Source organism: Glandiceps talaboti, chromosome 4, assembly GCF_964340395.1.
Source record: "Glandiceps talaboti chromosome 4, keGlaTala1.1, whole genome shotgun sequence".
NCBI classification, from domain to species: Eukaryota; Metazoa; Hemichordata; class Enteropneusta; family Spengelidae; genus Glandiceps; species Glandiceps talaboti.
In genome coordinates, this window is record NC_135552.1 from 12,090,409 (window position 1) to 12,234,587 (window position 144,179).

Consider the following 144,179-nt stretch of genomic DNA (forward strand, 5'->3'; position numbering starts at 1 on the left):
TTGTTAAATCAAATCTGAAAAGTGTCAAAAATGACGAGTCTTTTGGTCTAATCTACTGTCATGTATTAGTCTATTTGTTTAGAAGCCAGATCAAAGATGTGGCAAGGTGCGGAACATATATGTGGCTGTGAACTTTTTACCCTCTGTAATCTTTTAGCATTGGTAGCTAGTTGGAAAGGTTATGACAAAGTAGTTGGTAGTATTTTCCTCCATGATGCTACAAACCTGTCCTATACATTTATTCCACATACACATGGAAGGTTTCAGTCAGAATATTTCAGAACTTGAGTACTTTGAAATCATCTTCATCATGGTGTCATTTTAGGTCACAATTTCTTTTACATGATTTGCTGACCGCTTTCATGTAGTGCCATATCATCAACTGACTGCCATGATAAAAATTTATTGGAAGCTCATAATTAAAGTCTGTGCAATAGATTGTATTTTTTTTACCCAGAATGCCTCAGGTAGGCAGCTGTTATGGGTGTGGTCATGGTTGCTATAGACTTTTATGTTCATCTTGGAATGTCCACGTTCTGGTCTATCCATACCTGACTCTCATATCCATCCTTACTAAATATATGGCATGTTGTCGTATACTCGTGTGGGGTGTTCTTGATAGTATAAGAATGAAAGTATACAACAATGTCCCCATGTTCACATGGACAATATCACCAATAGCCAGAAAAAAACAGCTTTTCAATAAGTCTTGCAGTGTTGGTATGAGGAAACCAATCACAACAGTGCTGAGATTTTAAAGCACTGACCAACCAGACCATTGTGGCCAATGATGGACTTGGAAAACCTGAGTTGTACCTGTGCATGACCCATTTCATGGGCACAGTGTAGCCAGCAGTAAAAGGCACATTCCATTCAAGCTACTTCTTGAATAATAAAGGCATTCTTAGTACACTACCTATTAATTATATATTATCTAATCATGCCTTGAAGGTTTTCTTTCAGTGTTATATATGTCTGCACCCCCCCCCCCCCTTGGTTAAATCACAGACCCTCAACCAATGTTGTTAGAGGGTCTTGGTTGACATGAAGCTATTTCACCAACCCTGCAGCCCATGACCTTTCTAAAATAGGGTTACACAAATTGGCAAATCAAACATGGGAGAGTAAACAATGACAGGAGCTCCACAGTTGACCCCTACATGTGTAGGGTCTATGGTCTGGATAGTTTCAAGAGGTGTGAAGCTCCTATTGTATATATACCCATGATGCCTCACCCCAATGTTTTCTAAGCTATATTTAACAATTTCTATGCCTCCGAGGTTGTACATAGCAGGATCAGCGGAAATAGTTTTATACAGCAAAGACAATATAGGTCTCACCTTAGTCTTTAAGGTATGCTGTGACAGGGCACCCTCAGGCATCGGCCAGCACAGACAATGATGGGGGCCGAGTGACACAACATATCTTACAGTCTAGCCTCATCTTTGTTCTCCTTTAATCAAGCCTATCTCCTGTAAAGTCTTTGTATCATCAACAATATCACCAGGTTGCACACCAAACTGCAGCATCACATAAGTAACCAGGCTACACCAACAACTGTGATCCAAGAGTCAAGCTTATAGATGGGGAGAGTGCATTATTTTAGCCATTTTCAGAATGCTCACAACACTTCACTATCTCAGAATCTTTGTGTCAGTTGAAATGACAAATTTACACAAACATCTGTACTATGACCATCCATGAGTTAATGCTGGACTACCAAGTGCCAGTGGACACCCTTTTGACTAACATGTCTATAAACCATACTACAAACTTAGCAACAAACAAACATGTTCATTGTAGTAAACAAGTCACTTGTGACTGGTCAGCGAGTGGGTCAGAGAGCAAAATTTTGTGAAGGGGGGGGGGGGGGATTCTTTGCAAAACATGCCAGTCATGCATTTTTATGAGAAAGATAACAGAATTAGTGCAGCGAATATGTATGTATAACCACTCGTTTACCATATTACCTCAGAATACCAAGTCTGTATCATGTGTTACTCCTGTTCATTCATCAACAGTTTGGACCAAAATCCATTTTAGTCGCAATTTCGTCACCCACCCAAATTACAGTAGATATACCATGGACAAGATCACCTTGCCTTGAACAATTTTCTATGAGTGCGCGCGTACGTACACACACACACACACACACACACACACACACACACACTCACAAAATGGATTATACACAACATTTTTTTTGCTAGAATAATAATTTAATTCCATAGTAGAAAACAGAAATGAAATGGTGCAAACGGGCAGAGAATTATGATGCCCTGCAGTCAGCATTAAGTACAGTTGCTCATACAGAGATTGAAACTTTAATACGAAGTACCTGAAATATCAATTGAAGTCAAGATGGCCATTCATTGTATTGTCCTCACCCCCATTGTAAGCAAGAAACATATCCATGCAGCATTTTTAATATACAGCAGTTTTCCTTTTTCCCTTTTTTTAAACGTAATTTACAGCACATCCCTGCAGCATATATACAGCCTGTTGAGATGAATTCTTTCAAATTGATGTATTAAACGTAATGATCGGCATAGCTAACTCAGTTGTACCAATCTAGTGTGAGGACAATACTGGCCCATCTTTGGACTCTCACTATCCAAGATTTGACATGTCTCCATTGGTTAAGAGTTTGAGAGTGAATAAAACAAGGTATTGGGTCCATATACATTGGTGAAATATTACATTTGCCGAAGTAACACCAGTTGTCCAATATATACAGACAAAGACCCGAAACTAAAGACAAACTCTATGTTATCATGTGTCAACTGTTTGATGATGAAAATACTGTCAAAAATGCCAACATACAGGACTTACTTCTTTTTTTTTTTGGTGACTAAACGTCATTGGCGGAAAGTTGTCATGGGAAAATGTTTTGATATACTGATTGAAACACTTATAATTGTCTATATCAGAAATTGTTTAAATTGGTAATATTGTATGAAGAACTTGGTTGTTTAGTCTTGTACTAAAATCAAAGCATGCACTCTATAATACCCAGTGAGGCTATGTTTTTCAGAATTCACAAGCACTGTTACAGTGTCATTAAAATATGGTATATGTAAACGAAAAAAAAAAATACGCATATTGATTACCATAATGAGATTAAAGATTTTATGTTGTATGTGTGTGTATTAATTTGTTACACTGGTAAAGTTGATTTGTGACTTGAAATATCTAGTGAAGTTGTATCTAAATTATTTTGTTTAAAATACATAAAGATGAATCATATCAAATACTGGCCATCAAGGTCAAAATCTAGTGACCACTCTGTCTCTTTTTCCCTTCCCAGTCTTTCTCCTCATTGCACAGCAAAAACTCATACATTTACATAATACCTGAGGTAATAAAATAAAGGTCAAAGGTCAACCTGACATGACATGGCAGTGCTTACCCTGTGTTGTCATGACAATACAACAAGACGCTTTTTCCAAGGTGCTGTTCTCACATGGCTGGTCCTACAATAGTCCTACTATATTAATATTTGAACATCAAATCACCATTTTTTCCCCGTGAATAATAGGGAAGATTTGTTTCTGAATCATGAAATATAGTTAATATCTAATATGTAATATCTAAGTCCATTAACTGTTAGATTAGATTTGCTATTAATAATTTTTGCAATTGTTTGTCAATCACGAGTGAAAACGATTCTAAGCTTTTTTTTGTCTACAATTCAACAACACAAACTTGAGGTATCATCAATGTGTCCTGTCAATCCTAAAACTATGACAAAACACTTCTAGACAACAAAGCTGACGTCAGCAGATCAAGAAAAAAATTCCCATGAACAGTAAAAGGTTATATGAAGAATCGATTTGCCCGTTTGCTATACACATTGGCATCAACACTATGTGATCACACATATGGATGAAAAATTAGAAGACATTTTGTGACTCCAGTTATGACAAATGCACAAGACGAAGTGGTTAAAGTTGATGAAACAAGTAATTCAGACACAGCCAGCGAAAAGCAGCACATTCAATCATTAAAACGTTCTACAGAGTGGTCACGTACCCCAAATCCATTCTACAAGTTTCTATAATTACCGAGTGGCCAGACTCAGACTACATATTTATTTCTCTAAGTTGAAACATTGGACTCCACTGCATTAGAATAACAATGCAATTGAGACTATTTATAACTTGTGTTTGTAGAGTTAAACATATACAATGAAGAGAAAGAAAAACCAAACAAATTTATGAGAAAAATTACTTCTAAAGTCTAGTCATGAAAATAGCATTGAATTGATCATTAATCAAATAGAATAATTTTTTGCTAGTAACCTGCCAGGTCTGCAAAAGCCAGTCATGTTGTTTCAGGTTCTTTACGTATAACATTGATCTTGTTGATGGTTAAGGTTGTTTTGTTTATGTTTTTTGTGTTTTTTTTGAGTTATTGACATACACATCCGGCAAGGCATCATGTGTTGAGAAGCATCTTTTGTCAGTCGATTCATAGTTTTTTGAGATCAAGCCGCTGACTCTGAGGTATATAGTGACACAGAGAAACCCAACTAAACTTTGGTTTTTCTGTGGCTTATTGTAGGTGGCCAGAGGCTTGATGTGACAAAAAAAAAATAAAAATAAAAAAAAAAGCAATTTCCTAACATTCAGCAATTTGTGCAAAGCTCTGAATTAGAGTGTGTTTATCTGCACAGAGATTGATGAGTTAAACTGAGTATTTCCCTGCTGGTTCTCTTAGTACTACAAATTCTCTCTCGCTCTCTCTCTCTCAGTTCGTATCAAACATAAAAATAAAGTATGTAAATATAATTTTCGGCCATAAATATACTCTTCTCTCAAAAAAATAATGGCCATATTGACTTTTTTGGGTTTTTGCGATTTTTTTGTATTTTCCTTTTTATCTTTTTTTCTATTTTCTTTAATATTTTTCTTACTTCTTTCATATCTTTTGCTTTCTTGAGTTTGCTTCTGGCAGTTTTTTTTCTCACATAATAACCCCCTTTTTAAACAACAACTCCGCACCTGCCCACACTGGATGCCATAACAGACCTGATAAACATGAGGTGCCGATCAATGGTCAATCTACAATTGACAGGCAAAAACGTATACTGAGGTACTAGCATGAAGAAATCCAAAAATCTGATCACAAAGAGTCTACGAACATTCTACAATCTCTACTATGCGTGTCATTTCCAAATCTTTGGTAGAATGAAATGAGGTAATAAATGATGTCGGTAGTTGTAATGGACGAACGATATCCATGCTTTCTGCTTTCGCAGAATGCTTCCTAATCCCTGTTTCCATTCATTTGACGTCCCATTTCACGCCCCATTTCTCGGCCATCTCTGCGGTCCCTACCATCTCCTCTGCCGTCTCCTCTACCATCTCCTCTGCCGTCACGTTCCATTTCACGACCTCCTTGAACACCTCCGCGTTGGTTGTACTGCATCATGGCCTTGGCAGTATACAGCATGAAACGAATTTGTCTTTGGGCGGACTGCAAGGCAAAACATACATAACCATAAATAAATTTCTATACTGGGCAGAATGCAAGACCATAACATTGATAAAGTTATGCAGTCTGATCACTCAAAAGCTTCAAACTAGTAAATGAACTGTCAGAAAGTGGTGACATGGCTGGTAAGGTACTGACGGAATTATTGACTTAATCAACCCGAGGGTTGTTTCCCACTGTGCAAGTCAGTTCATAGTGGAATAACATTTTCGACTACCAGCTATTCCCTTCCTAGTGGTTTACCTATTGCAAAATGCTTCTAAAATACTTTCCTAAAAAATGCCAAACAAATGGAAAAACAATGAAAGATATCTTTTTTTGGAGGTCCTACCTGTGTAGCAAAGAAGTGGCCCTTGATACGCACAATAACTTCATTTTTCTCATTTGCTTTGACGTCTTTGGGAACATCTATTTCAGCTCTTGTCAACAATTCAAGGTCCTGGATCTGAAATAACAGAAACAAGAGACATTCATATTTGTTGGTAGTTTGCACAACCAGTGATGCAAGGATTACTGTACCTGCGACTTTTTAAAATTTACCGCGATAAGGAGACCTTGTAGACTCGTACATTATACTAGGAGGTCAAATAATTTACTATCATGCATAAACTTAAAACAATGCTAGAAGGGAAACTCATTCCCATGCTCCAGTTTATACAAAGGAACCCATTTTTATAATTATGTTTCTCATGACTCATCTGACCCTACATTTCTTTGATTCCACAAGTTCTTTTAATCGTTGCCATAGAGAGTTGCCATAGAGGGCGCCCTCTGTGATTATATCAAAAAAATTATGTCACTGGTGGCAAGATGAAAATCATGAAATAAGTCAAACTTTATTTACAGGAAGTATCTTTCTATCATTTCTGAACATACTAACAATCTGTGTACTAGTAAATTTTCATCACTTTTTAAAATCAACATAACAGTACATAGACTTACTGCACTGCCTTTCTTGCCAATGATTCTACCAACCATGTTGTTAGGAACCATAATTTCTGATGTGAGGCAAACTTCACCTTTGCCATTATAGACCTCTGTGAGAATTCTGTGGTAAATGGACCACTGGGCTATCCACTGTGCATCTGGATAGCCTTCAATATACACAGCTCTATATTGGTCATCATCACTTCGTGCTGGTTCAACCTAAGTCAAAGAGTCATTTCACATTTCACATCAATGAATCATACAAATCAACAAAGTCAAAATCAACCAAGATCATGCTCATAAAGCAACAGCAACATTGTCACGCTAGTAAGACAAATTTCAGTCTTTTGAAAATTCTTTGAAGACATTTTCACTTTTCATAAAATATTGCTTTTTTCAAAAAGTCTCTCAGTAATTGTTCAACCCAACAAGCAATAATTCTTGATTATTGGTGAAATTCAGCTGGATGGAGTTACACATACATTGTATCCCCTCCTTCAACCACCAAGAAGTTCGCGAGAAACGATAAGAAAGAATATCTCACCCTGACTTTGGCACTTGACAGTTGGCTGATTTCCCTGATTTCTTTTCCTTTGACACCAATAATGGCACCTACAGCATTGGTTGGTATATACAAATATGTCACCTCAACTGGCTACAGGAAAAAAGGTAAAAAAAATAAATAGTGTAAGGAACTGTAACTCAATCTCAACCATGCATAGTTCACAAAATACACAGCAAACTATAAGCTACAGATTTAGGAAAAGATAAATCTACCCGGTATTTAAAATTTGAAGACAAGTTTGACATAGACCAGTTTTTTCTTTTGAGAGAAAGAAGCAACCAGGCCACCATAAATATAATTTCCTGGTTTTCCCAATAATTAATGTGCTATGGAAAGAATAGGGGCACAAGATTACGTACTGGTTGAAGAAGTTCATGTGTATTTATGGCACAGGCAGACGGGCCAAATGTAGCGTACAACTCGGCCGAGTTATGCTGAAATAAAGTCAGAAGATTCGGTTGTTGTTTGGGTGTTGGTATGACATACCAGGGGATAAGTTTCACACCATTAGTACATTAGGGTCATAGCAATACTGCAAATCTTAGACGTCAGTGCCAAAGTGTTCCATAGTACATTAGGGTCATAGCAATACTGCAAATCTTAGAAGTTAGTGCCAAAGTGTTCCATAGTACATTAGGGTCATAGCAATACTGCAAATCTTAGTGCCGAAGTGTTCCATATTACATTAGGGTCATAGCAATACTGCAAATCTTAGACGTTAGTGCCGAAGTGTTCCATAGTACATTAGGGTCATAGCAATACTGCAAATTTTAGTTCCAAAGTGTTCCATAGTACATTAGGGTCATAGCAATACTGCAAATCTTAGTGCCGAAGTGTTCCATATTACATTAGGGTCATAGCAATACTGCAAATCTTAGTGCCGAAGTGTTCCATAGTACATTAGGGTCATAGCAATACTGCAAATTTTAGTTCCAAAGTGTTCCATAGTACATTAGGGACATAGCAATACTGCAAAGCTTAGACGTTAGTGCCAAAGTGTTCCATAGTACATTAGGGTCATAGCAATACTGCAAATTTTAGTTCCAAAGTGTTCCATAGTACATTAGGGACATAGCAATACTGCAAATCTTAGACGTTAGTGCCGAAGTGTTCCATAGTACATTAGGGTCATAGCAATACTGCAAATTTTAGTTCCAAAGTGTTCCATAGTACATTAGGGTCATAGCAATACTGCAAATTTTAGTTCCAAAGTGTTCCATAGTACATTAGGGACATAGCAATATTGCAAATCTTTGCCATTTTACAATCTTCATCTAGTTCCCATAGGCTAATTTTTATGAACTACTGTGCCTAGTGCATTGTGTTTTATGTACAAGAGAGAATCTTATCACTACTTATTTGCATATTTTAAGTAAGCCTTCGTACAAGACCCAGTCTCCTCAAACACTACAATGTGTCTGTGATAGGCAGAAATTGGCTTGATTTTGATAATTGGCCCTGAAGATCAATGTCAAGGTCAAAGGTCAAGGTCTCAAAAGAGAGCTTGCATCTGATAATATGGGATAGACACTTGAATGGAATCTCTATGTATTACAGTTTTATAATGATTTTTAATTACAAATATGGCTGCCATTCAGTAACAGTGATACGAGCACCAAAAAGAATGCCTGTGCATAGTTCTTTTCTTCACTATTACTTGTAAACATGATTTACAAGAAATTGGCAATCTGTAAATACTTTAATGTGTTTGTGATAGGCAGGAATGGGCTTGATTTTGATAACTGACCCTAAGGTCAAGGTGTCCAAAGATAGCTTGCATCTGATAATATGGGGGTACACACTTCAATGCAGTGTCTGTGTATTACAGTTGTTTTTAAATCATACAACAAATCTTGAATTTTGAAGACAAATATGGCCGACATTCGGTCAAATTTGCATATATCAAAAAACAAATTGATGTGCACATGTCCCTCCCATATGATATGTCACCTTTGTGCCACATTTTAAAGAAATTGAATATTGTATGTCTGAGAAATGACATATTACGGAGGGACACGCGGGCAGACAGACAGAGCCCATTGCAATAGCCCCCGCCTTCGGTGCTAATTTAGTCATTTTAGTGCAAATTTTCTGGTTTACACAACTGTAGTTTTTTGCCCAAAACACCACCTATGAACATCATTCCATAAAACCAACAGAACGGGGGAAACGTTTTCTTGTACTGTTACACATCTACCAGCTCTGCTAGTTTTACATGTCTCTTGACTCTAAGATAAATCCTGCAAATTCTGACTTGCGTAAAATATTCCAATGTCATTCAAAGTCATTTGTATTTGATTTTTCCAAAACACACTCGGGTCAACTACGATGGTCAATCCCAAACAGACTCGTGTCCAGCTTCATAGAAGAGACCTTTATGATGTGTGTTTTCACAAATACACTCGGTCCATAACGCTTACAAAGCAAAAACCTGCGCTGAAGTTGCCTTTTTGTGTTATAGTATGTACTTAGTCTGACACTAAACTTCTACAGTGAGGAAGTGGAGTGTCAGGAAAGCCGCAAGAATCGTTTCCCTTCATTCTTGTTACCTGATCAGAACACTTTATTATCAGGTCCTTAGTACTAACTACTTTGCTAGAACTTAATTTTTTAAGGCAGACACACACTTTGTAACTTATTTCAAACTGAAGTCTCTGTCAATAGCTTGTAAAACACAACATGTTGTGTACTCGCTTAAAAAGGCCTGATAGGGCTGAAGAACACAACATTATCTTACCGTCTACTTTTCCAATGACCTGGATAGATCAAAATCTTAAATTTTGAAGTGCATTTTTGTTACAGCCATGAAACAAGTGTTTGGGTACTAAAAGTGTCAAAGCACTGCATAGATAGTCATATCTTTCAAACAAGCAACATTGACAATAGGGAACTTGCAAACCCGCCATGTTGAATGTTGCATCATGGGAAATGTGATAATACAGGCTGATCAATTAGTATTATGAACAATATTGTTATATTGTTTGTAACCACAAATGATCTATTCATAGTCACCCTGACCATTGTGGGAGCTTAATTTTATCGGTAGCTCCAGATTAGGTAATACGATAACCTCAGATAATCCCATAGTCCTTTGCGTCTGAGCTTGCTCAGTATGGATTGCAAGTTCCCTACTGTTCAGCTTGCTGGGGTGCACACACACCAAACAGGCAGTAACTTAGAGTTGATATCTCATTTAACACTTACCATGGCTACATTGAAAATAGCTCCTGGGGAGTTGCCAAGACCTGAGAAGACTGAAGCATGGTTAAGTCCTGGGAATAAGTTGTATTGTTGCTGAAACACAAAGACACATAAAAATTACTACATAGATCCAATAAAAGTCAAATGCACTGAAGAAAATGCCACAAGTTAGGGTTTTCAGCATCAATTTCTCTACATGTCAACATGAATAACATTCTGATAAAGTAAAGGGGAACACTTTTTATCCTGATATACTAATAAATACCCACTATGTATAATATCAATTATAACTGACATATACACTAGCCAGCCAGCAAAATTCAGCAAGCAGATTTCTTACTATGAAATTAAATCCCTCCATATTTTAATTTTCATTAAAGTTGTAACAGAGTCACCCAGGACACAAAATGGCTGACTTTATAACAAGCCAGACAAAAACAACTTGCATTTTCACCATCTGAATTGAGATTTTCACTATTTCATTTCTGTTGAAAACTTTCCAAACTTTCGGCTATTTCACTGTATCACACTAAACCAACCATGATGTGAACTTACTGTAAGACTGCACATGTCTGCTCTGAAGCTATCTCGAAGTTTTTCACTGATCATTTCTTCAGCTTTACAGCTAGCTTCAAGCGATCCTTTGACATTTATGGTTCGTTCCATGTTGAATATGGTGAGTTCCTGCAAACTGTACAAAAGAAGAACATTTAGAAACCCTCAGAATGCTATGAAACTATGGCTTTATGACCCAGCAACCCCTACTTGTGCACTCCCACCCCAAATACACCTTAAAGCTACTGCTGGATGGTTTATGAACCCATTTCTACTCCCAAATAACACCCCTCCCCCTCTCCACTGCTGTATGGCTATATGATCTCCATGGCATTATGACCTGACCCCCTACCGACCCCCCTCCCAACCACAAGTTACTGCGATATAGTTTTATGACCTTTTCTCCCAGATAACTTTATGACCACCACCTTCCCCAACTGCTCTATAACTATATGATTTCCTATCTCACTGCAGCATGGCTTGACTCACCATTCCTGCCCCCATCCCTACTCTACACACGTGACAAATTATCACATAACAATATACTGTGCATAAGATATCCAAATACTGAGCCAGGTATATGGAGACTGCTCTAAAGTGCCAATACAACAGTCACATGAATAAGCTACATCCATGTCTTACTACTGTCTAATCAAATGATACTTTCTCAATACTTCTGACTGCACTTCATACAAACCAATCTTCAAAGGAAACATGTGTAGGAACTGCATATTCTCCCACTACTTACTTAGAAATGGAGACTTTTGTTTGGGAATCTTCCATTATTTTGTTCAGTGTCTGGCCACCTTTACCGATAAGACGACCTACTAGGGAGTTGTGTGCCATCATTTTGAGTGGCGGTGCTTCATAGCTGTTGTCAAAATAAAACAAAAAAATATTACACATTAAAAGTCACTAACGAGTACTAAAATTTTAACCAATACACACAACATACTTTTCATAAGCTGAGAGCTTTTGACTTCAAACAGTCGGTCTTGTTCACTCATGATAGAGGGCGCTGTTGATAAGCTGAGAGCTTTTGACTGCAAACAGTCCAGTCGGTCTTGTTCACTCATGATAGAGGGCGCTGTTTAGGACATCACAGAAAATGCTCCCATAGATCTTATGAGAAAGTCACTATTTCATTAATTTCAAAATGAAACAAAAAATATTACACATTAATGCCCTTATTTCATTAATATCAAAAAGGAACAAATCTGTTGCACATTAAAAGTCAGATAAACAAATATATACTTGAAGTCTAACTTCAGCAATCAACCTGATCAGACTTTTTTCTTTTGTGAAGAAAGTGATGTCGTCAGAGGTTTTCCCATAAGTCCTTGCAGGAAATGCCCAAATTAGCAAAACACATGTCGAGTGCAGTACAGCTTTCTTTACAAGTTTTCAAATTTGAGTAAGGTATTGTGTGATGTTACTTTAACATCCTAAAATCTCATTCAAGTTGATAGCAGCAATCAATACCAGTGTACTAAAGGCAGAAATAAGTCTGACTGGGACTTTTCCTTTAAGTTGATAGCAGTAATCAATACAAGTGTACTAAAGGCAGAAATAAGTCTGACTGGACTTTTACTTTAAGGTGATAGCAGCAATCAATACCAGTGTACTAAAGGCAGAAATAAGTCTGACTGGACTTTTACTTTAAGGTGATAGCAGCAATCAATACCAGTGTACTAAAGGCAGATATAAGTCTGACTGGACTTTTACTTTAAGGTGATAGCAGCAATCAATACCAGTGTACTAAAGGCAGAAATAAGTCTGACTGGACTTTTTCCTTTAAGTTGATAGCAGCAATCAATACAAGTGTACTAAAGGCAGAAATAAGTCTGACTGGACTTTTTCTTTAAGTTGATAGCAGCAATCAATACAAGTGTACTAAAGGCAGAAATAAGTCTGACTGGACTTTTTCTTTAAGTTGATAGCAGCAATCAATACAAGTGTACTAAAAGGCAGAAATAAGTCTGACTGGACTTTTTCTTTAAATTGATAGCAGCAATCAATACCAGTGTACTAAAGGCAGAAATAAGTCTGAAAGATCACACACTCATTACCTTGCTGGATTAGAAGACTGGTTTTCTTTAACCATGGTTTCCATTATTTTGCGGACAGTGTTGGAACATTGGAGTGGTGTGCCATAGATAATGATAGCCTATGAATAAAATACACAACTTTTTACAAATACAGAAAAAGAGTATCTAAATTGAAATACTGGGGTAGTGTACAATAGACAATGGTAGCCTATGAATAGAACATAGTTTTTCATAAATACAGAAATAATAATCTTTATTGTAACACTGGAGGAGTGTGCCATGGATAACTTATGGAACACACAACTTCTGACAATTACAGAAGAAAACTTAGTTGAAATATTGGGGTGGTGTACCACAGGCAATAATAGCCTACAACTAGAACACACAACTTCTAAAAATTACAAAATAAAACTTGGTTGAAATATTGTGACTGAGGTATCATCCCTTTACATAATGAATATAAAATAGCCTACCTTTTCTACAGCGGTGGCATTTTCCTTGCTTCTTATAATATCAACCCTGTGTAATTTAAGAAGAGAAATGTTTTTCTCAGATGAGAGACATGTGCAATGAATTACAAGTAATGCTGCTGTAAATCCTAAATTTCAAAAATAACCTGTGAGATTTTATGAACATACTAGATTACTATAGAGGACATCACTTTCCAAATGAACTTTCTGAACATGAGCCATTATTGCACCTTTACGCCATTGGGGGTTCCATTCTATTGTTAGAGTCTCGGTTGAGCTAATTTCCTAAACAGATCACTAGAGGGCTCCCTTCATTGTAATGATTTCATTGTATCTGTTTTACTACTTTGATTACTAGACAGCACCCCCTCCATTGTAGTGGTCCACACTACTGTTTTCTTACTTGGACCACTAGAGGGCGGCACTCATTGTGATGTAATGGAAGGTTTGCTAATTGGTGCAAGTCTTCAATATTACTGTGTATATCCACAAACTTACCTAGCTTTTGTTTGTTGCGTAATTTGACGGATATTGGCACCCTTCTTGCCAATTATAGCACCAACCATTCCACTGGGAACCATGAGTCTGAATCAAATTCAAAATGTACCAAAGTAAAAATGTGTCATTCTTTAGAAAAGTGCACAAATATAAATTAACAACCTAAAATCAACAAATGTTTTATGTATCAAGGACCAAACATCTGTAACTGGCTGGGGTGAAATATTACCGGAAACATTTTAAGGGTATTCCAAATTATATGTAACATTTTTTGGATAAACTTTTTCATTTTTGTAATTATTATTTAGTACAATATTGTCACAAAACATTATAGAAAATACATCTGCAAAATAGAATAACCTGCTGATTGTTTTCTTACATTACATATTGATTTGTATCACTTACATAATGTACCTGAGTTGGTACTACTCAGCCATGACAAATTCTACCTCACCATTCTTTAGTTACAGTGGAATCATGCGATCCCTTGCTACTCCTCCATGTTTCAAAACAATCTGATTAAAATTTGATGTGGTGAAAGCGGCTAGATGTCTATACTTGCCTCTTATCTCCATCGCTTTGTTCGTTTGTTTTGTTCTGCCTTCAAACCCGGAACAAAACAAACGACACAAAACGATGGAAACAGAGGTAAATAAAGACTTCTAGCCGCTTTTACCACATCAGATTTTAATCAGACTGGGTTCAATACAATTCTTATCAAATTTCATTTCATTTCAGTTTCATTCATTTTTCTTGTTTCTTGCATCAAAAGAGGATATCATCTGTATGAAATATAATAACATACCTGACTGGAAGGTCGATAGTAGGGTACAAGTAAAGACGAGTCGTCCCTGAGCCTTGATCATTACGTGTATTCATTCTATTACGGTCGCGAGGTCCGTATCCCATATTGCCGCCATCTCTACCACCACCATCCCTACTGTCTTTGTTGTCGTATGCAACCTGTAATCAACAGACCATTTTGATGAGAGGTAACCATGACAACATGTGTAAGCATGACAATGTGTGTAACCATGACAACTTAAAACTTGAAGTAGTCTGTAAGATACACGTATAGTAGAGGTTGTGCCACCATGTCAGATATCACTTCAAGAAAGAGAAACCTGAATGACATGACCTATCTATTTTACACTCTACCATAGTAGTTGTAGACAGAATAATTTCTTATGTGGACACTTTTGATTAAAGAGAAAAGATATGTTGTGTATTCCCTAAGTTCACCAATATGTCTAAGGACAGTTCCCTACCAAGGCCAGTACATAACACTTCCATGTAAGTTCTGATCAAGGCCAGCTATGTACTGATAAGTGAAAGTCAATGAATATAACAATTTTATTCCGTTTAACATCCAAGTTTTTATCAAATATAGTAAATTCACAATGTATCTTTCCCTTGAAAAGCTAATGTTGGATTTGGCACAGCTGTAGTAAAAGTTAGTCTTCAACAAAATAACAATCTGATTTAACCTCATGGCTCCAATGATCAGCAGAATTCAAGCTTTTCATAACATATCCCAAAATACATCATCTTTGCCGGTATATTTTGAAAAGCAAAATTCCTCTAATAATCTATAATTAGCTCAACAAATTAGAATGTGTGACAAAAATTTTCCAGTTTTGAAGTCACTTTCTTTTGCATTACATCTCACCAACACAGTCTGCCATGTGATTGGTACTAAGCTGGGGTATGTCAGTTGATAAGACATTTCTACGTTTCATCATATTATTTTCATTTTTCAGGAGTAATTTAGATATCTCCAGGCTTTCTAGGAGTAGTTTAAATTGACTTACCACAAGATCTACCCCTGCGTAGTCATGTCCATTAAGTTTGTTCACTGCTTCTTGTGCGTGATCTGGACTGTCAAAGGTTGCTTTTACGACCTTCGCAGTTGATGATACCGATACTACATTGGTACAAAAAAATATAAAACATCACCTTTTAAAATCATTACAGAAAAGTAAATCTTCATACAGATGATGAAGCATAGAAACAAACATTTGGGAAATTAGGGCAAAATTTGGGCGAGGTTGTGTCATTTGGTCATTAAATATTTTAAGGAGTATGGTTGTGTATCATGAGGAGCAACAGGTGGCCCAAAGGAGGTTTCCCCCCAAAATACCTGTCAACCATTACGTGCTCAAAAACCATATTTCAACTATTTGTATTCAAATCAATTGTCAATTTCTTTCTGACAGTATATTGTGAACAGACATTTCAGTACAAAGTGATTCTATTTTGACAGAAATTCATTGCATTAGGGGCGAGATCAATAGTTCAATGTAGGATAAAACACTAAATTCTTTTAGTTAGGCCTCAGACCTAACCCCCATTTCTAACTAAATTGGCTAAACTTGAAAATTATTTCAGACAGCACAATTAATTTCATGTAGTAGTATGTAGTGCTATGAATACAAAGCCAGTGTGTAATGAGGAAAAATAGATCATTTGTTGACACTTTACTGTATTTTAGTGCCACACATTTATTATAGTGAAAATTCTTCCATTTCTCAATTTGACATTTTTTTGAAATATATGTATTTAGGGGCACAAAACAGATTCATTAATTATAAAAATTAAAATCGATTCTATAGTATGAGAACTAAAATAGCTTAACTCCCTCTACACCAAACCAAGGATTTTGTCCTTGAAAGGCAGAGATGACGTCTGAATTTTAAAATTACCACTTACAACTTTGCTAAATCTAATGTGGATCTAATATGAAAACCTATGGCATCATTGCATCTCAGCAACTTAAATTAAAAGCCTAAAGGTAGCTATATTACAAGAGCATGAACATCCCATTTAAATTTAGCACAGCTATTAGTGACAATTTCAAAATCAAAATTAAATTTCTGTGCAAAGGTAAAAGACTTGCTTGCTACAGTGAACTTCTCAAGATAGTTACACCAAGACAAGTCTCTGAGTTGGTCAACAACCTAATAAGCAAATATTGTATCTACTGCCCTCTACATGGCTCAAAATTAACATTTTTTCTTTGGTAGTCCTAGTTGGCTACCAATTTCAGAAATTGGTAGCCCAAGGATTGTGACCTGTAGTTCCATCTTCCTGAACTGAAGAGAGATTTCCTCTATTGGCAATATATGTGTTATTAAAATACTTTCATGTCCATAAATCTTCCATCTTCATCACGTAATCAGTGGTAGCCTGAGTGGGCTACCAGTTACAAATTATGGTAGCCTCATGACAAGAAGTGGCAGTCTGTGGGCATGGAACTACTGTTAATTTCGAGCCCTGCATCACAGACCAGTCTGACTATATATACCAAGAGCTTCCCAATGTTTTAACTGTACACAGATCTTTTTCAAGGGCTATGGTAACAGATTGATGCAGTTCAAGACTGCCTGCCAAAGTTTTTTATCACATCACCTTTGGCGATTTGTGCGAGTTTTGTACTGCATCAACCTTTTAACATTAGCCCTTGGAAAAGCACAGTTGAAATGTCTGGAAGTATTAAAATGCTGGTTTGCACAACATGGACTTGTGTGTCTTCAATTTGAACTAAAAGCAATGTACTCATCAAGTCCCAGCATAGACCAAGATACGTCATATAGTTCTACCCTTACCAGTCTGTTCTTTGAGTACTTGCTGATAGGGTGGACATGACACATCATATCGTTCTACCCTTACCAGTCTGCTCTTTGAGTACTTGCTGATAGGGTGGACATGACATGTCATATCGTTCTACCCTCACCAGTCTGCTCTTTGAGTACTTGCTGATAGGGTGGTCATGACACATTTTATCTTTGTGTCTTGCCGCCTAGTCCCAATCTGATTGAAATCTGATGTAGGCAACCTGGATCGATTTCTTTATTTACCTCCTACTTTTATTACTGTGTGTCCTTATTTTGCTCTCTGAGCACCTTGTACATACATCTGACACAATGCCATAGTTCTCATACAAAACGCGGGCACTGTGTGGATTTACTCAACGAATGAGAATGTGTAATCTGCCGAAAGAAACAGTTACAGTTCTTAAGAAGGTTCTGTTCACAGAGAGTGCAAACACAGAGCACAGACAACGGTGTTATCGTTATTGTTTGGTTGTTCTGTTTGTTTAATTTCAAATGAGAGTGTTATATTGTAAGACAGATTCTGGTTGGCTACTCGCAAGTACTGGCAGATTCGGTACAAGAACTCCTCGGCTATAGTATTGCGTCAGATGTACAATTTAGGTACTCACATAACAAAAAAGAACAAACAACAATAACATTAGGAGGAAATCACACCAAGTTCCCTACATCAGATTTTAATCAGATTGGGAGTTCCGACATAAAGGTTTATTTGTGCCTACCCGACTACAGTACCAGTGACATTTTGTTTCATTTATGAACCAAGTTACATACCTACTTCACACCTGACAACCCTACCACCAAATGTACAAAGAAGTTTTTCTGCATCTGTTTCTGTTGAAGTAAGTGGCAAGTTTTTTATTACAACGCCTTTCACCCGGTTCCTGCACAAGAAAACAGAACAAAAGATACAGGTCAGTCAGGTTATCATATACAATATTTAATCAATATGCCAAGCTCTTATACTGTACATCTACATATTTTCACTACTCCAAAACTTTTACAGTTTTCAGCTAGTTCTCAAAGACTAATTTTTACAACTTACCAGCCTGGCACATTGTGTTCATATAAAAGATGGCATTTTAGGCACTACTTATTTTTGCCTTTTTGAATTCCAGTGAAATTAGCGAAAATAAGTTTTTTTAGTAAAAATTTCCAGGTTTATAGTATATGTATTGTTCATACACAAAAATCACTGGTTTTGATTCAAAGAATTGATTTCAAGAGGAAATTATACTGCATTTCAAAATGACAACATTATTATACATAAGAACTCATAAAATTGTACCCTTTAAGTATGAGTGCCATAATGGCGGAAATGAGATAGTGTTGCTGATCACTTTTTGATGTGATTCTGTAAAGAATCCTGCTGTATATACTTGTTGCTGTTAGTCTGGAGTCTGTGTCTATCTTTATGTAAAAACATTATCTCATGAGTGAACCGGTAAAGTAACCCCATATCAGCTGTATAGGACAGACACACACTAGCATATCACATGGAATGATAGCATAGACAAATACTACACTGCCTACTAAATGGTCAACAGAGGGCGCTATTCAACACAAGATTCCCTAGGGTAGTTGTCTGTATATTAGACAACTGGTATCTTTGGGGATCTCTCTGTGTAATAAATCAAAATTATCAGACTGGAATGACAGTTGGGGCTCACTGTGTGGCATTCCAACAACTGGAAAGCTCACGTTAACACTATATATATTTATATATATTTCAACAAGAATGTTTATGGCCTGTGGGTTCATTTTAGACTTAGTCAATTTTCATATGTTACTTATTCAAATGCAACTATAATTTTTTGGGGCAGGATTTTAAATCTACTAGAGAGACATTAAAAGTGTAGATAGCAACTTCAAAGCTGGTGTCTATATTTACATGTATCATTCAAATTTTGCTTCAGGTAAAATCCATTGAATTTCTTCTAAACATCTGCATACATTTTTAGACATTTTTTTTTTTAGTTCACTTATTGTATCATAATCAAAGGACAGGCAAGTATTTTTGCTAATGGTGGCTGTAGTACTAGTAGGTAACATCATTTTACCAGCCTGGGTTCTCTACCAACGTTTTGCTAAAGGTGGCAAGTATCTACACTGTAAGATACGCCCTGTTTTTCACCCCTATCAGGCTTCGATGTGTGCTGGCTGATAGCATGGCATGAATGTCTGTATCTTACAGACTAGCAAGTACAAAGCAGGTAAAACCTACCATGGTTCCCAAACAAAATTAAGACAGATTCTATGCAAACTACGCTATTTTTTAAAACTCTTATTCCTGTTTTGTTACTGGGAATTTATCACTAACCTATAGCGAAAACACAGACTGAAATGTTACTTGCAGTTAATCATGCTTGATTTTCCTGTATCAGAAGTGTAATGGGTCTAACTGATCTAGTATTAAGCAATAAACCTTCAAGAATACCGAAGTGTACATTATCTATTTTCACACACAAGGACAGCACACTTCTATAACACTGAAAGACATGCAAATACATACATGTATACAAGTTCCAAGGACACACTTCATTTTTCAAAGAAAAAAGTGTAAATTTAAAAGGGGGTCCCTGCCAAATAATGTAAACATTACCAGTAGTTCTGTCCCTCTATGATGATATTTGCAAAAAACATACACCAAATTTTGACAAAGTGTATATTAATTAAGTAAGAAAATATATGTGCATGTTGCTTTAACCACTGTCAGTATTTTCTTCTGCAAATCCTTATCCTTTCCAGAAGCGTACATTTACAACTATGTATGTTTTATATATTATAAACAAGTGAAGTTCCAAAAATACAGTAACTCAGTTATGGTCTGATCATCTGTATGTGATGATAAGAATGATCACATCCTCAGTTGGAGGAGGGAGGGGACAGGAGGGGAGAAGGGAGAGCGCTACCTACTGGTGCACTTCTATACAGCACTAGCACTACATGTAAATGATTCTGAAGACATCAAATTTGGAGACAAATGGCAGGTGCATTTCTTGGTTGTGACATAACAACTGCAATAATTTTGTTAGTCTGGATGCCGACATGGTCTCTAAATCATAACGATACCGTATAGGGACTCTAGACTATCATTCTGTCTAAGGCGACAACCTATCAGTTCAATACTACATTGTGTATGATTGTTATGAAATGAGGTTGATATAATTTAATATGCAGCCAGCAAATTCATTCTACACTGGTTATAAACAAGATGATAGAAGCCAGCAAAACTCATTCTTAGATGAGTAGAAACCATCAAACTGCGAAGTCTTACGATCAGCCAAGCAAGTTTATTTCTCTGACAGTATGTTTCAAAATAAGCCCAGGTGAAACCTTTAATCTACCCATGCTGTGCTTTGATTGAAACATAGGTGCTACAACAACCAGGAACCATATTGATTTTAAGATATGTGTAGTCTTAAGAACTGGGGCACAAAAACAGCCCGGCTAACATGAGAAACAGTCCCTGTGGTCTCACTATTCTTATTACATGTATTAGTAGATCAATAATGAAAGGTCATTTTACTAAAGTTTCTGTAAACATGCTTCAGCCCTGAAATGTACATGACAATGAATGGTTTACATAGACAGGATTTGTACTGGAATATTGGGTTTATACTATAGACACACCAGGAAGGAATCCACTTCCCCAAAACTACTCAGACTAATACAAATACTGTTGGAGGTTAGCTAGACTACTAGCAATCAGGACTAAATATTTGGTATATATATATTTACACTGATTGTAACATAATTAGAGATAGAAGTGGTGGACACTAGCCAATAACACAATCATGTGTTATGTAACTCTTACCATGTACAATGTAGTTACCTTTCTGTACAAGACTTGGCAGTTTGCCAGAAGTCCAGCCTCACATCAAATTCACTGAATCTCTTTCAACACTGGCAATGCTATGCAAACCTACTCCCCCCCCCTCTATTCCTATCATTTCTACAGCATACCACTGACTTGCAGCATTCAGTATGCACTTGTATAACTACACCATGTGTTTATGATCATTTAATCGCACACATGTGAATGGCTTCATTAGTTTGATGCATATGATGGGACACACCAGCAGTTTCCATAGCAACAGTGGTTTCCATAACAACCTTAGGATACACAACCATACATAGGTCAGTCAAAAAGAACATAACATACACAGAGAATGCCAAATAATAACATCATTAACAACAATGTTTGTGTTCTGCTGGATTTGACAAAAAAAAAATATCCTCAAACAGGTTATACAAACAATGTTAATTTGAAAACAAATTTTTCAAAAAATTTAATTTGCCTAACCTGGTCAGTTCTTCTGAAGGCATTTCTTTGGAATTTTTCTAACTACACAAAGCAATGTATTCTGTGGCTGGGAAGCAAGTATTTCAGTTGAATTTGACAACAATTTTGATAAAGCAAATATCAGGTACTAACACATGAATACCAAATAGGAAATAGAAGTTAGAGTAGGTGTTATATAACTGCACAGCTCTTGCACATGTACTACATGTCAACACCTACTCAGGGACTCCTGACATATCATGACCTTCAAACCTTCCTACTATATACTATATTTATTTTGGCTTTGAGGAAAATTTGGGGATGTGTCAGATGCAGACAGTACATGGGGAAAGTAGACACTACCTTGTAAATAGCTTATTCCATCCACCCACTGTTTTCACAGCAACTGTTTTGTCGACACCTTCCACAACTGCTCAATAGAAATATGACAACTAGTAAAGTATGTTAGCCAACTGATTTCCATTTCCATGGAAACAGATTTTGCACCTATATGTATGTAAATAAATCTAGTGCCCCCCCCCCCCAAAAAAAATAGAATTCAACTACAAGAAATCTAGTGCCAAAGAAAAAAATTCAGCTAAAATAAATCTAGTGCCAAAAAAACATACGAGTACAGTATAGTGACTGATATAATGTAACAAATAGAACTGTAATTTATGTCCATATCATATGTATCGTATTGACAGTCGGACGCACAGTAATTTCTCACGACACTGGATCAATTTCTCACGACACTGGATTCCGTTATCCTTATTATGCGATGACTCTCAAGGAAATCCATTTTGATCCACAGGGACATGTATTAACTATTATTGCTTAGATTGTTGTTTTCGTTGGGAAAATATCACAGCAATCCTGCTAGTGTAATGTACACACACACTCGTGTTCTTTCCAAAAAGATACTGGAAATATACATTTTGTATTTAAAGTCGAAACGTTATATTTAGGCAAACAATCCATAAGATACTACATGTCCCTGTTTTGAACACAACTTGTACATGTACTACCACACAAAATACATGTACATGTAGTTGGTCTTTCATTAGAGAGCACACATATACTAGCCAGCGTTACCTAAGCTATGACAAGACATCCACACACAGCAATATCCTTGTGATGCATCAAAATTTGCTCTTCCTATTACACGACTAAACTGGACGACTCGCCAGGTAAAAAAAAGAGGTTTTTTTTAACCTTTTTAAGGTTTTTCACTCACAGCATGACATTTTGGCTTATTCCGAAGGTACATTGCTGATAGTCATGGATTTTACAAGTACATTTGTATTGTAAGACCAAGTTGATGGATTGTGTTTTCTAAGAATACTAGGAATTAGTAAAAGTTCTCCCAAGTTGAGTTGTGTGTTTTATAAGAATACTAGCAATTAGTAACAGGTCTTCGTAGTTGAGGAGTTGTGTGTTTTATAGTAAATACTAGCAATTAGTATAAGGTCTTCCAAGTTGAGTTGTGTGTTTTATAAGAATACTAGCAATTAGTAACAGGTCTTCCAAATTGATGGGTTATGCGTTTTATAATAATAACAGCAATTAGTAACAGGTCTTCCTTACAATTACATGTGTACTACACTGTACAATCTGCCAACCAAAGACATTGGCATATGGGAATGGTATGATGTCTAACATGCATGTCCACAATCCATGGCATTTATTAAACATTGTATCCTATCATTTGAATTGACTAAATTATCTCATCCATGCAAAGGATCTACAATTTCTTGTATCATATCGACAACTAAAAGATCTCCATCTACAATTTCTTGTACCATATTGACAACTAAATCCATGCGAATATACATTTTTTTGTTTCCGATCGGATACATTGACTAAATGTGGATGAGACAGCAACTCAGTTAGATTCTAAGAATTAAAAGACTTGCCAACAGCAATGTCTTTATTCTACGTCAACAAAGTGATGTCGTGATTTGTCGGTAGGTAAAGCTTAGCGTAACAATGATATGAAGTGGTAATGTGTGGGCTGGCACTGCGTGTATGTCTTGAATGTCAAAGGAGATCCATAGCGAGATTCGTAGGCAAGTCATGTTTAAATCATCTCTGCAAATATCAGTGGCAAATAAACATTTTGAGCCACTTCATCAGGTCCTTGTCTCGTCTTCATTACCATAGAGACCAATAATTTATTATTCCCAATATTTTTCTTTGTTCAGCCAAGGAAAATATGAGTGACCTGGGGTGGGGGGGTGGGGGGTTGTCATTTAAAGTCACTAGACATGTAGTGACAACCCTTAGGTTTATATATTAGGAGTATATATTCCATATTTCTTGTTGAACCTGGCATGTGCATGGTATAATTGTAGTAATACAGCAGTTATAACATCCACAAATGCTTGAGATTTACACCTCTTAACCCCTTTTTATTATGTATGAAAAATAACATCCGACATATATGTATCTAAGAAATATCAAAAACTATCTGTGGTTGTACATTCACCGAAATCATTTTTTTGGAGGCAGGGTTACATAAATTTTCTAAGCCGATGTTTCCTATTATCAGTGAATCTGTTATTTTACGGCAAAATCTTTTAGGCTAAATTAAAATCTTTGAAATGAAAAAACAATTTCTATACCCTTGTATTTAAAATGATAAAACAGATCAAAGTCTAGACACTATTGATTCCATAGACTCAAAATATGATAGGAGTGCAATGTGTGATTATGTGAATGATATACAGACTGATTTTCAGAATAAATTTTCAAAATAATTTCGTCAACGTACTAGCACTGATTTTGTGAATGAGTGCAAAAGTTGTGTACATTACATTACAATTTATTATCGACCACATGGTCCTGGTCATGTCTTGTTTTTGTCTTTCTGGCTGATACAGATGTTACAGCTTAACCAGGCAGTGTTTGCCAGTAGACTGTAAGTAACATATACATGGCTGTACTATCAGAGTTGATCATTTTGCAAATTAAAGGTTGTTGCTTTACTTGATAAGACAACAACACTTTTAATGACTGAATCAACACAAACAAAACTCTTTCTTCAATGCACAACCTAGTCTGTAAGGTACGCCATGACGGGGTGTCCTCAAACATCAAGCAACCCCTAAGGCCGGTGAGGGCGAAACGTCACGACGTATCTTACAGTCTATGCACAACCCTGCTGAGTTTAGCAATAAAGTGATTTTGTCTTTGACCAAAACAACAATGTTGATCATTACATGTACATATTATGTAGTTTCATGAACACTCCTACTGCTTTTACATGTAGCTGTAAGTGTATCTACATGTATTTTTCTTTCATCTCACATTTTCTTGGGGAAAAATTTGCTAAACTATCAACTTCTGCTATTTATAGCTAACCTTAAATCTTTGTCATTTTCAGCCAACAATCATATCCTTCAAATCTAACTAAAATGATATAAATTGGGCTAAAATGATATAAATAGGATAAAAGTGAAGCATTTAGACGAGAAATGAGGAGTGCAATTTACATGTATGACTCCAGTAAATACATGTAATGTCGCAGAATGTCTGGCATAGTTTCAGCCTAGAGTCAAGGCTTAGATTATGTTAGACTGTAAGATACTTGCCTGTTGTTCACCCCTATCAGGCTTCTAAACCATGCCACGAGTGCTGGCTGATGGCTTGGCACAAATGTCATATCTTACAGACTATGTTTGTATGTATTCTGTATGGGAAATGTCCATGGTTCCTGTGTCACATGACATGCTTACTGTCACATGACTTACTTGTTGGTAAGTCAGGGGTGAACAAATCCACTGGTCCTGGGTCTGGGACTAGTGATTTTTTTGCATGGATCACATAAATTTTACCTTGTCTATTCCACCGGACCAATACCTTACTGTTAATAACTGTGTTAAAAAGTCATCTGAATATACAGATTCATAAGTAAGATTTTAATGTTTCACATTAGCAGGACCTGGGACCACTAATTCTTTCAGCAGGACCACTGGATTTTTTAAGGCACTGGTCCAGGGACCACCAGTTCACAAAATGATTTGTTCACCCCTGCGGAATGTACAATCATGATAAATACAATGTAGATCCTTTCCTATGCTGACAACATGTCTGAAGACTGGTACAATGCATTTACTAAATTGTACTCCATGTCAGTGAAAATGAATCGTTCAAATCATGGTGACCTGTGATGTCAGTCACTAGTACTGTGGTTGGGCAATTTCTTCTGACTTTGTACCTCTAGAAGCAATGATACATATTGCTTTTCCCTGTTGTGTTGTTTCCTGTTTTAATAGCACATAAAATCAAGATAACATATGTCCCTGTACATGGATTGTGGAGAGGAAATAACTTTCTTTTATCAATTTCACACAGGGACATTCTATTCTAAGGCTGTCTATCACAGTATTTTCAGAATCACAAAATGGTTGCTATAGCAACGTTAAGGTTCATACTGACAAATTTAACATATTTTGCCCCAGATCCCAAAATGACAAACTATACTAATATTCAGATTTAAACATGTACAATCTTCATTACATGTACTTTATCAAATGACAGCCTATATCACTAGCCAAATATTACTGTTATTTTCATCTAAAGATTGTGTTAAAACTGAAGCCTACGCACAAATTAATCTTCCTCCCCTGACCAAACCTTATCTACAATGAAATGAAGGCAGAAGCATAATATCAATAACACAAAAATGTCTTTAAAAACATTGTATGGATTCCATGTGGGATTACTTGTCCTTTAGTGTGTATTACAAGACATCGACACAAAATGTGGACAGATTTGCCTTCCCACGTTTTTGATAATTTGAGCCAAATGCCTCTAACTTCCATATTGCATTTCATTCCATAGTCCACCCACAGTGTAAAACTTACACTACCCACTGTATTCTTGCTGAAAAGCATGACCAATATAATTAAAGGTCTATGGTATAACATGTAAATTGTAAATTTCAAGACCTCATACATTGTATTGTAACTGAGCTAGGGCAACCCTTTTTATTTCAAGGTTTCTCATCGGAACACCTTGTGGCAGGTTGATTATAATAAAAAAAATGTTTTAACTGTCCTGAAATGTATTACAAGGTAAATTAGAAAAAAAAAATAGAAAAAGGGAGCAAAACTAATATTTGTATAGAATAATCTTATGGTGTGCATGTACATGATTCTGTAAGAAGACATTCATGTCACACTATCAGCTAATACTGGCAGATAGAGATGAACAACATGACATATCTTACAGTCTAGTACATGTTGGTGATGCTATCAATTCAAAATTGTACTTTTTACAGTCAAATTAATCGAAACAACTGAAAACTAAACCACTAAAACTAAACCAGTGAATGAAACTCCTGGACCGACATACTACAGAGACTCGTGTCAGTAGGTATGGCTTTGATACAGAACTGAAAACTAACCACTGAAACTAAATCAGTAGGCCCTGCTAAAGAGGTAGTCTAGTTCCAATACGGTACCATTACCATTTACACCTCCACTCACAGTATAGTCAAAGTTGTTAATTAATCACAAAATTCTAACCAATAACACAGTCCCTCATAAAGTTACATGTACATGCACACTTAAAAAATCAGTATTTATTGGGGGCAGTTATGTAATGTCCAAAATATGGTATATTCAGCTCAGGATGCTACTTATACACTGTTATGTCACTATAACAGTAGGGGTGCATTGATTGGATGAACAACTTTTTGTGCTGATTGAGGGACTTTGACCAGACGTGGGGTTTAGTTAGAAACCAATGTCCATGTTGGCATCCAGACTACTACAGAGGTGTCTAATAGGGAGGACATAGCTACATGGATTGTGGTTAGCCACACATTCTATTAAACACTGTGGTTCCATTGTCCAATGTGTAATTAATGACTTAAGTTTGACAACGCTTAAACAAAATACAATTCTATCCAGTCCACTTTATAGCTCCAAGCCAATGCAAGACCTGGACCTCTCTCTTATTTAGTGTGACCCCCAACTATTTCTCAACCCTAGATAATTACCATGTGAATTGGTCAAGGACTCATACAGGAGCCTAAAATCTTGAATGTGAATTGGCTCTACTTGTTAGCATTATTGAACACAAGCTTGGGATACAATGGTTGGTACCCGCACATTCAAATTTGGTAGTAGTGCCATTTTTCACACAAGGCTAAATGACATTCACATTAGGGGGATACTGTACCTCGACTTTTAATACATTACTTATGATCAATCCTATCCTACCTTCAAAATTGAATAGATGTAAACTAGATAATGAATCCTGTAATAACAATGGCCTAATTTTGAATAGATTTATTGGTTTACTGTACAGTTATACTACAGTATTTTGAGAACTTGTTGATGTGATTAATCGGGTAACGACCACCAAATGGAACTGCTATTGTGACAAGCTGAATACGGATTTGGAATCAACCATTCAAATTTAAAACTCTGCCATAAAAACAGTGGCATTCATGCTCCTGAACCAGTCAAATTGGCTGGTCAAGATTTAGATTACCAAAGAATTCAAAATGAGATGTGATTGCTTTCAGTTGTGGCCCTCTGAAGCCAGATGCACAAGATGTATCAAGCTGCAATTTAAATTCAGATAGGCAGCCATATTATCCTGTATTAAACCAGATTTCATACTGCTCAGCTTCATTTGTAGGTATCAATTATTACAGTTTTCACAAATTACGGTAACACGGCAAGTGTCTTAAAAATACAGTTCTAGACTACATGTAACATACAGTTGACATGTGCAAAAAGTGTGCTGCAAAACCCTTTTGTATGCCCAACCTAAACACAGGGCTCAAACTTAGAAGGCCTGGCAGACCTGTCAGGCCAACTTAGCAGTAGTCCAGTACAAATAGCCTACTAGTGCTACACATCTTACCTAGACTACCAAATTTATAAGGTGATAGTCTGTTAGATCAATGGAAATCGCTAGAAAAGGATTTTTGTTGCTGGAACAGTTGATTTGACTAAATCTGATTACTAAACCTAGGTATAGGTACGGGTTAAATTCAAGCTCTGAGTAGTCAAATTTATTGTACTGCTAAACAACAAATGTCCCTCCCCCTTCCTTCCCAACATTCTATCCTAGGAATTAGATTAAATCAAGAGCAAGGGGTGGTGGTGGTGTTGGAGTAGATACTAGCCCACTGTGATCACATTTGGGGCATTATTCAATCAAAGTGTTAACAAGTGTGGCACCTAAAAAATACATGATTATTGACCTGCTTGCCAAAGTGTCTCACATTTACTTATATGTATGCTAGAGGTTAAGAAAAATAAATTTCCTGAAACAGCTGGTTGCTGTGGTGGGATTGTTGGTTTTATATCATTACCTCCATTTTGTTCTCTACTCTCTTTACACTGCTCTAAAAGCCATCATTTTGTTGCCCTGGAAACAACGAAGATATAAGGACAGATGATGACAGCATGGTATGGTTGCCAGTGGCAACATATCAATTAACGCCATTATGTCAATACATCTCTACAAACACAATCTGTCAGTTTATCAGAAATCAGAAATCCACATTATGCACAAAATTTTACCTGTGAACAAAAATTCCAGAAGAAAATAACAATAATTCAACCACAACAGATTCTTGTCAAATAGAGATATACAGAAGCAAACTGAGAATTAAAGCTCTAGTAACTAAAGAGATTTTAAAAAAAAATTTGGTGTTATTTTTTACTTAAACATTTGTGTTATGCTTGCTATATATAGTGTGTATATGATGACCTACATGTACAAGTGATAAACTTTAGCATCTGACAAAATTTAGAATTTGTTGATAAATGACAAGGTGCAGATTTGAAACTATTCATTTTATTGTTTACACAAGGACATCAATCCATACACAGTACCACTGATGACTAGGAGACGAGCAACTCTGCAAATTACAATTATCAAACACTTTCTATGAATGGTGTGTAGTTTTCAACTGGCAAAAAAAAACCCGAGAATTAGTCAGAGAAAGTTGTATGTACTGAAACATCTTTTGTCTGAATAAGGCAATGATTCACGATGGATGGAAGCCAACCAAAACAGACTCTTACCATCTCTAAGCATTCTACGACATGTTAATCCTGTCAGACCTATGAACTAAATGATGCTACGTGTCTGAGCATACGTGCATTCGGTACTTTACTAACATTGCTGTCATTGTATGGTTGCCAAAAACGATAACTATATTGTCTATAAACATCACTATATATCATTATTAACAATACCGTTCACACTGACTGAAATAAGTACAAGGACGATACTGCCATAACATTCTACAAGCAGTTTTACCTTGAAACAAATCTACCATCTAACCAATAGAAAAACAACCTCAGCATAGCCCTGACCTATATACCTAACAGAACTTTCATGATCAAATAATCAACGTGCAAATATGACTTTAAACAAATTACCATACCTTGGAACATTTTTCTGTGTTATTATTGTGAAGAAATGAAGAATTACAACATGTATCTAATCTTGATATAATTTTACTCATACATATGTCCAAAAACTGAGTAACCGATAGCGTCATATTTACACAAACTCTATTTTGTATGAACGACTAGATGACAAGTTTTCTACACTCCAAAAAGTTGTTTGTGATAAAATGCCATGACCAAACAGAAACTGTGCACGTGCATTGACTATTGTCACTTGCAAGTGAAACAACACAAGTCATGCTTCAAGTGAAACAAAAATAGCAGGAAAAAAGTATAATAGATCTGGTCTGTTTCCCTTTGATGCACTGTAAAATTTGTCCATTTTGTGAACATAATTTGGGAAAATATACACACCCATGACAGTCAATTTATAGCTCAGAGACTTATTCTTGTGTGTACAATCTCAACAATCTCTCTGCACCAACAACTTCTTGTCACCAAGACAAGTCTTTGGCTACATTGGGCACTACGCTATTGATTGTTATTTCATGGAGTCATAGAATTCTCACTCTGGTGACATCTTGAACAGATCATATACAGATGGCTAACAAAATTAGTACATGCTACAAAGGCACCATATTCTAGTCCAAACTCACATTACAGAATATTCTTACCATCTTCAGCGTAAATCTCAGATTGTAACATGGTAAATTTTCGACAGAAAGATTAAGTATCATCAGATAGAGGTATTCAAAGATGAAGTATTCAAACTTACAATACATGTATATACAAAATAGCGCCAATGGTGTTGTAGCACAACTGTACATTTTTACAAATGTTTAGCCATATGGTGATCCATGCTAGATAGAGGTATTTATTTATTGAATGATTATTGCCATTAATATTATTAATCAGCCCTGCTGTTATCTTTGCAATACACACACAATCATTTGGCTGTTGCTATGGGTGTTGTCATGTTGCTAGACATATTTGCATACATTTTTGGAATATTTGTTCACTTGTCTATGAATCCTTGATGTTATCTTTGCGATATACATTATGACTGTTGCTATGGGTGTGGTCTTGTTGCTAGGTATATTTGCAGACTTGGCCTCCATTTTACTAAGTCAGGTTAAGGTCATGAAATTAAGTGATGTGCATATGCCTCACATAGTAAAAACAAAGACATGATTAAAATATCACTTGAAATGTTTTATTCAAAAAGCAATGAAAACAATCCAAATTTGGCACTTTCAAGGTCAAAGGTCAAAAGGTCAGGGTCTTATAAGAAAACTCACATTTGATAATATGGGTGTAGGCACTTGAATGGAGTCGCTACATATTATACCTCCAAAGTTATCATGCATATTGTGAAATTTAACAACCATATTTGATTCGGTCATAAAACAAAGTGACATACATACATGTATGTCTCACATAGCATGTTACATGTACCTTTACGCAAGATTTTGCTGAAATCAGTTGGTGCATATCAGTAGGAGGGTGAATGCACAGATGGATCTGGGTAGTGCCTACTGGGGTTTAAAAAGCCTTTTATATCATTATACTACAATGTATATGAAGCACATTTAATCTGTTTTTAATATTGACAAGTCTCTGACACTGTTTCAGAGATGTCAAGCATTAACAAAAGGTAAAAACTCCTGTATGTGGTGTGAAATTATAGCCAAGTACACAATGATTACTTGGTACATTGGATAATCCACATTTACTATAGCATTCAAGATAGCGCCATAACAAACTATTGTATTTTAGCAAAGCTATGGGGTTTAAGAATGCATGAATCTTGGCCAAGTTAAGGGGTTTAAAATGCATAAATCCTAAGTATTCATGTATTCATAAAGGGGTTTCTAAGAATGTTTAAATCTTATCGGTGAGGTTTCAGAATGCATATCCACAGAGACAGACAGGCAAACTATATACAGACACATACAGACAGACAGACAGACAGACAGACACACAGAGACAGACACCACACCATGCCTATAGCACTACTGAACCTTATCAGTTCAGTTATGCTAAATAATGAAAATGCCAGAAGGTGATACATTTAACCTGCTGATACTTTGCCATTTCTACATTTACAAATCTTGTGTATTATAGTTGTCTTTGAAGCAGTGAACTTCTCCAGGTTTTATTGAATCAGTAAATAGCCTGTATACGTTACAATTCAATAAATACTGAAAACATATAGTGTAAGAGTGATATTAAACCAAGTATAACTAGAAAAATTGCATGAGAATTTTTTAGGGTTTGATTTGGACACTGAGAACACAGGCCAATGTTGGTTTGACAAGGTCTTCGAACAGTGTACACATTATATACACTGCTAGCTGCTTGATGAGTTACTTCACTTGGTGACCTTTCAATGCTCTTTTGCTATTTAATTACAAGTGAGAACTGAAAGGTGATTGGATGTCCAAGTCCTGATATCTGATTGGTGGTTACGTTCAATCAACTGCATGAGGAGAATGCAGTATCATTCCTTGAAAATGTGGAAGTTTGCTGCATTGATAAACACATTTATACAACCACAATGGAATAGGAATGAGTAACAAGTATCGTTAGCATTCTTGTTTTACGACCTAACGATTTTGGATACTTTTGCACTTTTTTTTGACACAGGATTGCAGATTTGTGATTTGTTTCATTCATGTATGATGTAGTGCAGTTTGTTCTTCCACCTTTCTTTCTACATCAACAAATTTGGAGTTTCAATTCCATTATTCAAGGCCACATCAAAATTACAGCAAGATGGTGGCAAAGCAATCTGTAGTTTAACACGAAATGGACACTAAACAGTGCTTGTAGGAGTGACAGATTTATCACCAAGAAAGCACTTCTATTTTCAATAAAACAACCACATTTTATAGTCTGCACATGGTGTAAGGGTACGATGTCTTCTATCAGTTCAGGTTTCATTTTTGAAATAAAAAGAAGTACCAAACCAGTTTTGTGATCAGCTCAGCTTTCATAGTTTGATATAATACAAAACCTAGATGATCAAAACTACACAATAAATTCCTCTAAAATTCATAGTCACCTTTATGAATATTTTCATGACTTTGATTTTAAAATGCTCATCGTTTGAACAAGTCAGCTATGAAAAGGCTTAATTCTGCTAGAGTATGTCAACTCAGCTTGCCAGATACAACAAAAATGTTATGGCTAAAAACCAGCTTGACAAAATTTTCCTTTTTTTCTCTAAATTTGTACTCATTTCATTTTCTTCTCTTTTTTTTGGAGGGAACGACTTATAGAAGTAATCCTTCTTTTCCCCAAGAAATTAACGTCACTTTGACTAACATTATGTAAGATATGCATTTTTCAGTCTTGACAAAATATAATTTTATGTCGCACTCTTTCCCTTTATTTTACCTTCACTAATACACATAAAGCCTGTCCATGAAATGGTGCCACATTGCAAATGGTGCCACATTGCAAATACGCAATCATGTTTAGCCAAGTTTTTCACTGAAGCAGAATCAAAATACCTACATGTACATGTACTAAGCTGGAGACCATGCGTTTGTTCAGTGACGGCTCCATTTATCACAAACATGCTGTGGACGACCTTTAACTACTGTGTAAGCATAGAAATGAAGACAAGGTCATTACAAATTTTCATTTCAATCCTAACCTGGGTTCAATTCAAATTTTTTTGACATTTTTGTGTAAATCAATGTCAATGTTTTCACGGATAATGACTACAAATCATAGTGACACCCTCCTCATACATAACTTGTATCCATTTCAACTGAAAATGACATTCTAAAGCTACCACAGAGAGATACATGTATATATAATACTAATTAGCTATGATACAAATCTATCGGTGACACACATTTAGCTTTACTCTCCTTAACCCATCCAAACCCTGTCTTTTTACATATTGTACATGTTATACATTAATGAATGTCATGCCGTGCAAACTCTGTTGGATGGCTGAATTACTATTTCAGCAATTATCTGAGGTTTTCAGTTTTGTAATCTAGATTTTTCCTAGAATCCAAATTAATGGAAACGGGAAATCTGACAATTTACGACTGGCTATAAATCTCTAACAATACATTGGAATGATAACCTCAGCAGAACAAGCAACAGAATTGCACCCATGAAAATTTCACTTTTTTGACCGACATGATAGACATACCAATACAGTGCTGAGCAATTTGCATGTTTTTCATTATATTTTTATAATCTGGTTTGTTTTTTTATAGATTGTTAATCAGTGTAGTAATTGTTGCATAAAAAAATGACATTTCAATTATTATAATTAGGATCTAAACTGCTGTAACAGCTTCAGAGAAAATACAAGCACCTGGATGTCACGCAATCTAGGTAATACAGAGTTGAAGAATACATAAACCGACATAAACAGGAAAGGGTTGCTAAGGTTAAACAACCGACCTTGTTTTTTTTTAAATCACCATCCCAGATTACATAGCATCAAATAATCTATATGCTAAAATAATCTCTTTGCCTACGACACAACAAAAATGCTTTTCAATCTGACAAATTAAAATACGTCAGATCAAGTGTGGACTATACAGTATATTATGAAACGTCCTTCCAGTACACACTGTAGGAAACATCTATAATGTGAATCAATTAAGATGTGAGTATACGGAGACTAACCTTTTCTCCGTGCAAGAATCCACATCACAACACCCAAATATGAATTCAACATTTTAACAGCAAACAGTACACAAGTATAATCATTCTAATAGCCATACCTGCCACCTCTGTACATTTCTAGTCTTGTTTATGGATGAAAATGATGATGAAAACACGGAAAATTTATGTAAATGTAAACAGAATCTGCACGACACAAGCACTATGGATGAAGATGGCCTGGTGTGAACAGCGCCCCCACGAGTTAATAATTGGCCAGCTTGAGAGAGAGAATTAGTGACGTGCGATCTGTTTGTTGTACATTTTCATATTCGAAGCACTGTCACTATTGTATCTACTCATAAACTGGGATTTTGGAACAGATGTGTAGGTGTTTATATTTTAGTGGTGATCGTTTACATACATTGATACTTCTATCATTGTATGTAACAATGAACAGCTGTACCAAAATGTGTGTATTAACAAAATAATTGTACATTAAAACAAATCATTTCATAAACATTGAAACAAGGTGTAGTTTTAATTATTTATCAAGACAAACTGTCCTTTGCATATATTAATATTTTAACACATGAAATTTTATCAAGTAAACTGAACAAAGACATCTTTAAAAAGTTTTAAAAAGTTCTTTTTTGCTGTAATTTTCTTAGAGATAAAAAAAAAAACATTTCCAGTATTAATGAGATTTCATTCATATTGAAATCTTTCCATCAAATTTCTGAAAAATTTGAAAAAACAACAATATACCTGGAAAGAAAGTTTTGTAGAACATAAACAAAACCTAGCTATAACCAGTGTGTAAAAATGTCATGAATTCATATCATGTTCATTTCAAAGGGCTCAAATTTATCACACAGACTTGGTAGTCAAGATATATAATATAGTATACTTATATATACAAGTGAACTGTTTCAGAACTTACACTAGTTCTCTATTCATTTCCATTGGTCTTACACTAACAGAACTACCATTTTATAAATTTGGTAGTCAATAACCCTTGGACTACTGCTAAGCTCTACTTCTGAAACTTGTTCAAAATGGTTACGGAAAAGAGAGGTTTTGGGGCATTGATAGGGATGGGGTTTGCAACCAGTTGAAGCTCCACTCACATAAACTGTATGGAATAATGAATGACCTCTGACCTCTGACCTCTAACCTCAGGATGTCTCATATCTCAAACTGAGTGATAGAACAGAGATGTCTTTACTAATTTATGTGTCCAGGGTTATCCGAGTGCACTCCGTTCACTTCCTATTCCCTGTAACAACTAAAACTAAAAGTACAGCTCAACTTTCTATGCTTAGGTCAGATTTTAGCCAAGTGAATTGTTTTACATACAGTTTCCTGTTGATTTCTATTGGTCTACCAGGCTACCACCTCATAAATTTGGTGGTCTAGACACGGGGTTTAGAATTCTAAGTACTCCTCAACTATTGCTAATTTCAAGCCTGAAAAGGACTCAATGGAGAGAAAGATTCAGTAATTACATTGTGCAGTAACAGATGAAATGAGAAAATACCAAGATACAAACACTTGTTTGGTTTCTGTCAGAAGAGGCAGATATTCTTGAATTTGATGTCCCATCTTGAGTTCTACAACTACATTTCAGAAATGAAACCATAACCTTAAGAGACATATGATGAAAATAGACAGTATGACAGATTTACAGACAGTTGTCAGTAAAAATATAAAAGATTAGAGAATTATAAGAATGAGTCATTACAATCTAATAAAGTACATCTCAGTCAACGCTTTAATGACAGATAATAATTTACTATATTATTAAGGCATCATTACTACTAAAGAAAATGTAATCAAAAATTGATTTCAACGTCTTGCAGTAATAAACAGGAAGTTACGTTTCTACACAAGATCTCAACAAGTAATTCCCTTCCTGTATTGAAAACATCCCATTGGACGACTGTTATTTTAATGTACAATAATAACACATCAAAGGTACGAGGGCAAAAAGGCTGATTCTTACAATTCCCACTCCAAACTATTAACATATGACTCATCCTTGGGCAAGTTCTGTGCAGCATTTGCCCTGAGAAAATAATGAGTATTATGATAAATTTGAATAAAATAAAATGTGTTGTTATGTAAATTAGGGGGATATTGTTTACAAGAAGCCATGGTTGAAGAAACTTAATTGAGCTTGGTAATGGCCTGGAGAAAACCTTGTGAGGGTACTTTGTAACATGAATAACAGGAGTGTTGTCATTTCTGAGTAAAACGATCCCCATCCCAGTAGATGTTATGAGTATATCCTTTTTCCTGAAATTCCTAACCCTAGCCAAAACTCCAGCACAATCGATAAGACTACAGTGACCGAGTCTGAGATACATCCTCTGTTATGGTTGTCAAATCTTGTTTTGCTATAACACATCAAATCCCTCATGTAAATTACAGTTGTGATTAATTACAGTGAAATATTGACACGACAGAAAACAACACATCATTCTTCATTTGTAAACCAAGATCTGATATACTAGGATTGTTGCTATGATACCATACAAGATTCAGTTAGGCTTAGGATGTCATGATGCAAATTTTACATCCAGGGTGAAGTACTGCCACAAAGCAATGCAAAGGAACTATATTTGTAAATTCACCTTGACCTAGTCTAACCTATAGTACTGTAATGACCTACCTAATACTCTGCTACTACCATGGTACTATATCACTATGGCTTCATGGACAATGGCCACTATAAATATTAAGTCTAGGTCACTTGTAGGCAAGCCATTTCATGGCGGTGGTGAAATTTTAGTCAGACTATGTGAACCCCACCCACAGAGACACATCGGACAATGTGAACACCACACTTCAACCCTTCCAATCCTGTTATTTGCTCCCCCTCCCCTTGACTCCAAATACAGATCCTCCCTCACAATAAGCAATCAGTCGACACAAATACTACAAGATTTGTATAGTAAACCAGGGAACACTCTTCCCTTTCGCTAAGATACCCCCCTGACTGTTCTTTAACAAACCTATTTCTATAGTACCGCTTTCAACAAAGTCGAACATTGAGTCATCGTGTCATGTCAGAAACTAGGTCACACCATCACGGCAGCAAATCAAGAAGTATGCTGAACACACCGAATTCAGTGCAATTTTTTGTACCCACGCTACCTGACTTACTCTTATTGACATGTACACTCGCATGCTCAGTCAAGACATCTATTCACTATTTGTCCGATATACATGTTTGTTTCAAATATATCAACAACTTAATAAACCAAAGCACATGTACATGTACACAGTACATGTATATCACACGTACACATGGTCTGCAGCATCTGCTGTGAAAATATCATATTGGACAGATTCTCCTATCTGTATTTTTTTAAATCTATATTACAAGAACAGTTCTATGATTAGCAATGCTACAAACAGCTGTACCCAACAGCAACCAAATGTTCAAGATCACAGATTCGCCTTGGCATTCAAATCTTGTAATAGTCTTTGAGATCCTAAAGATAGACTGCAATTCAGATTGCTGCTTAGATTATGACAACAATCACTGTAGAGATCAAATCATCTTCACACGTAATGGACATTTGCTGTCATGTACTGGCAAAATAAAATAATTTTGTCACTGTTTCCCAATTGCCTGTACAAACATCCACATCATGATCTAACATTTTAGTGTGACTATACACTATACAAACAGTATCAACTATGCAAATCAGTCATATATCTGTGAAAAAGACCAAAACAATCACTGCAATGACATTTTGTCATTTGTCCCTAAAATATCAGAATATTAAAGATTTTATAGCAAGACTGATGGACATTGGACTAAAGGTTTTGTATATGTAGTATACCACAGCTTATTTTAAACAAGATAAAAGATGAAGAAAACCATGACGATATCGTTAGAAAACAGGACTAGATTGATAAGATGAATGAGATGTTATCTGATGTGAATCTGTTGTCACATGGACCAAGTATTGATCAGGTGTGCTAATTGCATCATGGCTCTTTTTTTTTATATCGGCAATTTAAAGGGACATGCCAAGATCAGTTACGTCTGTTCGAGATGCCAACCATGTAACTTGTAGATCTGTACATTTTGAAAAGATGACTTGAAGTTGAGACTCAGAGAATGTCCTATTGTATGAGAAGTGTATTCACCCCTCTCTTCTTTGCTATGCCTATTGCACAATAAGCCAATCATTACCTACATATCATTTGACAGATATACAAAACATTTTTAATTACTATTTGTTTTGGTTTATCTGTTTTTACCCTAAAAATCCTGATACCATCAGTGATTCTTACACTAGTAATCACTACTGGCATAATAACCTAAACGATACCTTGTCTACATGGTATGTAGCTGTCATTAAAAAAAAAGGACACTTTTCTTCCATTACGACAGTTTTTGGCTGAAACAGGGTGCAGATCTGGGGCCAGTAGACAGTCTTCACGTGGGGGGAGACTTGGTAGACATACCACTGTCTGGGTCAATATAATTCCACAGTCTCAAAGAAGGTGATCTTTGACCTTCTAATGGTACATTGAGGTCAACGGGTCAACGTGGTGGTGACCGCTTTACTGTAATCCTTCAAACTTTCGTTATGACTTTTTTCCAACACTTTCCACAAAAACATTTTTGTTTTACTATTTCTGGGTAGTGGTTAAATGAAAATAGTTATTATCAGTAACGAAGCTGAAGCCAGAAATTGCTTTGTAAAAAAGGGCGGTCAAAAGATAATATTGCTCTGTACTGGTGGATGTGTTTAAACCAAGACCATGATGTTGAACAATGGTGAAACCAGTTGTGTAACAGGATTCACAGCCCACATACAAATACAGTAGCTACTAGGTCACACCATAGACAGTGGTCACACAAAGCATCTACATGTACGCAATGATATGGCCCGCATATATACTAGTAATTCCATGAATCAGAGAAGTCTTTTACGTGACTATCAAATTAACTCATTCCCCTCGAAATCGCACGCCTACAACGAGCAGGAGAGGGCATACTAGTATTGAAATAACTGGCCCAAACACCTCACACCAACAAAAAGCCAGTTTATTCTCCTAGCAAAGAACTATGTCAACTTTGTGGCGATTACAAAACAGACAGCCCTGACTGTTCAAACACAGTTTCACTTGAATCTAACTTCCAATTTCAAGTAGGCACCTAACATGACCCAGCAATAGCTTCAGCCAGTCAATGGTCTGTTATTGCCTTCCTAACTCAGCTCAGTTAACAAGTCTGACATGCAACCTGAATTGTCTAAATTGTGATCAACAATCCACCTTTTGTACCACTAAAAAGCCAAACTGCTCCATTTTCCATTGATTAAACTCATTCAGTAGCAATTAGTATCATTATGAGACCACAGACTACAGGTTTCAAACTTCCAACAAAATCCCATTCCGCCAGTTGAAATGCTTTCATTGCCAACCAACCATTTCTTCAATTGCAGACACTCGTTGCTTGCAAACAAAGCATTTATAGTGTATCTTAAAGTATCGGAACTCCATTACAATCAGATCATTTCTGATGCTTATTCTTCATGCATTACTACACATGTACAGTGTATCACAGATTAGAAAGACAAAGACTTGCTCTTTATTTAAATCCCAAAATAACTGACCTTTGACCTCAAAACTTCAAAAGCTTGTACACATTCTTGCACAACAAACTTCCCTATTATAAAGTACTAAACTAAAAATAACACTTCCTTCCCCTCCTTCCTAATCCTGCTATACTGCTATTTTCAGATAAAACATGATATTTAAGACATGAATATATACTGACCTCAAGGTGACAACAGTCCTAAACAGGCTATGAATAGCTTATAAAGTCTAGTATTAAAGGATATCTAACATCGCTAACTCCATGCTTTCCCGTCCATACACACACCCACGTCCCGGTAAAGCATGGCTTCCCTGTTGCATAATAACCAGGAGCTATATATTATATATAATAATGACAAAGACGGAAGTGTACAATACAGCCGAAATTTTCAGGTAACAATTTTCAAGTTTGTGTTTGGAACAAATATTTAATTAAATCAATACTATGGTTTACCATATGTTTTCATTTGGTGTAATTATATATCTTAACAAGTATAATAATAATGAACAGAAAGAATTGTTCTTTTACAGCATTTTGTGCAAGTATTAAACATGAACTTGATGAAGTTCACACCACATTTGGGTTGTATGCTATCCATCTCTACTATATGTAGAAACAGTACAAATATGGCTTGAATTTCTGACAATACTCACCTTCAAGTAGGCTGCTTTGAACAATGTTTACTCAAGTCAGGAAAGGGACATGTCATGTTCACTTAATATTACTGAATGCAATCTCTCTCAATAATACAGACTCCCTCTCCCCTACCACAGACAACCTCTCTCCCCTACCCCTACCACAGACTCCTCCCCCTACCCCTACCACAGATTACCTCTCCCTCTACTACAGACTCCTCCTCCATTCAAATAACTTCAAAAATGAAATTACGTATGATCTACAAGCAAGGAAAGGGTTTCTGGGGCTCAAGAATTGACTTTTAAAATTATTTCCAGTAATCTTTTTGTACACCAACTAATACTATGTGTAACACATTAACAATGAACCATAGTGTGTAACCCAGCTTTCTAGCTTAAAAATGTCCTTCTCCAGAACGGTTTTGCTGTACAAGATAGCCAAGTCTCTAGGCTAAAATCAACCCAGTGATCTAGCTTTCCAAACATCCGATACATACACAGTATTCCCAACACACTGCTCAAGTGTGTTTGAAAATATCCATCATATCTGGAGCAATAGTTTCTGTTATGTGTACTACATCTTGCTCAGGACTACATCATTCATAGTGGAAGGGCACTGTAAATATGTGTGACATCTTAATTTAAAAGTAAATGCGAGCTGTCATATCCTCATGTGTAATGCATACATACATGTATATGCACTGACTTCAAAATGTCATCCCAAATGGGTCCGAGATACAACTTCACACCAGCCATTGTTGCAAAAGACTTGTTCATCATGACAACAACTTGATGTAATTTAGATTTTTGGATTTGTACAGAATTAGTAACTGATAAGTTGTGTAAAACAGTATTATTAGTGAGTAAAACATTCATGCAGGTATTTGGTATTCATGGTTGTCTACTAAACTCTATGAGAAGCAACAAGTGTATTTTAAAGTCTTCATCATCATCATATTGGGTCACTTGACCAACTTCTCGCCTTGATTACAATAACTCCCTATGATAAGACACCAGTTTATATCAGAATGATGCTCCAATACCCGTGTAACAGTAGCCGTTCGCTGACTTGATTAGACAATCTTGGATTCCTTCACAGTCAGTGTATCTCCAGTTCAGGCTTATTTTCACACGAAGATCAGATACTCACCCAGACTGAGGTCAACAGTCAATGTCTTTTATAGCATGCATATATATCCATCTAAATCCCTTTCATATGAAGTACAGAAACATTGGTATTAAATGCAGTAAACCATACATACAAAGTTCCAATACTTGTGGTCAATTTTCTTCTATCAAAAACGAAAGATCACTTTGTTGTTTAAAATTACTTCGATTTTGGGTTAATCATCGAGTGGAAGCAATGCAACAACTTTGTATATATTTCTGGGGAGGACCCTGGTAGTTGATTTAAAAGTGACATTGTATTATTTGTAAGAATTGACAAACTTAGTTTTAAAACTTATGGCAGACATGTTTTTATACCTCAAAAAAATAAAGAAAAGAAGTCTGCTGTGTAGCGCAAAATTGTAAATTAAACCTAACCTGTGGTACTAAATTACTAATGTACAAACGGCAGCATCATGCTACTGTTTTATGTTATTTAATTCAATGAAATATTCGTCAAGACTTGAAAAAAAAGGCCTTTATTTTGTCTTGAACTTTTCACTTTTTGGGAGGAATCAAGTACATCAACCTGTGTCAACACAAACTGTGTTATTAATGAGATTTGCACAAATCTGTGGCAACACACTATATCACATTACATTACAGTTCACATCCTTGATCCCTTATTTTATTGTCACTTCCGGTCTCAATGCCAACATAAAATGGGTCAATTTGAAAGACTGTCCTACAAAAAATTAAATCACATGTTCCTACAAGTACCAGTACTGAACTTTTCCTGCACATACAACGGTTATTTATACAGGTTACTTGGTAACCCAGTCACAGCCATTCACAGTTCAGCCAAGTTGGAACAGTGCCATGACTCTCTTAATCTCACAAGAAAAAGGTTGTTGCAAACTACAACAGGTGGACACGTTAATATCACCGATCATTAAATCGTAACATTATAGGGTAGCCGCAGACAAACACTAAATTAAACAATTTATAATTGCAAATACTAACACCCAGTTATATTTAGAACAACTATCGACCTGGCAACGGGTTCGAATATTTGAGAAATCAGCACTCATAATACTATGTATTTCGTATCAATCCCTTTATTATAAATAGCTCTGTAACTCTATAGCTTTCTCTGACAAAAGCATAGAGTAGGGTAAAAACTAACATGACCCATTCCTCTAAATATGGATCTTCATAGTTGAAAGAATGAGTTTCAATGAGCAGAAAAGCTACGTGGTTTAAGCAGCTATATCGAGAATATACGGTATTATAATTATATTGTTGAAATACAATGACTGTACACAATACTGTCAACACTACAACCAGTACCTGTACACAAGGCCTATATTACACATGACACAACAAATAAAGTATATCTGGTTATGATATACTAATATTTATAAAATGCAGCTGTTCCATCTCCTTTTCCCATGGTGCTTCAGGAAAGTGTCCTGTTTTCCTATAGATTTCCGGGAGAAAGTGATAAACTCTTTCCAGATCCTATTTCTAACTTTACAAGTCACACAATGGCCCGTTTATAAAATTCACATCAACATGTGTGTGAAAGCTTAACATTTCATACCCTGTGCATGAATTTGTAGGTCATACAACTGCAACATCATTGAAGTGATATGTTACACAGACAAACTGTCTGGTTACATTTGTCTATTTTCTCACAAGTTGACCCTTGATTGTTTGCCTTGTCCTCAGAGAGACCATGGATGTATTATTATTATTATTATATTAATGAAATGGCAATCTGACCTTAGACTCAAAATTCTGGAAATGGTAGAGAACTTTATTGGACTGCCAGTATAATTTATTGACAATGACAGAACTCAAGAAAGAGGATTTCCATCTTGAAAGTTAGATAACTTCCAAACGCTATGAAATCATGCCTTCATCATGAAAGTACATGTACCATACTTTCATTGATATAAATTTGTACTTATCTGTTGAAAACACCAAGCTTTTTCAGCAGTACAGAGGCCCAAATGATTTACACCGTTTTGTACACAATAACATTGACACGAATATGTCCTTGACACGTAGTCGAAAACATATATACAAAGCATTCTCGTCACCACAAATATCACTCACCGAGCCTGGCCTTGTGCTTTTCTGCTGGTTGAGTACTCCACAACGATGACCTGGCCACTCAGATTGTACCCTACATACAAGAGGGAAAAACTAAATATTCAGTTAAAAGTGTCTTCACCTTGTGTTTCGGCAATTTGACATTGTTATTGACATGCCGAGTATTTTCCATACGTACGATGTTACGCGCCTTCACTGACTTTCGTTGGTTTATTTCTTAAAAGGTCGTTTTGAAACGCTATTCAGTTCTCTTCTTACTTTAATATGTCGTGTAAACGTCAAGTTCACACCAGAACAAAATGAGCGCTTTGTTAAAGTTATATGTTTTATCACCCGAGTTTGACAACGGTCATCAACTGGAAAAACGTGCCTTTTCGGAATTGACATTTTGAATAGTAACTTTGTTCGTGTATTTCCACCGTCAGTGGAAAAGTTGTAAATAAAACTGGGACATAATGAATGAAAATACATATATAACTTGTAATTATTAAATACCAGTACTGTTTGACTTTTCAAAAGATTTGATTTGATTTTCAAATTCCGTTCTATTATTTACTTGCAAATGAAGAAGCCCTTCTGTATACAAGGTTTCACAACGGGCGTTTTCCCATCATTACGAAATGCACACACCCAGAGCACATTGCCTTTAGAAAATAGCATGCAGAATTAAATTGGGGGGGGGGGATTTGTTATAGTTTACGGAAATAACGACCATGTCTTACTAATTGAGCTCAATTAAAAATGTTTACTTTGCATAGTTGTAATCACGATTCTAAGGTGCAATCTTTTTATTGAAAACGCAAAAGCAGGTCAAATCGCTACGGTTTACTGCAGCTAGTATCAGCTCTCCTCACGGAAAAAAACCTTCCTACCTGAAATGACAACTTCCTTACAAAATATTCGATCGTTTTCGTGTTAGGTTCACTGTAATATTGAATGTTGTAAGGTTTATTTAGTCTTTTTGTAATTATATTGAAGAGAAAGGTGAGATCCCACATTTCAAGTCCACGGAAAGACGCGTTACGTTCAGAACGACGCACCTCGAGTTGGATCTATCGGGCAATGTTGAAGCATGGAAGTAGAACCCCAGGAAGGACAACTGGTCATAGATCAAAGGGACAGTCATCGCCTCCGCTGTTTGCTAAGAAAACAAGTTTCTTTTCGTAGTACTGGGGTGTGAACAGCAACTTTTAAAGATCGTAACAAGCTTAGCATATTGATGAGGGCGTCCAGGTTTTGTTCGGGTGTTCTCGACTATTATCGGTAGCGTCATGACGCATCATTGATCTAAACATGGCCATCGACAAGCAATTCTGTGGCATGGCATGCGTGACTTCTGACTTTGACTATGAGGAAAATTCTTTCAACACGAACGATGCTGATACTATTGAAAGTGCTATTGTGGAAGAGGGGTGTTTTTGTGTATGTAAGGGCCCGGAGTCGGGCTCAATGATAACGTGTGACGGCGAAGGTTGTCATGTTGGAAATAACGAAATAAACATAAACAATCGGGTGTGATCACAACATTAGGCGTAATAACCTTGAAAATCGGCGACTTTTGACAGCCATTTGAAGCTTTGCAGCAATCTGCAGCTAAAAGATTTTGGTGTCATCGGAAAGCTTATAATCAGCGCTTCAAATTTTACTAAGACACTTCTTTCGGAGATTGTCGCGAAGAAAACAGTCGGGAGGTGGAATTAACTCACAAAAAATGGCATGGAAGTTAAAAATCTTCATAACTTATCTAGTTGTCGCCCGATTTTCAAATGTTTGGTACGACCAAGCTCGTAGTGACGCTATCTAACTGCTGAAACACTCTGCGCAGTCGCATTGACCCCCCTATTCAACTGCGCTTGCATAGCAACGACCCTGGCTTTTGGAACGCCTTAACAACAGAAGAAGGGCGTTCTTGAACCGCGGAGGCGATGACTGTACAAAAGGGACTCAACACAATAGAGACAAAGGGATTAACTTGGTCTAAAACAAAAGATTTTAAATCGGATTAAGCCAGTTGTCCTTCCTGGGGTTCTACTTCCATGGTTGAAGTGAACACAATTGAACGTTTGTTGTGAAATCGACAGCGGTTTCAAAGCATAATTAATTTAATATCCCTCATCCTTGACAATGTGTATTCTGGCACCCCATTCTGATGGCTAGAAAGAATCGGCAACAAAATGCAAAAGGAAATCTGACACTCGCTTCCCAAATGCATTGTTCTACGCAGCGTTGGGAAATAGTAGTAAAACCATTGAGTGCGCTCGCGGAACGACTGTAGCTACTTCCTTGCTCTAGGATTCGCTCCGCATTTCCGCTACGTTTGACTGAAACAAGTGTATTTCTTGGATGATCGGCAAAGTTGTCTATTAAGTACACCGTCAACTCACCGTTTAGCTTGTCTATCGCTTTTTGGGCAGTTCCCTGATTATCACAATCGACAAAAGCGTAACCTCTAATCGTTCCATTCTCGTTTCTCGGTACTATAACGCTCGTACAGGCCACGCCATGTTCTTCAAACAGGCCTTTCAAAATGGACTCATTTACGTCGCTGCTTAGATTCCCAACGTATAATTTACTACTCATGCTGGACGACGGACTTAAACCTTTAGCTAGCCCTGGTGCAGAATCCGGGTGTTTGAGGCTCCGGGTGAGGGGTGATTTGAGGCACTAGACCGGACTAAGATGTACGGAATTTTGTGAAGTGCTCAGAGTTGAAGTGAGCACCGCCTTTGACTATAACCAGTATGAAATACTTGAAATATTTCACTACCCCACGTGGTCTCAAAGCTCACGTGACTGATTGACACGTCGTTGATTGACAGTTTGTGGTTTTGCCGCGCTTATTTCTTAGGCCCTGATTGGTCAAGATTGCCTAAAGACACCCATGAAAAACCAATCGGCTCCTCAAAGGAAAGTTCGTACAACTTCGTGATGACCTTTTTTTCGAGTTCGTATCTCAAATACACGTACGGTTTCTTAACGCTCTCGTCGGACATAGATACATGCATGTATATTCACTTTTCTCCAAAAAGGTATTTTAGGCAAGATCTCCTATATATTGAAATTATTTTTCCCCCACGTTGAAACAATATGAAGAATGCATTGATATATGTTTACGATACAGAAGCTAAGCAAAACATGAAAATACATGTACAATTTCATGGCGTGCTGTGACGATGGTGTTCTCGGACCAGCTATGTATTAAAAACCTGTGCCATGTGGGAACTCCATGGAAATCATTCACAGAATAAAATCAGTGTCAGTAGTGTACAATACATCATTGTTGTAAATTTAGAGTTATTCTTTTCAAAAAAATTACCATATCGGAGGGTGGGGGGGGGATATACTCACTGCCGGCCTTATTTGACTATACACATGATGTTCTACCCATCGGGGTGCGTTTTCCTAGTAGCCCACTGGTCTAAAATGGGCTGGGGTTTTTTTTTCGAGCTGAAGAGTCTAAAATATGGAGTCAGTGCATTATTCTCGATTTTGCTTGGTCTTTGATGTGGTCCATTTGTCATTTTAATACCAAATCTTAAATGTGCCATTAATTGCCCCAAAATGTTGCGTCCTATTAAAGGCAAATGTAGTTTGATCTTTTTACATTTGTAAAGCTGTAATGGTTTAAAATGGGGCATTGGGTTTTGGTCAAAATGGATCTGGAGTCCACACCCAAACCCATACCCATACCAGAGCTGGCCACTGGTACTGCCCCCCCCCCCCCCTTTGGATCTTTTGTTGCATATGTATCATTTCAAGACTGCTGTAGGCCGACCAGCAGTTTTCCAAGGGCCGAAATACTGCATAATACAACATTTAACAACCCTATTGATATTTGTTTTATAAATGATTATTTAACATTATTTCATATACATGTATACTGTAATTGTTATTTTGACAAGAACTGTCATATGTACCTGTTTACAAGCTTACTGGTTTTGTACAGTCAGTTCTTGTTGTGTTTACCTTCTAACAAAAACTTGAAGTATTGTTGTGAATAATAGTATACAATAAAGTTCCATGATTCTGCAATTGGAAATTTAGAAAATGGGCATTTCATATTTTAATAACTTGGCTATTGGCATTGTCTGCTTTTGCCATCCTACTGCTGTGTTGTTGTATATTAGAATGTACTACTTTACCAATCAGATTGATACTGAAAACCATGCAATGATTCAAACATACTAAAATGTTCAAATTAACAAGGAAGTTGCAACATATCTTTGAAAAAAGGCCAGAAGTCACATTTAGGTATACACATGTGCATTCGTGGTTAGGTATTTTCTAGGCCATAGCAGATATCAATTTTATAATCAGATTCATCTGAACAAAATGAACTGTTTAGAATGAGGGTTGATAGGGTAAGAATTACAGTACAAACACAAAGGTGTGATGGACTGGTTGTTGTATTAATGTGCCAAGTATACCACATGCATACATGTTTATGATGCTAAGGAACTTTCTCAGTTGACCAGCTGACAAATCAGATTGATGTACTTGTATGGGTTGCCCTGGGTTGCAAGATAAATGTTACACCCTGTTGTCATATCACAGTGCCAGGGGAGAGGAGTATGTCCCACAAGAGAGAATGGGGATGTGGTACAAGGGGTGTGGATGTTGACCTTGGTCCAAGCATGGTCAATAGTGTATCCATGTGTTTAGTAGGTCACAGGGTAAATCTAAGCCCATGCAGGAATCCAAAACAAAATGACTTTTTATCACTTGACATTCAGCTGTCCCAAATAGATCAAAATACAGGGATTTTTACATCAAGTGACTATATACTAATTCACCTGTTAACGACTGTGATTGCAGTAGTTGAAAACAATCAACATACCATTACAATTACAGATGTGGTGACAGAGATGGGATAGAGTCCTTCCCCTTCAAGTGGTTGTGCTTGGTAACATACCCATGCATGGAAGTGGTGGAAAATTAACCAATTCCATTAAAGTAATTATTGTGTTCACAACTCTCATACCAAAATAACGAGACACAAAGCCTGCTTATGGGAAGCAAGTCTCGGACTCTGATAACTTTATAGTTATCATCTCAACTTCTATTGCTTGGACATGAGGAGAGGAGAATGTATTACAAAAAGGAAATGTAGAGAATGAAACCAAGAGAGAATTATATTCTACACAGCAGACTCAATTATTTTCTTCCAGCCGACCCCCCCCCCCCCTGTAATTACTGAAGGAGCCCTAAAGTCAAGAAAATATGAAGCATCATCATTAGATAAACACATCAAACTTTGGGTAAGATGAAAACATGCAGACATACATAAAATAACAAAACTACTCAATGTACTTTTGACCTAAAGCTAATTGTCTTATTATTAATTTCATTTTTTTAAAAAGAATATTTGTCTGTTTGCATGAGGGTCATAGTATTTAAAATTTATACTAAAAATGTGATTATGAGTAGTATTTTAATGTATAAGCATGTTACTAGAAATGTGTTGGTAGAGACAGACAGACAGACAGATAGATAGATAGACAGATAGATTGACAGACATGTAGAGATAGATAGGCCTATCCATATATACCTATATTTCTATATACCTATATATCTACCCATAGATAGATAAAGATAGCTAGACAGATAGATAGCTAGATAGCGAGAGGATTGACAGGTGGATGGATAGACATGTAGACATACATAGATTGATACACAGATAGATAGATAGATAGATTACATTACTGTACTGTAATGTAACTGTAATACAATGTATAGTGTATTGTATTGTAATTTAATGTAATGGTTAATATTTGGTGAAATGTGTACAAAATGTAATGTAATGTAACGTAACAATACTGTAATGTAATGTAATGTAATGTAACAATGTATTGTAATGTAATGTTAGTTAAATTTGCATTTAAGGAGGGTGAAGCAAGCTATTTGTAAAGTATATGCACATCAATTGACAGGGATGAAAACTTAGTTTGTAATAGATTGGATGAAATGAACAGAAATATTAAGTATACTAATATAATGTAATGAATGAAATCAAATTGTACAAGAATGTAAACTAAAGAATGTCAAAAGTGTCATTGTACATGTGTTAGTAGATATATGCGACTCTTTTAACTGATTACATGCTTGTTTGGAACAAATGTTACCTCAATAAATGGATTACATACCACTTTAAACAAGAACAAATCAATCAATCAATCAATCAATCAATTAACCAATCAATCAATCACTTATTCCCACTGATGATAAAATCCCAAAACCAGTTATTAAATCTAATCTTTAAAATGTCAAATCCATTACTCATCTTAAATTTCCAAAATAGAATATGACATAAAATTGTACATACCTGTCAGCTGAAGATGCTTTAGGACATACATGATAATACATTGGTTGGTTGGTTGGTTGGTTGGTTGACTTCTTGGAGTAACTTTCACAACTTCAAATGATTGTAACCAAAAAAAAAAACACTCAAGCTATCCATCAAGATAATCATTACAAAAGGAACCCATGATAGTTAACTTTGGTTACAGCTTTTATTTTCAAGATTTTGTCTTTATGCATGTTCACATCGTCAAAGGAATTTTTTAGAAGTTGGTTACATTTCTTTGAAAGAAGACACCTAGAGTAGGTAAGGAATGGACTAAAAGAGAACATAAAGGTGATTCCAATAAATGTAAATACTATAATTTTTTGGTGGAAAATAACAAAAAAATATAGTATTATAAATGTACTTATTAAACATAATCTCCACACTAATAAATTCCAAATATCAGAAATTTTAAACTATGATATATATAATATATATGTTTTATAAATGTTGCTTATAATCATTCATAACAAAACAGGAACAACTACAGAGATTTGTTCTAAGTACTCAAAGAAAGAAATCATTTTGCATTACAAAAATATCGACAAAAGACAATCTTCAGATTTTACAATCTCCTTGTGAAAACATCTTCTTCTTTTTTAGCCTTCTCTCTTGATGTCTTAATTTCTCAACTTCTATCTTTGACTTTGTTTATTGTTCATCAAAATGTTGATACATATATCTTGGTACAAGTCACAAAATGAAATCTTGAAATTTGAGGCAATCACTCCCGGTTCTTGAACAACAGGAGAACTTCTACTTCAAAATGGATTTAATTCACATATAATGGCATCTACAAAGTATATGATAAGATGACTTCAAACTAAATAGTTGGAGATTAAATGCTTGTTTTTAGCTACCTTGCCCTTGCAAAACAAAAAGCTTCTAAATGTGAATATTCATAGAACACAGTGGGAGAACCATTGACACTTGTGGGGAAACTATTTGTCTATCTTTAAGATCAAAGTTGAATGGAATCCCTTATGCATTCTTTCATCAATACAAATAACTACTGCATATCATACAACACATCCTTTTCTATGCAGCAAGAACTGTTAAAAAATACTGTAAATTTAAAAAAAAAAACGTCAATGGTGTTGTAGCACAACTGAATACTTTATGCAATAATACAAGATGTAATTTTTGGTGTGACATCGTTTAGTCATGGTGGGTTGATTGATATTCATCACTATTTTTTGTCTTTGTAAAAGACACTTGTGCGGTTGTTGCTATGGGCACAGTCATGGTTACTATGCATATTTGTGTTTGTTATTGAATGTTCATTCACTTAGCTATCCATCAGTGCTGCTACCTTGTAAAAGATAGTGTTGTGTGGTCTTTGTTGATTGTTGCTATGGCCATGGTCTTAGTTGCTAGGTATATTTGTATCCATTTTTTTGGATGTTTATTGTGTTGCCTACCCATTGCTGTTGTTATATATAACACACCCTGTAATTCTGCTGTTGTTATGGGTATGGTCTTAGTTGCTATGCATATTTGTTTCTATTTTGGGAATGTTTATCCTGTTGCCTACCCTCACTGTTGTTATCTGTAATAGACACTGGCATATTGCTATTGGTAACCTTGTGGTTGTAGTTTCAGTTTCACTGCAATCAACCCAACAGTTTTGGACCTTCAATCATACACACACGCACGCACACACGCACGCACACAAGCATGCACGCACGCACGCACGTACGCACACACACACACACACACATACACACACACACACAATATACACCTCATCACCATGCCAATACTACTATTGAACTCACAGCAGAGTTCACCATGCCTACAGCACTACTGACCTCACAGCAGAGTTCACCATGCCTATAGCAATACTGAACTCACAGCAGAGTTCACCATGCCTACAGCACTACTGACCTCACAGCAGAGTTCACCATGCCTACAGCACTACTGACCTGACAGCAGAGTTCACCATGCCTATAGCACTACTGAACTCACAGCAGAGTTCACCATGCCTACAGCACTACTGACCTCAAAGCAGAGTTCACCATGCCTATAGCAATACTGAACTCACAGCAGAGTTCACCATGCCTACAGCACTACTGACCTCACAGAGTTCATTTGTGCTAAGTGACTGTACACCAATACAAAATGAATCCTCACAACTTTTATGGGTGAATTTCCAGTGTTGCCAACATCATCAGATCCATACTTCCATGAAGTGCACCTATCTTTTAGTCCATTAAAATCAAAATATGTAGAAAGCTAATATCCAGTCAGATTTTGATAATGCTTCGTTACATATGTTCCACATATCAATAACAACTTCAACTGTTTCTTGTTTAGCAGCGATAAAATACTGTCAACTACATTCATTTCCATAATATGTAATTCCTTCCACTTCTTGAACTGGCACAATCAGCTAATCATGTCCCATTTTCCATTTTTTCACAAATATATCAATGACCCTGCGGATACTAAATCCTGATTGGTTGTTACCAACTTTAAGCCACACCTCCAAGTGTCAGGAATGACATCACTGGAAAATATGTAAATGAGCTGGAACATACAGGGAACATCATTAACATAATTCTTGCAGTCTTCTTCTTGTGCACAATTACATTCTTCATTATATATTTTCCACACTAAGTCTCACTTTCCTTCTCTAGCTTTGATTTCTTCTGACACATTTTTCAAAATAAACGGTTTTCCATTCACCCAAAATCTCCAACATGTATTCGGATTCCTACTTCAGGTTTCTTATTTTTCTTTTTGCCACCATCTTTATCACCTCCACTATTTATGTCTTCATTTCTAGCTCGGTTTTCTTTTCTTCTGTTCAGGAATAAAAAATATATGTAGACAACTAAAACATTAAGAATTGCAAAATCCAACCCCTGTTCAATTTTCGCTTGTAGAAAGAGGAATATTTATTATGGCAAAAGAGCATACAACCTCAAAAATTGTTGCTATGCACCCCCCCCCCTCCCCTCCCAAGTTACGTTTAGACAAGATAAAGTTATTATGATGTAATTATTCCTGAACATTTTATGCAAAAAGTAGTGAAATTCTTGCAATTTCAAATAACATTCATTCTATAGCTGAACCTCCCACTAAACCATACAAATACAACTTAAAGATGAACGGTTGCAATATAATACCATTATTCAACAATTAAAATGCCCAAAATAATCAAGGCTGTCATAAATGATCAATCATACAGATTATTTATTAAAATATATCATAATCTTACAATTCTGATAATTCTTGATCCTACTACACTGATACAGCTTAAAGATTAACAGCAGATAACAAAAATCAAATTCAGAAATATAGAGCTATTATTAGGAGTAACTTTGGAACACTTTACATTGGTACCTTTTGTAAATTCTATGTTTGATAAATCAAAAGTTACATGGGAAAGCACTGTCTACCTTTTCTTTCTGTCTTCGGCTTCTTGTCTTAATCTATCCTTACCAAGGTCATCTTCTGCAGTACTGAAATCATCCAGCTTTGCTGACTCAAATTGTAAGGCCTGAACAGGGAGGGGTAAAGCAAAGAAGTCCCACCAATCAATCAATCAATCGATAAATCTATTATTTAAATAGTCGATCAATCAATTATCAATCATTTAGTCAATCAATCAATCAATCAATCAATCAATCAATCAATTAATCAATCATCAATCATTTAGTCAATCAATCAATCAATCAATCAATCAATTAATTAATCAATCAACTAATTCATTCAATTAATCACTTATTCAACCAACAAACTAACCACTTACTCTACCAATCACTTACGTGACCAATCAACCAAATAATAAATAATTTACTACCAAATTAAACAATCAGTCAATTTATCAATCGATTCAGATCAATCAATCAATCAATTGGTTGAACAATCAATCAATCAATCAAATCAATCCCTTTTTGACATTTCTGGTGATGGAAACCATTACTACTTCCATTATAAAACATATACTTTATCTACTTTATTCTTCTTGTCCTTTTTTCTTAGATTACAGACATTTAGTTTAGTTTAGTATAGTTTAGTTTAGTTTAGTTTAGTTTAGTATAGTTTAGTTTAGTTTAGTTTAGTTTAGTTTAGTTTAGTTTAGTTTAGTTTAGTTTAGTTTAGTTTAGTTTAGTTTAGTTTAGTTTAGTTTAGTTTAGTTTAGTTTAGTTTAGTTTAGTTTAGTTTAGTTTAGTTTAGTTTAGTTTAGTTTAGTTTAGTTTAGTTTAGTTTAGTTTAGTTTAGTATAGTTTAGTTTAGTTTAGTTTAGTTTAGTTTAGTTTAGTTTAGTTTAGTTTAGTTTAGTTTAGTTTAGTTTAGTTTAGTTTAGTTTAGTTTAGTTTAGTTTAGTTTAGTTTAGTTTAGTATAGTTTAGTTTAGTTTAGTTTAGTTTTATAATAGTCATGGGTACTTGACCTGATCACTTCTTCATTGTCAAAGTAAACAATAACTATGCCATTTTAGTATTCAAACCCCTCCCCTTTACCACAGCATTTGAAGATGAATACTACGAGATGCCAATGACTTTCCCCTCCCAATTTTATCAATATTTTCACATCTTTAAAATAATTTTCCATCCATCATATATATCATCCTAGTTAAAGAACTTTGTAATTCTAAGGCATGGACCATCACCCTCAATTTCACACAAGGGTCTTATTGCCCTTGGCTTCATATCCTTGATTTTTAAGTTTTCTAAAACTTGTTCCTCAAGATGATAAATGTTTACTATGACGTTGTCTATATATCAACTTTGCTAATTAATATTTGAGACTAAAAAGTTAATAATGGTCATCTTATTTACATATCTTCTTTTTTTGTTTGTATCTGATAAAATAAACAATTTAATATCGTTCAATAAAACATGAAAAAGATGAAAAACAATTAAAATCCACTGAGATCCTTGGAACATAGATTTCATGCATTATTTGTGGGCGTGAGATTCAAGGTAAAGTCCATCCAATAAGTTAAACAAATATTGTTATTTATATACACTACATTACATTATAGAGTCACTTCTGTTTCAACACTGAATCAGGGCCTTTCTTCTTTTGTAAAAGTTGTTTGTTAAACATGTGTATTGATATAGGTTTATCTGAATAGGCAGCATTAATGAGTTGATTATATAGAAAACATCAAAGGAATTCAGATCTCCAAGGTTACTACCAAGGCAACAATTAATCGCATTACATTTTTCAAAATTTACTTGTTCTTATATGTTACGTGTTTGTGATTGTAATTCATACTCCAAATATTTGTTTAAATTGTATACTGTGAAATAGGCAATCGTGTTGCCCAGGTTATGAAGTGGGTATTGTAAGATTTGCCCAGTACATGAAATGTGTATATTTTATAGGACACACACAAAAAAGAATAAGAATCAAACAATTTTATTATCATGTATTTACAAACTCATCACTTCACAATTTTTATTTTATTATAATTTCAGTATAGCTTGTGATTTTAATAAAATCGATAAACAACACCCTAGTTCAAAACTCTTGCCCCCAAAATTTAATTTGGCCCTTTTAGATCATAATCTATACTATCATTTGCATAAGGTTGACCATTCCATGAACTGGGCAAAGTTACGTGCACATTTCATGAATTGGGCAGTTCCACAGATTGGGTGTAACATATATATATATATATATATATATATATATATATATATATATATATATATATATATATATTAAGCGAACACAGTTTCAAAATAGTATTTCTGCAAACTTTATTTTTGTCTACCATCCAGGGACTGTACAGCCAATGGAAGCCACTGGTGTGAAGATAATAGAGTGTGATGCAATGACAATGTTCTATCATCATGACAATACCCTTGGGGGACTAGCCTAGAATCCAGGAGAATGGGGATTCTGAATTTTGATGATGGGAAATAACGAATTCAAAAACCCCATTTGCATGGATTGCAAGCTAATTGGGGACTGACAATCAAGGACAAGTTTGGAATTGATGCATCCATATACAAAACAAGTAAATACATATACAACTCCATGTCGAACTCCCCCCCCCCCCCCATACATACATACATATGTATATTTTGATGGCTAGTACGCACACTTCTTGTGTGTTCAGTACATCAAACTTTGACACTAGGCATTACAGCATGACTAGGTCCTAATGGTGTAAGACATACAGTGTGAAGAGGGCCTTGAGATATTTACTGTATCTCTGAACAGTTTGTTAGCTTTTATACAAACCAAGGCCATATGCTAATTCTAGTAAAACACAGCCCAACAAGAAGGTCTTTGTGAAGCCATTTTACAGCTTGGCATGCATATACAGCTGTCTTCAAGACATACATGGGTGACAAATATAACCAAACTGCTTTCCTTCAAACTGAGTTGTGATTTTCCCCCTCATTCCCCCTCATACTCATTGTGATCTCTTTACAATACCTATTACGTCTCAAAGCATGTCATGAAACTTTCTATTAGCAGTATATGATTCAATTCATCACAGTATAAAAGTTTAATTGTAAAAACATCAAATCTTCAGGAAACAGGATATTTTGTTGTTTTTTTAACACCCATGCATATCTTACACCAACACATCACAGAGTAGCCATATTAGTAATTGATGATAAACAAAACAATGAAAAGTGTGTCATATTTATTTTAGATTTTATGGGTGAAGTGACTTCATTTCACCATACAAACATCATCAATTTCAATATTAGATTTTTTGGATTTTTTTTTCTTCTCTTTTTGCCAGAGTTTAGTGTTTTCTGGCAAATTTCCAGACTGTGTAATGACCTAATACTGTACTGCTGTGAGAGTATGTACTTGTGGTACATTGACAAGTTTTCAGCCCCCTGATGGTCATTGACCTTTGACCTCCAATGCTGACATATGCCTTAATTGACACATAGAGTAAGGAAATGCATAAACCATACAAGTATTTGTGTATGTATGTCACATAATTAAAGTGAAACTGATTGTTATTTGTTTTGATATCTTGACTGTCCACAATACAAATGTGTAAGTAAACCACACTCATTGCAATATGATTACAGTTTATGCAAACGATTCATTAATATGCAAAGATGCTGAATATCTTTATATAAGAGGTTTCATGCAAATAGAGTTATTAATATGCAAAAATACTCGATGATCTTTTAATGTAAGAGGACATGCAAAATAATTCATTAATATGCAAAACTCTGAATCTCCTACTAAGGTGAGCAGTTTCATGCAAATTGTTCATGCATGCAAATACTTTGAATGTCCATAAACTGATGCATGGTTAAATAAAAAATATAAGCAAACACTGGGAATGTTTGTATTATGATGCAAGGACGGGTTTAAGCAAAGTGGTTCATTAATATTCAAAAACTGTGAAAGCCCATATAATAACTTTGGTTTATGCAAAGTTCCTCATTAATAATATGCAAACACTGTGAATGTCCATATCATGATGCAAAGATTCATGCAAAGTGACTCTTTTAACATGCAGCACTGTGAATGTCCATAGTATAATTTCAGGGCTTATGCAAAGTGACTCTTTTATATGCAAACATTTACAATGTCTATGAAAGTGTATGCAAACTAACTCATTAATATGTTAACACATATATAACCACGTTCTCAACAACATCAAATGGATATTCATAATATCTAACTGGAAATAACAATCGATTTTTCTGACATAACTCTGTGATTTGCATCACGAGAGTATCTTCGTAGATTGAACAATCTGTCGGTGTGGGCAGATGTGGATATTGATTAAAAAGGTATTTGTATATTATATAATGCACCATGCAGAAGACATTTAGAACAAATATATGGAATATATACTCTGATCAATCTATGTCACGACAAAGTGCGTCTACGTTACAACAATCTGTGTCTACGTCACTGGTTCTGCTGTGTTTGAAATCTGAGTCAAAATATTTAAAATTACCAATACTTTCCATGACTTTTCTTTGATATTACTAGTGTTGGTATAATTATGTTATTCTCTAATATTTTTCTTCATTCAGCCGGAAAATACTGGTGAGCTAAGGGTTTGTCACTACGAGTCTAGGAACACGTAGTGACAAGAGGCCCCTTAGGTCACGAGTATTTTCCGGCTGAATGAAGAAAAATATTGGACAATAACATCTAATTATTCTACATGTTATTAATATTACTATTAATATTATTATAATTATTGTATATTAATATCGCTGTTTTTCCATATTGAAAACACTATTTTTTCTTTCTATTTCACAATCAATGTTTTATTTCTTGTATTTTGGTGTCACTGTTTTTGTCCTCATGACAAATCTATCATTCTAATATCTTCTGTACTCCTGATCTGTTTAACATGGACTATAAAGTCATAGCAAAAGTTACAACCCTGTTTGTTAATTCATTCCTCACCTTAATGCCAATGGTATCTCCATCCTTCAGATAGTAGGGTGCTTGTCGTAAATTGATCTTTGGTCCACTTCCACCCTTCTTTTTACCCCTTGTCTGTCTTCCTTTGCCAGCCTGTAAACGAAAATAATGAAGACAATATGAATGTCTACATTTGAGGATTTGAATACATGTAATCACAAAAAATTTGAAGACATTTCAAATTAAGTTAAACATTTTGTCTTTAACCGGAACGCATCAATGTGAACTAATCATCAAAAGTTGCAAAAAAATTATATTTCAACATCACATTTTTGGTATTTTAAATATCACTTTTTAAAATATTTTAACATTATTTATCAAGCACTGCACAAAGTAAGGAGCTTCACACCTCTTGAAACAATTGCTTCATTGTTTTACTCTAAATTCACATAGCAGGACATTTATGTATAATACAATACCTTCCTTTCCTAACACCACAGCTCTACACTGCAAAACAACAACTCATATTTCTTATGATGTATACTTTCCCTGTTTATTTTAATTTTATTTTTTTACAATCTTTAAGGCTATATTTATTGATAATCCCTAACCCTAACTTTACACTTTTATAGATATTTGTACTGACTACCGACATAAAACTGTAACATATACAGCATTGTTCTGCACTGATAAGGCTTCACAAATCACAGTTTGAAAGGGGTGGCATGGCTCGTCCACACAGGCTAACCTTCACATCATGATATAAACCAATTGACAGATTTTATCAACACTTGTCTTTTAGAATTTATAGATTTGAACACAGATATTTGTAAAATTGCTTAATGTAGTGAAAATGTCATCACCAATTTCTGTTTATAATAAGTTATACATTTGAACACAATTTACTTGTAAAATTGTTTAATGTAGTGAAAACGCCATCACCAATTTCTGTTTATAATAATTTATACATTTGAACACAATTTACTTGTAAAATTGTTTAATGTAGTGAAAACGCCATCACCAATTTCTGTTTATAATAATTTATACATTTGAACAGATATTTGTGAATTACCAAATATACATCATCATTACATGTGCAGCAAGATCTGTTTATAATAATTTCTAGATGTCATCCCATGTAGTCATAAAATTGCTTAACATAGTGAGCACACATAACCAGCAAGATGACCTATCCACATATCAATTATAAGATATGACAACATGTGTTTCTGACATGTTTAAATCTTAGGTCTCTACATATCTCAATTACTATAGGCAGCTATATATTCAAATTACAATTCTGTCTCAGTCTCTTGTAACCCCCACTTTCATTGGTTAACATTCACCTAAAATACATATGCACTTCCGTTTCTCAGCTTATGGCAATTGGTGTTTGAACTCGATGAACTTGTGTCTGTAAACTCCCTAGGTTAGTAATGACTTGAAAAGAAATTCGGACTAAGCCCTGGGTCATTTAGAAAAAGTGTCCATTAACACATACAGAGAACATGGTATTTCTATCAAATATGCAACAAACAAATATACAAGGGAAACAACTGTTAATACTTGAAGTTCCTTGGTCAAACACTGTTGTACAGTGAGCTAACAAAGCTAATTCTGTGTGACATCAAAGGAGAACATAGTTCTTTGTGATTGTTTACACTATAAACTATACCCTTTGTATATAGGGCTGTCCCTTCTCATGAACTCTCAATGGTAAGTTCACTGACCTGCATTGACCGCTGTCAAGCTAAGGTGAAGATTTCAATAACGGAACAGTTTTATACAACTACCTAAACTATCCAAGATGTCAAACTATTACGATGAAAATTTCAATAACGGTACAGTTTCACAGAACTAATGTAACTATCTATTTTGACTGTTGGAAAACTATGCTGACGATTTCAGTAACTGAAGCTCCTACACAGACATGACACATGTGACCTTCTCATGTCAGCTTGCATCATCTTCAATTACATGTGGACACAATCTAAACCTACTGTACAACTCAATATCAAGAAATACTTAACATTAAGAACTGTTAATATATGGAACAGTCTACCAGAAAACGTTGTCAATGCACCAGCTGTTAATTAATTGAAGAATGAGTATGATGCTCTGCCGACACATATGATGAACTAAAGGGATTTTTATTATCCACGGATACCTTATCCCTCAAATGAACTGAACTGAACCAATTTTATGGAATTATAAGTATCTATTTTGACAACTGGGTAGCTATTTAAATTGTAGATTTCAATAGCTATAGTATCACCATTTTATCGTCAGTTAAGTTTTGGTAGAAAGCTTTTGTTAATGCTTTCAATGTTTGCAATTGTGTGAAATTGGTTTTAAATTTTTTTCATCAGTAAAGTTTCTTTCTGATGTCCATCATCGAGGGCATGGTTTCTTGGAAACTGTTTTTGGGTCAGTTTAAAGAAATCTAGGATCTGTCAGGTTATGAAAACCAGAATTAAATATCCCTTATCAGAATATTACGACTGTGTTTGACTACCAAATGGATGAATTTTTCAATGACAATATCCAGAAACATGTTTCACAAAACTACAAACTACACTGTAATTCAATATACACACACTTACATGTGGATTGCTGGCAACATCTTGTATCACCAACCATTCATATTTCTCTCTGATGTGCTTAGCTATCTTGATATGTTCCACAGGTAAAACGAGCCTATCAGCTATCATCTGTTTCAGATAGAGTGGTGTTGCACCTTTACTAGTATCCCACATCAACTCTTCCTCAGCTGTATAATTTCTCGTGTCTGGTATCCGCTTACAGATATTCAGGACAACAAAATTTTGACTGTTAAAGTAATCAAATGAAAGTGTGAATGTGGATTTTGGCTTGAAGACAGATAATTTCTTCATGGTTAAACCCCTTATGTGTGAATACCACAGTTTGGGATTAGTGCCGTAAAACTGTTTTCCACATTCAAAGTCTAATCCTGGCCGTTAAAGGCCCATATTTCAATCCCAGGTTTTCACATTAGTACTTTATCAGTAGAGACATAAGGATTACATAGGACCACTCTTTGGTTCAACTTTTTCTAGAACTGTTTGCCAGACCCAATTTTAATCATTTTTATTCTTTTGTTCAAGAATAACTTTTTCAGCCAGACACATCTTTTCACATCTACATTTTAATCCTAATCTGAACTGGGTCTTTATACAACAGAATGAAAGTGACACAAGCTTTGGATAAGTTGAAATCTTAAATTGTCTAATATTGAGACAGATTCTTGGCATATATTATATACTTTTACACTTCACAACAACTTACCTGAGATTTTCTTCCTGTGGTAATACTTGAACACATAGCATGTTACCATTGGTCAATTTATGTCTCCTGTGTAAACAAAATCAAAAATATTTTAGAAAATCCAAACAGCAACATTTCGATTTTTTCTTTAAAGTGACCATGTGGATAAGATGGGGGTATTTATTTTGGATTTTTAATTTATAAATAAGATTACTATGGCTTCTTATTTGAAAAATCAATGTGAAAAAACCTGTGCCAAGTCTGTGTTTGTACATGAACTCAATAAATTACAAAATATTATTAAATAAATGTGTGAAATCTTTGTTTTTGTAGACTACATACGATAACAGATATTGTAACACATACTAAAATTGTTTTATAAATAAAAATCCAAAATAAATACCCAACTCTCATCCCCATGGTCACTTGAAAGGGCTAATTTTCAATCCCAAGTCAGTGTCTCAACACTTCCAACGTGTATCATGCCAACATTTTTATGAATACAGTTCCCCAAAATGCAACTAATTTGAAAAATACAGTGACAGATTTCTTTCCTGTATATTCATAATACCATAGTCCAACATTAGGAGATAAAAACATTTGTGTAATACTCTCTAAAACAGCAGTTTCATATGTGCTGTGTGAGTTCTCAGAATGTGCTACATGGTTAAAGTCATCTAGCATAATGAACGTCATCTTAATCCGACCCCTTTTTATATGTAGAGTATTACGGAGATGCAGAGAAATATGGAGAAGATGCTTTTTTTTTCTTTTTTTTATCGACCGATCAACCCATAGTTGCCATGAAAAAGTAATGAGCAACATAAACTAAGATAGGGTCACTCTAATAGAATGGCTGATTATTCCCCACAGCATGCAGGATTTGGATTTACCCTCTACAGGTAATTCTTTGGGTCTAGTTCATGTAAAAGACAATGGTCACTGCAGGATTAGGGTCAATTAAATGGTTACTTGTTCTGAATACCTGGCACAATGTTTAGGGAACCCAGGTAACAAAGGAGAGAAAGCTGCATAAACTTCCATAACTCGTACTATGGATTTGATAGGGAGCCACTGTAAACTGACTGGGGAAACTCTAGTAGATTACACCATGGAGTGGTAGTCACATTTAACATAAAATGTGGTATCGGTAACCCTGGTGAAATGACTGGCGAACTTACTGGTAGGTAATTTTACTTACTTCTGCTACCCTTAACAAAAAGACTGATACTGGAACTCTTATTAAAATGATAGAACTGAGGTAGATTTGACCTGTTTATCCCTAATCCTGACATACCCATTATCTTTTATAATTTGACATGGCCTTGACCTGAAGAGTTACTGCCAACAAAGGTACAAAACCAAAGTAAAACACCTGATCAGGTACATTTTACCCACTTTAACACTGCCTCTGACAAAATCACGAGTAGGGAACTCATAGTAAAATGGCAGCAGAACTCAAGTTGATTTTACCCACTTTCCACCCATAACAAAAATACTGGTAGGGAACACCAGTAAAACGACAGGGGAACTTAGATAGATTTGACCTAGATAAATAAATACAAAGAGTGTCAGGACAGAGAGATTGTGATAATTATGATGTCATCACCAGAAATTTTCCTGTAAACCCTTGCAGGAAATGCCCAACATATGTCAAATGCAGTAGCACTTCTTTACAAGATTTCAAAGTTGAATAAGTTACCATGGTGCTATTAGTATCACCCAAAATCATATTAAAGTCAGCTGACATGATAGCAGTAAAAGGTTACCTACACCTACATACTCTACTGTGAACTCTATAAGATTACCTACACCTACATACTCTACTGTGAACTCTATAAGATTACCTACACCTACATACTCTACTTTGAACTCTATAAGATTACCTACACCTACATACTCTACTGTGAACTCTATAAGATTACCTACACCTACATACTCTACTGTGAACTCTATAAGATTACCTACACCTACATACTCTACTGTGAACTCTATAAGATTACCTACACCTACATACTCTACTGTGAACTCTATAAGATTACCTACACCTACATACTCTACTGTGAACTCTATAAGATTACCTACACCTACATACTCTACTGTGAACTCTATAAGATTACCTACACCTACATACTCTACTGTGAACTCTATAAGATTACCTACACCTACATACTCTACTGTGAACTCTATAAGATTACCTACACCTACATACTCTACTGTGAACTCTATAAGATTACCTAATAATAATAATAATATTTATTTCTTAAAAAGTAAACGCTTTCCATATAAAAACATCTCAAAGCGCCTTACATTGCTACAACAAAAAGGCAATAAAAAGATGTAAAACAGTGGTGGAATCAGGCAGTAATAAAATAGTCATTCAATAAAAAGGTATGTTTTAAGATTTGACTTAAAAACACTACACCTACACCTACATACCCTACTTTGAACTCTATAAGATTACCCACACCTACATACTCTACTTTGAACTCTATAAGATTACCTACACCTACATACTCTACTTTGAACTCTATAAGATTACCTACACCTACATACTCTACTTTGAACTCTATAAGATTACCTACACCTACATACTCTACTGTGAACTCTATAAGATTACCTACACCTACATACTCTACTGTGAACTCTATAAGATTACCTAATAATAATAATAATATTTATTTCTTAAAAAGTAAACGCTTTCCATATAAAAACATCTCAAAGCGCCTTACATTGCTACAACAAAAAGGCAATAAAAAGATGTAAAACAGTGGTGGAATCAGGCAGTAATAAAATAGTCATTCAATAAAAAGGTATGTTTTAAGATTTGACTTAAAAACACTACACCTACACCTACATACCCTACTTTGAACTCTATAAGATTACCCACACCTACATACTCTACTTTGAACTCTATAAGATTACCTACACCTACATACTCTACTTTGAACTCTATAAGATTACCTACACCTACATACTCTACTTTGAACTCTATAAGATTACCCACACCTACATACTCTACTTTGAACTCTATAAGATACCTACACCTACATACTCTACTTTGAACTCTATAAGATTACCTACACCTACATACTCTACTTTGAACTCTATAAGATTACCTACACCTACATACTCTACTGTGAACTCTATAAGATTACCTACACCTACATACTCTACTGTGAACTCTATAAGATTACCTACACCTACATACTCTACTGTGAACTCTATACACATTAAACTATCTAGTATTATTGTGATAGTGTTTATTAAAATGTCACCTAAGTAGTCATCCATATCACTCTAAATACATCATCTGAAAATGAGTTAGGCTTTAGAAATACAGACAAGTGTTAATATGAGATGTGAGAATTGATATGCAATATCAATTGGCAAGGTGACATGATACAAACTACCTGTCATGTCTGAATCCATTAAAACCAAATTATGTGGGTTTTAATAGTTCCAATAATTTATTTCTCTCCATTAACCTTAAAGATGAATATTATTATCTAAACATGACATGAAATGGTTCTGATTTCACATTAAAAATAAAATCATAAATGCATTCAATTTTCCATAATGATGACATTGTGTTGTGAGCATTAGTTGTAATCAGTGGGTAATGGCTGATAGGTGCGGCACTATAAATTGTATCTTAAAGACTACATTACATACTGTTAATTATGACATGAGAATTACAACCTCAACATCGATCTTATTCTAAGAATTGGACAGTTATCAATATTTGGGGATTTAGGTTTCAAAATGTCAACAAAGCTGCACAGTGTCTTTTACGTAGATCCATATCATGTGGGAGAGTAGTGGCAAGAGTTACTATTTGTACATGGCTCACACACAAAAAATAGTGTAAACTCTGATAGAAGTGGACTTGATCTGAAATGGCTAATGATTGTGAGTAAAACAAAGAGATTTGTATTTTGTAAACAAGAAAAGAACACCCACCTCCTCCTCCTTTCCCACCACCTCCCCCCCCACACACACACACACACCCTTTTCTTAAAAGGATTTGCAAGTACAGCCTTTCCTACCACAAAATATTTAGATTAGACAAGTTTACAGTTTTGCTAAATTCAGCTTTAGGTACACTATTATAAACTGCCATACCTGTTGCATATCTGAGTTAATACCATGTTGCCCCTGACAACCAATATGATGACCTGGTTTGAATGTGATTACAAGCGTGAATTTATTTGTGAAATAAGAGACAAGGATACAGCTGTTCATATGTAAGTCATCACCACAAAGGGAAAGATGGTATTAGTAGGAAATACAACTCAATAATAATACACCTCTGTATATATGATCCTTTACTGGAAATAACATTATAGTGGCCATATGGATGACGATTGGGTATTTATTTTGGATTTTGATTTATAAAACAATTTTGGCTTCTCACTTGAAAAATTAATCTGAAATAACACTGAACAAGTCTGTGTTTGTAAGTCATTATCTTGCAAAACATGTACTAAAAAAATTGTTATTGTACGTACAATAACAAACATTTTACACAAACAAGGACTTGACATATGTTGTTTCACACTGACCTTTCAAGTAGGACACCATGATAAAATTGTTTTATAAATTAAAAATCCCAAATAAATACCCAATACTCACCCATATGGCCACTTTAACAGTAACTGTTATAATAATTCACTTACTTCAGCGTTTGATCCATATTTCTTAATATCCTTGTTGGGTTATGATTTTCAATCACTCTTAGACGTAAAAAATTGATAGTAGGTACGGAAATTTCCATCATCTGTGGCAAAGTCAGTACTTGCATTTTCAGATCTTCCAATGTGGCATCTTTTGAAATTTCTATTTCTCCTATTTGTACTGGTTGATTTGTACTGTTACCTCCATCAGTAGTACTAGAGGCACTACCAGACATTAACCCTGCAAGACAGTCATAATAGTTGATAACATTGACACATTTCATGGTATCTGATTCACAGGTGATAGCCTGACTGGCTATAATCAAGTGTGCATCTATAATAGCCATGCCAGGCAGATTACCACGCACGCACACATGCATGCAAGCACACACGCACACACACACGCACACACACACACACACACACACACACACACACACACACACACACACACACACACACACATACACACAACTGTCAAACCAAAAATAAACAGTTACTGAGGTGCCATCACAACACACAATAAGCAGACAAGTAATCATGTTAATTATCAGGAGGAAAATAAAGAATTGAAGCCATCACATTGCACAATCATCAAGTCTATGTGTAATCCTTTCAGCAGAAGATTATTTCTACTACTTTTTATAGTGTTTTAATATCATTATTAAGTATACTACCCTGCTGTGTGTGTGTGGTCTCTTTTTAGCTAGTCTGGAGTTGAAATGTAAAACAAATTGGGTTCTATGATGAGTGAAATGTCAATACTGTTACTGATATAGTATAAGGTCATGACACATATTATGGGATACTTTTGTCAATAGAGAAAAGTAGTGCTACCTACTTGCAATGCTTGCACTTATCCAAGAGAGTACACCCACACTGTTTTCACCTTGCTCTGGTGATTTGTACAAGTAGATAGGGAGTCTAATGAACCCCCTAGGTGGTAATTTACCCTCCAGTATTAGCATATGATCACCATTTTTAATGTGTTCTTGATCCAATGTTAAATCCTATGGAGATTGCAAAAGAAAGTTTAAAATATGCAGAAAGAATCAAAATCTCATGAAATCTACACTAAATATGTATTAAGTGACATGATGTAGATATTCGATAAAAATAAAAAATAATTAATTCTGGTCTTATGAAACTGATGTGATGTGATTTTATATGAATAATATTATAAATAATATTTTTTTATTCATCCAAATAAATTTGTTGAATGGTTGCCACAGGATCAGTGCCATAGTGCCCTAGTGTTAAGAAACCAGAGAAAACCAGAGTACCCCAGAAACCTGCATTGTCTAGTTTGTCCTGTATTTAAAGATATTTGATGTAAATGTATTGCTCCATATTATTATTGTTATTTTCAATTTTAAAAAGACATGTACTTCCGACAAAACATTCCAGAATCTAGCCAAATTTCATGCATATAGTTTTAAATTAAGGGACAAGATCATAAGAAATGTTCAGAACAGCTTATGCGATGTTCATCTCATTAAGTTATTTCTCTGTCTTCTGATTGTTTTCGGTATATTTATTTTCACTTGTATAATGGGGCTGGTGATCTAATGTACTGAATAAACTCATCTTCTAGAAATACTGGAACACAAAAAAAACACATCTTTCTTTAAATAGAAAGTTATCTTACAGGATCATCCATCACATCTGCTGCTTCTCCACACCAGTTAGTTTTCCTCATATGCCAGGCATTTCCTTCCAGACCAGCCTTCTCTAACATTAATTTTAAACACTGGAAGAACAATTAAAGTCTCATGAATATGCTGAACACACTGAAAGAACAATCCCTCAAGAAACTACAAAAGTTGGTGTTGTTTTTTTCTCTCTGAAAATCAGTCCAAATCGGCATGGTTAAGGTAGAGCCTTGGGGATGAATTCACTGAAATCAAAGTCCTTAAAAATCAGCCTTTGCCATATGGAATCTAGCTTCTGGTCATTTTGAAATAATATAAGAAGTTTGGGGTTCACCGTCTTGTTTTTGAGAAAATTGACAATCTTTAATATTCCCATAGAGTTAACACAGTATTCAGTGGCCATATTGGATTCGGTGGCCATATTGGATTCTAAAATGACTAAATTTTGATATCATTTTGACCTCTATTTCAAACCTTTGTATGGTGATCTCCTATTTTTTTTATTGATTTTAACTGAGAATAGGATGGAGTTTTCTTGAACATAGTAAACACCAAAAGTCTAAAAACTTTATTTCCAAGGTGCATTTCATTTTAAAGTGGCCATATGGATGAGAATTGGGTATTTATTTGGATTTTTAATTCATAAAACAATTTTATCATGGCTTCTCACATGTGAAACACAACATTGACCACGTCTATGTTTGTGACTGAATACATTGTAAAAAGCTAAAAAAAAATGTGTAAAAAGTTCATTCTTGTACGTACAATAAAAGATTTTTATTAATCTTTTACAATGTATTGAGTTACAACCACAGACAAGTATAAACCAATGATAAAATTGTTTTATAAATTTAAAATCTGAAATAACTACCCAGTCTTCATTCATATGGACACTTTAAGTCAACATTATACACAACTAGCATGATACCTATAGTAGTGTTAAACTCAGTCTTAAACTCAGCTTGACTACTCATCTTACCTTATCAACAGAGATTTTTTTGTCCACCATGATTTCCATATCTGGGTTTTTACTGGATGGGTCACCAGGTGTAAATGTCAAAGTAATCTGATGAAAAAAATAATAACGTCAGGCAATGAATTTGATATCTCTTCATATCACTTAAAATAAACTGATGAAAATGCAAATTTTCACACCTGGATAATGACTTAATATTCATACCTCATTTGTTTTAGGTGGTGCACCTGGTTCAATGACCAATCGTAATCCTTGGGTCAACCCTGCTGCTGCGATACTCTGTTTTTCATGTACTATAAAGAGAAGCACAACAAATTTCAAATTTTATCAAATCATGCAAAAACAAGATTTATGTCTTGTCATTTTGTATCGTGATATATGTGATTAGATTTTGTAGCTACACACTTTGATGTCAAAATCCCCTCATACTTCATTTTACTGCCACACTACATTTCACAATCTTGATTCATACATAATCCCACTCACCAACCACATCAATAAAACCCCATAAGAAGAATTGTCTGACCATCTCCTCAGCAAAAGCCATTGATATGCAATTAAATTACAAAAATTTCATATGAACTAAAACCTTTTACAAACAACAGAATCAGTTGTCTGAAGATCGCAAAAGCGCGAAACTCTGAGTTACGACTTGTGATTTCCTAATTCCTTGGATTGAATGCTCTGCTACTAATATTGCATGGAGCACTGTTCTCCCAAGTGAGATGCCTTTATCTAAGCTACACACACACACACACACACACACACACACACACACACACACACACACACACACACACACACACACACACACACACACACACACATACATACACACAAAGTGGTCAAAACTGCATAATCTGTTGTTGAAAACATAATCATGTATGAACTTTGATTATATTTCTTTTGTACCACCCAAATTGAAAAGTATACAAATTTTGTTAATTTAGGCAGTTTTTCTGCACAAATGTCAATTTTGTTTCGCTTCATACAGAACATGGTCATTCAGTCACATGTACAGATATAAGACTCTTTATTTCTTTGTCACTATTGATATCAAAGTGTGAACATGGAGGTATATGGGGAGACACTATCTTCAGGCCTTGAATACTAATGACACCTTGGTCTAAAGGTGTGAAATCATATTTGGTGATATGCTTCCCTAAGGTATCAGAAGTGATTTCAAACTGCTCTTCAAACTGTCTGTGTTGAAAATAAAATCAGCCCTATTGTAACTGAAGAGTATTTTTACAATATAAATAGATGAACTCTTCTCAGTAAACATACAGTGAAGTGATGATGTGCATAACAAAAGATCCACCAGGGAACAATTGTTGAATGTGCTGCCAAATCTTCATTATTGCTATTGCTAACACACTGTAGTCCTTTGCTACTGTATATTTCAGCATCCAAAAAACTTCTATGGCCTTCCTTGTATAGATTTTATATAAGGCCAGAAAAAATAAAAAAGCTGTTTAATGGGCAACCTAACCCATCACATTTGGTAGGTGGGTCGATTTTTTATTTACAATGTTGGACACACAAGGATATTAAAACAAGTCGTATATAATGACAGCAAAATATTTCAAGATTTCAGATTGAGTTTATATAGTACTTATTCGGTCATTTAGATTTTATCTCTAGCAATTTGTTTGTATGGCAATCGACTTCATTCAGTTCTACAATTAGGAAATGTACACAATTTACGGTTAAACAAATTTTGTTGCTCTTCTCACCCTCTTCTCTCAAAAAATGTTAAGACCCGCCAAATGAAACTCCAAAATTATTTTAGCCACCCCTTCTGTCACCTACACTACAGTGGAGATATAAAATTATATGGTACAAATCGTACAATGATGTATTAAAATAACAGCGATAACCAGCTACAATAACAGAGTACTATACAAAGGATGTGGATTTCACATGCATAAGGAGATGTCTCATAATGAGCTCTAACCTATACAGGGAGGTACTTAGCCAGCCACCTTCAATCTTGTTTTGGGAGAAAGACAATTATCACCATGATTGCTACTGATTGGAAGGAGACACTTCCAAAGATGAAAACCTTTTGGAAAATAAGACAACGTAGGAGGCCATTTAGAGGCATTAATATTAAACCATAGACATAATCTAAAATACCAGAATTGAGAGATAATTATACTATGCAGTACATATTATCTGGCAATGAAGTGTATTTTGTTGCGGCAAAGCTGAAAGATGTTTTGTGGATGTGCACTTGGTAAATGACTTCTGAAGTTTAGTTTGGTTCCAAAAAAAAACATGAATAATGAGTAAAACATTTCAAGATTTTCAGACTATCAGAATGTCAATGGCCCAAAGACTGCTAAGTATTTGCTCATTCGTTTTAGTGCACATTAGATATACAACAGCTTAGTTTAATCTCAATTCACTCTTGTATGCATCATTACAGCCAAGTAAACCACTGTATAAGATATTATATAATTTGGAATTGATTCAAATGCATATGGTCACATGTACTATTCAGAAAATATAAAGAAATTCCCTTAACTTTGAAATAAAGTGTGCATTTTACTGACATGCGAAGCCCGCATGAGGATATATTACCCATCACCAAACAAAAAAACTTGAAATGTGAGAACATGGCATTGAGACCCTGGCCTTTAAGATAGTTTCACTTTTGTTGTCATAAAATTCTGCTTAAAAAATTTTTCAATTTCCTTATGTGTCAATTTCATATTATCTGTTACCATGACTACACTGAGACTACTCACATGGTGGTTTTAGTCCAACATTGTCATCATCAACTCTCAGTCTTCCTTTACCGTCGGTTTTCCTGTCATTTATCAGTCCAAGTCTAGACAATATGGTGGCTTTCAGTGTCTCCACAGACTGAAAAAGTAGAAAATCAAATGAAAAGTCCAGCCAGACTTATTTCTGCCTTCAGTACACTTGTAAAATTACTGCTATCAATTGACATATGATTTTGGGTGATAAAATAGTACAGTAACCATGGTAACTTATTACGCTTAGAAATATTGTAAAGAAGTTCAACTGCACTAGAGATGTGTTGAGTTATTTTGTGGATCCTACAAGGGTTTATGGGAAACTTCTAGTGATGACATCACATTTCTGACATCTCTGTGCCTCGACAACACAAAGAGTGTCACATATCTACTTCTAAAATTGGATGTCAAGACTAGTACATTCTATATACTATGCACATTCTCCACACAGAGGGCGCTATCTACAATATCATCGTGAGGAAGCCGTTCACAAATGAATCTAGCCCTGCGCGAGCTTATGAGCTTTGCCTAGTTATGATACTAAAATGATAGGAAATTAAATCAAAACATTAATAATGTTTAATTTTATCATATTTTTGTTCATTTTTTTTTTTATTTTGCCACACTCAGAAATGCTGAAGAAGAGAAGAATTGTCTTTAGATACATATGTAAGTCATCATACAGGTAATATCAACAGCATCTTAGGAAAAGTTTCATAATAATGATGAGAGGACTCTCTAGAACTCAAACTTTACGGCAATGTGTTTATTTCCTACAGTAGTGTTACCCTAAGTCTGAAAGATCCAATTATTGGTTTGTAATTACTCATGGAAACGACGTCTGGATCTGTCAGACTATGTTCCCCTTTAATGATTAATAAACCAGCATTACTGTACAAATCAACAAGAATTGTCTCACCTCATCCTTTGAGATTTCTATTGGTATAACAGGATAGTTCTCCACATAATTGTTTCTCTGATAACACCTGTTTTCTACAATAAACGATACCATTTTGCTATGTCTCTCAGCTTCCATCTCAGCTAACCTGACTGCACTCCTGTATGTACAAATGAGATGATGATGATGATGATGATGATGATGATGATGATGATGATAATAATAATAATAACCAAAATTTATGATGAGCTGCTGTAAAACAGAAACAAAAGTTATCTTGAATAAAGATGTTAAAACAATTATTTTATATCCCCCCCCCCCCCATCCTGTTGACAAACTAGCCAACTGATTCAAACCTTAATCAAACCCCAATATTTGAATCCCACAGTCTTGGATTACTACTATCTTGGATGCAGCCATTGAGATTAAATAGGGTCGTTGTCTAGCACAGGACCAATTCTTACTATAGCTTTGTCACACAATAGTTTTCATTCAAAAATCCTGATCTGACATTCGTTTTAAATAAGAAGCCATCCATTAATGTAAATTGAGATTCACACCTCAAAACCAGACACACATTCCATTCCCTCGACTACAAGATAACAATGTCATTCTGCCCTCACCGGCCTCCCATCGTCGCAAACCACGGCCTGTTTTACGGCAACGTTCTTAACGAGCCTCCGACTCTGATTTCAAAATGTAGTGGTAGAAATAATAACTCTGGTTTGCGAGAATGTGGCCTCCTCTCACCCTCTCATGGGATGGGTTGGCCGATGTGTGAGGGCGCCCCATCACAGCATACCTTACACACCATCCATTCCCCAGAATATAAAACTCACATTTTTCAATATGTTATCATAATGAGTTCCTTACCCTACTAGTTTCCTTCTATTTTCAGCTGTCAACTTTTCACCGTTGTCAAATTTTAATTCATCCAGAGTTTTACCATCATCATGTCTGGACAGCACAATAGATTTGATGTTAACATGACTGAGTACAAGATCTACCATTGGTATAGCTGTCACATCACATAGGATGACTTTCAATTCACCTATAGTACAGTCTCTAGGAAATGCTCTATTCAGTTCATCTGGTGCACCAGTTGATGCATTGTATGTGATACATAGTAACACTGGTTCACTTGATTTACCGGGAATTACACATACACCATCAACCTACAAATAGACATATGAAATATATTAGCTTGGAATCTAACTTGCAATGAGTTTGCAATCACTCAATCAATCAGTCAATCAATCAATCAATCAATCAATCAATCAATCAATCAATCAATCAATCAATCAATCACCATGTCTCCATTGAAGACATACTCCTCAATGTTTCTACTTACTAATTCATATTCTGATTCTTGCAACAAATATGGCTGCCATTTGGTCATTAATTGGACTAAAATACTTGACATTTGTGCCAAGTTTGATTGAAATCTGCTCATGCATTTCAGAGATACAGTTGGACCTGGACAGAGGGGTGAACCCAGCACAGTAGCCCACTTGTTGTGCCTAGTAAATTGATAGATCAATCAATTGATCTAGCAATCAACTCACCTATCACCTAATAATTCAATCCATCATTCATTCAATCATTCAATCATTCAATCAATAAGGTTATTTAACAAGGGTAATTATGGTTTTTGCAAGGATTAATCAGGTGACCCTCAGGATGACATAAGCATTCAAAAAATAGTGACCATTGAAAGTTTAAACTACATATACCGATACAAACATGGATAGGGCCTAAAAACAGCACACAGAAAACAAAAGGGTGCTCGTGAATGTTTTTTAATACAAAGCAAAGTCCACAAACATGGACACATTCAGGTCATCTTCTCATCAATCAATCTCTCTCATACTCCTTTCACCAATATAACTGATTTATCAGCACAACAACATAAACATGATCTGAAAATTATAGAAAGTTTTGTTAAAATCAGCTACTTTTCAGTTACTCAGTCAACTTTGATTCAGGATAGGATAACCAGGGGTGCTAAACTGAGAATGGATTGGCATCACATACCCAATCAAAGCTGCCTTCCCAGTTTATACAGCTATTCTATTTATTGACTCACCTCCTGGCCATTCCACATAAAAATCTGGCTATCATTACATACTCCTGCATCTTGTATACTCTTATTGTTGTCACCTACAAATGATGAATAAATCAGCATAAATTATAAAACAATTATCTGATTGGCTGTTGACTTAAATCTTTCCTCCAATAGCAAACAGCAAACAATCAGTGTACTAGCCATTATCTCATAGTCCCTTGATGGAATACATGTAATTAGCAGTTAGTGCTTTCATAACCAAGCAATAATTGTATTACCATACACTGTATTGAAAATTCATGAGATTTATGCAAATCTAAATCACATCACATGACTGGCCATAGACCAATCACAGCTTTAGATTGACATGAGATATAAAGAACCAACATTACCTGATATATAGTCATACAGGTGTAGTCCTATTGGGGTTTCTTTTGCAATATGCAGGCATGTATCTTGGTTCAGCTTATCACTGCAGACAACCTGTAGAGGGATGCAATGTAATAAACTTATAATATATAACAACTTTTTTGGGAAAACATCATCGTTTTTCATGGCATTAACAACAAAGTGATTACTGGGGTACTGTGAACTTGCTCATTTCACCAGGGAACAATAAATACTCTTCTGAATACAATAAGAAGCATATGGGCTCCACAGGTGGTCATATTATGACAGCACATTCTTGCAAATATCTACAAAATTGTGTGGTGAAGTTACAGTTATCTCTTGATTGTGATAACAGATGTCTCCATCATGGGTCGACTTCATTGCCATTCATTTCACATAAACCATTTTTAATAACTTCATCTAGAGTTCTAACCCTTACCTCTGCAATCATAGTTTTCAAATCAGCGACAGCTTTCCTTCTATCGATAGACAATGCTATAATACTTGTATCTGAGTTGTATTTCACATTAATTGCACCACTGACTACATGGTAATTTTCACTTTGTAGTAATTTAACGTCTATTGTATTCACTGCTTGGTCATATTTCTCCCTGTCAACAATAACAAAGGTGGAAGGTTAAAAGGGCACAAGCTGAGATTATATGTTTTTTGGGGTGTAATTTTTACTACCATATTTACAATGTAAAAGATACCCACAGTTTTCTACTTACTGACTCATACCTAACTATCAATTACAATTGACTGAACTCAAACTTGGTATTAAGATATAATTATATTATCATTTATTATTATTTATTTCTTGTAAAAAAAAAATGTGCTACACATGCATCTCAGCGCATTGTACAGACTGAAGTTAAAAATTGCAAAAGTAAATAAAATGAGGAGAGAAAATAACCACACACACACACACACACAGGGAAAAAAAAACGAACAAACAAATAAACACCATATAAATGCTCCAATGATGTAATGTATACTAGTAACACATATAAAAATGTTCAGAAATCTCTACTATGAAATCAACTGTTCTAACAATATCAGAAGACAATTGTAATGTTATAGAAGGTATACATCATCATTGACATTATACTAAAATAGTCTGATCAAGGTTTTATGTAAATCTTCTAACTTAAAGTGAAAAGCTAATACACTTGTGCCACTCTAACAATGTGTTGATTTCACTATACAAAGATATCATATACAGTAAATATTTGCACTGCTGGAAAACCTGGAGCATATTTGACCTGAAAGTCCAACTTATCACAGAATTGTTTCAATACACACTGATGGTACTTCCACTGAAAAATTTAAAATTTGGTTGAATGGGATAGAATCTCAATACTGATCAAAAATAAATTGGAAAAAAATTTAAAACATGTTGTTGAAATATTAATACTTTATAGGATATATAAATTTACCTTTCTGCCTCTAGCACAGCATTTTCTATCATGATTTCTTCTAACAATGTCTCAGAAATCTTGTATGCTCTTTGTTTCTTAGCTGTAAATTTACAGAAAATGTATGTCATGGTATATGGATTCAAAGAAAGTGCGCCCTCTATTGACAATATTTGCACAATAATGTAGATGAGTACAAGCTACCCCGGTACAACATCCTAACAGCTGATCCAATAAAACATGAAGCTATTCATGAGGTCCATTTTGATTGGTTGGAAAACAATGGAAAAAAGTGACACTTGTTGACTTTATTTAATGATCATGATAACAAAATATAAGAATGTATGCTTTCCAATAATTTGGATTCTTCCAAAGGTTTCACAAAGTCCCCTGATTCTAACTGATGGACTACAACTGATATATTAACTGTCATTATAATGTCAGTTAGATTTGTAGTAATCAACCCAGCCCATCTACCATTATAGTCCAACTACAATGATGAAATTGGACTCTTCCTCCTCATCATAGTACTCATGATTCTTGAAAATCATTAAATTTGAAAGTCACCTTCCATTGGTCGTTTCAAAGACTTCCTCCTGTAGAACAACATATAGGCACTCTGCTTTCCTGAAAACTGTTTTTGAAGATCCTTAGTTTTGATAGGATGAACTCTGGAATCATTAAAGTCAAACCAACAGTGTCCATCTGGAGGAGGTGGTGAAGGTTCCCTGTGTGACAGAAGAAAATAGAATGGGTTCACGGAAACTTACTTTCAAAACAATGTGCAGAAACTCTTTAATTAGACCGAAAGGTCTGTTGTTGTTTATGTTCAACATTGCTGTCATTTACACCATGCAAACAACAGAAATGTGGAACAACAAACAACAACAAATCTTTAACTACTCCTTAATAATGAAAACCTGGAAATTTTCGCTAAATACTTATTTTCGCTAATTTGGCTGGAATAAACAAAGCAAAAACAAGTAGTGACTGAAATGCCTTCTTGTATATGAACATAGTGCACCAGTCTGGTTATTAGTAAAACTTAGTCTTTGAGAACTTGCTGAAAACTGTAAAATCACAAAATTTAGTAGTAGTGGAAATATCTAGGTTTACAGTATGTGTACTTTGGTAAGAATGAACTGCCAATATACATATCCGGGTTTTTTTTGGTCAAAATGTACTCAGTCAGTTATAAAACCTGGAGAAACCCGTCGTTTTGTACTTTATTTTACATGTTGTTGTTTTCAAGGAAATAAGTATTACACACAAGAGTAAGAATACAAGAAATAATGTCAGACATGTGAGTGAGGTATAAACAGACTAATTCCTTACTCAGGAATGTTTGACATTAGCCACCAAAGTAAGAATACCTTCTTTGTTGTCAAAGTTTCAGAAAACACAGGTGGCACACAAATGTACGATAACTGTTTTCCTATGTTGCAAAACTTCATTCATTTATGACAAAAGTAATCATGCATGATTTAATACTTGAATCCAGATTCTATCGAAATCATTTGAAGGAAGTATTTAAAAACTGACAACAATCATGTCAGGGTAGACATTATCTCAAAAGTGTTATATCATGAATATTTTTGGTCATCACTTCAGATCAACATGCGCTTTTATACTTAGCTGCTGTCCTCGATCCACCTGCTATCAACACATGAACACGCTAATGTCAACACTTACAGAGTCTAGTCTCAACATTTTCAAAGCTTTGTCATTTTCAGTACTTTTACCTCTTTGGTTTAGTTTTCTTCCTGCACTCATCATTTTCTGTGACCTCAGGTGGATTTTCTTTGAGACGTTTTGGACTTCCTTCAGGACCATTATGGTGCTCCACACTTGTGTCCATGTCTTCACATTGCATCTCAGTACTCAGGGTGTTTGTAGACTTACTGCTACTTTTATGAGCTGTTTTCAATGTCACAAGGTTGGTGACTGAGTCAAAGTCAAATGTTTCATTGTGCTGTCTCAGAAACTGTAAAAATAAATGAAAACAGATCACTTTAATTTTTACTTTCTTATCAACCTATTCATTCGTCTGCCAATATTTTTTTGGGATGTGTGGTTTGTTTCTAATATGGGTTGCAAAATCCTACCAAGGCTGATCATGAGTACAACTTAATAACCCTGCCCCACTCCACTCTCCCTCCCCTACCCTACCCCCACCCATCCCCATCTCATCCTACCCTTACTGGTCTTTAATACTTTACTTATTTTTTCAGAGAATACTGCAGTTGATGATACAATGTAACAGTAAAGATGCCACATCAAATACATGTCATGCCTTACCTTACTAATTGGTCCACAGTGTTTCTTAAAACGTTTGTTCCATGACACTCCAGTCTGGGAAATAAGAGCCTACAAATTAAGAAAATGAACACAACATACATGAATGTACTCAAAAATCTTTACCCTCCTCATACTGTAGCAGACTTACACTACACTACTACAAAATATTCACTCAATCAGGAAAAGTAAACTAAGTTGATATTTTGAATTTTTCAATTGTTGGTCACACAAAAATGTAACTCAACTAATTTTTTGTGTAACAGAGCATCCACAGCATCTTAATAATCACATAAACCATGTGCTCACAAAAAATTCTGATATTTTTTAAAAATCTTGAATTGTTTATTTTTACTTGCAATCACCATAAGTTCAAAAGTTCAAGGTTACTTTACATATAAACAGTGCCCTCTATTGACATATAGTTATAAATAGTCTCTGCAACTAGAGTTCAGTCCTAGGTAGTCTTGATGTCCCCTAAGATGCTGAACTTTGTGCTCATTTATGATGTGGCATCACACTATAGGTGCTTCAAGTCAACAATTCTCAGGGTAAACTAGGGAATTGTCAAGACCTGATCTGACCTGGTAGCAACTGAATGGATTACAGATGAAAGTTGTCTTTTCCGAGTGCAATCCACTTAATATGACACACACTTCTCACTTGGAAGAATTTATAAAACAGAGATTCCCAGTGTATTACATAATCCAAAGTGCTGATACCGTAATAATGCATTGCTTTCCAATGAGGTCACCATGTAAATAAAGTGACTGTGAGAGCATGGATGTGCCCACTGAACAGAATCATCTAGCGATGGACACCAGGTACAAAGAATCATATGAGCATCTAATAAACAGCACCCTCTAGTGGTACACATTTGCAGTCATAAAAAGCTGAGTAGCATCCTGCATGTTTACAGGAGCCAATGGTTCTATTTTTCATGTTAAGGATCCAGACAAATGAAGGCAATTCAATTCCAACATCAAGAACTTTTCAGTACAGTGACGGCAAAAGCAAGATTATAACATGCACAACATACTCAACTAAATTTGAGAAATATACATATATTACATCACTAACACCAGAGGGCAGTATATGATTAAAAGATGTGATGAGTGATGTCACCAATACGAGGTAGCACCATATACTTGAAAGATTTTATACATGTCTTACATCACAATGTCCGAAGACACAGCATACTATACTGTCTAACGTATCACATCCTCAACAATAGAGGGTGCTATACACTTGAAAGGGCTTATATATCACATCCCCAACACTAGATAGTGCTACATACTTGAAAGGTCTAATGTAGCACATCCCCCAACACTAGAGGGTGCTATATACTTTAAAGGGGTATTGCATTCCCAACACTAGAGGGTGCTATATACTTGAAAGGGGGTATCGTATACAAAATATGGAGCGTCGCAGTCACACGTCAACGAACATATATCTCTATGTGGTCGATGAGGGCGCACAGTACAAGGTTGTTCGAGTACGATAGAGTATGTTATGTAGATGGTATCGGTACATACAAAATAATTCATTTAGCGTCGATTCTAGTAAAGCGAAGTTCCGAGGACTGTGAGAGAGTCTACCCCAACACTAGCGGGTGCTATATACTTGAAAGGGGTCACATCTCCAACACTAGAGGGTGCTATATACATGAAAGGTGTATAATATCCCCAACACTAGAGGGTGCTATATATACATGTACACACACCTGACATAATTTGTCCAATGTTAGAGTATGAGTAGGACCACCTTCCTGAACCAATACAGCAGCTAATACTTCATCTGCACTCCCTAACTCTATATAGTCCACTCTACCACTGCTGGAGTTAGTGGTCATCTGAATTGGTTCCTCTTCCTGAGTACAAATCAAAACCAACATCAAAACATAGAACAAACGCTGATAGAGTGAATTATTTATTTCTATGCTAGATTGATTTTAACTGAATACATGCAAAGTTTAACTTTCTTTTGACTAAGAAAGAGCCAAGACTACTTACCGGTGAAGACCAGTTACCAAGACAGTCCAAATCACGTATATAGGCTTGGTAGTGGCCACCATAACCACTTCCTCTATGAATGACCACAGAAAATAACTCATACTGTGTATCTCCACCAGATGCTATCTGTCAAGTTATAAGATAGATAATGGTATAAAGGTTATTATATTATATCAGTATTTTGATCGTGCAAATCGACAGATCTGATTGGTCTAGACAATAAACTAACACGTCTAAAATAGTGATAATGCACAGTTAGTGCGACACTCTAAGTGGCCCTGAATGAGAATAGTATATACTCATTTTTTGATCGCTGTCGTCTGCATCCATCATGGCTGCCGTATTTGTAGCATCGATTGCCAACACAATAAGTCGTTTATGCTGTACACTAATATTTTCCCTAGCTGGGGGAAGTGACTAAGATATCCAAAACCCTAGAATCATCTGATGATTTCTCAAAATCATCATCTTAGAGCAGCTTAGCATAAGTCAACAGCATAGCTCTTGGCCCTATTCACTGCAAAATGCAGACACAGTGAGGCAGATTACGATATGTGAATCGGTCACAAAACGAATTTAACCATTCATGCCACTGTACAAACTAAGCAAAACTACAAATATTTGCTGCACAGTATTAAAATATTCATCGTTTAAAGATAAATTTAGTGGCATTGTCCTTTCCTTCATATTGTGCTATAGTCCCCAAATAAATGGAAGGAATCACAATTGCGATTCATTTTGATTCTAAAGTGCCATTTAAAAAAAATTTGATGCAAATTTCAATAATATAATAGCAATAAACTACCCCTGGGGTTGGTATACTCCTTGATTTTGACCAGTTCCCTCCATATACACATTGAGATACACAATAGTATACAACATAATCAAAGCAAGACTTCAGGTGAATCCACTCAGTATTTCAACTGTTGTCAAGAACAAGTCTTCAAATTCTCGGTATCTGAAATAGAATATTACTGCCTCGGCATATCATAACAATACCGAACATTCGATTTCTTGGTTGACACCATAACTTCCACTCCACACACTTTAGATGCATTACTTTAGGCACGTGTGAGAATAAGTCGACATTCTTGTTCTATTTATTATAGGTATCAAGAATTAGAACCATACAAAATTTCAAAAACATCAGAAATCACTTACACTTTCACAGAATGGTGCCATGTCTATCTCCATAGGAAATGTAAATTTTCCAGTTTCTTTGTATCTTTCATATTTGACGAAATCATAGCTGAATCGTAGTAGAGAAATAGTTAAGACAGTTGGTAAGGCACGTAGCTTGGCTCCCTGTATACAAAGACAACAAAAAGTGAAATAGTTACAAGTACACACTGACTTTCATGAGTACACGTCTTTCTCACCACCATTGTTATAGCAGTGATCCACTGTTGCATCATGGGAGTTAGCAGATATACATATGTTTTAGATAAACACTGAATATTTATGGCTATTTATCTGAAGCACATAATGGTAGGAGTCATGAATATTCATCGTTCAGCTAATGGATATGAATATCTTGCAAGTCTCGTGAGGCAGTAGTAGTGGAGCACTGCTCGAAAAATGGTGAAATAAAGTTGCAATTTATTGTTTTTTTATAGTTGAATCATAAGAAATTTAACTGATGTGAAATCATGTAACGACTTTCAAGAATCCAAAATTTATGACTATATATTTTTATTTCTTGGAGTGGTGTTCCCCTTTAAACTACTGGGACTGGTACACATCCATTTACAACAGTACATCATAACCCATCAATAAACTACGGTTATACACCGGTTTTCAAGAATACACCATGTCCCTGCATACCAACCTTTTTGGCATCTACAAGTTTCCTACAGACTTCACATCTGTATTGGTTGTTGCCAGACATCAATTCCATTTCGTTGTAGAATGAATTGAGTGCATCCTCCAAACCTTGAAACCCAGCCACAGGTAATGTCAAATCTAGGAAGTCCTCCTGTAATGTCAAACAATAATGGAATGCATCACAGTACAAAACATACAAGAACAGTTGAAACTATAATGTCCTCTTCAGAAAGTTAAAGTATTGACGCATTTACCAAATAAGTCAACATGTACATGTACGCCAAGAGAACTCATACATGTATGTTTTTTTAATTTATTTTTAACACAATCAAAAGTAAAGCTAGTACATTCTTTTTGTATTGATTGCTTCAGTTGCCATGGTTACTTTACTTGTTATTCAGTCACACTATACATTTACTTTGCTCTTGTTTTGCCATTCTTTATTTTCTAGACAAATGGTCTGTGTTTTGAATACCTAGATCACCTTACTGTCAAATACAACTGTTGACATCAGATCGTGAATGAACGGAACCTGTTACAAACAGGGAAAGTAAACAACTGAATTGGATTAATAGCACTTGGCACAGTATGTTGTAAGTACAGAGATTTATGTTAGATTTCATAATTTGATAAGAACAGTTGTATGGCTTTTTACATAATTGTTCATCTTCCAAATCTCCAGTTCCCCTGGCATTTCCTGCACACATAAAACTGTTCTTATCAAACCATGAAATGTAATACAAGTCTCTGCTGTTACACACTTGTACTTTTTTCTTGAATATTGGTGCTCCTCACCAGGTGTATTACCATTTCTTTGAAATGGACACACTTTTATTCTTTTATATCTGGTGAATAAAATCAATTCAAATCAATTTAATTCAATTCCAATATGCTGTGCCAAGTGTTGTTAACAACTAATTTGTTTACTTTCCTTGTTTGTAACAAGTTCCATTCATTCACACTCTGATGTCAGTAGTTGTAACGTAGAAGTATGTATGAATGTAACAAGTTCCATTCATTCACAGTCTGATGTCAGTAGTTGTAACATAGAAGGATGTATGAATGTAACAAGTTCCATTCATTCACAGTCTGATGTCAGTAGTTGTAACATAGAAGTATGAATGAATGTAACAAGTTCCATTCATTCACAGTCTGATGTCAGTAGTTGTAACATAGAAGTATGTATGAATGTAACAAGTTCCATTCATTCACAGTCTGATGTCAGTAGTTGTAACATAGAAGTATGAATGAATGTAACAAGTTCCATTCATTCACAGTCTGATGTCAGTAGTTGTAACATAGAAGTATGTATGAATGTAACAAGTTCCATTCATTCACAGTCTGATGTCAGTAGTTGTAACATAGAAGTATGTATGAATGTAACAAGTTCCATTCATTCACAGTCTGATGTCAGTAGTTGTAACATAGAAGTATGTATGAATGTAACAAGTTCCATTCATTCACAGTTTGATGTCAGTAGTTGTAACATAGAAGTATGTATGAATGTAACAAGTTCCATTCATTCACAGTCTGATGTCAGTAGTTGTAACATAGAAGTATGTATGAATGTAACAAGTTCCATTCATTCACAGTCTGATGTCAGTAGTTGTAACATAGAAGTATGTATGAATGTAACAAGTTCCATTCATTCACAGTCTGATGTCAGTAGTTTAACATAGAAGTATATATGAATGTTGTCCTACCTCTCTCTCACTAACTCTTCCACATTCTTGACAAATGATCTACAAAGTGAGAAAAAAAATATCATATGAATATCATTAAAATGACAAAATATGAAATATGGTATTTGACAAAACAGTCCAATTTTCAAACTTGTTTTATTATACATGATAAGAATAAAATATGTTTTCAAAATTTAGAGAAATGATCCAAAATAAATTCTTTGTAAGTTTGTGATTTATAAAATGTTGTGTTCTACTTTTTGAAAAAAAAAATTTATATACTAGTATGTAAAGTTGCTGTGATTTACGAAAAATAAAAATGATAATTAACTTGAAAACATGTGGCATTGTGAAGGACAATACACAAACTATTTGACTATTGAAATACATACAAAGAATGCAATGATGCGTTGAAGGAATGTTAACTCCTATAAGTATTACACCATCCACTACAGCAACATCATTGTATGTCACACACTGCTGGGTTGATTTGTATCATGAATGTTTTAAAAAAGTCAACCTAACATTCTAGAAGGGACAATAAAAACCATCCGTGCTGGTATGTGAGGAAACTGTTCTATACAGCCAAACTTTGATTTCAAATTCACATGATGTTCCAAAGTGTTTTTTCTTTGCGTGAAAGCAACCAGACGTACCCATCAATGCTGGTGGTGGTGGTGGTGGTAGGAATATAACTGTAACATGCAAACACTGATAACCCAGAGACTTAGCTATCTGGCTTGATGATGTCATTCACCAGAAAAGCCAATATACTGTGTTAGATAGCTAAAATTCTGGGAATGTCAAAAGGTTTTGAACCACATAGATTGCAGGTTAGTCCCCCTCCCCCTCCCCCTCCCCCATCCTATGTTAAAGATAACTATTTTCAATCAGCTTGGGATTGAAGGTACATGTACAGATAGTGATATCCCCCCCCCCCCCCCACACACACACACACACAAAGTTGGCTTGTATCATTAGCCACTGGTGTTCCAGAATACCCTTAGCATCTCACTACCATACTGTGCTACAGAACCCCTTGATTTGCAGTGTAGCTTTCAATATGCCATCAGTTGTGCCCTGTGTCGTTCCAAATTATCTTGAAGTATAGCAGACCACAATCTTACATTCCATATTTGTGCCAACATATTTCTCGTAGAAAAGTTTAGCACTCTTTTGATGTGAAAATCAAGTCTGAATTAGGAGATTTTAATACTGGTAAATTCTACAACTCTGTGTGGTATAGGTCAGATTGTTAATGTTTAATTTGGTGAAGTTCATCATAATTTATGATTATTTCAGCACATCACGACAACTTGATATTTATCACTTTAATAATGTTTAATACACCTCGGGGAACAATTTCGCTAAAAAATGAAAGTTATTCAAATCTCTCTAAATCATAGCTAGTGGAAACTGTCGATGTCCAAATCTTGCTATATGAAAGCTTGTTTCTAGTTTCCAATAGCAAAGGCAATTCGGTGGCTCACCGCTTGATTTCAAAGAAATCACCAATACTTTTCCATCATGTTACCATAACGCAGTATTTGGTAGGAGCTTTTTTTTTTTTGGTTCTAAAATAAATAGGTTAATCTTAATATCTCTATTTCAAAAATTTGTATGGTAACCATGATTTTTTTTCTTGAGTTAAACTGAGATTTGGTTGGAGTTTTCTTGAATGAAGTAACAGCATACAGTTAAAACTTGTATTTTTGAGGTCTGTGCTATGTTAATCATCGCCCCTATGGGTAGGATGGCGGTTAAATCAAGCATACTGTGCCTGTAGCTGTCACATTACATGGTACATTATTTATCATGAAATACTGACAGTTACACCCTTGTTATTCATTTATAGGAGTCAGAAAGTCTGGAGTGGCTCATTCACAACTAAAATGGATTTCAGATTTTGAAACTGCTTTTAATATCAAACAACCATGTATGTTAGAACAAGCTGTCTTTTTTTTAAAAATGAGGCAATATAGAAACATGTCCATCATTTGGGATGAATTGAATTTAGGGACATTCTTTCTTTATGATTCAACTGTACGAGTCACATTCAATGAAACATGGGGATATTATTTGTATGAATCACAAGCTGTAATGTTTACCCACTCTTGTAAACCCATAATCCTCTTTGCACCAGTTGTACGACACGTGCTGTGATTGTTGGCAGACCCAGAAGACTGATCTAGCAGTGAAAAGTGTTAACATGAACTATTTTAATAAATTTGATAAAAAATCTGGGATTGATGAGAGAAATGATATTTTTGGTTATATTTTCTCTGAGCACGATCAGACCATAACAAGTATAACCATTACCTGATTGACGATAGCACCATGGTAAAGTTTTGAGATCAGATCTTGTCCCGCCGTGCCAACCAGAGAACTCTCTACTGCACTGAATAAAATGCGATTCAATTCCTGCACATCATGCTGTTGTAACTCCTGTAAAATACCAAAGTGTATGCAGGGAGTCACATGATGTCTGCAATGGTGAGAAGACAACAATCACAACTGTCTACTTCCAATCTCATCAAAATGTACAACATGTTACCTAGACTGGAGTAGTATATGCAGTGCACAACACATTCAACAACTGTCAAACATTCTAAATATCCAAATTTCACAAATTTTGTCGATTATAATAACTGTTATCCCAATACAACTACATGTAGTACATTTTTCTAATGATAGGCTTTTCTGTCAAAAAACTCTCTCTATTTACAACACATTCAACAACTGCCGTACATCAAAAAATCCAAATTTCACCAAGAATGCTGATAAAAAGTATTTATCACAATTCAGACCTTGTTTTGCCAAAAAATCTCTTTACTCACTCCAATATACAAGGTAAGATTGAAGCAAATTTGTGCATGTAGTCTAACTTTCGGAATGATATTTTTTGCCAAAAAGCACTGACTATGCGATAAAATTTAAACAAATTGTACATTATGTTACTATAATGTCGAGAGAAAATTTCTTCAACTCAAAAATAACATTTAGTTTAGATAAATTGCAACAAACTATATAAATTATGATACAACAGCCATAAATGATCAAAAACAATCTTGTTATTGTCACAGACATGGTCGTAAAAAAAATCAAATAAAATTTCAAAATGTCACCTCATTATTTGTCCAACCAAAGCTATCCGTCAGGTCTGCTGTGCTGGCACTTTGTTGATCCAACAGAAGAAGTCTGGAAAATAGTCTCTGAAGTTGAATAGGAATAACACGAACCTATCAAGATAAAAATGGGATGCAAGTTTATGAAATGGACATTAAGAACACGGCATGGTCAGTTACAAAAAAAAGGCGCACCCATCAACACGCACACTACTAACATTAGTAATGAAAGAGTGAGATTTTCCCTTACTTGATCATGTTAGACTTACAAAACATACATAACGATAAATTTATAGACAACAACTGGTTGTTATGTAGATTTGATTTCAGGAATGGGTATTGGTAGAATACTGAAAAATTATACATTTCAATGATCATTTGAAATATTTGATTGCGGGAGGCCATGTTGAAAAGTAATGACACCATTATATCCAGGAAGAGAAGTACGGCCATCACCACATGATCAATTACTTGAAGTATACCGGTACTTTTTATCAACAAATAAGTAACACATAAACCAGTCAAACTGAAACTCGAAATCTGAGAAACTTCCATACTTATCCTACCATCAATATCAGGTAAATACTTCATGCTTCTTGTCAGTACTTCACTAAATCTGTACCACAGTGGCAAAAAAAATGTGCTTTGAGAGTCCAGTCAGACGGGTAACAGTGTGGGTGTTACATCAGATTACATCCCAGCACAGCATTAATTTCAGTCAGTTGAATACAGACAAGCAGACACTATTCACATGGTAATCACTCTAAGGTCAGCTAAGGTCAACAGGAAGGACCATGTGACTTGGATAAATTAACTACCGTACAATTTTTTTTTTCTAACTGTGACAAAACTTTGTAATATACCTTTAATAGTATATGTATCCAGGAAAAAGGCACACATGTAATTTATAGAGATTCCTGAAAAAGGTTTCATTTTTCTCTCAACATGTTGATTAAGTAGCAAGTGTTTGGCAAAAGCATACAAATTAATCAAATTGACAATCAATAAATCATTAATCATACGTCTATTCATTCTAAATACATAATAAATATGTCACAAGTTATCAAACTTACATCCGATAATTGACCAGAATCACCATGGCAATACAACACCACATATAAAGCTACACCATACAATCAAAGTCACAATATGGGGAAAGCTAGACTATACCAAGTCACTATGGGGACATTTAGACTATACCAAGTCACCATGGCAATGACTAGATTATACAAAGTTGCCATGGGGATGACTAGACTATACCAAGTTGCTGACTAGACTATATCAAGTCACCTTGGGGATCATGGGTGATTGCCATGGGGAGGGTTAGACTATACAAAGTCACTATGGGGAGGGTTAGACTATACAAAGTCACTATGGGGAGGGTTAGACTATACAAAGTCACTATGGGGATGGCTAGACTATACCAAGTCACTATGGGAGGGTTAGACTATACCAAGTCACTATGGGGAGGGTTAGACTATACCAAGTCACTATGGGGATGGTTAGACTATACCAAGTCACCATGGGGAGGATCAGACTATACCAAGTCACTATGGGGATGGCTAGACTATACAAAATCACCATAAGGAGGGCTAGACTACACCAAGTCATGATATTGATAAGGTAGGCTAGACTACACCAAAATACTGTGGGGAAGGCTAGACCATATCAAGTCACTATGGGGAGGGCTAGACTATACCAAGTCACCATGGGGAGGTTAAACTATACTAAAACAACATTGGGAAGGCCAGACAATACAAAACCACCTTCGTGGGGGCATATATGTTGGACTTTACTCCAGGGTCTATACATACATTCATACACAAGATATACATGCAAACACAAAGTAACAAAGTGACATCTATACTTATACAAATTACATGTATTTCTACACACAATACACATTTTAGTAATTTCTACATACACACAACACACATTTTAGTAATTTCTACACACACACAATACACATTTTAGTAATTTCTACACACACACAATACACATTTTAGTAATTTCTACACACACACACACACACACACACAACACACACTTTAGTAATTTCTACACACACACAATACACGTTTTAGTAATTTGTACACACACACAACACACATTTTAGTAATTTCTACACACACACACAACACACATTTTAGTAATTTCTACACACACACACAACACATATTTTAGTAATTTCTATACACACACACACAACACAACACACACAACACATATTTTAGTAATTTCTATACACACACACACAACACAACACACACAACACATATTTTAGTAATTTCTACACACACACACAACACACACATTTTAGTAATTTCTACACATTTCTAAATTAGAAACAAACCTTAGCCTCTGGACTATCTTTATCTTTCAATTCTCCTAAATCTCCTGGACCAAGTTGAAACAGTGACTCTGGGCAGAAAGCAAAAATTAAAAAAAAATACATAAGAAATACATAAACGTGTCCAAATGACATTTTGTATTATAGCATTCTTGTATTTTCCTTTCAACACTTGATATTCTTTTGTGTGTGATTTTATAGGAACATATATTAGCACCATAACAATTGTACTGCACTGTTGAGATAAACCGTTTTCTGTACCTAGGGGGTACGACCAGCTAACAATGTATCTTGACAGCACAGTAAACAGGCTATATGACAGAACCCCAAGCAGCGTGATTGTTAGTATGGCATACTCAGTGTGCTTGAGGTGTTCTCTGTGGTTGTACTTTCAATGGAATAGCATAGCGAGTGAAAATACAGCAAACACAGTTTGAGAGCAAATACCTCTGAATACCCACACCAGCACTCACACCTCATCGGGTTCTGTCATTATGACATGTTTATCCAAAACAGTAATATCATAAAAAATCATCCGATATGATCACACTATTTTGTGTACAAGTAACAATCAACCATTCATTTGCATACTTATTTGCATACAGGTATACAATAATGTTTTTGGTACAACACAGCAATACAAACACCACCAATATGCTTATATATACACTTTGATGCAACAAATACATGTGTAATTTGATTGATAACTGATTGATCATCACACACACACACACACACACACACACACACACACACACACACACGCATGCACGCATGCATGCATGCATGCACAATTGATCTTATCAAAAACTGTTTGTCACTACATTATTATAACAGTAAATTTTGTGCATTAACATGACAATCTCAACTGACTTGTCTGTGTACAGTTTCAATGTTCATTAAATTCAACTATGTAGTTAATTTTGATTTCACAATTAATATCATCTACATAGGCTCTCCTTGTTTGATTAAAACAAGCAGTGGTTCTAATTCAGCTGAAGAGAAACAAATTAGATGGTTACAAGTTTCCTTTCTTTATTATATCAAATGTTTTTTATTTATTTGTCTTTTTATTAAAACTCAATGTTTCTAAGTTGTCATAGTTTATCAGTGTTCAAAACCTCAAATGTCTGTCTGACAATCTATGACATCATTTCCTACCCTAAAAAAAACCCTCTAATTATTTAGTAATGACCCTATTAGTATTGACACCTACTCCTTACAACATAACTAGTCAACAGATTTCATGAAATCAAAAAACCAAGGTTTCAATCCCAAGCTCTCACATTTGTGATTTGTTATTAGTGGACTTTACACTGGACTTTCAAAATCTGAAAATAATCTGGAAATAAAGATTCTATCCTATCAGAAAATCAAATGCAAATGATAAGTATACAGTAGAAAACTGATAATTCAATATGACAAATAATTTGTACATGTTTTTCATCTGTACAAAGATACATATATACAGCTTAATACAATGATATGAAATGAACAAAGACTATTAATTTTGTAGCATAATTGGTCTGTCTCCTTTCTGCTGCCATAATTTTAAGGACTATTGTGAAATGTGAAAGTCAGTTATGAAATGTCACAAAAATAGTTTGAAATATAAATAGTGGCATATACACTAGCTCTGTACAATGTTGAACTTAGTATCATTGCTGGTTTATTAATTTTATGTTCGAATACTAAACCGTTGGGTAGTCATTTTTCTCTGCATTGTTGAGATCGTCTGCAACTATCCATTGGTTTTTCAATTTGAAGATCATATTGAGAGTTCTTTGTCAAGATTGACCAGTGTAGACTAGTCAATAAGTGTATAGTATGCTTCCTTATTCATTTAGTAGAGAGGGCCGGGTCAAATTTATAAATTAGTTTTAAATGTCAATGTCAATCATTATTTAAATACAGTGTAGATGTAGACAAAAAGTGGCACAATACATGATGGAAGGATAAATAAACAAATAAATATATAAATATATGAACAAAAACACTTAATATTGCATCTGGATGTTTTGTCAAACTCTGTTGTCAGATACAATGACTAAATCATAATACTGTACACATGAACAATATCGAATCCCCTGTGAGAAAACACATTTGTGTAGCCATATATCCAATCAAATTGATTTTTAGGTCCGCACCCAAAATTAGCGCCCCCAATCTGATGAGTCACGATTTCAACATTAATAATGATAATAATTAAATTATTTTTAAATATTAGTTACTGCTCACAGATGTAATATATTTGACATACAATGTCTAATCATTGGTATTTTATCGATTTTCAGTGAATACATTGTTGGACGTCTGATCGATAAAATTGAAACTTCAGTTACAGATAGTGCTGACACATTGTACTACCAGACAAAATCACGGACAAAATACTGTAATATGCAAAGTTTGTTGTTGTTATTGTTGTTGTTGTTGTTGTTGATGTCGACGCGATGCATGCATGATGATGACTAGCTATTAAACTGTTCCTTAGCGACACCGCTCATCTGTTCCAATGTCTCGTTAACCACGGTGTTGGTTCCAGTCTGGGTCACGTGAAAGTACTTACCTCGAAACTCTGGAGTGTACAGCAACGTCTGTAGTAACGAGTTTAGATAGCACGTAGCCCCTTGATTCTTTATACCGCTAAGACCACATGCAGGACGACGAGCAGGGGGAGCCGGAAGTTTGTCACCGGATCCCTCATTCATTGCTGTCTCAGCAGCAAGGAACTCTGCGTCCTCGCCAAACAGTCCCTCCAACATATTCAGATAAATTCTTGAAGCTAAATTCCTCAAAAAAGCTTAAAAATGGAGACATGCCGAAGAAATTGCACAACTTTCGGTTTTGTTTGGAAAGCTCATGTACGCAGCCATTTTGATTATCCAATAATTCACTAGCACTGCGCCATCTACAGGCGACCTTGAAACATACGTCCCTGCTTGAAACTAAAGTCAAGAATTTTTAGTCGCCTCCAGTGCAGTGCGAGTTCCGTACACTGACAACTATTACCATGATTACATGGTGCAGTACTTAGTTCAAAGTTATTCCCCACCATTAGTTCTGTTTTACCTAACTTGCAGTTTTCCGTGTACAAACAAATACACCCACTCTGGCTGAGAGAGGGGATTACATGTGTAAAAAACAAAAGTTCTATATCTTCATTCATTCATTCATTCATTCATTCATTCATTCATTCATTCATTCACTCACTCACTCACTCACTCACTCACTCACTCACTCACTCACTCACTCACTCACTCACTCACTCACTCACTCACTCACTCATTCACTCACTCACTCACTCACTCACTCACTCACTCACTCACTCACTCATTCATTCATTCATTCATTCATTCATTCATTCATTCATTCATTCATTCATTCATTCATCCAGACGTTGAGTGTGGACAAAATGTGAATAAACAAGTTGTAAGCAGGGTTCGCCGTAGAAAATACTGACAACTTTCATAAAAATAAAATCAGCACTTATCAAAAGGAAAGACATTCTACAGAGTTATATGGGAAGCAGTTACATGTAAAAGATATACATTACATTTTATCTAACCTAAAGTTTACACTTTCGTATCATCTTATTTTGTCATTTTGTTAACTATTACAAGTCTAGTTTTCTAGAATATATATTTACTACTAGTTTGCTTTTAGCACCAAACACTTACATGTAATGCAGAAATTCCAATGAAGAAGTGTAGTTTTCTTAACAGATACAGTAAAGATTCTATTCTATTCTATTCTATTCTATTCTATTCTATTCTATTCTATTCTATTCTATTCTATTCTATTCTATTCTATTCTATTCTATTTCTATTTTATTCTATTCAATTCTATTCTATTCTATTCTTTGGTCACAAGGAACAAAAGAAAAGTTCTTTTCTTTCGAAGTTTCTATGGTAACTAAACAACTCACAAATAAAATGGTTTAGTTCAAATACGTTACGTGCTCATTCCAACCTTGCTCTTTTTATTTATATGGATTCGTGTTATGTTCGCATGGAAAAAATAGTTTCACTCTCTCATTCGTTATTTGTACAGAGGGTGTAACTTGGACTCTGACATGCCACCACATGTTAATTTCCCGCTAATTGCAGGTCAAAGCATTGGCCAATAGCCATGCGATAATTTCACACTTCACGTGCTAGTCTTCGCTTGATTGGCTAACAACGACCACGGCTGTTTTGCATAATATAAATGGAGGTCACGAAGCCATGAAAGCCGGTACATACTGTTTGTCTGATGCAACACATTCACTATACCACAGTCATTTAACCACGCGTACGCACACCTTCAGTGCTTCACGAAAAGAGCGAGAAGTTGACACACCTTCAAACCTGCAGGAGAAGAAAAGATAGTTTTTGTATAAATCATCCAACAAGAGATCGGATAACGGTAAGAGCAACAGATTTCTCGAAACGTAGATTCAGATTCGAATCACTTTCATAACTTGATAATCGCGAGGCATGGCTCCATCTGGAAAGTCTTGACATGGGATCTTCTCATTACAAAACTAGTTTGGTGCGGTAAACATGATTTTGATATCAGTTTTTCGCATGCATTACTCATGTTTCACATGTTATTAGACATCCATACACGGAAGTTGAGTACATCATAATAAACACAGTCACGTCATAACACGTTATCTCGTGTAGTACAAGAACGTGTACTTGACAACATCCCATTTAATTTGCATACACCATTTCTCACATATCTAGGTGGCCAATAATAATTACCAAATAACTTTAAAATAATATTTCTAATTGAAATATAAGTTGATTCTGCAAATAGAACTTGGTCTGCAATGTCATGGTATGGTATTTTTTTTATTGTCATTTACATTTTAATATCATTTGAATGAGTAAATAATATTAATAATGATAATAATAGGAAAATAGTACTTTTCAAGTGAGTGAGTAAATTATGGTGCTTAGCTGTACAATACAAAATTTTTGATAAAGTAATGCACAAATGGTAATTTTTTGTTTTTAATATTTCTAAATTTTATTATGTAATCAATTATGGAAATTAAGATATGTTGTAATGTTTGTATATTATGATAACATAATACCAACAGGTGTTACGGTCATCAATAAAATACACGGTTGTTGACTGTTTGCTCACATGTTCCCATGTGGTAACAGTATGGTCATTCAATAATTGCCTTAGGTAGCCTGTTTGTATGAGATTGAGAGATTGAATGGAAATTTGAATATACCATGTGTTAGAAACAGACCACTTCACTGGAAGACATGCCATAAATTATAACCACTCCACTGTCTAGTGTGTGTAAGTCAGAGTTTTGAAAAGCTGCTAGTTTTTCTGCCATACACTCTGTCTAAAGCTAAAACTTTATTTTTGTAAAATTTTCCTACCCATCTTACTTCAGATTACCATTTGTAATAATTCACCTATATCAACAAGATATACCCCCAGACTCATTGTATATTGTAGTATCTATTTCAGCTCTACATTTATTTTAGCTGAATCAGTGAATATGCACAAAAGCTTTTTCTATGAACATAAGTCCCACTAACATTATACTTTACAAGTTGTCTTATTTGTCTTATTCAGCTGTTGTGAATGATTATGTGTACAGTCTACTTTTCGTTGTATCGTCATCAAAATTCAACTGTGCCTGGCATGTCCTAGATTGCCATTCCGTCAAAGATTTCATGTGCCAAAATAAATGTTACTATAGTAACTTTTAACATCAAAACTGCATAATATTTGCACCGTTTAACTGGATGACACAGCTGACTACCACACATGGACTTTGTCAGATACAAATGATGCAATAATTGTGCGTCATACTTTGTGTTCAATTTCCTTGCAATTTGTTTGAAAAACATTGACAGAAACTGACCTTACATGTGAGGTCATCAGATAACCAGGGGGCCTAGGTCAGTCAACTCAATTGTCTTCAAACTGTTTACTTCTTCACCTTTTACATCAACAAGAACTTGTTTACTTCTAGAAGTTAGACCAGTACACTTGTATGACTAGAATATTTACAATAGGTTTTAAGTTGTTTGAAACGAAAGGCCTGTTTTGTTATTGGTATCCAAACTATCGTTTATCAAACTCTTCTGATCGCTGTATTTAATCTGAGTGACTTCCATGTATTTTAGATACATTATCAGTATAAGTACATCCTATGATAAGATACTTATTATTCAAGTATAAGTACCAATGCCATCTTGCAGCTGTTTTTTTACTTCCAAATTCTCATCACACAAAAATATAACCTTGGTTGTCATGGTTATCTCTAAAGTACAGAGAAAAAAAGATAAGTAGAAGTCCAGATTATTTAGCCCCTGATGAAAAAATGAACAAAAATTTCACATTCACTTCCAAATTTTTTTTTGACTGTGTCGAAAATTTCATTTGTAACCATGAACTAAGTGCAACTGTGGAGCAAATAACTGACCTAGAATCTAAAGTCAGTATTGCATCAGCTGATCTTCCATGTTGCATAAATAATCATTCTCGTACTTTGTGCTAGATGTTTCCTAGCAATGTCAAAAAAGTATCTAACTTTCACTGGTTAGCACTTAGCAGAAAGCAAGTATCCACAGACAGTGTTGGAGAGAAAAATGTTAAAGTTACATAGTGTATCAGAGTATAGGGGAAATTCATCATGTAATATATGTGTGGATGATTTAAAAAATTGAAAGATGTATTTTAACATATGTAATTTCAAGTATGATTGACACTAGCCTGTGTAGAGTAAAGGACTGTCCTAGAAAGTAGGTCAGTATTGCATCAGCTGAAACAGAGGCAGAACTGGGTCAAGTACCAATCACTCTTAGTAATAAAATGATAAATTACTATTACCAGCAGAATGCAATGAGTACTATATTATTTTTAACCACAGATAGAGTATCACAGTGTCAGCTGTATGTTTGTTTAAAGCCAAAACATATTGGCAAAACTAATGAATAGATAGGTAAGTGGGGATGGCCATGCATAGTAGTGGCAAAAAGTTAAAGTTGATAGCTGGTATGACTGCCAGTTACATCCTAGCTTTACCCAGTGTGGATGCATTCCGATGAAAGTTTCCTCATCCCACAACATTGTAAACCACAGGCCTCATTATCGCCCCATATGAAATATACTGGTGAAGCAGTATATATTTCATTACTGTGAAGAGGTACATGTATATTACATTTCATAATTTGTTGCGTCAGCAGAAATATGAGCTCTGGCTTGCAAGAATATTGTCCCATGATAGTGAAACATATGGTATGTTGCATACCATTAGTATATAGTACATGTGCTTTTTTAGTTCTCAGCTTTCTCAATGATTAACAGCTAACATATGGAGTTTTTGTTGTATTCATAATATTTTGTAAAGCACTAATAACGTTTCAAAGTAAAATTTCTCCCGTATATTTCATCTGTAGCATTGATGATCAGTTCACTCACCTTGTGTATTACATTTACTTTTATCAGTCAGCATAGAGTGTTTACATCATGATCTATGTTTTTGCTTCACTCTCTTACAAACCAATTGTATTGCTAGTGATTGACAAATGATTAATGGTGCTTGAAAAATCATATACTCAAACTGATTGGTTTTAAAAATGCACTCAAACTGATTGGTCACAATGGGGAGTGGTAACGTACATCAGCCGAATTTGACCATACTTAAATGAAGTCAATATGTAAATGTGACCTCATTGAGATGAGTACAAGAATGACATAATTTACATATATTGGAAATATTTACATACATGCATGCTGATAACTGCCATTGGGGGCATTGCTAAAGTTACCGTTTACCATCACTAGCATTACTAGCGGTTTGTGAGACAGCGAAGCATTAACACAGATCGCGATGTAAACAGGCTACTGAGTCATTGCTTATCATTCAGTATTGAATCTTTACAACTCTCTGTCTGTATGTTCAACAGTTGTTACTTCATTCTATGATTTCAGCATTCAAGATGTGTGGTATATGGGCCATATTTGGTAGTGATGAAAACGTGTCCAAACAGTGTGCAAGTGCACTGACTATCCAACATCGAGGACCTGACGCCTTTCGCATCGAGAATGTCAACCATTTTAAAAACTGTTGTTTCGGATTTCATCGTTTAGCCATCGTAGATGATTTAAATGGAATGCAACCTATGAGAGTCAAATCACATCCACATATATGGTTATGTTACAATGGGGAAATTTACAATTATAGGAAGGTAAGTTTTAACAAAATTTTACTATCATTCCTTTAAATGTTGCTATGGAAACCAAGACGTCAGCAAACTAAGATGGATACAAACTAAAACTATATTTTCAGAATGTTGATATAGGTTATGAGCATATGTTAATGTATGTACTCATAGTAGGGTAGTGCCTCTAATAGTGAGTTTTCTTCAAGTGGCTGTATGTTCAACTTCATTCAGTGTTATAAGGCACCACCGCTTTCACCCACATGTGTAATCTACTACGTATAACAAGGATGTCTATCTTTAGAATTTTGACATTCTCTCAGTGAAACATGGCAGTGGATTGCATTGAGTTTCAACATTTTCATATAAATAACTGTTATTTGTTACCTATAATAGTGTTAAACACTTCAGGAGTCTAAAATGTGAGATGTGAGATTAAAAAAATAATCCTAGGACCATGAAGTTGAAGACTTTAAATTTGTACATAACTATAATTGTGCTATCATGCACTTCAATCCACAGGTCCAAAATCAATATGATTTTGACTACCAAACAGACTGTGATGGTGAAGCAATCATTCATTTATATGCTAATCTGGGTATTGAGGCTGCTACAAAATTATTGGATGGCGTTTATGCTTTCATTTTGCTTGACACTGCCAATAGAAAGGTAAGGACATCACCAATGGTGTATTATGTTAGGAACTGACAGTGTCTATGTCTTCAGATATAGTTGTCTGCATTATAGAGTTTTATCATTGCAAAATATTTGGTGTGTGTATGCATATATGTATGTATATATATTTGTATGCATGTATGTATGTATGTATGTATGTATGTATGTATGTATGTATGTATATATATTTGTATGCATGTATGTATGTATGTATGTATGTATGTATGTATGTATGTGTGTGTATGTATGTACATACGTATGTATGTATGTATGTGTTTGTATGTATGTATGTATGTATGTGTGTATGTATGTATGTATGTATGTATGTATGTATGTATGTATGTATGTGTGTATGTGTGTATGTATGTGATGGCGTATATGTGGGGTCAGTAAGAGCATCGTTGTTTGTACGTGTGAATGGGTGAATATGTGTACAGTATACAAAAAAACTAGACGAGAATATATTTGATCCCTGGTTGTATGATATTTGTGAGAACAAATGACAGAACCAGACAATTTCTAGGTTTTCTTGGGCAGAGATTTGTGCAATGTTTATAGCCTTATGTTTATTTTGTTGTATTTCTAGGTATTCTTGGGTAGAGATTTGTATGGTGTTAGACCAATGTTCAGATTACTAAAGGATGATGGTTTTCTCGCTGTGTCTTCAGAAGCCAAAGGTAAATAAACTATGTGACTAGGGCAAACAGAATATGTGTGTGTGTGTGGGGGGGGGGGGGGGGGGGTTATCCACGTATTGATTACTGCTCCAAATGTAATCTTCTGATTGAAAAAATACAAAGTATCAAAGAGATATATCATGGTAAATGTGATGTTTTCATCAGAGGTTTTCCCATAAACCCTTGCAGGAAATCCCAAAAATTGGTGAACAGTGAAGTGTCAAGCATAGTAGGGCTTTTTTTACAAAATATCAAACTTGCGTACATTACCAAGGTGCTATTTTATGACCTAAAACTGTGTATATGTCGATAGCAGTAATCAGTACAAGTATAGTACAGTACTAAAGGCAGAAATGTCTGTGGACTTTTCCTTCAATGGAACAACATTTGACATTCTGTTTGTTGGTGTTGTAATCTTCTACAGGTTGTATAGGTTACACATTTGTAGTAAATTTATTTGTGATGTATTCGTCTCTCCAGGTTTGATGGGTTTGGCACACGGTGATAATGATCATGACATTGATGTTATTCCATTTCCACCTGGTCACTACGAAGCTTATGATCTTAAAATGAGTGGTAAAGTGTCATTTATAGAAAGAGTACAATTCAATGCTGTTGGGGATATCCCTAAATGGTCTGAGCTTGAAGGCAATGTCAAACCAAGCAGTAAGTATTTGTTATTATTTGACATCATGTGATGACAGCAAGTTAACTATCAGCTAGCTAACATAGACACAAACTATAATTACATTTGTGTTGTATGTGGCAGATTACACAAGTGGATGACAATGGTGATATTGGGTGATAAAGTGATGATAAGTGTGCCTTGGTAATGCAGGTATAATCACCCTGTCATCAAGATAGTGTAACCACTGAATGATGTTGAATTTGTGGCCACTTGGGTGAAAAGTTGCTCTCAGAAATACCACCCTACTGTGAGTGTAGTTACATCACTTGAACAGCCATAGATAGTTTATATCAACATACTGCAGTTTTAGTTTGTGTCTGTGTTAGTTAGTTGATAGTTCAGTTGCCGTTGTTGTAGTTCCATTGAACAAAGTTGCTCCATAAATAACAATTTTAGGGAATATCTGTATTTGATACTGAGGACAGAATGTTATCTCATAACAGGTGAAATCTTGTGTAGTAAGTTACGCTTGAATAAGCATAATTTATGTGGTGTGTTTTCAAAAAAAAAATTTTCAGAAATTTTTCCACAAACTTAGTGATAAGTTATAAAAATATTATATCAACTTAAAAACAAATTCCATAAAGTTATCTACGGTCATATTATTCTTGTTCATAAATGAATTGAACTTCCAAACCTGATGAAATGTACTTACTACTGGTATGAAAGTACTGGTTCTGTATAATGAATCACACCATAGTGGGAACCTGGAGGAATGATGCATGTACATTATGACTACATAAAGACTAACATAGCTATATTGTGTTGTAGGTGAAGACCAAAAGGAAAACATCCGTGTTCTCCTCAAAGAGGCTGTTAGGAAACGATTGATGGCACATCGTAGGATAGGTTGTCTTCTCTCAGGTAATCAAAGTGTTATTATGTTGATGTAATCTCAGTCATCAGTGATTTGGAACACAAATTGGTTTGGCCATGAACTCCTTTGTATCAACTTGAGTGTGAATCAAAACAAGCTTGTTTCTCCACTGGGATGTACAGAAAGAAATGTTCTTTTCTACCAATTTGAACTTATGCCTCATTTGGGAATTTTTGCCGTGTGACACATTGCCTCATGGGAGTCAGTGGAAAATAGGTGAAAAATGAATATTCATTGCTTTTTCGCTGACAGTAATAAGCACTTAGGAGTCATGAATATTCATTATTTATCTATTTCATATGCATTTCTGCTGACGCCCTTGAAGTAATATAACTTAAGTCACTTTTCAGAATCCAAAGTTTCTAAAAATTCCTTTTATTTCCAAGAGTGGCATTCTCCTTTAAAGATGGCATGTTTTACAGAACATTCCTTCATTTTCATCAATATAATTCTCAGGTATTTAATTTTGGCATTAAATATATTTTCATGACAGGTGGTCTAGATTCCAGTTTGATTTGTGGTTTACTTTGTACAACTGCAAAAGAAGAAGGTATCACATACCCAATTCAGACATTCTCTATCGGTATGGAAGGAAGTCCTGATATCAAAGCTGCAAGAAAGGTAAATATTAGTAGAAACTAAGATATCATTGTTTTGTTCTAAAAATGAGTACCAAGTCAGAAATTTGTAATTCTTAGTATTATTAGTCATCAAAATAATACCCTTGAATAATTATTTTCAAATGTGGAATCTTCTGTAATCTGTAAGGCACATCGTGATGGGGTACCCTTTCACTTGCTGATAGGTGTGGCATGCCATACACATTATATCTTACTGACTAAATCTTCTGTTACCCTGTAGCTCAGCCATGTTAATATTATGTTGAGATTTTGAAAGGTTTCCTTCATTCTAGAATATGTGGCACCCAAAAAACATTCAACAATTACATTGTCAAAACATAGACTAGTATTAGATTGCAGGGCTACCAATTCTTGTTATGGGGCTACTGTAATTTGCAGTTAGTAGCCCACTCGGGCTTTGGAGGTGGGTGGGGGGGGTGTCATTGTGGTTTGGATTGTGATGAAAGAAAAAAATCCTTTTCTACAATGGCATATAGCATTGTCTGAAATGTGGTACATATAAATGTTTGTTCTTGTCCCAGTTTACATGATTTCTTTAATATTACTTATTAGATCAAACATAACTATACATATTCATTTACATGTATTACCTAGCTACCACGCTACTTACAGGACATTTAGAAAATATATTTCTCCATTCTTATTTATTCAACAAATGTTCTCTATTTACAAAGCAATTCCATTTTTGTGATGTAGGTGGCAAATGCTTTAAGTACAGAACATCATGAGATAATCTTTACAGAAGAAGAAGGTATTGCAGCCTTGGAAGATGTTATCTATAGTCTTGAAACGTACGACATCACAACGGTTAGAGCATCTGTTGGTGAGTGAGAATATTAACGAATTGTGCCCATCCCATAAGTACAGTAGACCTCAAATCGCTTTGATTATTAACCCTTGATAATGCATACGTAATTTCAGCCTCACAGAACAAACCTTCTCCAAACAATCGTGAACTATAGAATACTTGGCAATCTTTTTTTTTTATCTCAAACACACTAAGACACATATAATACCACATTGCTGGAACCACAGAGAGACTTAGTTGTGTTGATGAAGGATGATCACATTTTCTTGTCTTTGTTTTTCGTTGCTAGGTATGTATTTGATATCCAAGTACATCCAGAAGATGACAGACAGTGTGGTCATCTTTTCTGGGGAAGGAGCCGATGAATTGTGTCAGGGGTATATTTATTTCCATAAAGCACCTTCAGCAGAAGAGGCTGACATTGAGAGTAGAAGACTGCTGAAAGATCTTTATATGTACGATAATTTGAGGGCCGACAGAACTACCGCAGCAGCTGGGTAAGTTGATTATTACTTATTTCCACTTGGATTTGATGGTACTGAATCCATCCAGCTCCTGGTTTGTTACTTGGTATTTGTTATTACTTTCCTCTTTTTTCATCTTAATTTGGACTGTATCAAAATATGACATCTGTCAGTCAGATAGTATGTAATACATTGATACTGACTCTCTGTTTACTTTGATATTGTCATGTGTTCAGCCATTTTGGGAATTTCCTGCAAGGGTTTATGGGGAAAACCTCTGGTGATGACATCATATTTACCACCTCTCTGTCTTGACAAATACAAAGCATGTCAAGGCATATAGTAAATGTGATATCAAATGTAGTATGGCTTTTTTTTTACAAATTTTTCACCCATAGCCTCACAACTGAAAAGTTGTTTATCAACTCTCTTATCTCGGTAGAAACATTATATATATTAAATCAAACTTTTCACATTTTGGTAAAATTTTGATAAATTTTGAACTGTGACAAACATTAGTTCTTACAGGCTACTTATCTTTTACCCACAGACTGGAACTGCGTGTACCTATGCTGGATCATCTCTACTCTGCATACTACCTATCCTTACCACCAAAAGACAGACAACCACAAAAAGGTGTTGAGAAATATTTGCTACGCTCTGCTTTTGATGGTCTTGATTTAATTCCAAAAGAAGTTTTATGGAGACCTAAGGAGGCTTTTAGTGATGGCGTGTCGTCTGATAAGAAAGCCTGGTTTGAAGTATTGCAGGACTATATTGCTACTCAGGTAAGATTTTGAATCTACCTAAGGGGGCTTTTACTGATAAGGTGTTGTCTAATGAGAAAGCTTGATGTGAAATATTACAGGACTGTAATGGTACTCACTTGGGACTTTTAATCTACCTAAGGGGTCTTTTAATGATATGCTATCATCTGTTAACAAAACCAGGACTACACTAGTCTAGTTCCTGACGGCCGTGTTCCGATGTACACTACGTTATCTCTACACATTATTGTGAGTAATGTGTGAAGATAACTTAGTGTAAATTGGAACACGGTCATCAGGAACTAGATTAGACTAAACTGATACATCCCAAACAAAACAATTGCATTTTTTAATCCAAAGTCAATAGTGTCACATCATCCTTGAAACCCCTACTAGTGTAGATAAATGACACTTTTGTTTGTAAGAACTAAAAATTCTATAAATATGTCATTCAAAAACCTTTTATGAAGTCAGGGCGATTGATTAGATGGGAGTGGCTTGCCTGGAAGTCACCAGTTTGAGCGTTACTGCTGGTATTTGTTTTTGAATGGCTATTCCTTTGGCAAGATTTGAACCAGTCAACCCAGCTGTGAAATTGAGGACCTGGTAGGACAGAGGTTACACTGTGAATGCTTTGATCCTATGTGCTTACAGCAGTGCAATGGATTTTATTCTCTCTCTGTGGAAGTTGAGGGCGTACAAACAGCCATTGTGGTGTTATTAGGTGTGTATGAGGGGTAATAACTGTAAATCACTTTTGGCACAATTTGGAAAAGCATTTCATACAAATTGATATGATTATGTTTAAGAGCTTGGATGGCTTCACAAACCGTAATCTGCAATGAGCTAAATCTCAGATCTTCTTCACTTTTCCCCCCGTAGGTAAACGATGAGTTACTTGAGGATGCTCCCAAAAAGTTTCCCTTCAACCCACCAAAGACAAAGGAAGGCTACTTCTATAGGAAAACCTTTGAGAAGCACTTCCCAGGACAGGCAGAAAATTTCATCAAATACATTTGGATGCCAAAATGGAGTCAAACAGATGATCCCTCTGCTAGGACACTCAAGCATTACAAGAGTTCCTAAAGAAACTGTTTCTTTTATCTTCTGAAGGACTTTATTTTAATCTTTTTAAATACTTATAGGGGGTCATATTACAGGGTTGTGTTATAAGTACTAATATTCTGTTTATGTTGTCCAACATACAGGGCAGTTTCTTCACAAGTCTTCCCAAGTGTATCAAGTTCAGAGCAACCCATTTATCTGAAAAAGACAAATCTATCATTGATTTTCTTAGTTATAATGTCTAACACTATATTTACTGATTCACATAGGTTATAACGCATGAGCAGTTCAGAGTTTTGTCACATCTACAATTGGCTGATCATACCGCCACCTAGTGGTCAGTTGTAACTATGGAATTGGTCATTCTGATGAGGACTGTCAACCAAAAGCTCAATGCCATACATTTTGAACTACTTGTATGTGTTTATAACCTATGGAAGTCATTTGATCTACCAAGCTGAACATTTTTAATCACCTTATTTTATCGTTATATACTTAAACTCTTCCTATTGTACAACATTGTTTTAGTTTCTTCCATTTTTAAACTCTTTGAATCAGCAATATTATTTTTCAGGTAAGAAAGCGTACATATATCGTCAACAGAAAAGGAAAAACATTAATAAAATAGAATTTATTCCATTTTAATTGACATTGTCTCATTGACACCTGAAAGTATATAGCCCTACTGTTTATACTCTGACTATTAAAGTATATTACAGTAAGCTACAAAGTTTCTGCCAAAGTGTTTGACAGGGTTTATTTTGCCATGAGTGCATTACAATACAGTATACTGTATCTAATTTCAAATCTTGCCAGCCTGTTTTTGATGTATAAAGACTCCTTTATATAGACAAGATATAATTCCCCAAACTATATGTAGAAGAAAAATACAAGAGATATGGGACAGTACAATATAATTACTTTTGGTAAATTGGAAACAATGATATAACTTTGGTTTACTAAGATAGACACAAACTAAAACTCATCACAACCTGTTGATGCAATGGTGATAAGGTATTGGATGGGCATTGGTCCAATTATAGTCTCAGTATGGGTGGCTCTGTGAAAGCTAGTTCCTGTACTTTTTTTGGACTTCCAATGTTTACACTATTTTGATCACAGGGTGATTAGACTTTAATACACAACAGAGGAACTGCTATCACCCACTTGTGTAATCTACTACATTGAATAACAATAGATTTAGTTTGTGTCTATCTAAGTATACCGAAGCCTCAATTACCGAAGTAATTTTTCAGTTTTTATGGTTCCTTTTACAAGGTGAGGGTTATCCTCTAAAATCATTGTATGCCTTGTGAATAAAGTAAAAATAAAGTTAATGAAAAGTGTCTAATTTTGCTTCCATACAGCAACTGATACGGAAGACAGAAACAGCAAAATAACATCCATGTAGTTGAAAATACCATCTTTTAAAATGCATCTGTTGTATACAGTGCAGGCTAAAGAAAGTGTTTTTTTCCTTGGTGCTAGCCAAGTATTAATTTGAACTGATACTTGTACCAATAATTTTAAAAATCTCATGTAAGTCCTCTTAAGCATAGACCCTCCACCTGGGCTATGTTATATTTTTTAAAGTGACTTCGTTATTTTAACTTTTAAGTTATCAACTCTAGCCTGTATTTGTTTCTAAAACATAATATATCAGTATCCTAAAGACACTGCAACTACAAAGACTTTTGTGTTTTGTTCTTTGTCATAATTTCTTTCAATTGTATTGTCTATATATTTTCATAATTGACTTTTAAAATATGGAAATATTAATTATGATATAGATAAGAGGGTTGGAATGATCCGGGTATTAATAAAATCATGAATATTATTGAAACTTGGATTTTTCAGAATGACTATTTACAAAACACTTCATTTGTTGTGACACACTCTGCCACTAGTAATAGGTACACATTGCAGTGTTCATTGGACCCAAATCTTATACAACTATAGTTCTCTTTACAGCACTGTTCAAGACACATCACCAAGAGTTGCAAGGAGGTTTTTGTATTCACCGTGTTAGTGGAAAAACATGCTTTGACTTGTAAAAATGTAGACCCTTAATAATCAATGTATCTGATTCCATGAAATTAGACAGTGTTACTGAAAATGTCATAAATGAGTTGAACTTTGTTTCATTGTACGTTTATTTCCCATCACTACAATTCAACCCTAACAGCTCATTCTGTTGACCTCTATGGAAAGATGGCCATGTTTATAGTCTTATACAATAAACCCCTTTCTAGTGATACAAACAACTATACATTAATAATAATAAAAATGTTTATTCACCAATATAATAAAATTAAAAAATTAAAATACATACATATACAGAATAAACATGGCAAAAAGGGATCAAGAAATAGTAAAGCCACCAGCTTGTATCCCTAGAGACTAACAAACATACATGTAAGTGCATATACACATAACAATTGCCATATCAAACTATCACTTTGAAAGAAACTAGAAAGAAACATTAAAAAACAAACAAACAAAAACAACATAGCATAGCAAACAAGATTGGAACAGTAAAATTGACACGCCTACAATTTCCATTACATTGTGGTTACTACTGTTTACCTGTCCACAATGCCATTCTTTCTGATTACAGAATGTGATTGAATAAGAAAATTTAAAACGTGATCGTAAGCATGCGTTTATAAAAGATGAATTGAATCTAGTAAATATCAATAACGCATGAAACAAGAGGCTCTTACATGTCAGATCTTTCAACAGTAGATCGAATGAATACACATTGGGATTTTGTAGTTATTTTTATACATCAAACAAAAATATTTATTCAATCCAAAATATGATAGAAATAGTCTGCAAGCTTTCACTAAATTGCATTGCAAGTTACTTGTAATGTCTGTGAATTGTATTTCGTTATAGATTCACAATAACATAGATAAGCTTATCACACTTTACAAAGATTGGTGAAGGATTACAGCCTTGTATTAAAGTCAATATACTGTCAGAATCCCTGTTGTGTTTCAATATACATCACTCCACAGAAATAAAGACATTTTTGTAAACTTCACTGGGTTCTGAGGAGTCATTTCATAAAATGATTCTGTGTAACCATCCTATATGTAACTATATATACAAAGTAGTAACTCTTGTACATACAACATTAATGGTTCTAGTAAAGACAATTGTTTTACAACTGAAATGGCAAAATTTTACACATTGAAAATCAAAAAAAAAATGTTTGTCATAGTAGATCTACAAATATTACAAGCACTCACAACTTTTCTCAAAGCCTAAGTTGTATACTATTGACAGTAAAATCAAGGTGATTTTTGGGTAGAAACACAAATTTTAATCATGATGAAGATACCAAAGAACAAACAAATGAACCCTATTTTCTTGAATGGACTTTGATAAAAACAAAATTACAATTTAAAAGCAATATTGGTGGAAAGTTGTGTCAAAAGCATCCCTATACTTCAATATAGAACATCAGGGTGATGTATTTTCATACAGTTTTCATCTCAAAATGTCTGTCAAAATGTTATCTGCACTGCTTCTTTTGTTCTGGACTGACAACAAATATAGAATGAAGTGTTTTCGACTATTTTGATTGTTGGGTAGTCAGTGGGCTGAGGATGAGTTTTGTAGTGTGCATCATTCAATAGAGGCTGAAATGTTAGTTTTATGCAGACTGTACGATGTGTGAGGGCGCCCTGTCATGGCATACCTTACAGACTATCATGGATGTATACGGGAGATTCATATCTTCTCCACTGTGCATGGTTTCAACTGTCTATCCAACTTTTTGGTAACCTCCTTCTTTCGAAAACTTGCTGCATCTTCATCGTCTTTCTCTTCCAACAATTTTGTAAAGGATGTAGAGAGATCTTTTCAAATGACATCTTCCTCCTTCTCTATCGACTGCTTCAGTAACGTTAACTCTTAAACCTTTTAGTTCTTTTTTCAAGCTGATCTTCTCACCCTCCTGTAGACTCTTTACTTTCTCTCCTCTAATGCTTTTCTTGGCAGTCGGTCATTTCGGCTTGACAACATCAGATCTGTTGTTCTCTCTGTGTACCGTGGATGTCAGGTTTGTTCTGTATACAGTGCATATATCACATCGTCGTGTAGATGATTGTGTTAACAGCTTACACCTGGTGTGCGTAACGGTTGCCATGTTGTGTCCTATCTTCTCCTCGTAGACTTCAACATTCCCATACCTGTTTTGGAAGATGGCTGTAAGGTTCAACGACGGTGACTTTGTACGGCACAGAGAGTCAAACCCTTAAATTTGTTACCACTACAGATAATTACTGTTGCTACTGCTTCAAGGAAGGCATGGCAAGACTCACTATTTAGTGTGACTGGAACATCAGTAAGGGTTGGGATTGTTTAGTTCATTTATTTATTACAATCCGTTTTTTTTTTCATATAACAATTATTAAATATTACCGAGGTGGGTGATGAAAATCTTGATATTCTACCATAATATTCAAAGTAAATTAAAACAGAACAAAATTTGGCAAACAATTCTTCATAAAACAAATTAAGAACTGAAGATACATATAATTTCAAACTCTATAATGTTAGTTACATAATTAGCATCACCAGGCTTAGAATTTCAACTCACAATTTACCCATTTGAAGATTAAGATACATAAATATAACACCCCCCCCCCCGAAGAAAGACTGTGTATTATGTAGACCGAGAGGCTGTTGGCGATGAATTCCGTACTATACTAGAATAATGTTGATACTGGTGTATAATAAACGCCAGAATTAATTTCCTAAACGAAATCCATACAGTGCAAACCAGTCTATCAAAATCTATCAAATGAACAAGTAAGGATCCAGCATAGGTTCATTGCCAACAGTTTGGGTCAATTTATCACGGTACTGTTGATATTAAATTATAACCATTTGCAATTATTTATGGATTAACATGATATTTATTATCATATTTAGTTTTTGTGTTGTTGCATTTCTACTTTTGTCCATGAATTATGTATTTTTCACACATAGTTTTGTACCAAATAGAATATATGATACTAAATTTTGGTATTTCATTATTTCTTCGTGTCATAAACGAAATCACCCGCTATCTCTTATTCTTATCATTCTTACGAACAAATCTCGTAACATTTATACTAACAAGCAGAGTAATACGCAGAGTGCCTTTTAATATGCAGAAAAAAATTATATCACAAAAACATAAGAGTTCGGCTTGTGCCCCTTTAAAAAAAAATTAGTTACGATGTCGATTACATCATGATGTAAACGTCAACAATAATAACGTGGTTGCATGAACTACATTCTGCATTCTGGCTGACGTGTCAATACAACAGCGCCCTCGTTCGACCACCAGACGTTGATTAATGGAGATTCCCTGAAATACCCAGCTGCAACCACAAGGAAGCATTACTGCTTGTTTGAATCGATTGCGTCCTTGGTATTCACCAAGGTCACCGAGGGAAATACGGGGGTCAACTCCATATGGTAGCTCGAATTGTTGCTAGATTGTATGGTGTAGATTTATCGTCGTGCACTGGGGGTCACCAGCCCCATAATTCTGATAGATACCTTGACACAGAATACTGAAGCATAACAAAACGCAAAATGGTGTTGTGTGCGATCATAACTCGAGCTAGTGATGGACTACCGTTAGCAGCATCAACTGATCTTGACGTAAATAAAGAACTGAAGGAGAGTCGGCTATATGTAAAAGCGTTGTCCAAGAAAGTGTGTCAACTCCCTGACAGGTGTTCTCTGCAGCTAGGTCACGTATGGATTCAGTGAGTAAACGTTTATACAGTCAATGTACACTGTTGAAACTGTCACCCGGCCGGTTATTTCGTCTGATCCCAATTCCCATTTTATACTTTCTGTATCATGTGCTATGGTACGATCTGTTGCCACTGTCCAGATGTTTCCACTCAAACTAAAGCCACACCAGTAGCCATTACGTGTCTTGATTATTACCATAACAGTAGAATATGAATATTGATATATTAATTCATAATCCATTTTGTTCTATAGTATAATATCGCTTATATTATATCAATCATCTACTTGGCCTATCTCTACTGAATGTTCACCTTCCCAGGTTTTGATCTGGTTTCTTTTATAACAACATACTCATTGGAAGCAAGCCAACTGAAGCTTTGCAATCTGACATACATTCTAGAATTTTGTTTTTCATATTGTATATCGATTGTTGTTTTAACATAAAACCTATTTTGTTAATCCTTTGTAAGTACATCTGAATAATTATTACAATGATGTAATTTCTACATATTAGTTTTATTATTTCTGATAATGTTTCTACTATTGCCTTTGATATGGCTCATTCAGTCTGTGATAAAAAATCTCATTTTAATCAATTTAACCATGGAGGTAGAACTCCCCAGTGTTTGTTGTTAGTCTGTTGAAGTGTAGTCTTGTTGAGGAGTGGGGCCCAGGGTGGGAAGATAACAGTGAGCTGGTTGTCCACATAACTGACTCACAGCCCTGGGTGGGATGTTAACAGTGAGCTGGTTGGTTATCCACATAACTGATTCACAGCCATGGGTGGGAAGATAACAGTGAGCTGGTTATCCACATAACTGACTCACAGCCCTGCTTGGGAAGATAACAGTGAGCTGGTTATCCACATAACTGACTCACAGCCCTGGGTGGGAAGATAACAGTGAGCTGGTTGGTTATCCACATAACTGACTCACAGCCATGGGTAGGAAGATAACAGTGAGCTGGTTATCCACAGAACTGACTCATAGCCCTGGGTGGGAAGATAACAGTGAGCTGGCTGGTTATCCACAGAACTGACTCATAGCCCTGGGTGGTAGGAAGATAACAGTGAGCTGGTTATCCACATAACTGACTCATAGCCCTTGGTGGTGGGAAGATAACAGTGAGCTGGTTATCCACATAACTGACTCACAGCCCTGGGTGGTGGGAAGATAACAGTGAGCTGGTTATCAACATAACTGACTCACAGCCCTGGGTGGGAAGATAACAGTGAGCTGGTTATCCACATAACTGACTCATAGCCCTGGGTGGGATGTTAACAGTGAGCTGGTTGGTTATCCACATAACTGACTCACAGCCATGGGTGGGAAGATAACAGTGAGCTGGTTATCCACATAACTGACTCATAGCCCTGGGTGGGTAGATAACAGTGAGCTGGTTATCCACATAACTGACTCACAGCCATGGGAATGAGATTAGGATTAAAACTTGGGATGTAAAAAAAACCAGTTGTGTGGCAGAGACATTTTGTCCTGAACTAAAGAATTATCTATTTATAATCTCATCTGGCTGTAATCCAAGCCCATGGGATTGAAATATGGGGTTTAACAACAACAACAACAACAACAACAACAACAACAACAACAACAACAACAACAACAACAACAATAATGGTGCTTTATTTACCAAGTATATCATGCTAATAAAAGTATGGTATTGTAAAATATGAATTATTTTTGTTTGTTTCAGTTTTATAGTGTCTCTTGGAGTTTGTTTCATGACTCTATGTGAAGAAAAGTATCCCACAGTCCTTGCCTTCTGTTTCTTGGATGAAATTCAGAGAGAATTTATTGTGAATTATGACAGGAGGAAAGTTGAGAATGTGGTCAGACCATATACATTTATTGAGTTTGGTAAGTTATGATAAGTAACAGTATGAAAGTGGCCATATGGATGAGGATTGGGTATTCATTTTGGATTTTTAATTTATAAAACAATTATATAATGGCTTCCTACTTGAAAAATCAATGTGAAAACAACATTTGACTAAGTGTGTTTGTTACTCAATACATTGCAAAAAGCCTAAAAAATATGTAAAAAATGTGTCACAATAACAAACATTTTACACATTTATTAATCTTTTGCAATTCATTGAGCTACAAACAAGGACTTGACATATGTTGTTTCACATTGATTTTTTTAAGTAGGAAGCCATTATAAAATCTTTTATAAATCAAAATTCTAAAATGAATACCCCAATCCTCATCCATATGGCCACTTTAAATGAATATTTTTTATATCTGTTTTCTACAACACACTCAGGTGTTGTATAATTAATAATGCTTGTCATGCCTGATACAAACTACTTAGCCATAGTATACTCATTGAGATAACTGGTTGTACAATTTTGTATTAGTTCTGGACTTGGAGCATAAATAATTTAGAAAATATATTTTGGTTAAATCACTCAGCATTCTTCAGTTGTTATTGTGTACAGTTCAATGATGTAGACTATTATCATACGCTCAGAGTTTGAAACTAAAACAAAAAATGATTCCAGAGCAATGTATTTGATTGGTTATACAGTATTTTCTCAAATCACTTGGAAGCATACAATCTTTGCCTCCACTGACCACAAGGACCGTCTGTCCTTCACGTAACATCACATCCTATCAAGTACCTATTTATCATAGCTTGGTAGATAGAGATATTGAAGGATTCAAATCAAGTTTAAGGACTTCAGCCAGTGCTATATAATACAGGTTAGGCCAAAAAAAAAATTATCTGGTTCTGGTCAGGGTAAACTTTCTGAAGTGGTGCGACGACGCAAATTCTTTTTTTTTCCTAATTTTTTTTTTTTTTTTTTTTTTTTTTCAAATTAGTAAATACGCATTTTTTTGTCACTTTACATACTCTGTTCTATCATATTTATCTCTTGAGAAACTTCCTTTTTCTTCGAAGCAGTTCAGGCTTTGTATTTAAGCAGTCTTGGCATGTAGGGTAGATTTCAGCTGCTTGTTCTCCTGATATCAGGAATAAATAAGGAACAGGAAAGCAAAAATTATCGAAAAAAAAGGATCAACGCAAGGATATTCAGGGCACGCACGCGCTGACCAGAACCAGATATATATATATTTTTTGGCCTTACCCACATTGAAGCCATTTTTAGAACGTCACACAAGGGTACCCTGCATTAGAGGAAATAAGTGTTTAAACTGGTCTTGGATGCCAACCATATGGCAACATACAAAACAATCAGTAAACAAATAAAGGTAACTCTGAAAACCACATCATTTCAGACAAATACACTGAACTATTCAGACTGGCTGACAATACCGTTGACTTTGAACTGCTTCAAAATGTTGCGAAATAATGATTTTTCAAAGGAGGCTTACAGTACTAGGTTATCGTGACCCCTACCCCCTTGCTTCCGAATACCACCCCTAGTGTCCAGACTGTGAAATCTTTTGTCTTTTTCATAACTGAAACATGGCATATTAGAATTAGAATTGCATCGCGCATCGTGGCAGCAAGGCTATGTACACATTAGCCACTTTCACAATTTGACATTAATCTGACATCTGCATTTTCTTTCCTTTTCAGATACTTTCATCCAAAAAGCAAAACAAAGATACGTAAACACAAGATCATTATCAACAAAAATCAATCTATCAGATATGAGTACAGAAATGAAACTAAGACCACCTTATAAATTATCACTAGAAGAAGTAGGTATAGGTAATTCCAATGGAGTCGAGTCACGTCATCTTTACCGCCCAAAACCAAGTAAGTATAGGCTTACACCAATGAATGCTTGCAGTCTGTCAATATATTGTCTTTTTCACAAAAATCTCTATTTACTTGATTTTAAGAACATTTTGGTCTTATTTTTTGGACCCAAACCGACTACATTCTCATAGTCTGGAGGGTATTTGTGGCTTTGAGAAAGATCTTTACCTCTAGACTAACATTACTATAACTACCTACTGGTTTCTGGGTAAATGTAGTCTTTTTTGGTCATTATAGTAGATAGTCTATCTACGGAGTAGAAAATTAAATAGAATTCATAAAAAAAGAGTAATTTACACAACAGAATGACAGCAAATTAAGCTTTATAGCTTTCAAGCTGCAACATATCAATTGTATTGGTAGAAATAGTAATACTAGACTGTAAAGTACAGTCGTTGAGGGCGCTGTGCTTGCCACACTATTGGCACACCACTATCCAGTACTTTCAAGAACAAATTGGTTTTTAAGGACACAACAGAAAATCCACACATTTATCTGCACTGTAGATGTCAGTTTTTAAAGAAAACATTCTGTATTACTCTTTCTTACTCAAATTTTTCTATTCTCATTTGCAGTTTCAAAGCAATCATTAATTCCAATGAATTGGTTATCCTATTTGTCGTTTGCTCTCAACATTTTATGTGCTCTTCTCAACTTTGGTAGAGCCATGACAATCATTTTGTTTGGACCAGTATCACTGGATGTAAGTATGACCTTTGACATAACAAGATTTCAATGTAGTATGACCTTTGACACAGCAAGTGAGATTAAGACAGCTAGCAATAGACTCTCTTACAGTTCTTAGAGCTTTCACATCACTAAAATTAATTAAAGGAGTTGTTTGGTATATCTTGTCTTGTTTCCTTGAACTAAATCATTATGTTATACTCAGGTCAAGTCCCAGCATTAAAATTTCCTTGTGTCGTGCACTCACAGCTGGAGTGAAAATAGTTTTCTCATCAAACCTAGCTACAAATATGAATTCTCCTGTTTGACAGTTGTCAAGAGAACACAAAATAAACAAAAAAATTGAATCTACTATTAACTGTTTTTGTTTACCTTCACAGGATGATGCATTCAACATAATAAAATACATTCTTGTATTCCTGTTGTCAAGTTGTTTATGTGTTTACCAGTGTTACCTACAACTTGTCTTTGTGAGACGAAGAACTCTTAAAGGCCTTGTAGCATGTTTCTTTCTCCTTTGTTGTAATTTTTACGTTACTTCTCATCGCTACAGATATATGGAAGCCTTTGTTTTTAACTGCATTGTAGCAGTACTTGCAGTTACTCAAATCAGAGCTAGGGGCTTGCCTGCAAAGTCACCAGACTATAACGTTTAAATTCAGATGACAAAAATATTTGTAAAATATTGTAAACAAGTTAGAATTACACTATTGTAAATTTTGTAGACTGGAATATTTTGTTCAAACATTTTCACAAACCAGGGTATAATTTCTGTTCACTCATTGCTACGGTTTGGACAGTGCCGTGAAGAAACCTGTTGTTTCACATGTTCGTATCTCATCTTTGACCCTTGGTGACCTTTCACATACACAGTTACAATTTTCATAAAAGTTTCTGTGTAGTGCCAATAGTGGTCTTTAGTTTGGCATAAGTATACTTTGTTGTAGACAACTTTGTTCAAAATGCTATTCTATGGGAAGCAATTACTATTCTGTAAACTTTCTCACGTACACTAAGTCATAATCAATATCAAGGTTTCATTTGTAATTATCAGAGTAAAAATTACTGAACAAAACATTACTGCAGTTAGTCACAATCATTTATCCAGCGTGAGGTGTTTTCAGTATATAAAATTTGTAAGATACAACATTCATGCCACGCTATCAGCCAGCACTCATGTCGGTACTAAACTGCCAGTCTTTGCCTGCTAGATCAAAAGATTTAGACCATGCCTTGAACTTGTGATTAGAAATTCAAACAGAGGTCATTTATGTAGATTAAAATCAAACAAACAGAATATTTTCTGCTTCTGATGATAAGAATGATTGCTGTTGTTATGGCGATACTTGCCAATTGTCTATACTTGATAAAATAACTTGAATTTGGCCAGAAACCCTTGTTTACTGTTGACACAATATATTAGGTGGCTAGTCTCATAAATCAACATTGAAAGTCCGACATCATGGTCATTTTGACATGTTTTACAGCATAATGATATTTGATTGGCTGCAACCAAATCTAGTTGTACCGTGCAAGATATTGGGCAGATTAGTACAGTCATGGTTTAGAAGCCTCATAGGGCTGAACAACATGTATCTTACTGTGTATGTAGACTGAACCCCCTCTAAATGTAAGTTATCGTTCACTTTTATAGTTAAACCATTTTCTTGAGAAGGTATATCATTGTCATCAAAATTATATATAGTATCAAAAGCAAGAATTGAGGCCGAGAATATTTCCTTAATCATCATGTTGTAAATGTATAAATTCATTATTTGTCTGAAGACTTAATATATGTATAACTTGTTGTATAGAACTTGTTGGATTGTAAAGGTTTTCGGGGCGAAAAGTTGTAAATTAGTTATCAGTAACTCTTAACTACACTGTGTGTATATTAGCCAAGTTATTTTTCGTTTAATGAAGTCAAACACTTGAAATGTCTCTGAAAATCTGTACATTCCAAATTTATTGTATTATTATTATTCCAGGGTAGCAATCATGAAGAGTTCCGAGATGAAAGATTCAGTGATAATGTTTTATGCTTTCATTAGTATAAGATTATTTTAAAGCATTTTATTCATGGAGAAATATTTTATTTTAATTAAATTTTTTTTTTTAAATTTTACTCAAGTTTGGAGTTTGTTTTGATTGTGTGATTTCAGTCTATGTTTATAAGACAATATACTACATAGTATTGTTTACATTTCCTCTATTGGCACTGGTTAGTGTCTTATAAATGATTTGGGGACAACTAAAGAATATTGCGCACATGTACGTAACTTCACACCTACTCTCACCTAGTCTTGGCTACCTACACTTTTACTGCTGGGGGCTCTTCTAAGAGATCACCCAGACAAAGAGTCTGGGGAAACCATATTCCAACAACCCTGTACCAGAAATCACACAGTACATTTCTCCCAGGTCATAAAAATGGGCTTACGAGGCTTGTTCATGGTAATTAAGATGTATCAGTCACTTGAGAAGTGATAACTTCACAGGAAGGTACTCTAATCACTCATCCTGCAATATTAGATGTGAAGTATTCCCCAGCATGCACTGCTCCAGGAGCTAGTTCCTGTGCAGGTGAGTCTGGATTCACTTTCCCCAAACTCTTGCTTGGGGAGGTCTCATAGGCAGAGCCCCCAGTGGCAAATGTCTGGGTAACTGAGACTATCACTCGTCATCTTGTTTGGCAAAAGCGGGCTACCCTCGCACTATATCACAGACCCAATTTTAGACCAATGCAAGTAAAAAGTATATACCTATCAAGTAAACCAAGTTGTAATGGAAAGACCTTGTATTATGGGATAGATTTTTGTGCATTGTGAGGTTGACCAGGGTCTGACCAAAATATAATTCCAGAGTAAATTGTTTGAAATTTTGTGTACACAATAATGAAATAGAAGAATTGATACCATTTAAAACCAAGGCTTGATAATGCCATTTTAGACCCACCTTTCCCAAATCTACACCACTTAAGAGCAACAGTAACACCCAGAAATACATACCCATAGGGTAAATTGAATTACCCTCCTCTGTATACCAGAAACACACAGGTAAATTATCAATGACACATCCAAATATCATTTACATTAACTACCCCCCCCCCCCCTTTTCAGGGCTACAACATGCTCCTCTATGTAACACATAAAACCAGAAACAAACACTGGAAATTCATCAATGACAAGAAAATGTGGTTCTCATCTCAAAACAGGCAGTATAAAGCCTTTATTAAATTTAAAACATGACACCAACTTAAAATACATAAGAATGAATCAAGTGAACACATGTACAATACAGAATGGTGAATTTATCTCCATTTCTTCTCGTATTATACCCAATTTGTTACACAGCTCATCCTTTTCACAATTATTTCAATTTTTCATGTTAAACATTTAAAACAGTAAAGGTATGCCATGTCAGGGCGCCCTCACACATCAACCAAACCTTGAAAGATGAGACCGTTGAGGGCAGAATGACGTATCTTACAGTCTATTAAAAAGTGACTGAGAGATCAGCAATCACCTCAATATACAGTTGTTTTATCTTGAATGTAAGAAGTGTACTTGAATTTTGAGAAAAGTGACTGACTGCTATGTGACACTGGCTATGAATATGAATGCATGAAACTAAAACATATAACACTTTGAGTAAAGTTAGAGGACTGGTCAATATGATCTTTGTATGGCAAGTCTTAATGTAGTCTCCAACATTTTAAGTGTAAACTGACAGATTTTTGAAAGTCTTGTTTTGGAATGATTGAATATAGCTATGTTAAACCTATTTATAATTTTGAACTACTACATGTACACAGTATTAAAGGTGATAGGTGAATTATATATGATTGGGTGGAGTTACCAGTTTTGGTCTTGACACTGCGACAGATTTGTGAAAGTTCAATGTTGAAACAATTACATGTGGCTACTACAAAGTAAGTACTTGGATGAATTATACGCTCACTGTGTTTGAATTTGACTGTTTAGTGGAGATAGCAATGTAAGATAATAAACTTGGCATACCCAGGGTTAGTTTTGCTGAAAAGGGAATGGAGAGCATGTATGCCTTTAAGAGAGGAATTGTACTCATTGCAAAAAAAACCTCCTGAATGATTAATTATTCTCTTGTGGAACTGTACACAAAGTCTTTTTTGTAACATGGTTGAAATCCTACCAAGGATTATCTGATGAACTACTGTCAATGCCATTGACAAGGAGGTGAAATTTCTGGCAGTAGAACTCATCTGTTGTTAGTTTTACAGTAAGCCATGTCAACATCAGAGTTTTTAGTACATGATAATCACAAAGTTAAGAGTTTTAAGAAATTGAAAATGAATCCTAGTAGTTGAATCATTTTATGGCTGTCTTATTGTGAAATTAGCATTGGTAGTGATGGTTACTGTTTCCATGACAACATACATAACACTGTGATAAAAGCAACTGGTTGTCTATGATAGAAGTGACTGGTTGTCTACTGGTTGTCTAGGGTAGAAGTGACTGGTTGTCCACAGCTACATTCCATGGTTATGATCATGTGATTGTAGAGGTGGTGGGTTATCCATCAATGACCCTAGAGTTTGACCTCCTCCTCCTCCTCCTTGACCCATCAGCTGCAAAAACAAATTAAAATGCAAATTTACAACAGCATCTACCTTTATGATGTTTGGTGTGTTTTTTATGGATATGTCAACAAGGATTTACTGAGTGTTTAAAGTGATACAGTTTGTAACTGAGGTTCAATTTTCTTCCAACATCAGTGGACTAAATCTGATATCACAGATACTCACCTCTGCTGGTACATTTCTCAATCTGTAGTTTAACAAAGCCTGTGTTAAAGCATTGGACACCTGTAATGCCATAGCAGCATCTTCTTCATTGCGTACAATACATGTAGACTGCAATCAAAAGCAACAAACCATATAATTAGATGTTCATATCTTTTCTTTATCTACAAAGGCTATTCCATGTTTCATGAGCTACATTAATAGAGAAATTGCAACCTGCCATTCTCAATATCCTGTGTGGTGCATTGTGGGAAATATGACAATAAACATGTTTGAACCACTGTTGTAAACAATCTTGTGTATATATCGTTGTAACCATAAGTCTTGGTTACCCAGACCATTACAGGAAGGCTATTCTATCAATCTCCCCAGATCAAGTATTACGATAATTACAGCTTTTTAAATCCCATAATCCTTTGCATCAGAGCATGCTCAGTCTGAATTCCAAGTTCTTGATCAAAGATGCTAGATATTTGTGGTGCAAGTATTTATAAGATCTTATAAACGATCTTTAAAATTTTCAAATCTGCAAAATTGCGTGTGACTATACCAGGAATGCATAATCCATGTACAGAGGTGATATAGATACAGAGGATCTACCCAATACAACAGTCGTTTTACTTGTTGTATACATGGATTTTGATGAAATCATGTTTGTGGGAAGATCATTTGACAGGTAGATTTGTCAAAGGAAAGACACCAACTTACCAGTTCTTTGAGAAGTACTCCAAGATTACTGCCGCCACCACCACCAACATTTCTCGGTGGTACTTCATCTGTCTGCTTGATAGACAAACACAAAGAACACCAGGAATTTTAATGGTGTCACATTTTATTCCACTGACATGAATTACTGGTACAATAATTGTGAAAATTTACTGTATGTCAGTCTACTTCATATCGTCTTTGTCATTTGTCGAGACACAAAGATTGCGATAAGTGTGATGTCTGTCATAACCAGAGGCTTTTCCAATAAACCCTAAAATGTGCAGTAGACCTTCTTTACAAGATTTAAAAGTTGAATAAGTTTACGTACGTTAGGTGCTATTTTTATCACCGAAAATCAGGTCAGTTGATAGCAGTAATCAATACAAGTGTACTAAAGGCAGAAATAAGTCTGACTGGACTTTTCCTTTAAGTTGATAACAGTAATCAATACAAGTGTACTAAAGACAGAAATAAGTCTGACTGGACTTTTCCTTTATGTTGATAGCAGTAATCAATACAAGTGTACTAAAGGCAGAAATAAGTCTGACTGGACTTTTCCTTTATGTTGATAGCAGTAATCAATACAAATGTACTAAAAGCAGAAATAAGTCTGACTGGACTTTTCCTTTTGTGTGTGCCCGATAATGTCAGCTTTCCCTGTACTCAATTGCCAAAGAAATTTTTCTCCTACACACTTTTGGCACCAAGAGTGGACATATTGGCTTTATGTGGATAAACATTATGAGAGTTATATCTTTGCTTTCTGGGTGCAAAATTTTTAATGCGACTTTTTCTTATTTTTGTGAGTTATCTTATGGATAGAATTAAGCAAATCAGTACTCACAGTGAAATCATCAAAACCTCCAGTACCGTATCGATTATCTGGTCCCCCATATCGGTCCACAGGTCGGCTGAATCTATCTGATGGGCCACCATAACGATCTGATTCTCCATACATATTGCCTCTGTCAGCTCTCTGAAAACCAACCCTTTCTTGTCCAAGAGATTCTCCCATCAGTCTGTCAGTTAGACTCCTGTCCACGAAATCAGATATACAGGCATTTTTCTATGACAGTTCACAATCACAGAGTAAAATATGTGAAAGCCAAAGTAAAGTGGTTATATACTGTGATTCTATCACCTAATTCTAAACCACAGAAAAGACATGGGATCAATAAATAATTTTTGTATACAAGAGAATAGCATTGAGTTCTTAACCTTGAAAGCCTTGGAAATTGTTAAAATAAGATCCACATTTATTCAGCTATGGTGTTTCTCTTAAGATGTGCTACAGGGCAGTGAAACGAATTTAACTGAAAACAAGTCAAAAACACAGTTCCCTCTCAAATACTTTACCTCTATTACAATTATCATTACAGGTATATAATTATAATTCAGTAAAGTTTACATATGTTGCAAAATGAAGGGGATGTGCATATGTCCCATATTATACTAGTATGTCCACCTTTGTAACAGGTTTGAAAGCAATCAGATATTGCATGTCTGAGAAAAGATGTGTTACGGATGGACAGATCCCATTATAATCGTCTGCCCTTGTAGGGATTGATAAACCGAAAAGGGGTGAAAGGGATATTGGAACACTTGTGAAAAAGCATTCATGTCAACTGATCAATTTCTGATCAACATCATAATTTTTCTCCTTTGAAATCCATACATGCTATCAGAATGTTTTCTGAATCTAAAAAGTAATTCATACATTTTGACTAGGTATACTTACCCAGATTTCTGATCCCCATATACGTTGTCATACGAAGCATCAAACCCTCTATCAGCACCATCACTTCTTGTAGGTTGTGACCATTTATTCTCACCAAATCTTCCTCCACCTCCTCCCCCTCCCCCTCCCCCTTGGCCACCAAATCTCATGTCTCTGATGCCCAATGTGCCTCCTCCTCCATATTCTCTGTCCCAATCACCTGCTCTGTTACCCTGACCACCAAAGTCGCTACTGCCCATAAACATCCCAGCTCCAGTGTTGAATGAACCACTAGCACCAAGTAAGGATGGAGGATGTTGTTGTTGTTGTTGTTGTTGTTGTCCACCATATTGCTTTCCAGACCAACCTAGCAAGAAACCCATGACTTTGATTATAATATCCATTTACATGTAATATCATATGTAAAGATACAGTATGTTGATATATAATTATAGAATACCTGGAAATAGGGATTAGAGGTAGTTGACTAGCAAATACCTGAATTCCTGTATGTTCCATATATCAATTTAAATATGTATAAATAGTCTAGAGACTATCTGTGGCTTTGAATCTCTTCTCACATCTAGCTCAACGAGGTCCTGAGATGAAATTTCAAATTCAACTAAAGCCATCAACACAGTCATTAACATCATGTGTTCATTAATCAATCACAGAATTCTACCCAATAAGAAGTCAGTGTGTATTGGGGCATTTACACAATGTCCTAATATGGTACATTTGTCATATTAGGACACTTCTTATACACTGTTTACATTATTGTAACACTTGGGGGATTTACTCATTTGTACGAACAACTTTTGGTTCCAGATTTTTGGTTCCTGATTTCGCGATGGGAAAGAGAGATGATGAGATTTGAAGCCAAAGATAGCCTACATGAATGTGTATGACATTGCATACAAAATGACCTTGTTAAATAGACAGTATCTTTTTTTAAAGACAAAATAAAGAGGGAACTGTATTACACAGGTATATTTATGCTAATGATGGTAACAGCACTAAAAAACCCACTGATAATGTAACAAGTTTTATTTCCCCACACTAGATTTACCCTTTAATTGCCATACTCACCTCTTTGTTGCTGCCCTCCTCGACCTCCCCCTCCTCTTCCAAACTGACCCCTTTGGTTTCCCCCACCTCCTCTTCCACCTCTACCGCCACCACCTCGCCCTCGGCCCCTGTCAGATCCTCCTGAAGTCCTCTGAAACTTACCACCTGTGATTAATTCAAGATTAACAAACAATTCAGTATTTTAACAAAAACTGCAGTTTTACAAGTCCAGTGTATTTTTTGAATGGTATGGCTGCTGCGACAGTACGTAATTCTACTTTGAACAAGTACATTCTGTGGTAGTTATAATTTGCAGGTATGTACATGGCCTCATTCAAACAGAAAACAGATGGGCATATATCTCTGAAAAAAAGCAAGACTTGGTCAAGAAAGCACAGAAAACTCCTTTTCTGTTTATTCAGACAAATGTATGGAATGTAACAGTTAACTTATTAGTATCCATCTGAGATACATCATAAAATCTTCATGTACTTTACTGTACACTTTAACAAATGAAGTAAATTTGAAGACAAACTTTGAAACCAATACTGGCAATCTATCAAAATCTATATAAATGTATTAGTTCTTGGCTAGATTACATCAGCTGTAAGTTTGTCATCAGTTATTTGTTACAGTAATGTAACTGTAGAATGTGTGAGATGAAAACAAGAGAAGTTTGGATGAAGAATATTACACGCACCAAACAAATGGGAGCTAAGACCACTTACCACCATCTTGCTGGTTCATGGGTCTTTTGCCTTGGGTACTTCTTTCTTGTTGTTTGTAGAATGGATTTAGTTCCACTTTCACCTGGATTTCTTTTCTACCATGCTCTTCTTCTACTTTCTTGGCAGCTTCTGATAACTTGGCTGTCATTTCACTCTTTTTCAGGTCTCCAAGTGGACCAATGAGTTCTTTGTGGTGTTTACGCTTTGGAGATGAAAAGTTTACTTCTTTATGATAAGCAAACAAGCAAAAAACATACATAGATAAATCGATACATACATAGCTACATACATACATAGATACATACACAAATTTCCGAATTTGTTTATATGAATAAAGATTATTATTATTATATGCACATATACATACATACATAAGTACACACATACATACATACATACATACATACATACATACATACATACATACATACATACATACATACATACATACATACATACATACATACATACATACATACATATACATACATACATACATACATACATACATACATACATATATACATACATACATACATACACACATACATGCATGCATGCACACACTAACAACCACAACACAAATAAACACATAAACAAATAAATATATAAATAAAATAAATAAACAAAATATCTTACCAGATATGCTAATCTGTGTTTAGTTCCAACAACATGAGATATAATAGTTCTTGGATCACACTTAGTCTCACATAAATCACATACATAACGTTCCTCCATGGATTCATCTTCCTTCTGATGTTCAACTACATCTTCCAATCCTGTAAAAGAAGCATAAATGTAAGAATTTCATCTACATAAATAATAGATATCTCATCAAACAATCTCTGCAAAAAAAAGTGATAAAATCATAAGAAATCGCTAACACTGAATTATTATGTAAATTGGTTTATGATGAGGTAACAAGTACTTAGTAGTAGAGAGTAAGTCATGACTTACAACCAATATTTGTGAGGACTCAATCTTCATGATCAATTTTTTTCCTAACCCAGCAAGACATAAATCTCTTCCTCAAAGACATGAAACATATATCATTTGAAAAGTGCTTTAAATATCTACTTAAAAAAAATTCTTTATCCTTAATTTACATTTAATTTGTTTGTGCATAGAGATCAATACGTCTTTCCAAAATTTGCCATGGTGTCGCTCTGCCTCCTGTCTGTGTGTAACTTGGGGGTATACATGGTATATGTTACTTGGGTTAATCATAGAGCCCTGCTGTTTCCTCGATGACAAAAAACATGCCTTATTTACACTTCTTCAGAATACCAAGGGACAAAGCTTTTCATTAACATTACTATGAGGTGATGATACCCTCACTTTGAGTGAGGGCACTGTAATCTCAACTTCTAGTTTGCAGTCTGGAATGGCCTATTAGATATTTCCAAATATCTTTCATGGTTTGGCCAAGGAAAATATGAGTGACCCAAGGGGCCTTGTCACCACGAGTTGATAATTTAGTATTTTTTGGCTGAATGAAGAAAATCATTGGGAATCATAGTACTGTAAGCATAATATGTGAAAAAATAATGGTGATTTTATATAATAGTACATTTTGATGACTCAATATATCGAGCATTGCAGAACCAGTGACATAGAGGCAAGTTGTATGACATAGAATGACCAAGGTATGCAGTCAGCCTGGCTTGTATGCAGTATAAACATCCATGACAGAATTTCAGTAACTGTACAGGGTCAAGTACACACTCACCTAACAATGGTTCTTTTATCGTTGCAAGTTTGGTTGTCAACTTGGCTACCTTCTTCTTCTTGGCTCTGATGTTTTTCACCTTTGGTGCTAGTAAACAAAGGAAAAAATTATCAATGAATGGTATAGGTAAGAAATTCAAAAAGACATATTTTCCCATGAATGTATCATTTTCTACTTTTTCATGAAATATCTTCATGATAGCGGAGAAAAAATCAAGTACATGTCCATTTATCTTTTAAGTGGACATTGGTTTTAACCATATATACAATATATACATGGTTTTTAAATTGGCATAAAGCACATTTTCTCAATATCTCTTTTGAATTTATTGTTTATTTTGATGTCACAATTTAATGTGACATCTACGACACAGAAAATGGTCCTGATAATTTTAAAATATTAGCTGAGATGAAATTTGTATAAATTTCTGTTGAGTTTGTTGTCCTCTAAATCATAGACAATAGAAGAATTTATCATCTATATCTGTATGATCTCGAGGACACATGTCCCTTTGCCTACGCGCTATAGAAATTTGAAATTGACAGACTCCACTAACATAATTGTTTTAATGTGTGTGTGTGTGTGTGTGTGTGTGTGTGTGTGTGTGTGTGTGTATGTGCCTACTATAAACATGTATGTATGTGTGCGTATGTCTGTCTGTATATATGTATGTCTGTCTGTCTGTCTGTCTGTCTGTATGTATGTATGTATGTATGATGTATGTATGTATGTATATACCTTAGTATAGTCTTAACCAATGAATGACAGATTAACTGTATCAGTAGCCAATGAGGAACTGGCCATATCTTTTGCAATGTGTATGTGTGTGTGTGTGTGTGTGTGTGTGTGTGTATGTGTGTGTGTATGTGTGTGTATGTGTGTGTGTGTGTATGTGTGTGTGTGTATGTGTGTGTGTGTATGTGTGTGTGTGTGTGTATGTGTGTGTGTGTGTGTGTGTGTGTGTGTGTGTGTGTGTGTGTGTGTGTGTGTGTGTACATTCATGTACATGTGTATATGGCATATACATAGATGTTTTTTTACTAGTTTCTATTTCTATGTCTGTTTCTATCAACATTGACAATAGTTGGAACACCATTTTCACAATTACAATTAAAAGTAATTTTCCATGCCTTTTTTTCAAGTGAAAAATCACAAAATCCTAATTGCTTGTGAAAGCCTTGGCATCATAACTACTTTCAAATATAAATGAAGTCCTGAACTGAAATAACTTTTGAGACAATTTGTTCAAAATGGCGTGCCACACTATTACCAGTGGGAAATGTCAATTTCTTTTTTTTTTTGCCTGCCAGAATTTCCAGTTTCACTCACTTGGAGTGATACATGGAAATGACAGAACAATATTTGACACATTTTGAAGATATTTTCGTCAGTGGTTTTTAAGTGTTTTTGTTCAGTGCAATATAGGTAAAGTTTACTTGAGTTAACACGATCATTTCACTCAGTTTCCAAAACCAAAATTATGATGAATACGAGATAGCACAAATGCTACCAGAATTCTTCCTTCACTTTGTTACTATGGTTGTACAACATTAACAAAAACACTGGATTGACACAAGCAGCTTACAAAACCACTGACTGAACTCCATACTTATCTGTGTTTATGTTAAGTTGTATTCCAAGGGAGATTTTGGAATGTTCTATTCACAGCAGAATATTCATTGTCTCCAGCGAGACTGGTGACATCAGAGAGTTTCTCACTCCTGCAGACCAAGCACTATAATCTTCATTCAGATTACAGGGCTATTTACCCTACCACCCCCAATTTCCCTGTACAGTGGTACAGTCCCACTGTTTTTTGATGTTTGGGGCTGTCCACCTTACATGAAAATGGGGATGATCAGGTTCAAGGACAAGATTTCAATTGAATCAAATCTTGTCTACTCACCACCAATCAAGCCATTGGCAACATTCTACAAGGAAAAGAGAGTTACAATGCTGGTTAGTTGATTTTCCACAACACCAAGACACATACATGTTTCCATTTGAGGAATGTGCAACTGCTAGCATTTCAATCAGACCATCTAAATACATATAACAGCTTTCATTATTTCCAGGATAGGTAGAAGTGTGCAGGTTGAAATCTTCAACTGTTGTTATTTAGATGGTTAGATTAAAATCCATTGCGTATTGCATATATAGACTGGTTGCCAGTAAAGACCACCAATTATCCATGGGTTAAGTTATACAGTAATTATAGTATTAGAGTATAGTTATTACCTGTTCTTTCACAGCTGATTAGTTTGTTCCATAATTCTCACAGTACAATTGATTACAATGTTCTCCACACAAAACAATAAGTCATGGTGAAATGCACGACAAAAGAATGCATTGTTATGTTAATAATTTAATAATAATAGTAGTAGTTTGAACCATACTACTATATAAGGAAATATGGAGAACTTTGTAAATATACATGGAGAATAAACTAATACAACTTGAAAGTTTAATAAATATTATTATACCCATTATTGGTGCTTTTTGTGTGGCAGACAATAATACACCAGATTTTTTTTTCAAAGTTAAACCTTTCAACTTGGTACATTTTGAATTACAATGGATATAACACATATGCAGTTCAACAATGCTAAAAAGTAGAACTCCATGTGTGTTAGAACCCTTGTAATTAATTTCAACTACCAAGTTGATGAATATTTTTAGCCACTGGTGCATTTCACCAGTTTGATTTTTGTGGTGACAGAGATAGGAAATGTCACATTTACTGCATCTACTCAATTTCGCACCCAGTGCAAAATTTGGCAAAAAGCAATCCTTGTGTTGGAAATGAACTTTGTGTTATCATCTTGCAATTGTGATAAAGACAAATACATGTATTTCAAACTACTGTATATTGACAACCTGTGTGATCTTTCGAATTCTTAAGCAAATGCCTTACAACATACAACCTACATCATGGCAGCTGGGCTCGAATTTAACATGCTAGGTAGTCTGATTTAGTCCTGTTCACTGTTTCAGCAACAGTCTTCTATTAATGTCCACTGATCTGACAGACTACGACCTTATAAATTTGGTAGTCTATAAACAATGTTTAGTAATCTATGTACCATGGACTACTGCTAATTTGGTAGTCTACATACAACGTTTAGTAATCTATGTGTCCTGGACTACGGCTAATTTGGTAGTCTAGATACAATGTTTAGTAGTCTATGTACCCTGGACTACTGCTAATTTGGTAGTCTAGATACAGTGTTTAGTAGTCTATGTGTCCTGGACTACTGCTAATTTGGTAGTCTAGATACAATGTTTAGCAGTTTATGTACTCAGGACTACTGCTAATTTGGTAATCTAGATACAATGTTTAGTAGCCTATGTGACCTAGACTGTTGCTAATGTCAAATCTACATGCCCTGGACTACTGTTAATTTCGAGCCCTGCATGCACCATGTATGTTCTAGTAGTGCTGTTGGAATATCTTATTTTTACACAGGATTTAATTTCTGTGATCCCAGTTTACTCTTTCTATAAATATTTTCCATACAAATCTCAAGATAACAGTGAAAATTACACAAAACAAACATTCTGTCTCCAAAGCAAATTAAATCCCTTGAAAATAAGAAAATCCAGAGATGCTGTACTTTTCTCAGTCAGTAGGCATACTAACCATGACCAAAGTGTTAGTCATATTCTTAAACATCATTCCTTTTATTCTGATTTCATAATGAAAACTTGTGTAACCTGTATCCAGGTATTGATACTGATTTGGGCATTCAGTATTAAATTTCATGTTAGGAAAGCAAACACAAAATCTTGATGTGGCATTTGCCAAACCTTGACGTGACAAATGCCTGTAGACCAGCTATCGCTATAAATCATCAATCTGATTAAAATCTAATCAAGAGAGGGTTGTTTAGCTTTAATTACCTTATGTCATGCTTACTCAATCTAATGTATTCTACTTTTCGCGATTACTTTTTGGCTTTCACATTAGTTTCTTTTTGTGAACGCTTGTTACATACATCTTACACATCTTCTTGTTCAGATTTTAATCAGATTGTGCTGTGATATGAAATAAGGATTTGACCTATGACCAGTGAAACTTGAATGTTGTGGTTCAAGGCTGGCATAACAGAGAGAAGTACAGTGGATGATATAGTGATGCAAATGAATAATGATAGCAAATTCACTTACACAATATCAAAGAAACCATACAAGGAAACCTTGCTTCACAATCACAGGCAAGTTAACCAAAAAATGCACTTCTCACAAGTGTCTCCTCTACAGTACAGATACTTATGAATTACTGCATGTATGATCTTACTCTCTATAACTTTCCGATATTTCTGCATTACGTGTGATTCTGGGCATTTGCTTTTCAAAAATACATGCACAGGATCAACAAATGTTGATCTGTTAAACCTGAAGTTAACACAATGCTATACGTGAAGCACTGTAAGCCAACATGTAATTGCTGGATTCTAGAGAATATGGTTTGATGTTTGTGTATATTACATTTAATAAGCTGTAATAAATGCGATAGTGACACAGGTGACAATTTTTAATTCTCTGTTTCTCAGCCTGAAATTTTACCATCCTGATGCACAGCAAAACTTGGCTTTATTAAGCATCAGAAGTGGTAATAAGGCCTCTTCCAGCTACCATGTTTATAGGGAACACTTCTGATTTATGTGAAAACATGCACACTGTTGACTTGTATTATGAAAGTGCTAGCTTTCAGGACAAATATGTCATTTCACTGTTTACATATATTTTATTCACACAAGGTTTCCTTATATGGTATGCACAATACATACAAAACATTTGCAAAATACACTATTTTAGAGATGTAGTTGAACTTTTAAAAATAGTGTAGCAGTGTTTGCTTCATCAAGAATATATCAATATGACTCTGAGGTCATTTTGAATTGTATGCCATAAATAATTCTTCTAGAAGCAGTTGGAATTTGATTGAAAGTAACGCTCAAATTAAAGCCATTTTTAATAGGAAAAAAAATGGCATAAGTTTTTTCCAGTCTGCCTGTTACAATCAGCATACTCTGGGTGACGGAAGTAGTTAGGTTGATTCACAATATGCCAATTAACTGCACATGTCGAACAGTGAGTTTGTGAGAATGAATTACCTTCTTGTGTCGAGCTCCTTTTATATGTTGTTGGTAGATGAATTCACCTGTACACTTGGCATCACATATCTACAAAGTAACATTACAATATTGACTTGATAAATGTTTTAGGTATAAATTCAACTAAGAATAGGGTAAATGTGATGCAATCACCATGCAGAAATTCCCCAAAACAACTGAACCCATGTCAAGAGCAGTTTCACAATTTAAAAGTTGAATTAATTGAAGTGTTATTTTTTCGTCCAAAATCATATGTAAGTTGATAGTACTAATCAATATATGTGTACTAAACTAAAAGGTAGAAATAAGTCTGACTGGACTTTTTCTTAACTTAGCTAGGGACTGAATCTTCCCCTTTATTTTGTATAATCCAATGCAAAATTTGAAGATCAGTTTTCATGGTTGTTTACTTAGCACTTACTCCTACTCTTATTATTATTCTGTTGGAGAGAACTGACTCAACATTTCATCATTGCTGACTTTTTAAAAAAAAATTCCCCACAGCACCAACATCAAAGATTGACGTGTAGGTTTATAGGGAAAGACTGAAATGAGCATGACACCTACCTTGCAGTAAAATTCATCAGGGAATTGAGGTTTGCCAGTTGCTTCTCTACGCTTCCCACCAGCCTCACCATCTGTGCCTTGTGTTGTATCTTCACTTGCACCTTGTCCACTCCCCTCTCCTGATTTACCTTCAACCTTTGGTTTGTTTACATCAAGTTGCTGAGTATCACCAGTATTATCGGCACTAACACTACCATATGCCTATGAGATGTAGACGCAAATTATACATAGCAGTCAGTGTGGATGTCATTCTACTGGAAGATCATAGGATGTCATTGGCAGTAAAAATAGTATGATACAAATATTAATTTACATTGAGATTATGTCTATAAACAATATCATCACAAATGATACATTTCCAACCAAAGAAGAAATGACAGAACTGGAGACCCATTGATGACGAGGAGAGCAGTCTTCTTGAAATATTTGGGTTAGCACTGTATAGTTTGCAATATTGTTGTATGTAATTACATGATATTTTCTTTGATTCATGGAAAGATTGTCTTGAATCTTGGGCTTTAGTATGCACATTTTCAAGTTTCAATCAACGCAGAATTATTCTGTAGAATTTTGAAACACAAATTATGCATATATTCAAGGCAATTATGAATTGTTGAGATATTCAAAGAGTAGTCCTGCTTGCATACGTAGTAGTCAAAGAGTAGTCCTGCTTGCGTATAATGTATATGTTTTCTGTCTGAAATTTCTGTATATATCTGTTGATTTTTGTTTCTTGAAAGTATTTTTGATGTGTATATTTTTTAAGACTTTTAATTGTCTCTCATACTCCCATTGAAAGGGGTCGTAGAGTAAATAAATAAATAAATAAATAAAATACGGAGTAAGTCGTCCCTTCCTTCTCGTTAAGGGTCGTGTCAGTAATCTAGACCCATGCACCGTCTGCAAGCAGGACTATTCAAAGAGTTGAGTTGTACCATCATGTACATTGAAGCCACAATGTGTATGACTTGTGATTAATACAAATTGTAGGATGAATATTTTTATTACCCATATTATGTACAAATTAAAGAGTACGGACGTCTGTTCTCATAGTCGTACAAGTAGTGGTTTTAAGTATGTTAAACGTATAGTTTCTAAATAACGTCGTCCTAGGGTTTTAAGAAGTGTAAAGCTCGTGGGTAATATGTATTTTCAGAATAAAACAAGGAACTTACTTCTGTACCACCAGCAGCGGTGTCTTTGTCATCGCCAACCGTTGGAATAGGGTGTGGGTTATCGTCGCTCAGTTGACTTACTTGCCCATGGTCATATTCAAAGGAAACACTGTTTTCTGTAGAAAAATTAGTGTACATGGTGCCACTCTCTAAAATTTAACGCTAAAACGAGAATAATGGGGGTATTTTGAAGTTATTCCAGATGAACACCAGAGTATGGAGCTAAAGCGACGCCATTTGTAAGACCCTATAAGCTCGTGAGAATTCTTCAAGCAAAGAAGACTTGGTTTCAGATAGTTAAAAGGTCCTTTTCTGTTTTAGTACCTATATGCTGTTGACCCGCATAACAAATTTTAGTTCCAATACTATAGAAATACATGTCGAAGTCAGTATAATTGAAATGAAAACGAAATAACAGCAATTTTGACGAAAAAAAAATACAGTGGGTTATATAACATAGCTTATTATTTAAGTACACATTATTTTCATCTCAAAATAAGTGCGCCTCGTTAGCGCAGTAGGCAGCGCGTCAGTCTCATAATCTGAAGGTCGTGAGTTCGATCCTCACACGGGGCACTTTGTTTTTTTCTCCTCCTCTCGAATTTTTATTTCGAGTACGAGTCATTTAAAACACAACAGTACACGTAAATGATTATTTTCCTTCTGAAAAAGATTAATTAAAAGTTATTTTTGTACTAGACATAGGTCTTTGTACAGAAAGTGTATACACATGATTGTACATAAATAACAATTTGATTGCAACTGCAGCCTACAGAAACATTACTTTGTAACACAATTACACAATGCAAACAAACACTAACAAGCGGGAAAACATTTCTAATATCTTGTTACAATCATGCATTTCTACATGATTTTTTACTACGATGTTAAAAATGTAAGATTTCGACAAAAGTCAAACTTGTTGACTGTACATTGAAAAAAACAAGACAAAATTTCATGTTCTTATGATTAAACTATATTTGATATACTGTCTACTATGAAAACAATACATTTGCCCAGTTCTCTTTACATGTAAAGTAATCAGATCTATTTTGGACTTTTAATGTGTAAAACAGACTTATACCAGCCCCTCTGGATACTTTTTTTTGTAAGTGTTATATTCTTCAATGTTTTTGTTATTCATTTTTAGTTTCGTAAGGTAAATGTCAAGCTTTTATTTAAAAGCATTTTTCCAAAGTTACTAGTTGTCTCCCAAGGGATTGACTGGGCAGCTCTGGCATCCATCAAACTGTTTACAATCACTCACTGTGCACTCAGGTCATTATACATTGCAAACAAGAGAACAAACTTGTGTTAAAAAAATATTCAAATACTATAGCGAAGTGGAAAAAAGCCTGAAGAGTTTGACAAGTCTGTGTGTGAAACAAGTTTACCATGTTTTTCCATAGACGCCTATGGTTTTTCTACAGCAGAGTATAAGTCCATGTATGTTACTCAATATATTACAACAAACTAAAATATGTGTAAAGAATTTGTTATAAATCCTGGTTGTAAATACATGAAGTGATTTGTAAATAACATGGGTAAACATAAGTCATATCCATTCTGCAAGGCATCAGTTACTTTTCCATATATGAAACCCCACCCATACATAGTTTTATAACTTGTGTTACTTATCATTATTACTTTAGAATCTGTAGTGTGAAGACCCCTAGATAGTGTTTATCAAGTTTATTTACAAATCACAGTGTGCACACAATAACAAATTTTTTACACAATGTTTAGGTGCTTTTTTAAGGCATCCCAAACTTTTACTTAGTCTTTGACATTGTTTTTCAAAATAGAAACACGTATTAAAAGTTGTTTTTATTTTAATTAAAAATCTAAAATAAATACCAACTGGCTACTTTCATCTTTCTACCAGGGTATGTGCATTACACCACAGTGATTACATATTGCATGGTTAGTTTCAATCATGGAATCCGATGTACTAGCCCCGAATGCATCTATGGTTCAACGAAGTATACCTCCCTAGTTTTTGAAAACCTTAAAAATTCAGGATGCAATGATGTGATGATACAATAGAAAATGATACCCAAATTTTTGTGATCTGTGATATATTGACTCAACAATACAAACTAATAGAATTCTCATATTTTATTTTTACACTCCTGTAGGTGGTAAGATAGGCAGTGTGCTATTGTGCCCTCAGTGGTCTGTAAATGGGTAGCCCATGCATGAGGGTGCCCTAACTTTGCATACCTTACAGGCTACTGGTACTTTTACTGTGTAAAAAACAAACAAACAAAACAAAAACAAGCAGGAACATTTTTGTGCTATATAAGCAAACAAAGTAAAATGAAGCAAAGTACACAATCAGTAACATTCATACACAATGAGTAGACAGACTAAATTATCAAAATTGATTATATTTTTATTAATACAAAACTTTGTAGATTGTATAGTGTACAAGGCAGATACAGATAAGACTGGTGGTACTGTGTATGGTGTGAAGCCTTGTTATATTATAAATATCCAAACAGGTTGTAAATTGTATATACAAGGTGACAGGGTTTGAATTTCCACTGGATCTGTTCTGTTTGGATTCACTTTACAGTGCATTTGTAACCATGGTGGAATTGGTTATCAAGCCATGGATGTTGACGATATGGCATCTTTCAGTACATAGACTAGACCGGCACACAGATGTACATGTAACAGATACGTAAATAACAGTATCATATGAATTATGTATCAGTGATAACTTGAATTGGTGTGCATGCACAGTAGTGGTATTTGCACAGTTTTGCTGGTTTAAGTACAGTAGCATGGCAGAAGGCAGTGCAAGCTCTCATGCAAGTACCCAGCTCTCATGCAAGTACACCACACTGGAACTCAGATGTCATGGGGTTCTGTTGTGATACATACTGCCTTGATAAACAAGGTAATATAAAATAAATCAAACTTAGTTTACATGATGTAATTCCCACAACTACACTCTGGGAATTTAACTACCACTATGCTACAACAAAGGAAGGATTCTCACCATTACACTAAATCTATTTTACACCCAAGGATTATATATATATATAATATGTACAATTTGGCAAACTTGGATTCACACTGGATGCTTCAGAAGGGAAGCAGTCAGACATAAAAACAAATTTCAAAGTGAACCTCTAAACTTATTCCAAAAAAAAAATTAAACATAATAAATATCTTTTCAAGTCCTTCCTTTGTTATGTGCAGCAACTCCATTTGCTATAACTATCTGGTAGGCTCATTTACTAGCTGTGTCAAAGGTGAAAGGTTATAGGTTATGATGCATAGCTAATGTTTTTCACCCAATTGTTCATATAGATACTTGATCCAATCTGTAATACTTGGGTTTGTGGTTGGTGGCTGTAAAAATAAGAAAATTACATTAAATACAACACTAAGTGGTACTGCAGTGGATATGCTTTCACTCAATTTATTGATACTACATTTTTTTCAAATGTTTGCAAATGTCGAAAATTTAAACCTCCATGTTATAAAATAAATTGTATCTATAAGGTAACCTTTCCTAATTTTGGGGGAATTCATGGGTAACAAAAAAAGCAGTAACTGAGTAATGAATCTGATTTGACTCGAGAGTTTCATGCTATGATCTGTGAAAGCCAAGTCACTGTACCTGTAAAGTTTCCAATGGATTGTCCTGGTTGACACCACTGACAGCTTTCAATGACACACCACCAGTAGCTGGGTAGCCTTTCTCTATAGCTAGTGTACAGACAATATGACCATCATCAGATAACATTAGTCTTAAAATGCCCTCCTCATCTATCCAATCTATAGCGTACCTGAAATAGTAGTAAAAGAGATACATAAGGACAACAACAACAACAACAACAACAACAACAACAACAACAACAACAACAAATAGATGGCATTATTCTCTTTCCATGCAAAACAGCCACTTACAGTGTATTCTCTTACAGGTACAAACAATTGATTTTGAAAGTCAGTTCCCATCATTTACTTTATTTACAATGTAAATGGCAAAGACATTGGGCTGTATCGACAATGCAGAAATGGAATTCTTTGTCTCTTAGTCCTTGCTGATGCACTAATCCCCATACAAGTTTTGGATCACTTTCAGACTTTGATAGTTATGAACATGGAAACAATATTGTGCCAGGTGTATATAGAATTCAGATATATCCTAAAGCTAATCTTGTATGCAGTCAAAAGCATTTACCTTGTAATCCTGAGTATTTTGAAGAGTGTGTGTTTTATGGCTACTCAATTTGGTTTAGAGTTGTAGAAGACCTAACAGACCCTGTTTGTTTGTCTGTCTGTCTGTCAGTCATGCGCGCACGCACACACACACGCATGTATGCACACACACACACACACACACACACACACACACACACACGCACACACACACACACACACACACACACACACACAATTTTTATTATGTAACTGATCATGCTAATTTCTTAAAAATGTATATTTTCACATCACCTGTACATATTTCACTCAGAATGTGATTACAATGTAAGGACAATGTCATAGAATAATCTTTTTCATTGAGATTATCTCTGTATACCTCACCTGTGTCTGAGATCCTCTATTTCTCCAAGCAAAGGTGCATGGCTATCAAAACGCTGCATAATTTCTTGTAGCAGAAAGCCTACATCATTGGTTCCAATAAACTGTGCTTTCACTTCATCCAGAACAAGGGTGTTAACATTAACCTAAAAGGAGTAAATATCAACAACGTGTATGCTATAAAACAGCTTTGAAATAAAAGCAATGAGGCTAAAATGAACATAGGATAAAGACTAGGACTTAGAAAGAATGGCGAAGTCTGTAACTAAAGACCCATTTCCAGCTAAAGTCAGTGTACAAAATGATATTACATGAAAAAGAAATGGCCCATGATCTAAATGTCTAAGAGATGGCAAAGAGAATTTGTTATTGAATTATACAACCAGTGACAGTTAATCATATACAAATGTATCTTGTTATACACAGGGAAAGTAAATAAATAAATTGGATAAATAATAATTGACAGTGTGGAACATTGGAACTACAGAAACTTGTATTATATTTCATGGTTTGATTAGAAGAACTATTGTGTACACCATCTGTTATGAGATTTACCTTACCATCCATTACAAGACTACGATTGGCTCCTTTTGTGTATGACACCTGTTATGGTCAAGATTTACAATAATATCACTCATTAGGAGATTATAATTGGCTCCTTTTGTGTATAACACCTGTTATAAGATTTACCATAATATAATCACTCATTACAAGAGCATGATTGGCTGTTTTCATAAAACACCTATTATGATCAAGATTTACTGTAATATCACTCATTACAAGCCCATGACTGGCTCCTTTAGTGTACAACACGGTACACCTGTTACAAGATTTACCTTAATATCATCCATTACAAGACTATGATTGGCTCCTTCTGTGTACAACACCTGGAGTTCTAAGTTAGAACAACTTTCAGTAAGTGGTTTGATTTCCATAGAGATACAGTTTCCTTCAATCTTGGGATTGTGAATTCTGCCAGTGTCACAAATAAATCTGTACATTCTCTCCCATCTAAAAGCAAAAAAAAACCATTATAAGTATTACTTCCATGGCATCTGTAAATCAGATAACAATGTTTATAAACATGAAAGCAAACCATTGTTCCCAACTCCAGTCAGACTTATTGGTACCTTTAGTACACTTATATTGATTGCCGGTATATAAAATAGCAACTTGATAACTTATTCAGCATATTTGTGAAGCCAAACTTCATGTCATCACCAGAGATTTACCCATAAACCCTTGCAGGAAATCATGGCTGAACACATGTCGAGTGCAGTAGAGCTTCCTTACCAAATTTAAAAGTTGAATAGGTTACTAAGGTGCTATTACATCACCCAAAAATCATATTTAAGTTGATAGCAATGACCAATACAAGTGTACTACCAGCCTGAAATAAGTCTGACTGTACTTTTCCTTTAAGTTTATAGCAGTAATTAATACAAGTGTACTACCAGCCTGAAATAAGTCTGACTGGACTTTTCCTTTAAGTTGATAGCAGTAATCAATGCAAGTGTACTAAAGGCAGAAATAAATCTGACTGGACTTTTCCTATAAGTTGATAGCAGTAATCAATACAAGTGTACTGAAGGTAGAAATAAGTCTGACTGGACTTTTCCTTTAAGTTGATAGCAGTAATCAAAACAAGTGTACTGAAGGTAGAAATAAGTCTGACTGGACTTTTCCTTTAAGTTGATAGAAGTAATCAATTACAAGTGTAATAAAGACAGAAATAAGTCTGACTGGACTTTCCCTTTAAACAAGATCAGAATCTGAATAAAAATGAATAATTCATATGAGTTCAAAAATGCTAATGACATATTTCAACTTTTATAATGAGTCTTAGCATAAATACTACTTCTGGAAACAGAATATAACCACTATTCACCTTTTGACTTCTTTCTGCTTTTCTTCACTTTTTCCTTGCCTTGACTCTTGTTTTCTCTGCAGCACTAATCTGGCCTCCTTTACTCTCGCCTTGATGGCTTCATTTTCACACTTCAAGTTATCGATCTGTGATTTGAGATTTGTCATGACTACTTCACATTGGGCTGTAGCTTGAATTGCCTTCTCTAACTGTTCCTTCTGAAATTGTACAAGTCACTTTTACTAGGAACTAAGTCCTAAAAGGGGAAGGGTACCATGTAAATTTACATCATTAAATAAATAATTGGATGGTAAAATGAGTCAAAATGCATTGGGTTTCTTCACTTTTACGTAATCAGTAGAGTTTGCATTGATCCAACTTTGGTGGATGTGACATATAAGACTTACTAGGCCAACTTCTATATTATAATTACCATAACAATAGAATCAGTTGACAATATGTTTGGCAGAGGTTGTCTTGCAAGTCTCATACATCACTTCCTCCTAAATTCAGACTGATGCCTACTCCATACTACTAAGCAGGGCTCAAAATTAACTTTTTTCTTTGGTAGTCCTAATGGGCTACTAATCTCAGAAAGTGGTAGTCCAAGAATGGTGACCGGCAGTCCTATATTCCTGAACTGAAAACAGAGTTTCTCTATTGGAAATATGTGTGTCAACTTACTAAAACACTTTTATGTCCATAAATCTTCCATCACATAATCAGTGGTAGTCTGAGTGGGCTACCAGCTGCAAATTATGGTAGCCCCATGACGAGACTTGGACATGGGACTACTGTTAATTTCGGGCCCTGCTAAGTGAAGCCTAATGTGAATTAAACCAAGATATTTTTTCTCATTTAATGTGAATTCACAAGGTATCCCTCCCCTTTAACACTTTAAACATGAGAAATACGAGTACCAATTGAATGTTATTGTAATCTTTACTGATTTGATTTGACAGTTAATAGTTCTCCTTGTACTCTGACATAAATAGCAAGTTAGAATACATCAGAATATATTAATGAATCACAAAAATATAGACAAATCAAAGACGCCAGCAGCTGTGAGAAAGACAACTGTCTGAAATACTTACATGATGTTGAAGCATTTCATCACTATTTTCAGGTGACAAACGTCCATCCTTCAAATCACCATACATTTCTTTATGTTTATGTTGTAATTCTTTAAGTCTAGTTTTCTATCAAAAATGAAAAAAAAAATTATGGAAACTTTTATTTCACTTCTTGAAAGTAAAACTGAGGTTTAAAATACAAGATATCTCCTTGAGTTGCCATATGGATGAGAATTTTGGTTATTTGTTCCCAACAAAAATAAAAGACATTTGCCCAAAAAGTGTTTTATATCCACTAAAACTGACATGAAGATGCACACTAAAACTATCAGGTACATCGACCAATTTCAACAAGGCTTCTTCTCAAAACATTACAGGTAAAACATTTCTATTTCATCATGCTTCTATCTCTTTTTTGGAATGGGGGTTGGGAGTCAGGGATATTTCTCATGAATGCACCTACAGGTATACAGTGGTCAAAAACATTAGAAGTGTGAGACAGAGTGGTAAGGTCACAACACCACTCTGAAATGTAGACATTTTACCTTTTGCTGGAATCCTTGTAACTTTTCTTCAAACTGATGTATTTTTTCTTCTAATTGTTCTTGTACTAGACCATAAAAGACACAACATATAAAACTATTGACTTGGATTTGAATGATTGGACTTGTAAATTTGTGGGATAATTAGTCAACAGTTCACAAAAAAAGTACACCATGTGTTAGGAAAATGGCGGAACACCTGTCAATTGCGATATGGCTTCTTTACATGATTTTAAAGATGAATAAGTTACTGAGATGTTATTTTATCACCAAAAATCATTTGTAAGTTGATAGCATTATTCAATACAAGTGTACTAAAGGCAGAAATAAGTCTGACTGGACTTTTCCTTTAAGTTGATAGCAGTAATGAATACAAATTAATGTACTAAAGGCAGAAATAAGTCTAACTGGACTTTTCCTTTAAGTTGATAGCAGTAATCAATACAAGTGTACTAAAGACAGAAATAAGTCTGACTGGACTTTTCCTATCAGTTGATAGCAGTAATCAATACAAGTGTACTGAAGGCAAAAATAAGCCTGAGTCAGTGAGTGACTTTTCTTTTCTACTAGCTCGTATAGTCTGTATAGTTTTTCAATGGATTGGAGGAACTTATGAACAAAAATGTTTATATTATAGATGTTACTTAATTACTTAGATTGGTTTGCAAGTTTTTTTCAACAGTCACTAAAGTTTCACCACATGTTGTTTGAGTTGCAACACTTTTATCACTGACTGACATATCACACTTGAAACACCAGGAGGTAAACAACTGTCACCAGCATTGTCTATAAATACTCATACACATGCAGTAGGAGCACTGAACAGTATTTTCATTCCATTTGAGTTTCATTATCATACATTTGTTTGTATTTTCTGGTGATTCCCAAACATTGTTAATTAATTATAATTTGAGGAAACAGGGAATAACAATGTTGGCAGTTATATGTGAGAACCAGTGTACCCTCTAGTTGTTGTGAGTCAAAATGAGAAAACCTGGGATTTCTTACGAGTCATCACATAGTAAGAGATAGGGGAACACCAAATTTTGGTGCGTCACTAGAAATTGTGTGCGTCACTGTTAGAGGGCACACTGATGAGAACATATTGAAAATGTACATGAAGCCTTCATGGTAAGGTTGTACAGACCGTAAATAAAACCAACCTGATTGGGTAGTATGTGTCAACTCTTGAAGATCCTCTGTTGTACTCGCAATTTCATCTTTGACATTTTCAAATGTACCTTTGTTAGCTTTTATTTTTTGCTCTGAGAAATAAGAACCAGGTAATTTAGTTTTTAGAAAAGAAAAAGGAATTATGCTACAATGAAATAGATTTTAGACTTAAAATCAAACAAATAAGTTGATGATGTACATTACTAAATTCTAATGAAAAGGATTCTGGAAGAAATAATAAATATAAAGTACATGTATTTTTTTATATTTTGTGTTGACAGGAGTGAATCAGTCTTCAAAAAGAATTGTATATTTTCTCCAGTCCATAGCAATCAATCCTTGTCAGAGAAAATATAAGAATGAAAACACAGCATTAGACTAATGGATGGCGGTGCCATTTTAAAAGTTACATGGTTTGTTCTGAAAGATATGTAGACTGTATTGTGTAATGATATGTTGTGTTGCTCTACCTCAATGGTCTTGATCTTGAAAAGGGTTGGCCACCGTGTGAGGGCGTCCCAACACAGTGTACATTACAGACTCAGAGATATCTTTCTGTACAAATTGTGAAGAGATATCAAGATCAACTTTGAGAATTGATGCCCATGATCATGTTTCCTTTTGAGTGAACAGCCATTTCAAGCCTAAAAGACAAGTTTCTGTGCTATGGAGAAGGGTGCAGAAGTGAACATTCTTCATTGCTGACCTAGAACTAGGTTGGTTTATCCTGTCTAGGTTGTTGATCTGTGTCTCAGAGAGAGCTATCAATAGATACAGATTAGTGACCTATACAGACTAAGGTTGGTTTAGCTGTACACACGTTTACATACCTATAGATGAAGGAGATGGCCAATTTTCTTGGCTAGACTCAATGAAGTCCCAAAATTGGGATTTACTGTGAAGCTGTCGATAGGTGATTTTCAGTTTGTGAAATTCACTCTGTAAGTTAGGAAATGGAAGAAAACTTATGAGTTATTAAATATGAGAATGTCACATGAATATTTTGGAGGATTAAAATGCACGTCTGTGGAAATTTGCTTTGCACAGTATCTCTTTATATACAAATTACAATGTGAATTTACGTTGCAAAGGGCTGAAGAATATTCGTTTATAGAAAAGGTATTTGGAATCAGAAACACATGGTACTGGCTGAAAACAAATGTTTGTGTTACTGTTGCCTTCAGTCAATCTAGTATACCAGTATTTTTTTGTAAAATTTAAAGATAAAGCTAGTTTCTCAACAATTGTCAAACTAAACTTTTTAGGCTCTGTTTTAAGGCATATTTATTTACAGGGGTGAACAAATCCACTGGTTCTGGGTCCGGGACTAGCAATTTTTTTGGCAGACCACACAAATTTTACCTTGTCTGGTCCGCCGGACCAGTACCTTACTGATAATAACTATGTTAAAAAGTCGTCTGAATATACAGATTCATAGGTACATGTAAGATGTAATGTTTCACATAAGTGGGACCTTGGACCACTAATTCTTTCAGCAGGACCACTGGATTTTTTAAGGCACTGGTCCGGGGACCACCAGTGCACAAAATGATTTGTTCACCCCTGATTTAATACTTTGTATTTTCACTTTTTTTTCCTTCATAAACTGTACCCCCACCCCTCCCCTTTTGTATAACACTTACCTTGGCTTGAGAAAGCTTTGTTTTAAGCATTTCATCACCATCTTCTTTTTTTCCAAACAGATTTTTGAGATCACCTAGGATCCTTTGTGATATAAATATATATATACTAGTATTAGAAAAAGGATTATAAATATGCACTTTGAAATACTATGCAAATTTAATACAAAAGAAGAAATTCAAAAGTTTCAATTCAGTGAAATTTTGGTTTTAATCTTTTTTTTTCAAATATTAGTGATTACTTTCTGAATTAGGAAAAGTTTTGGTACACAGAAAGTCTACAATTTTTACAAACAACTGACAATTATTTCAATACTTTGTTTTGATGGGGTGGATGGTTTGAATCATCAGTAAACAGGTGCAATTTATAATTCCATTACTTCACTTGTAGATTGGAATGTTGTAATTATCACTTGTGTCATAGCCCCTCCACCAACGTACATGTGCAC

At 35.1% G+C, this 144,179-nt stretch overlaps 5 protein-coding genes and 2 non-coding genes across 9 annotated transcripts; 3 read left to right on the forward strand and 4 right to left on the reverse strand.

The window, feature by feature from the left end:
* Nucleotides 1-2,237: 2,237 nt before the first annotated feature.
* On the reverse strand, nt 2,238-46,886 carry LOC144434002 (insulin-like growth factor 2 mRNA-binding protein 1). 2 transcript variants are annotated; one of them, XM_078122438.1, is made up of 16 exons: nt 46,546-46,886; nt 44,165-44,234; nt 18,146-18,255; nt 15,572-15,684; nt 14,566-14,723; nt 13,761-13,847; nt 13,266-13,311; nt 12,814-12,911; nt 11,493-11,615; nt 10,745-10,880; nt 10,193-10,282; nt 7,348-7,422; nt 6,968-7,078; nt 6,439-6,642; nt 5,828-5,941; nt 2,238-5,478 (listed from the first exon to the last, which is right to left on the reverse strand). In XM_078122438.1, exons 1-16 carry the CDS (start codon nt 46,739-46,741, stop codon nt 5,269-5,271), a joined length of 1,941 nt encoding a protein of 646 aa, XP_077978564.1. In that variant the 5' UTR covers nt 46,742-46,886; the 3' UTR covers nt 2,238-5,268. The 2 variants fall into 2 exon arrangements, with proteins under 2 accessions (XP_077978564.1, XP_077978565.1); XM_078122439.1 differs by lacking the exon at nt 7,348-7,422.
* LOC144434736 (small nucleolar RNA SNORA14) lies at nt 31,700-31,842 on the reverse strand. The gene has a single exon (XR_013480854.1). It is a non-coding gene; the product is annotated as a small nucleolar RNA SNORA14 (small nucleolar RNA).
* Nucleotides 46,887-52,770: 5,884 nt separating the features above from the next.
* On the reverse strand, nt 52,771-93,006 carry LOC144434164 (ubiquitin carboxyl-terminal hydrolase 40-like). The gene is made up of 29 exons (XM_078122619.1): nt 92,811-93,006; nt 90,248-90,315; nt 87,895-88,008; nt 87,089-87,214; nt 84,791-84,829; nt 83,092-83,238; nt 82,425-82,568; nt 81,264-81,389; nt 80,975-81,121; nt 79,255-79,323; nt 78,699-78,940; nt 77,524-77,684; nt 76,978-77,059; nt 75,978-76,149; nt 75,541-75,631; nt 75,170-75,243; nt 73,957-74,258; nt 73,105-73,243; nt 72,174-72,291; nt 69,625-69,713; nt 69,424-69,510; nt 68,441-68,542; nt 67,634-67,802; nt 66,796-67,033; nt 62,138-62,203; nt 61,435-61,660; nt 58,874-58,984; nt 53,909-54,009; nt 52,771-53,309 (listed from the first exon to the last, which is right to left on the reverse strand). Exons 1-29 carry the CDS (start codon nt 93,004-93,006, stop codon nt 53,189-53,191), a joined length of 3,867 nt encoding a protein of 1,288 aa, XP_077978745.1. The 3' UTR covers nt 52,771-53,188.
* Nucleotides 93,007-94,507: 1,501 nt separating this feature from the next.
* Nucleotides 94,508-107,288, forward strand: LOC144433501 (asparagine synthetase [glutamine-hydrolyzing]-like). The gene is made up of 11 exons (XM_078121805.1): nt 94,508-94,648; nt 98,195-98,451; nt 98,947-99,093; nt 99,686-99,776; nt 100,257-100,442; nt 101,236-101,328; nt 101,835-101,962; nt 102,679-102,805; nt 103,080-103,287; nt 103,805-104,042; nt 104,904-107,288. Exons 2-11 carry the CDS (start codon nt 98,203-98,205, stop codon nt 105,105-105,107), a joined length of 1,671 nt encoding a protein of 556 aa, XP_077977931.1. The 5' UTR covers nt 94,508-94,648; nt 98,195-98,202; the 3' UTR covers nt 105,108-107,288.
* A 3,388-nt stretch (nt 107,289-110,676) lies between these two features.
* On the forward strand, nt 110,677-116,107 carry LOC144434701 (vesicle-trafficking protein SEC22a-like). Its single transcript, XM_078123218.1, has 5 exons — nt 110,677-110,857; nt 112,560-112,723; nt 114,414-114,596; nt 115,175-115,302; nt 115,667-116,107. The coding sequence occupies exons 1-5, from the start codon at nt 110,682-110,684 to the stop codon at nt 115,940-115,942; spliced, it is 927 nt and encodes a 308-aa protein (XP_077979344.1). The 5' UTR covers nt 110,677-110,681; the 3' UTR covers nt 115,943-116,107.
* Nucleotides 116,108-118,517: 2,410 nt separating this feature from the next.
* On the reverse strand, nt 118,518-133,105 carry LOC144433889 (uncharacterized). Of its 2 annotated transcripts, none has more exons than XM_078122283.1 (13): nt 132,876-133,105; nt 131,701-131,901; nt 131,134-131,202; nt 127,923-127,947; nt 126,017-126,103; nt 124,927-125,066; nt 124,288-124,489; nt 123,581-123,724; nt 122,513-122,858; nt 121,619-121,808; nt 120,775-120,846; nt 120,070-120,177; nt 118,518-119,892 (listed from the first exon to the last, which is right to left on the reverse strand). In XM_078122283.1, exons 1-13 carry the CDS (start codon nt 133,011-133,013, stop codon nt 119,794-119,796), a joined length of 1,821 nt encoding a protein of 606 aa, XP_077978409.1. In that variant the 5' UTR covers nt 133,014-133,105; the 3' UTR covers nt 118,518-119,793. The 2 variants fall into 2 exon arrangements, with proteins under 2 accessions (XP_077978409.1, XP_077978408.1); XM_078122282.1 differs by having other exon boundaries at nt 120,775-120,849.
* Nucleotides 133,106-133,378: 273 nt separating this feature from the next.
* Nucleotides 133,379-133,451, forward strand: Trnam-cau (transfer RNA methionine (anticodon CAU)). Its single transcript has one exon. It is a non-coding gene; the product is annotated as a tRNA-Met (tRNA).
* Nucleotides 133,452-144,179: the final 10,728 nt, after the last annotated feature.

Bases quoted from the DNA above. Each gene is read 5' to 3' on its own strand.
- LOC144434164 (XM_078122619.1), bottom strand. From the start codon at position 93,006: ATGTTGGAGGGACTGTTTGGCGAGGACGCAGAGTTCCTTGCTGCTGAG. The intron at 87,215-87,894 runs GTGACATTTTGA...GGTATTTTACAG, and splicing joins TTGGTTGGACAAATAATGAG to GAGTTACAACAGCATGATGT. The intron at 58,985-61,434 runs GTAAGTGTGTGT...TTTCGTTTACAG, and splicing joins ATGTTGCCAGCAATCCACAT to GCTGGCAAAGGAAGACAGAC.
- LOC144433889 (XM_078122282.1), bottom strand. From the start codon at position 133,013: ATGTACACTAATTTTTCTACAGAAAACAGTGTTTCCTTTGAATATGAC. The intron at 122,859-123,580 runs GTGAGTATGGCA...GTTTCTTGCTAG, and splicing joins AGGAGGGCAGCAACAAAGAG to GTTGGTCTGGAAAGCAATAT. The intron at 121,809-122,512 runs GTAAGTATACCT...TTTCGTGGACAG, and splicing joins TATGGGGATCAGAAATCTGG to GAGTCTAACTGACAGACTGA.
- LOC144434701 (XM_078123218.1), top strand. From the start codon at position 110,682: ATGGTGTTGTGTGCGATCATAACTCGAGCTAGTGATGGACTACCGTTA. The intron at 110,858-112,559 runs GTGAGTAAACGT...TGTTTGTTTCAG, and splicing joins CTAGGTCACGTATGGATTCA to TTTTATAGTGTCTCTTGGAG. The intron at 112,724-114,413 runs GTAAGTTATGAT...TTTCCTTTTCAG, and splicing joins ATATACATTTATTGAGTTTG to ATACTTTCATCCAAAAAGCA.
- LOC144434002 (XM_078122438.1), bottom strand. From the start codon at position 46,741: ATGAGTAGTAAATTATACGTTGGGAATCTAAGCAGCGACGTAAATGAG. The intron at 13,312-13,760 runs GTAAGTTTGTGG...TAAATTACACAG, and splicing joins ACGCAACAAACAAAAGCTAG to GGTTGATATTATAAGAAGCA. The intron at 10,881-11,492 runs GTAAGTAGTGGG...TCTTTTGTACAG, and splicing joins ACAAAAGTCTCCATTTCTAA to TTTGCAGGAACTCACCATAT.
- LOC144433501 (XM_078121805.1), top strand. From the start codon at position 98,203: ATGTGTGGTATATGGGCCATATTTGGTAGTGATGAAAACGTGTCCAAA. The intron at 101,963-102,678 runs GTAAATATTAGT...TTTGTGATGTAG, and splicing joins ATATCAAAGCTGCAAGAAAG to GTGGCAAATGCTTTAAGTAC. The intron at 103,288-103,804 runs GTAAGTTGATTA...TTTTACCCACAG, and splicing joins AGAACTACCGCAGCAGCTGG to ACTGGAACTGCGTGTACCTA.